This window comes from Drosophila nasuta, chromosome 2R, assembly GCF_023558535.2.
Source record: "Drosophila nasuta strain 15112-1781.00 chromosome 2R, ASM2355853v1, whole genome shotgun sequence".
NCBI lineage: Eukaryota > Metazoa > Arthropoda > Insecta > Diptera > Drosophilidae > Drosophila > Drosophila nasuta.
In genome coordinates, this window is record NC_083456.1 from 743,427 (window position 1) to 887,605 (window position 144,179).

The following is a 144,179-nucleotide window of genomic DNA, read 5'->3' on the forward strand; positions in this document are numbered from 1 at the left end:
GGCCACCACGAATAGCTGTTTGTGTTTTGGATCCCTTGAATTTTATATACATTTGCTAAATTCAATAAAAAAATATTTGATCAAAATGAATTTTATTGTGTTGATGACGCTGTGTTTTTACAATTTAAGTATACGAAATGTAAGTAAAGTATCCTCTGAGAATGAACAATAATAATAATATATAATAATATTGATTTTTAAAATAAACCACGGGTATAGAGTTTTTTTTATAGAGTTGTCATACTTTCGGAAGCGTTATGAAAAGCTTCATTTATGTGCATTAATAATCGCTAAAAAAAATTGAATGATTTAATAAGTATTACCTTCGCCAAATATTGCCTGATGTTTTTGTTGAGGAACGTGCATTTTACCAATAAAATATTTGTCATAAGTCGTGGTTAAAAAAACTATTAACTAGCTTAATTTATTGAATTATTTTTTCCATAGTTGTTACTGACAGAGGTTGACTCCCTACTATATGTTGATACCGATATTTTATTCTTATCGCCGGTTACTGATATATGGAAATTTTTCGGAAGGTTTAATGAGAGTCAAATTGCTGCACTTGCCCCAGAGCATGAAAATGAAAACATTGGATGGTACAATCGTTTTGCCCGACATCCATTTTATGGTCGACTTGGAGTGAACTCTGGAGTTATGTTAATGAACCTCACAAGAATGCGAAATTTCAATTGGGAACAACATGTCCTGCCTATATATAAAGAGTACAAACTACGTATTACCTGGGGCGACCAAGATATTATTAATATCCTATTTTATTATCATCCTGATAAGCTACATATAATGCCATGTGAATATAATTATCGCCCAGATCACTGTATGTATATGAGTATTTGTAATACTTCTCACTCTGGAATCAAACTTTTACATGGTAATAGAGGATATTTTCATTTGAATAAGCAACCATTATTTAAAATAATTTACAGTGCTATTGAAAGTTATCAATTAGGTACTAACGTATACACAAATTTTCTCATGCCTCTACGTGCATCACTGAGCGCCCAAGCTGTTAATGAATCCACTTGTGGGAAAATTGCAAGAGATTCGCTTTTGGTGGCCAATTTTATTTTTGAAAATTAATTTAAAATATTTTAATCGTGATTAAATTTATAACAAGTAACAATCTATACACATATAGGAAATTGTTTGTCTTGATTTATAATTGGCTTATAATGTAAATTTGCTCCCTTTTACCTTGCGTTTGTTGTAGCCAGTGTTTCCTTTTTGCAGACTGCAAACTCAGATGTATAAAAAACTCAATTAGTATATGTACTTATCCGAACTGGAGTGTACCGTCCGTATTGGTAGATGATAATGCTCTTATTTGTTTTAGGCGCTGCGTAAGATTGCAATTTTCATACGAGTCTATCAAATATAAACAAACTGATTATTTTCTCATGTTAATCTTAAGATTTTTTTAACTGTAATTCAAAATAAAAATGATTTATCTACACCTAAAATAAAACGTGCAAAACTGTTTTTGAATACTTTACGAAAACTTTATTTTGTATTTAAATTTCGCTTTAAATTTAAATTTAAAAATGTTGTGATTTTTATTATTGTTCTTTCTTTTTTTGAGATTTTATGCAAATGCTTAGTTTTCGCTAATTCGACGCAACCACTGCTACGGTGAAAGAGTGCGAATAACTAAAATTATCGACTGACATTAGCCAGGTTGGATAGGCTTCCCCTGCTAGGGGCGAAGCATAGACCAGCGGAAGTCCGTAGCTGTGCCGCTGAAAGGTATCTTTGTCTCAGAATACCGTAGATTAAGATAGGGCAAACAGGTAAGCAAAAATATTGCGGAAAGAGTTGTTTAAAAAATAGAACAATGTAGCTCGCTTCTCACTTTGCCATCTTCTCGCTTTGCTCATCGCTTCGCTTCTCGCGCGCACTCTGACATCAGCCTTAGGCAGGAAAATGACTTTAGAGCCCCTTCAAAGAGTGGGGATATGATACCATGCGAGACACGCCGAATAAATCTGCGATAGTCATGGAATAATCGCAGTTTTGGTGACTTGCAGCATGGCTGGCGATAGTCCATCGAGACCGGGCAACCTGACCTTCACAAACGAGGCCATAGTCGACTTTATTGTATCAGTTGTAACTTGGAAAGAGCTGCTAATCGCTATTCACTGTTCCGCAAAACTGAGATTTGAGCAGAGCCCCAAGAGGTGATGACTTGCAGCATTGATGGAGATAGTCCATCGAGACCAGGCAACCTGACGTTCGCAAAAGAGTTGATAGCCCAATTTATTTTGTTGGCTTAATTAGACCGGTAAACGGTAACATGACTAGAAGACTAGAAAAGAGCTGCCAATTACTATTCTCTGTTTCAGTACATCCTGGGAAATGGGCTTTGAGTAGCGCCTCAAGAGTTTTATCACTGCTCTCCGTCCACACTCGGCCGCCCGCCTTGAGCAGACAGGGGCTAGCAGCCTGCTTGGAAAACTGCTTCCTCAGTCTGGAGGTGTCTTTAATGTTGTCCAGATCTGAGCAGAAGGCTCTCCATGAGGTGCTTTTGCATGAGCGGATCATCTGCTTGTAGGTCTTTAGGAGAAACATATAATCGTCCCAGACATAGGCGTTGTCCGTTCTCTTAGGAAGTTAAAACATACTAGTGAACTCACCACGAATCGATGAGAGATCTGGATTTCACTAGGATGACTTCGATCTTCTCGTCGGTCTGGAGAGCCTGCAGGATTGGCGAAACGCTGGATGTTGCCTTTCTAAGAGGACTTTTACAGATATTGTCCTGTACCAAGTTGATTGTACTCGGCGGATCTGGAGAGTCAGTGACGTGCCTGGAGAATTTCAGCCAGTTCGTGTTACAGGGGTTTCTGAACAACTCAGCCGTTGAGACTCTGTTAAATGGAATATTAAACTGAATGTACTTATGTAGCAGGGTGCTAGCAGCACACATCCTTCACATCTCTCCAGTACCACCACGATTAGATTGTCAGGTAGGTAGTAGATGAGCTTGTAACTCCTTCCTTACAAGGATGGCAGTTCTCCATCTACTTACCGTTGTCAGGACGTAAAGATTGATTGGACCAAAGCCGCGTAGGCGGACTCTTCTTCTAGAGTCAGGAGCTCCGCCGAAGTCGTTTTCGATTTATAGAGGTTGAGCTGCAGCGCATTAGAGGCTTACATACTCGCGGGGTACCGTCTGCATGGACAGTTCCTCCCGCACCTCCTCCGTCACGTTCGTCAGGTTGAGGGGCAGGGTGTCGTCGGTCATACTTTCTAGACTGAGATCTACCTCTACCTCCCCTGACCTTAACGTGTGAGATCGTTCGGATGGCTTTTTTTGAGACGAAGGGGTCTTTTACATTGACAATCGAGGGCTCAGCACAATACCCAAGACGATCGAAGGCGTGAACTCCCGCCACGTAAACGTAGTTCAGGATTAGGATGCGACTCATAGCACGTGTTGGGAAAACCTGTTTCCTTTATACCTTAAAAAATTCTTACGATTAATCATATTATCTTATCAAAACGTAGGAAACTCCACAAACGGTGCGCAACGCCGTAAACGTAAGCGTCTACCACGAAAACACGTTACGAAAAAGGATGGGAACGTGACGCAATACGGTTAATAGCCCAATGCTACATTCAAGTTAATCGAAGAATTGTTTTTCCAATTATTCATATTTCCAAAATTCATATACAAACCGAAATGTGAATATTTGGAAAAGCTTATCAACCCAATTCGAAGAAGAAGGACGAAAACGTATGAGGTTCAAGATGGATCTAAAATGCGAATATTCACTCATCTCAATAATCAATTTGAATAAACTCGAAATCGTTTGAATACTATAAACAAGACTTGACGAACGTGCAAAAAAGGGCGGTAATGCAGTGCAATGAGGAGGGGAGCACAACGTAACACCAAGGTGAAGAACACCCACCGACAATCGTTTAATGATCAATTTTGCTCGGTTTACATCCAGAAACCTAAAGCCCTTCAAATCACTTCTAGTTTGTGACATAATAAACATTGTTAAACAATATTGAATATTTATAACCAACAAAAAAACAATAACAATGAATCTAGACAACGTCAACAACATCAATGGGGAATAATGTTATTCCTGCCAACATTGCCTACTAGGTATGCAATGGAATTTTCACGACCGCACCGAGTTGCATAAATACAACTCTATCCTACTGGTGAACAAAAGAATCAAGCAAATTGGTAATGGATATGTAAAATTATGAAATTCGAAAAAAAGTTTTACAAAAGAAGAGAGAGACAATTTATTGTTTGCCGGTTATTCCGACACTAGAAGTTACAAGAAAACAAAGATGAGCGAAAGCTTCTGACTAAACTGTCAATGAGCGAAAGATGAGCTAAAGCTTATGAGAATGAAGGAGCTGATATTAGGATTCCTGGTGAATTCCCAAATGATGGCTGGCTTAGCACTGATTTCTCATTTGGAAAGGGTTATGATTTCTCACCTCTCATCAAAATACAACTTTAAGTTGTTTGCTGAGTATAGCTAGTAAACCAGCATGATACTCAACTAAAAGTAAAATCGTACCAGAGCACAAAGTGTCTAGCTACGATTGGATCCAACTACCTCAACCTTTTCGAATCACATAAAAATGTAATGTGTGGGAGCTCTATGTTTATAAATGTGATCCGATGAAATGCTCTAAGCATTTTGAGCTTCCTCTTAAATTAAAAAATAGAAAGGTGGTTGTTATGATGTGTTTTGTTTTAAGCGGGCAATTATATTGGCCCTCAAACCAATTAATAGATCATACCATTTCAATAGCTTTTGTGTTGACAACACATTATCTACAACAACAAAGTTTAACTTCGAAGAATTAACATTCCCGATGGAAATCCGGAAAATAAAAGAGTTCACTCGCCGAAACCCTTACATCATCTTCAAATCGATAAAGTAATTGGACCGCTTTACTCCGATGGAGTGGAAAAGGGTATCCACATTCATTTACTATATATCGACGGACCATCTGCGGGTATGTCGTCGTAAATACATTCTATAAACTAGAAAGTATTACATTAATTATTAACATTTTTAATAACAGTCTACTTGCATGACAATTGGGTAAATAGCGAATTAAACAGATTCAGTCGGGTGGTTACAGAGGAACCTAAGAAAGATGAGATGATTTTCTTTAAAAACCATAACCGCCAGCTGGAGGTTCCTTTCGACGTGTGTGCAGACTTTGAATGCATAATGGTACCAGTAACCTAAGATGTAAGTGAAAACACAAAAATTATTTATAAGCATGTGTCAGAGGCACTTGCACTACATAAAGTGTGCATTTGACTCAGGCTTAGATAAGTTCGTTTCAATGACAGGAGGTGATGTCGCTCGCACTTTTGTTCAAAATATATCGTCCGACTTGTCCGATTTATATGAGAACCACATGAAAAGAGTGGTTTCAATACACATGATTCATGTCATAATGACTTACATAGATACTTTTACGAAAGCGGCCAACTGGCACATTTATAAGAGTATTTTAGATAATGATAGAGTAAAAGATAACTGTCATTTTACAGGTAGATTTAGAGGTGCAGCCCATAATTTTTGCAACATCAAATACAAGACGGATGTTTTTAAACCAGTATTCTTTGATGATTTCTCAAAATTTGATTCTCATTTATTTGTGAGGGGCAATTAAACTTATTAATTTGAATAAGGAATTATACCATCCGATTCATGCCCTCTAGTCTAAACACACTTGCAGAATAGTTAGAATTGTATTTGAAGACTGATGTTTTATTGTTAACAGACGTTTTCCAAAATTTTAAGTAAGTTGTTCATCGATTTATATTCTCGAGCCCGCTTATTATTACACAAGACCAGGATTGTCGTGGGATGCTATGCTGAAAACTACAGAGATCCACCTCGAGATACTCACTGGCATTGATTTGGTTAGACATATTCAGTGTGGAATTCAGGGTGGGTTGGTACTATGCAGTCATAAATATACAAACCACACATATATAAAAGATTTTGATCCTACTAAAGAATCAGAATATTTAATGCATGTATGTAGTGTGTTCAAATGGCTAGAACCGAATCAGGTTAAAAGATTTAATCTCGAAAATATTCCAGAAAATAGTGAGTATGGAAACTAGAGGTTGATCGGGAATATACATACTCACTCCACGACGATCACAATGATCTGCCATTCTGTCCAGCTAACAAGCTGCCATCAACCACTTAAAAACTTCTAAGTTGATAGCCGATAAGAGAATAATATCATATACTACAAATCATTAAAACAGAGTTTGAGACAATATCGTCAATATCGTCAGAAAGCCAAAAATAATTTTGAATAAAGATTTTTTCAAATTATTGAATAATTTTGTGTATGGTAAAACCATCGAAAACAGTGAAAAGAAGGTGCGTATAATAACGGAGTGGGACTTTCCAATTGAAAATAGGAAAGCAGGGCGCCCCAGATTTTTTGTGTTAGAGATTTAATATCAAAATCGAATTTTCATAGTGCATCAAAGTTCAGAGCAACTATGTATGCACTTCAAATAAAGAGGTTACGCAACGTTTGTGAGAAACCAATTTATTTAGGATTTGTAGTGTTGGAGTTATCCAAATACACACCTGGTGCTACTACCACTGTTGCTACTGCTACTGCTGTTCGGTGTTGGTCGTCGGTGCGATTGGGTATTCTTGGTGGTGATGTAACTGTTTCTGTTACTGCTGGTGTTGCTGTGTACTAATGACTGAATGATATTTTCCTTCGAGTGGCTGGCTAATTGTATACTTCTCACTTTCCTCTTCCACTGGTGTTTTGGAAGGTGTTCATTATGTAAGAATATTTTCTTCGATTGGGGGGTTGACTTTTTACCTGTTGCTTTCATCGTTGGTACTTTAAGTAATGCTTCTGAAGTGCTAGAACCGAATCAGGTTAAAAGATTTAATCTCGAAAATATTCCAGAAAATAGTGAGTATGGAAACTAGAGGTTGATCGGGAATATACATACTCACTCCACGACGATCACAATGATCTGCCATTCTGTCCAGCTAACAAGCTGCCATCAACCACTTAAAAACTTCTAAGTTGATAGCCGATAAGAGAATAATATCATATACTACAAATCATTAAAACAGAGTTTGAGACAATATCGTCAATATCGTCAGAAAGCCAAAAATAATTTTGAATAAAGATTTTTTCAAATTATTGAATAATTTTGTGTATGGTAAAACCATCGAAAACAGTGAAAAGAAGGTGCGTATAATAACGGAGTGGGACTTTCCAATTGAAAATAGGAAAGCAGGGCGCCCCAGATTTTTTGTGTTAGAGATTTAATATCAAAATCGAATTTTCATAGTGCATCAAAGTTCAGAGCAACTATGTATGCACTTCAAATAAAGAGGTTACGCAACGTTTGTGAGAAACCAATTTATTTAGGATTTGTAGTGTTGGAGTTATCCAAATACACACCTGGTGCTACTACCACTGTTGCTACTGCTACTGCTGTTCGGTGTTGGTCGTCGGTGCGATTGGGTATTCTTGGTGGTGATGTAACTGTTTCTGTTACTGCTGGTGTTGCTGTGTACTAATGACTGAATGATATTTTCCTTCGAGTGGCTGGCTAATTGTATACTTCTCACTTTCCTCTTCCACTGGTGTTTTGGAAGGTGTTCATTATGTAAGAATATTTTCTTCGATTGGGGGGTTGACTTTTTACCTGTTGCTTTCATCGTTGGTACTTTAAGTAATGCTTCTGAAGTGCTAGAGAAGGATAGCTAATTCGCTCATAAGAGTCTTCCTACACCCAACACCTAGACACCGACATAAAAACAATTATAAATTTTGTTGAATGCGTTTTTGTTTTCGAATAATTCTAGTGAATGATGTATTATATTCCTTTTTGTATGGTTGCAAATATAATATAAAAGCCAGTTCTCAATGCAAGCGTTTTCTTTTTTTATTATGTCTCTTGTGTTTCTCTAGTTGTTGTTTAGCAATCTTTGCATTGTTAATAATTTCTGCATTACCTGATGCTAAACTACCCACAGCGCTCGGAGCTATTAAAATTGGGACATTTGGGTAAATTTATAATCCATGGAATAACAACATTTTTCCTACATGCCATCAAGTTCGATACTGCTTTACGTGCAACTTTTATTGCACTCAAGATATCAAGCGGTTTATTCTTTTTCAATTCCTTTGTAACCTTTTGGATTATTGTAGTCAATGATGTTTTCACTCCTTTCTTTCTCTCTTGATTTGATCCCATTCCAAATTTTTTTCTTCGTCTTCGTCATGTTTGCTACAAAGTATGCTGCTGCTCTCTCACCAATACTATTGTCCAACGCTTTTACACGACTCTAAGCCCGATCAATTAAAACAACCTCAATCAACCATCCTTTCCCATTGCAAGAAATATCTTTCTCATTAACATGCATTTTTTAAGACAAAAAAAAAGCATAGTAGTACAAAACGTTGAGGGTGGTGGACAATAATCAACAATTTCGACATAGTGTTTCGCTACCCAATACAATTAGAGCATTAATAGTTGGGCCAAAAAATTATGGATAAGCCAATGTGATGCTTAGACTTATAGAGAGTCCCAATGGTATCAAATTTGAAAATAATTATGTAATTTCTAAGAGTTTATACCAGCCCAAATATGAATATTTGGAAAAACTTATCAAACCAATTCGAGAAATGGGATATTTTACGTTCTCTGGAATTGATGCAGTTTTAACACCACAGGCAGCTAAACATAATTCCATTATTACATTTGATGATGTGGCATGTGAAAAGCAGGATAATATCCGAAACTATTTTTGTATGGAAAGACATAAGAATATTGATTCGTTCTATTTATGTCAAACATATACACATATTCCGAAACATTTAATACATGTCAATGCTAATTTTATTATAATGTTTAAACAAGATGATTTGAACATGTAAACAGTGATATGGATTAAAATGTTGGGGGGAGAACATTGGATTTCTACTAATCTCTAATGATGATGATATGAAAAATGGACTTGGATATGGATATAAATCTAATGATGTAATGATTAAATGACAGACTCAGAATTCAAAATGTCTTCACTAACATGGAAACACATCAGTTATAACAGAAAATGTTTTGCCACAAATTGAATTAAATCGAAATTATGAGTGTATAGAATTGTATGTGTGAAAGTCAATATGAGCGACTTTCACACATACAATTCTATACCAAACGTTGATAGAGGGAACAATCTATTTCATATTGGAAATAAAGTTGTAGAATTACCTGTTGGATCATATGAACTCGAAGATATTGCAACATTTATTATTGATGTTCCTATGATTCGTTAAAAATTGAAACCAACAACAATACACTGAAAGATCAAGTTACCAATAGAAAAGAAACAGTATTTTTTTAATCGCGAATGAAGTATTGGAAAACTATTTGGATTTGGTAAACATATTCTAAAACCGCACAATAATGAAATGTATGTGAGTAATAGACCAAATCACGTGCTTCATGAATTTGGAATCAATGTCCAGAATATAAAATGAGCATTACACCATGAAATTTGAATTATTTAGCTATCAACACTAGAGAAATAAACACGCTCAAAATACGGATAACTGATCAGGAGGGAGAATTAATCAATTATTAATTCAGAATGATTATTTATAATAAAAAGCCGGCACATCACCTCACAACTCCCATTACTAAATGTAAAATTGACATGAAAAAATCATCATTATCATCTCGAGGAGCATCATATCCCCAACCTGCACTATCATTAACAAATAACGTCATTTCAAATGAATGAAATTTTTTTTTTCCGTCTGAGAGTTTTCTCCACTTTGAAGGGACACTTAATAAAATAACTAACCAAAATACGAGTACAACTAACACAAATGATGTTACCGGCTTGCTTAAAAATAATTGCGTGGCCTAATTTTTGGATGAAATAAGATATGAATTGATCGAATGCGAACTGGATATGATACAATTTACCGGTATTACAACATCTCTGAAAAACTTTTTATCTATAGGCCAACAGGAAGCTCTACTTCATCGTAATGCCGGGCGGAGTAGAGGAGAGACTATGACTTCCGGAGGACATTTCAGCTTTTCTATACTACTGAAAATGCTAATGGGATTCGCTGAAGATCATAAAAAAGTTATATTAACTTGTAAACATGAACTCAGTCTCTTGCTAGCTAACAATACGGACGATATGTTTATAAAAACAGTCGGAGGTGATTCAAATAAAATTGATATACAGAGCATTAGTTGGAAAGTACCCCTCCAAGCGACACTACTAAAATTAAAATGTTCAAAAGTTCAAAATGTAGTCAAAAGTGGTTCTAAACTTCTACTTTAATATCGCAGCTCGATGGTACAGGGGACTCATCATGTATGGAAAGATATGCTAGCTGCAAATAGAGAACGTCCACGGCTTGCAGATATTAGGTATAGGTATAGGTAGGACCGGCTGCCCCTGTACGGGACAAAGTATAGACCAGTGGAGGTCCGTAGCTGTACCAGTGGAGCGTATCTTCGTTTCAGAAGTCGCACAGTATGCATGCATTTTTGGCAAAAGCGTTTAGCGACTCTATTGCTCTTCTGCTATCCAGGATAATTTTGGACTTGACCACATCAGAGTGCATTGATCTTATTGCAGCCTGGCTGTCAACAAAAATATGAATTGAGTTGTGATTGTGTTGTAAACCCCGAGCCACTTCTGCAGCCTTGCCAATGGCAAAAACTTTCGCCTGGAAGATGCTGCAATGGTCAGGGAGTTTATAGGAGTGTTTGGAGACCGGGTCTGGGCAGTATACGTCCGCACCGACTCCTTCATCCATCTTCGACCCGTCGGTGAAGAAGTTGAGGGCTTCGGGAATGCATAACCCTTCCCGCTAGCAGTCCGGTTCCACGAATATCGTGTTTATGTGGTCAGTACTGGTAAGGGGGATAGTACAGTCCAAGTCTATACTTGTCTCCCTACTAATGGCGCTGTGACCGTAGCCTAGTAGATCCAGATTGCCTGTTGCAGGAATCCTAAGGGACTATTTTGCGGCTATGGAATGCGCGTATAGGTTCAACGGTTCGATACCAGCTATTACCTCGAGGGCTTTAGTAGGCGTCGACCTGATAGCGCCTGTGACACACGGTAGCGCTTGACGCTGTGTCCTTTCCATGATGGATAGGTACGTCCTTTTTTCCGTGGCCTGGCACTACACTAGAATACCATAGGTGAGGATAAAGCGAGCAACTGAGATGTATATCCACCACATAGGATTAGGAGACAGGCCCCAAGTGCAGCTAAGCATCTTTTTCGGCATGTACAAGGCTCCAGTGGCCTTCTTCACCCTTTCTAGCAAGTTGAGCTTCCATGTCAGTTTGCTATCTAGGACCACACCACAGTGGGCGATTTGGTCTCGCTAGCGGCATTTAATTAATAACTTCTATACTAAAATAGATGTCTTCAGTAGGTTTTTATACCCGCAACCCATAGGGTAGAAGGGTATTATAACTTTGTGCCGGCAGGAAATGTATGTAACAGGTAGAAGGAGGCATCTCCGACCCTATAAAGTATATATATTCTTGATCAGCGTCAACAGCCGAGACGATCTAGCCATGTCCGTCTGTGTGTCTGTCCGTCCGTCCGTATGAAACACTGGATCTCAGAGACTATAAGAGATAGAGCTATAATTTTTTTTCGACAGCATTTGTTATGCTTGCACGCAGATCAAGTTTGTTTCAAATTTTTGCCACGCCCACTTCCGCCCCCGCAAATCAAAAAAATCGAATAACATGCGTAATTTTAAAGCTAGAGTTGCGAATTTCATATATATACAATAATTACTATAGTAGTTATGATTCCTAAAAATTTGGTTGCGATCAGATAAAAATTGTGGAAGTTATTAAAGAAATACTTTTGTATGGGCAAAAACGCCTACTTACTAGGGATCTTAGTTGCTTTGGACGACAATCTGGTACATTGTGCCGTCTTTGACATATTTTCAATGCGGTACTATATCGATATACCAAATATGCCATTTGGTATATTTTTAGTATTTTTTGCGGTATATTCGGTATTTTTTGAGAAAAATATCGCAAAATATATTTCTTTTATTCAAAATGGGTAGCGGGTATCTCACAGTCGAGTACACTCGACTGTAGCTTTCTTACTTATTTTTCACTGATCAGAGAAAAGTCATAGATTTTTTAAGTTAAAAAATTTTTTTTTAATTTTTTTTAAATTTAAAAAAAAAATTTTGTTAAATATAAAGTTTTGTTTTACTTTTATTTTAATTAAACTTAAATTAACAAATTTCATATATTAACTTTATATAAAAAATGATGGGATGAGGTGAAAAAATGGGATGACTTCTGAGTGTCAGACTAAAAAAATATCCCTTTTTTGGTACTAACACTGTGCCTCAAAAGTACCATAGTTTGAAGGCTAGCAGGTAATAGCAGTTCATATTACACATTTTGGACGCCACTGATTTACACTTTCGGCTAATAAAAGAGTTAGACTGAATCCACTTGAATCCAGTAAGTTCGACTCCACGAAAGACAGGTGTACGCTAATCCGGACTCGTTGTTAATACGCTGAATTACCATTACGTTTTATGAGCTACACATTTATAGACCGGTCACAAACATTGATTTTTTTTGTAATACATACCTTGAAGATAATAAAAAGCCAAACTTATAACAAATTCAATAAAAATTGTAAATTTCCGAGGAACTTGAAATCAATGCGCGAAAAAAGAAAGAATTTTGTAGAGCTCATTGCAAAATCATATGGTGTGTTTGTCCGTTCACAGCTGATGATCAGCTTATCGTAGAGTTTTTAAAAACTAATCAAAGCATCTGTTATCGATATGTGAAAAAATATTACGGGTTTTTTAAATTTGAAAATTTAAATTAAATGCCGCTAGCGAGACCAAATCGCCCACTGTGCATAGGTATATTTCCTTCTCATTAACGATCGTCTAGTGGAATATACCCGACTGACTGGATTAGTTCAATTTATCGTATAATGATTTCTGAAAATATTTCTTCATTTACCTTTTGGAAATCATTACAAGTAGACGTCTACGAATCGAAAGAAATTTTAAAATGTACTTGTCTGATAACAAAACCAACTCCACAACTCATATTGCAATAAAAGAACTTATAGCCGGAATAAATTATTTTATGGAAATGTTTAAGGATACAATTTTTCCTGAACACATGGAATATCTAACAAAATCATTAAAATATTTTAATAATAGAATATGTGATGATCCGTTGGATTGTAATGCCCATGAACTACATTTCACATCCTGCTCTTGGGCTCATAATGATGTGGAGAATGTACTCGATACATGTTCCTGTCATTTCTACACTGTTCGCTCACAAAAATAAAAAAAATTTTAAAAATGTTAATTTAGAGAATCGATCCTAAACAATGTATTTAGAAATAAAATTTTAAATTTATTACAATAAAAAGAAGAATAAAATATCTGTCGGCGTCTGTTAATGCAATGCTGTGTGCTCTCTGTTAGCGATCGCTTGCAGTTCGATCGGCTAATTGCCTTTTACTCTTGAATTGTAATCTTGTCCGTGGCGAAGATGGACCCTTGCTCCAGTCACGGCAAATGAATATTAAGTGGTTACATATATGCAGATATGTACCATATCAATAAACAAATTAATTGAAATTCGCGTGTTTTATTTATAAACAATAGACGTGCAAAATAAAGCTACTAAAAAGCTTTGTGGCGTGATACGTATACTCTCGCTTAGTGTTGTGAATGCAATTGATTTTGCATAAATAATTATTGAAGTGCCTAATAAACAATAGCAATTAGTGAAACATTCAAAGTGCAAAGTGCTCGAGAGTGCGAAGAGATATATATGTACATACATATGCATATACATATATTTAAAAGAGCGGTGCATTTCTATTCTTCCATTCTCCGTTGTTTGCGCATGTTCGCCGTTGCTCCGTTGCTTGCGTACCTTCTCCGCTCTCCGTCGCTTGTCCATGCTCTCCGCTACTCCGCTGTCACAGCTGCGTGCATTTAATCTTGCTGCCCTCTCTTATGCTTTCGGTTTGTGTGATTTAAATCAGCTAATCAACTGATTAACTTTGAACTGCTGCTGTGCTTAAGCAACTCGCGCGCGAGGTTAAGCAAACCGCGCGCGTTTGTAATCGCGGTTTTGACGCGTTTTTGTTGCTGCGCTGTACAGTAAATTTGACATACAAAGTGAGCAATTGCCATTTAGCACAAGTGCGGTTTACTGCTAACAATGGAAAATTCTATAAACGAGCAAGCGACTACTGTCGAACATCGCGCGCGGTTTTTCAAGCGGAAGGTTTTATCGCTCTATGATAGACTTGTAAGACTCGATGCGTCGCTTTCTGAAGCTAAGCTAGCTCCGTTTAATTCATCTCAATTAGCAGTACGTTTGGAGCTATTAGAACGTGCTCAAGCTTCATTTGACTTAGCTCAGAATGCGTTAGAGGAGATCGACTATAATGAGATCGGTAGTGAAACGCGGGACAATTTCGATGAGCGTTTTCTTGAAGTGAAATCGCGTGCTCGAGCGCAATTTGACAGTCGTGAACGCCAATTGATTCGGTCGTCCACATTGCGGCGTGATGAGACCATCGATCCTTCGGCTAATGGCCTCGGTGCCCGCGCTAATAGACGTCGTCTACCCGAGCTCAAACTTCCCACGTTCGGTGGAGGTTATACGGAATACGCGAGTTTTTGGTCAATGTTCGAGTCTGTCATTGACAAGGACAACGACTTAGATGATGTTGAAAAGTTTCAGCATCTGCTATCGTATTTAACTGGTCCAGCGCTGGATGCAGTTCGGTCGTTGGAGATATCGAGGCCCAATTATCGTGTGGCTCTGGATATATTGGATAATCGGTTTAACAACAACTGTCTTGTGTTCCAGTCACACATCAAGGATCTTTTGGGTACCAAGAAGGTGGAGGCAGGAACATCCGTGGCCACAAAACTTCATGAGTTTTGTGATAAAGTTATGTTCACATGGGGGCATTAAAGACTGTGGGCCGTCCAGAGGAAATTGCAAACAGCATTCTCATTTACGTGCTGCTGCAAACGCTGGATATGAAAACTCAGGCGGCGTGGGAGGATAGCAGGGCATTGGACAACTCTGCCGCCGATAAAGTGCCGACTGCTACTGAGTTTTTCACGTTTCTGGACGAAAGATGTCGGAAGCTGGAAAGTCTTCAGTACGCTATGGTCATTCACACAGCAGGCTCACAGTTGGGAAGGAACTTTAGCCATAACGGCAGCAGGAAGGCGTTTGTGGCCCAAACTAGCCCCAGCAGGGCAAATGTTTGTATGTTTTGTGACGCGCCTGGTCACGGCATATATTCCTGCCCGTATTTGCAAATTTGTCTCCCTTCTTGAGGCAGAAAGAAGTGAAGAAGCTCGCTCTCTGCTTTAACTGTTTCAAGAAAGTACACCAAACTCGATCCTGCACATCTGGCGCTTGCCGTAACTGTGGTGGACGGCTCAAACTTCCCACGTTCGGTGGAGGTTATACGGAATACGCGAGTTTTTGGTCAATGTTCGAGTCTGTCATTGACAAGGACAACGACTTAGATGATGTTGAAAAGTTTCAGCATCTGCTATCGTATTTAACTGGTCCAGCGCTGGATGCAGTTCGGTCGTTGGAGATATCGAGGCCCAATTATCGTGTGGCTCTGGATATATTGGATAATCGGTTTAACAACAACTGTCTTGTGTTCCAGTCACACATCAAGGATCTTTTGGGTACCAAGAAGGTGGAGGCAGGAACATCCGTGGCCACAAAACTTCATGAGTTTTGTGATAAAGTTATGTTCACATGGGGGCATTAAAGACTGTGGGCCGTCCAGAGGAAATTGCAAACAGCATTCTCATTTACGTGCTGCTGCAAACGCTGGATATGAAAACTCAGGCGGCGTGGGAGGATAGCAGGGCATTGGACAACTCTGCCGCCGATAAAGTGCCGACTGCTACTGAGTTTTTCACGTTTCTGGACGAAAGATGTCGGAAGCTGGAAAGTCTTCAGTACGCTATGGTCATTCACACAGCAGGCTCACAGTTGGGAAGGAACTTTAGCCATAACGGCAGCAGGAAGGCGTTTGTGGCCCAAACTAGCCCCAGCAGGGCAAATGTTTGTATGTTTTGTGACGCGCCTGGTCACGGCATATATTCCTGCCCGTATTTGCAAATTTGTCTCCCTTCTTGAGGCAGAAAGAAGTGAAGAAGCTCGCTCTCTGCTTTAACTGTTTCAAGAAAGTACACCAAACTCGATCCTGCACATCTGGCGCTTGCCGTAACTGTGGTGGACGGCATCATTCGTTGTTGCATTTCGAGACATCGCAACGAGCCTCGTCAGCTGATTCGTCTGCCGCTCTGCAGCCTCAAGCTTCTACGTCTCTTGCTGCCCAATCTCTTCGTTCTGATGCTGCGCTCTTGGGTTGTTGTTTTGCTTAAGAGTCGTGCTGGGTCGTTCGTTCCTTGTTGTGCTCTGCTTGATTCTGGTTCGCAAATCCACATGATGACGTCCCATTTAGCCCAACAGCTAGAGTTAAAGCGGACACTATCAGATGCTATGGTTTCTGGCCTCGGGGATACAGACGTTTCTGTTGAAGGATGCACAGTAAATGTTTATATGCGTTCTTGCATCTCTGACTACTCTGTCAGTCTCCAAGCTGTTGTGACGTCAACAATCACTAACAGCCATCCGAATTTTGCCATTGATATCGACGGTTCGGCGATTCCGTCGCCCGCAGCGCGTGGACCTGCTGATTGGTGCAAGCCTATTCTATGGCTTGTTATGTGACGGACAAATTGACCTTGGAGATGGATTGCCGATTCTTCAGAAGATCCGCCTTGGTTGGATAGTTGCTGGTGGTGGAGACGGTGGCTCACAGCATTGATGGCAGCGAAAAGGGTTTCTGATGATAGTAACGAACAGCAGCAATGCCAACGGATGGGGCTCGCCAGTGTTGTGCAGTGCATGTCGCCAGTGTTGTGCAGTGCATGTCCAAGCAGATGGACAAGTTGACCTGTCGCTGGCCGAGACAAATGCCGTGCTGCAGCAGGCGCAGCGCAATTGCGAAGAGCTGCAACAGCAGTTGCACGACAGAGATGTGGAATGGACGCAGCGTCAGCAAGAGTTGGAGCATCTGCAACGCAGCAAGCTGGAAGAAGCATACGACAAAATGCAGGAAGTGCAGCTGCTGGCCAAGGAGCGTTTCCTTGAGCTCGAATCCCAGCTGCAGGCTAAAGATGAGGAGAAGAGACAGGCGCTGCAATCGTATCACCACCAAATGGCCCATCATCTGCGTCACAAGCAGGATCAGCTGAATGCCGCCGAGCGGCAAGTGCTGCAGCTGCAGACACGCATTCGTGATCAGGAGGCGCTGGAGCGGGTCAAGGAGCTAGGCAACGTGCTGCAATCGCTGCGCAACAGCACCGAGGTGAAGGAGCGTGATCTGCGCGATCGTCTCATTTGTTAATGCTGAAACAGATGAATTGTGTTTCGATCAGAAGTAAACAACCTGAAAAATCATCTTGCATAAATGATTAATGTGGGAATCTGCACAGAGCAGCGAGATCGCCAAGGAGAGCGACGATGCTAGCAGCGGACACGAGCGATGAGTGTCAAGAGAGACGAGAGTTAGTTCAACATAAGTGAGCGAGCACGACAGACGTGCGTGAAGTAAAGAAATAAAATAAACGAAATTTAAGTACCACAAAGTGCGTGTTTATTACTTGATATCACGGGTCTTTACATTGGCGACGAGGTAAATTTACTATCTTGTGCAAAATAAATAGGAATTGAATTTATAAGTGCATTTTGAAATTTACTATTTCTAAGTGAAACTCAATTCCAGTGAATTGGAATATAATTCCAATGTAGGTACATGAAAACGAACGAAAAAGGAGGGCGAAAGTAGAACACAAAACGAAAAATAACGGCTTTTGTGTCTATGTTGGCGTGAGAGGCTTCGCTCTCAGAGACGATGTTCTCCACGCAAGACGAAATCTCTAAGCATAGAGTAAAAGGAAAGAGAAGGAGAAAATGATGAAGTGTTAAATTTAACAAGTCCATCGCGGCAACGTACACACGTTTGTATGTGAGCCAAAGAGAGTGAAATTATTCTAACAAAGAGAGGCTGGGTGTCATACAAGCCAAAATATTAAGAGAGACATTGTATATGGAAAAGGCTGAGTGTGGGAGATAAACCTATGCAAGCTACATATACAGATGCAAATAAGTACGAATATACATATGTACGTACAAAGAGAAGGCTGTGCGAAAGAGTTTCGTCTTGCGTAAGCCAAATATTAAATCGATCGTGTATAAAATACAAGTCGACAAAAAGAAAACATGTAAAAGGCTGAGTAATAACAAGCCAATATTTACTTATAATAAAATCTTGTGTTTCAGATAAGATGACTGATAATATTCTTAAACCATTTCTATGTGACACGATTGAAAAATCGGTGCTCAGAAATGAATGGGAAAAATGGTTAAGAGCGTTCACCATAGCTATGGAGGTTGACCAAATTGAGTCACCAAAAACCAAGAGAACAAAACTACTTCATTTGGGTGGAGTACAGTTGCAGACTGTTGCATACTCACTACCAGGCGCAATAATTGAATATGATGAAAAGCTGGACAATGATGTTTGCGGTATTTTAATTCACCTAAGCAAAATTCCACGTTCGAACGACACCTTTTTCGCAATTTGGCTCCACAGGAAGGGGAAAATTTCTCGAAATTTATTCTTCGGCTACGACAACAAATGTATAAATGCTTCTTTGGCGAATCGAAAAAGGAAATCGAGGAAATCTGTCTTAAGGCCAAAATACTGGACTCGTGGGCATCTCCTGAATTAAAGAAGAAACTTCTGAGTAAAGAGCACTCCCTAGACGAGATTATTGAGGCGTGTCAAGTCGAGGAGCAAATTAACAAACAAGCCGAAGCCATGCAGAAGCCAACCGTTGAGGCAATAAACAAAATTGTGGCTCGTAAAGCAAAACCGGGAGTGGAATGTTCTAGGTGTGGTCGGATGGGTCATGGCAATAGTGATCCCGTTTGCCCGGCGCGACTCGCCAAATGCAATAAATGCTCGAAAATAGGGCATTTTGCACGCAAATGCAAGTCGAAACAATATCCTCAGCCTAAAAATGGAAACCTCAAGCGTCGACTAGATGACGATTGTGCTGGAGAGGGTCGACCTGATTTCAAAAGGAATAAGGAAAGCTCGAATTGCTTTAGAATATGCAGCGACGAGGAAGAAGAGCTTATCAGCTGCAAAATTGGAGGCCAAGAAGTTTCTCTTATTATCGATTCTGGTTCGCGATTCAACCTCATCAGCCATATAGACTGGGAAACACTGAAAAGGAAAACCCCGGCGGTGTTTAATGTGAGATCACATTCACAAAAACAATTCCGAGGATATGCTTCTGATCAATTACTAGAAGTAATTTGTGTTTTTGAAGCACCGATATCAGCGGTACCAGATGTCGAGGTGATTGCTACATTTTTTTTTATTAAAAATGGACGACAGTCATTACTGGGGCGTGAGACAGCCATAAAGCTAAATGTTCTTCGTCTTGGCCTAAGTGTCAATCGGGTTGAAACGACCGCACCATTTCCCAAATGGAAAGGTGTCGAAATAAAGCTGTGCATTGATCCACAAATCAAGCCTGTTCAGCAGCCGGTGCGGAGGATCCCAGTGGCACTTGAAGATAAAGTTGCAGCGAAGCTGGATGAAGCTTTGAGGCGAGACATTATTGAATCTGTTACGAGTCCGAGTCGATGGATCTCCCCAATTGTCCTGGCGTTTAAGGAGAATGGCGATATTCGACTCTGCGTGGATATGCGTCTGGCGAACAAGGCAATTCGTCGAGAAATGTATCCATTACCAACATTTGAATCTTTTATGACCAAACTTAAAGGTGCACGATTCTTTTCGCGCTTAGACTTGAAAGACGCTTATCATCAGCTGGAACTGGATGAAGACAGCAGGGAAATCACAACCTTTATAACACCAATGGGACTTTTTCGATATAAAAGACTGATGTTCGGAGTAAATTCTGCTCCAGAAATTTTTCAACGTCATCTCGAGCAGCTGTAAGTAGATTTTCGAAATGTTATGAACTACATCGACGACGTTATTATCTTCGGAGAAAGTCAAGAGGAACATGACAAAACCGTAAGAGATGTCTGCAAGGTATTCAGGGAAAACAACGTACTGCTTAATGACCAAAAATGCGTTTGGAAAAGCAAACAACTTAAATTTCTTGGCCACATTCTTTCCGATAGAGGCATTGAAGTCGATCCCGATAAAGTTGATGCTATTAAAGCATTTCGAGAGCCAATCAATAAAGAGGAGATACGAAGTTTTCTCGGTCTGGTGACGTATTTAGGGAAATTTATTCCTGATCTAGCAGACTGTACGGAACCTCTATGTCAACTTTTAAAGAAGGACACGAAATTCAGCTGGGGCGAAACAGAGAAAAACGCTTTTCTCAACTTAAAGAATCGACTGGCATATGTGCCAAATCTTCAATATTTCAACCCTGGAAATCGCACCCGTCTCATAGCAGATGCCAGTCCTGTAGCACTCGGAGCAGTTTTATTGCAGTTCTCGGCTAACAATGATCCCTTAATTATTTCATTTGCAAGCCGAGCATTATCGGATGTTGAGAAACGTTATTCACAAACGGAGAAAGAAAGTCTGGCCCTAGTCTGGGCGGTAGAGCGATTTTATTACTACCTGGCTGGACTTCGATTTGAACTGGTGACCGACCACAAACCTTTGGAAGCAATTTTCAAACCAACATCGAAACCACCAGCTCGTATAGAGAGGTGGCTCCTACGTCTGCAGTCATACGATTTTAAAGTAGTGTACAAAGCAGGAAAATAGAACATTTCTGATGCGTTATCACGACTTTGTCCGCTAACACCACCCAACACTTGTGAAAGAGAAACCGAATACAGTATCCTGCATATCATCGAAAACAGTATTCCAAAATCGATGACCATCTCGGAAATTGCTAAGGACTCGGTGAAAGACGAAGAAATCATTGATGCGATGGCCTGTGTAGAGAACGACGAGTGGAAATCGGAGTCCCCAAAGCAATTTTATCCATTCCGGTATGAGTTGTCAACAATAGGACCTCTCCTTCTGCGTGGTAATCGTATCGTTATTCCAACATCACTTCGAAATCGGATTCTTGAGCTGGCTCATGAAGGCACCCAGGAGAATCGGCCATGAAAAGGCGGTTAAGATCGAAAATTTGGTGGCCTCGGATCGACCGCGACGCTGAAAAATTCGTAAAACGCTGCAAAGATTGCCTCCTGGTTTCTCAACCAGCCAGACCAGCGCCCATGGATAGAAATCCATTTCCAACTGGCCCATGGATTTGGGTAGCGTCCGACTTGCTGGGTCCTTTACCCAATAACGAGTTCATCCTGATTTTTATAGACTACTACTCTCGCTATATGGAATTTAAATTTTTAGGCTCTATTTCGTCAGCTAGCCTCATTGAAGTAATGAAGGAAATATTTTGTAGATTAGGTTATCCAAAATACTTAAGAACTGACAACGGTCGACAATATATCAGCTCAGAATTCGCGGAATATTGCAAAATTTGCGGAATAGAGCAGGTGAAGACACCACCCTATTGGCCTCAGGCTAATGGGGAGGTAGAAAACATGAATAGATCTTTAGTGAAACGATTAAAAATCGCGTATTCAAATTCAAATAATTACAAAGAGGAGATTCAGAAGTTCGTACTCATGCACAACGTGACGCCACACGGGACTACAGGAGTAGCTCCAACTCAGCTTATGTTCAATAGGGTCGTTCGCGACAAAGTTCCATGTATAGATGACATTGATGAACAATTTACAGACTCGGCTGAAAGGGATAGAGATTGTATACTAAAACAAAAAGGGAAAGAACAGGCAGACAAAAAGAGAGGGGCTAAAGAAATCGAAATAAAGGTGGGGGATAAGGTGTTTTGAAAAATGTAATTTTCACAAACAAATTAACTCCAACTTTTGGCGACACCGAATATGAAGTAGTAGAAAGAAACAATAATATTATTAAAATTACGGGTAAGACACTTATTAGGAACGTGTCCCATGTCAAGAAGATTCCAATAACGACAAGCGAGGCAACGGCATCTGTAATTTCTCCTTTAGGTAACGCTCGAGATAATAGGACATCGGTACAGGACTACCAGGAAGATGGGGAAAACAAGGAACATCGAACGGAGCGGTTGGCGGAAAGTTTACATCAACCGTTGAAGCTCAAACTTGTTAATAAAGGAGGGATGTGGGAATCTGCACAGAGCAGCGAGATCGCCAAGGAGAGCGACGATGCTAGCAGCGGACACGAGCGATGAGTGTCAAGAGAGACGAGAGTTAGTTCAACATAAGTGAGCGAGCGCGACAGACGTGCGTGAAGTAAAGAAATAAAATAAACGAAATTTAAGTACCACAAAGTGCGTGTTTATTACTTGATATCACGGGTCTTTACAATTAATGTTTTTCCCTGAAAGAAATATATTTGCTTTTTCTCTTTCTCGCAAATAAAGTTTTGTAACTAACATAAACAGATCAATTATTAAAAAATATATTTTACCCAATTTTAACAAAATATAAATATAAATTACCTTGGACTGATGTAAGCAAAGCTATGATCTGCATAACCTCATTGTCATCGGGTAGCAGATCTCTACTATGCGCCGACGTTTCAGGTACTGCCGATCGTAGTTGAGGGCTCTGCTCCCTATCTTTCAGGCATCTGTCTGTAGATAAGAAGCAGAATCCATGGTACGAGGTGTCCGGCGGTCAGACTGAAAACGCTATGGGGGCTCCCAAGAACAAAATTAGCCAATGTCTCGTATGGAGCATTTTAAAAAATCGGGCTGGGATGTCAGCCTAGACGTCGGTGGAAAACGAGACTCCAACCACCGCCAGGCACGGGGGGGAGAGATCTTCTGTGGGTGTCGCCAGCGGTCACACCTCTGATGGGGTGGGTACAGGCCAAGTCAATTGTAACAATACTGTAACAACCAACAACCCGTGGACCACGGCAAGCAAGCGCCAACGGTCTGCTGAGAGTCCCAAGCAAAGGGCTCCAGTGAGCAAGGGGCTGCGAGCACCTGGCTCCACCAACAAGAACACAGACAGTAACAGAAACACCCATAGACAGAGAGCAACGGTTGCGGAAACTGCCAGGCGGCATCTCGCCGTTGCTCTCATTGACAGAGGGGAACCTAACGGGAAAATGTCTGAAGAGCGGTGGCGGTTAACCCATAGTAAGCTGGTCGACGTATTGTTTGTTAGGATGGAGAGTGCTCCAGACAGCCCAATGCCTACATTTGAAGGCACGGTCTGGATGAATGGCGTCAAAATCCTAACATGCAAGGACGTCCCAACGTTGCTTTAGTTGAAGGCGACCGTCACCAAACTGGGCGGCTTGTGGGAGGGTCTCAAGGGGGACGTGGTTGATAGGAACAATATTCCGTCCATTCCGAAGACTAAGGTCCTGTTCCCTATAGTCGCGCAGGGCGAGCGAGCGCTTCAACTGCTTGGGAAGCAGAACCCGGCCATTCCGACGAGTGATTGATCCGTGCTGAAGGTTGATGAACCTTTATCCAGTGGTGGGCAGCACGTGATCATTCAGATCAATAAGGAGGCCAGGGATCTGCTTTATAAGCGCAACGGTAAGATGGCGTAGGGCTTAGGGAGGGTGTATCTTAACCTCAAAAAACCCGTTGTGGTCAGGGGAGGTAGAGGCAGATCTCGGGCTAGAGAGCATGACTGACGCCACTTTGAACCTCAATTTGACGGACGAGACGGAGGAGGTGGGGAGGAACCGTCCATGCAGACGGGCCCCCCGCAAGTGTGCAAACCTCTAATGAGTGTACTGCAGCTCAACCTCCACAAATCTAAAACGGCTTCGGCGGAGCTACTCCTCGCTCTGGAGGAAGAGTCCGCCTACGCGGCTTTGGTCCAAGAACCGTGGATAGTGTCAAGCACACGGCCGCTGGGCTGAAGTCGCCTAATTACAATTTATACGTCCCGACATTGGTAAGTAGATCGAAAACTGCCATCCTTGTAAGGAAGGGTCCAAAAGCTCTACGATCTAACCGTTGTGGTGGTGGAGAGCTGTGAAGGATGTATGTTGCTAGCATCCTGCTACATGCTACACCATGTACCGGCTCCTCCTGAAGAGCTGCGGTGATTGGTGGACATGGTCCCCTCCACCTCTCGTAGAGTGCTGGACCTAACCATTACGACTGAGTGTACTAATGTAGAGGAGTGTTGAGTACTGCATAGACCCTCCTTCTCCGATCATAAGTACATCCAGTTTACCATTCCATTAAACAGGGTATCTACGGCTGAGCCGTTCAGAAATCCCCGTTACACGAACTGGGTGAAATTCTCCAGTCTCGTTTCCAAGTCTCTTGGTCCGCCGAGCACTTTCAACTCGGTACAGGACCTAGAAACAACTGTTAATGTCCTCGGCTACTTTCCACGTTTCGCCAATCCTGTAGGCTCTCAAGACCGAAGAGAAGATCGAAGCCACCCAGGTGGAACCGAAATCTCTCATCGCTGTGTGGTACTAGCATGTTTCAACTTGCTAAGAAGGCGGACAACATCTATGTCTGGGACGAGTACAGGTCTCTCCTGAAGTCCTGCAAGAAGATGATACGGTCATCTAAAGGTCTTCATGGAGAACCCTTTGCTCTTTTCGGCGTGTCTCGCATGGTGTTATATCCCAACTCTTTGGAGGACCTCAAAAGTAATTTTCGTGCCCAAGGCGGGCAAATGCAGTCATGTGGTCCCAAATGACTTCTGACCAATCAGCCTAACCTCTTTCCTGCTAAAAACTTTGGAGAAGCTTCTTGATTTGCACATCAGAAGCATGCGTACACAAAAGGCAAGTTTACTGAAACGGCACTCTATTCTCTAATAGCCTCCATTGAAAAAGCAGACCACTTTAAAGAATATTCCTTGGGTACTTTTCTAGATATTTCAGACGCCTTTAATAACATCACCACTGACGCTATTATGAAGGGCCTTACCTCAGTGAACACGGCTCCACAGGTGGGTTAACCGCCTTCATGGCGACAGGCGGGTGGTGGCTACGGACCTCTACTGGTCCCTAGCAGTGACGGCCGGTCCAACCTAAATCTAAACCTAAACCTAATAAAATGAATGCCAACCGCTTCATTATATAAGTATTTTTAACTAGTTTTTTTTATTCCAACAAAAGTACGATAGGTCCAAATTTGGGAGGGGTCAGAAATTAGTTGTTTTTAAATAATAACATGCTTGATTGATATTCAAGCGGTCTTAAATTAACGTCAACTATTTTCTTCCTTTAGCAAATATGTTAAGATCCAATTTGGTGTAGAAATGTTAATGTAAAAACCGGAGTCCCGCTGGCTCGTTGTCGACTTTGTATCCGTGTATTCCTGTAGAAATGAAGCATACATTAGTAGTTTACCTTTTCTAATTTGACTTCGAAGGATTTAAAACTTAAAGGGCGATTATTCAAGTCGCTTAGTGCATCGAAATTAAAACAAGCCAAATATTGACCAGAAGATAGACTATTATTTCCTCTGATATAAAGCAGTTCGCACAGTCCGTCTTCATGTGAGACTGCCGTCGCAGAACCACAGCAACTATCAATCTTCATCATCAACAGCAAGCGATCGTGATATCGATCGCATTGCAGCCATCGAGAAGAGTTTGATCGAAAGATTTGAACAGTCACCTGACAGATCCCACCCAATTCTGGTCTTTTGAAAAGATGGCAGGTTCAAAGGCAATCGAATTCGGACAACACAAATTAAGTCAAAGCAACTTCTCAATTTGAATTTCAAAAATGAAGGGTCGTAGATTTTTCGGTATGTTCTATTTTTCTATGTTCATGCTGAATAATGATTGGTAACCGGTTATCGTTTGTGAGACAACCTCAGAGAATGAAGCCTTGTATGTTATGCGACTGAGCTACAACATCAACCGTTTGGTCAAGGGATAGACAAAACTCTCGTTTTAAGCTGCAATTGCTTAGCAAGTCGAGCTGTGATGAAATTAAGCTGAGATGCAGAGTCCTACAATGCGCGGCATGGCACGAAAACTCCAGAGCGGCATTTTGCATATACAATGGCCGTTTAAAGCAACATATATTCTGTAGGCTTGTTTATAGGGGCTTAGAAATATAGCTGAAGCGGAAATGAGCGTAGATGAATTTGAGGGCTGCGCAACTGGCTGTACTAGTGGAGCGCATTGGCAAAACTATTGGGTTGTATTCATTTGCAACAATGAAAGATTATTGTATTGGCAGTGCATTGCTGCAAGCCATGATCTCGCAGAAAATTTAAACATAGGTCCAGCCGTTTCGTTTTTTTATGACGCAGTTGAGGTGTCAAGCCTAGGCGTCATGAGCACTTCGACAAGAAATGGACTCCATTAGCCGATCCTTTCTCAACACTTGATAGCCTGTATGTGTGCCTGAAAATGAATCAGCTTTTTATCTTTTGGTGAGCAAGTCTAACGCTTTCCCATAGTTCATGCTCTATGCTGCACCTTCCGGACTAGCACGGAGAAACTGAAATTCCACAAGCTTTCTCAGATCCTCCTAGTATCCGACTAAAGTTTTGAAAATAGCAATTAATTCCGGCCGGAGCTACAGCTCTGGCAGACGCGACCTACGCAAATAATGTTGATCCAATGGCACTGCAGTAGAATTTACTCATTCAGATCGAGAATTATTGAAAATGTGCAACCTTCTTGAAAGCTTTGACTATGCCTCCCAGTAAATTTGCTCAAAATCCGATCTTGCATTTCCATCTAGCTCGAGCAATTCCAGTTTTTCGAAACTGGATTGAGTGGATTAAAACTCAGCGTTCATCTGCTCCACCGTTTCCATTGGCACCTGCAAATCCCCTTCATGGAACGTGCTGAGGTCTTCATTTAAAAATGCGTTTAGTTCAGCCAATTAGCGATTCACTCCGGTCAATTTAGCTTTAAAGAAGTCAAACTCACTTGGAAGCAAGGGAGCTCGCCGGCCATCATTTACTTCAAGCACTGTTTCGTTCGCCATTGGAAGCCATCACGAAAAAACGAAAAAAGAGCAGAATTGCAGAAAATATAAATAATATACATATGATATAGTGACATATACACTATCACACTCATTTCTCTTAGGTGACACATTCTCGTAATTATTCCCCTATCTTTCAAAAGATCCTATTGCATTCACATAAAGATCATATTCTAAACATAATCTCGTCGCGACGAACAAAAAGATCCACTTCAGGCCACTTTCGAATTAAAATTTTCCATTGCAATTTGAGGACTCAGCATTAAAACACGAACGCATACACAAAAAATTACACATAGTATGCTAAGAAGAATAAGAACTTTATTCTTCAAACTCAATATATTGTAAAGTCAGTTTTTAAAGACACTTTTTTCAGACAAGAAATCCCAATAAAGTTCGTCTATAAGTAAATTAAAATAAAATCGTTTGTTTTATTTTTTTTTTTACCCCTCGTGTAACACGAAAACCATAATTATATATAATTAGACTTTATGCTTAACTTAATATATTAGGTATTTCGTCTATTAATTTTAGTTGTGAGGGGAATGGATATCTTACTCCCCCAACTAATAGTAATTAGCTTGTCCTCATGCGTTTAATTCGAGGTACACAAGTGTATGCGTGCTTACAATTTGAGACTGTTCTTCGATTACATTTGTATCTGGTTCGTTTTTCATTGTCGCTTTAAAAAATGTTTTCATTTTCTTATGTAGTATTTATATATGGACAATAAGGATTAATAGTAATACAATTGCGATTAAAGAATTCCCTTTAATTATGTTTTCCTTATTATTGAACAGACTCATTTCTTTAATTTATATATGTGATACGAGTAAGTGCTCAATTTTAGTAACGTTATATTCAATAAATATTAATGCTGTGAATTGTTGAGCTTCATTTGTTACATTCCAGGTTATTATTATATTACATGAACAAGATATTGTTTTCGGTATTTGTTGAATGTACAAATTGGTGTTTTATGATTTATAATGTTTGCAATCCAATGATCGCTTATAATCATTTTAGAAAGGGTGTTTGAAGCCAAATTGTTATGCAAGTTAAATTTTCCTTCAACATTTTTATTTATCATTTGTCCATTCTCGTGTGGATATGGTATTATTAAGAATGCGTTGATTTCGAAATTACTGAGTGGAATATGTAACATTAAGAATATTTCATTTGTGCATGGGTGCGACTGAAGTTTTTATAATAATAAATTTTTCATGATTATTGTGTTCTATTTGGTCATGTTTAAGTAATATTGGATTGAAAATTCCTAAGCATGTTAGTTGTAGTCCTAATTCAATATCTTCAATATAATCTGCAAAATGTTCAATGTTAATTATGAATGAGTTTATTTGCCGTTTTTCTTGATTATACATTTTTTTAAAATCTTTATTAAGAGTGTCAATAAAATTATTTAAATTACTTGTCTGAATGGTGTTATGTGCAATAATTTGATGTTCAAGTTTTTTTTTGATCAAGTTTTTTATATCTCCTTTTAATAGGCTTTGTTTTCTTGGATTTTACTAATAGGGATTGTGTAAATCTCGTGTTTACCTCAAAATCACATTCAATTTTATTAAGAAAATTTATTTGACTTATTTTATTTTCTTGTGTATAATATTCGGGAATTCTTGCATATATGAAAATATCTAGTAGGGTTTAATAGGAAGTCTTATGATTATAATTATACAAAATGGTTTGAAATTTAGTTAGTTTATACTTTGTATGATTATTACTTAGCTTCCTTTTATTCGTAATTTTTCGTTTATCGTCTTATGAAATCTTTCTATATTCCTGTTTTGCTTGTGTTGATATTAATTTTCACATTTACCTTTTGTAGCTACATTCATAAGGCAATGCTAATAAATACTAAATCTTTATCTGCTTTTCTTGTCTTCTAACCAATCTCTACTTTGAACCTCAATCAATTATATAAAAATCTTTTAGGTATATTTCACTGACTTCTGGTGTAACTTCAAAAGTACGCTTTATTACGTTACAAATTTGGCATTCATTTCTTAAATTCAAAATTAATTTTCGATAATCGGGATAGTAACTAGTTCTTTTCTTTAAACCAATAGAAGGGTAGAAGGGTATTTAACATTGTGCCGGCAGAAATGTATGTAACAGGTATAAGGAGGCATCTCCGACCCTATAAAGTATATATATTCTTAATTAGCATCAATAGCCGAAACGATTTTGCCATGTCCGTCTGTCCGTCTGTCTGTGTGTCTGTCTGGATCTCAGAGCCTATAAGAGATAGACCTCCAATTTTTCGACAGCATTTGTTATGTTTGCACGCAGATGAAGTTTGTTTCAAAATTTTGCCACGCACACTTCCGCCCCCGAAAATCAAAAAGAATAAATAACAAGCGTAATTTTCAAGCTACAGCTACGAGTTTTGGTATATACAATAATATCCATAGTATTTATTTGATTGCGATCAGATAAAAATTGTCGAAGTTATTAAAGAAATAGTTTTGTATGGGCAAAAACGCCTACTTACTACTACTAGTTGCTTTGGTCGACAATCTGGTATATTTTGAATGCGGTACTATATCGATATAATAAATATACCGTTTGGTATATTTTTAGTATTTTGGTATTTCCTTTGTGGTTTTTTGTACGGGAGATCAACAATGGCTTTGATTTTGTTGGGATGTGGTTTAATGCCTTCTGAACTAATTATATGCCCGAGAAATTTAGTTTCCTTTTTCATGAATTCACATTTGTGAAGTTACAACTTTAAATAAGCTTCTCGAAGTTTTGAGAATACTTTAGATAAAGACGATATAATTCTTCAATGAAGTGAAGTAAATATTGATTTCAGTACAATTGAAAATCCACTCAACCCGACGAGAAGCCAATTTGTCTTCAATCTTCTCCGGCGGAAAGACTTCGCCGCATTTTTTGGCCTCTCGGTTGGCTCCAATGAAATTCTTTCTATTATTACTCCTCAGTCTCTTAAATGGTCCACAACGACACATAAAATTGTTCATTGCAATTATGCAAGCATCCTTGACAGGTCGTACACCTCTCAAGATAAATCGCTCTTGTTGTCAGGATGGAAACAAGCCATCTCTTCTCCTTTCGGGTACCGGCTACCACAAGTAGCGGTCCAAAGTAGTCCTATCCAATATATTTAAAAGGCCATTCATGGCTATGACGCAAGCCATCATTTTCTGTACTGGCTGCGCCCTGTGAAGCTTGTATGACATTCAGTAGTCGGCGGCGTAGATTTGTCGTCCAATACCTTTTGCGAATCTCGCCGATGATCCAGGTTTTGATAAACATCTATGACAATATGTATCGATGGAAGAATCTGATCGGCCTTCTTGCTATGTACGGGATGCATAGGGCTGCATTTACTCTGTCATATGCTCACAAGATTCCGTGCCAATCCTTTTGTGTCGCTTCTCCCGTCCGTCATACCAACAAGTACTCTGCCTCCTCACACTCAAGTGACTTAAGTGCACTTTTGATTACGCCCGCGATGCGTGGTCAGCAACATTGTCAGCCGTTGGTACCCAGCGCCATTGAGAGATGTCTGTCGATTCCAAAATCTCTGCCACACTGTTATCGACATAGTAAATTACTTGTATCGGCGGTGTGTACTGCTTATTCAATGCAACGCCGTTTTTATACCCGCTAGGGGTATTATAACTTTGTGCCGGCAGAAAATGTATGTAACAGGTAGAAGGAGGCATCTCCGACCCTTTAAAGTATATATTATACATTCTTGATCGGCGTCAACAGCCGAGACAGCATTTATTATGTTTGCACGCAGATCAAGTTTGTTTAAAATTTTTGCCACGCCCACTTCCGAAAATTAACAAAAATCGAATAACAAGCATAATTTTAAAGATAAAAATTGTCGAATTTATTAAAAAAGTATGGGCAAAAACGCCAACTTACTAGGAGTCTTAGTTGCTTTCGTTGACAACCTGGTATATTGTGCCGTCTATGGCATATGTTGAACGCAGTATTATATCATACAATTTGGTATATTTTTAGTATTTTTCCACTATTTTAGATATGCATTGTTTTGCTTTTATTCAAAATATGTAGCCGGTATCTCACACAGTCGACTGTAACTTTCTTAAAACTTTTCTTAGGATTATATATCGGAAGAAGTTTAGGTTATCACGCTATCAGTTACACTATATTTTAAGCATACAAAAAATCGATTTCGTGAAAATTCTGCTGTAGTGTTACTCCTTCACAGTCCTGTAAACTCAAAAAACAAAAACGAGCCGAAGTTTAATTAAAGTTTATTCCTTACTTTTTCACAGAGTAATATTGTCCATTTTTTGTAAGGCATTTTATATAACTTTTATTTATTATAAAGGTTTTTAATTTGTTTTAATAATAAAAATATGTTTATATATTAAGTATATTTTAAAAGTTTGAGGTTACTAGATTCAATTTGGCAATTAAGCATTCTTGATATTTAACCAAATTTACTATTTACATTTAACATCCAAATGATTATTTTTATTGTTCTTAATTTTTATTAAATTAAATTTTAAGAGAGAACACCATGCTTAAAAATTGTTCATAGTGAATAGTGATGACTCCATCCATGTCCGTATCGTGCTGTCTAAACGCTGTTGTAAGAGTCTACAAAAGAACAAAAATTGTATGTAAATAAATGTAAACTACAAATTGGGATAACGTCTGTTAGCAAAAGCACCAAAAACTTATACTCTATTTAGACTAAGTGCATCTACTTAAATGCAGTGATTCTATTATGCAAGAGTTCACACCAAAGTTGCATCCCACGAACAGCGGTTTAGGGGTGAACTCGCTGCGTTCGAACTCCCAATTCCGAGATGAGCCGAAGAGGCTCTGCGGTTCTAATCGCAACTCTCGGCTTTTCTGGGGACGCAATAAAGCTATTGCAAATGTATTATATGGTTAGTGCTAATACCGTCTAAAATTTGAAATCTGATTCGCCGTTTATAATGCACTTGTGCACAGACAACTTGCTTTCACATATTATATGTATAACGATTAATAAAATATTTATATAGTGTTAAACTCAGCTCAGAGAAGCTGGGTCCAGTGATATGAGATATTAAAAAAAAAATTGGTGCCCATTGCTTTAAATCGTTTGCTCATGTTTGCCCAGGAAAAATTTTTTTTTGCACACCCTTACTTTCAAAATTATGAAAAAAATTTGTTTTTCAAAAATTGCAAAAATTGTTTTTTCAAAATTTTTTGGGGGAAATCGCTTTAAAATCGTTTTCCCATGTTTGCCCATCTTTTGATTTTTCGAAAAAAATGTTCGTTTTCAAAATTTTGAGATTTTTTCGGCACGAATGACTCAAAATCAATCGCCCACACCACGAAATTATGAAAACTAAAACTCTAAAACGGTAGCCTCAAGTTTTTTCAAGCCCATATCTCAGAATTTCAAGATTTTGTGAATGTGAAGGTTTTCAACTTTTTTGATTGCCCATACAAATTCATCGTTTGCCCAAGTTTCAAAGTCTCAAAATTTTGCCAAATTTCAAAATTTTTCAAATTTTTTTGACTTTTTCAGACTGCCCATGCGCTATTTTCGTTTGCCCACCCTTTAGAATTTCAAAATTTTGCCGAATTCCAAAAATTTTCATACTTTTTTGATTTCAGCCTATTGCCCATACAAATTCATCGTTGGCCCAAGTTTCAAAGTCTCAAATTTTTTTTCCAAATTTCAAAATTTTTCAAATTTTTTGGACTTTTTCAGACTGCCCATTCGCTATTTTCGTTTGGCCACCTTTTAGAATTTCAAAATTTTGCCGAATTATAAAAATTTTCATACTTTTTTGATCTCAGCCTGTTGCCCATACAAATTCATCGTTTGCCCATATTTGAAAGTATGAAAATTTTTGGAATTCGGCAAAATTTTGAAATTCTAAAAGGTGGCCAAACGAAAATAGCGAATGGCAGTCTGAAAAGTCCAAAATTTGAAAAATTTTGAAATTTGGAAAAAATTTGAGACTTTGAAACTTGGGCCAACGATGAATTTGTATGGGCAATAGGCTGAAATCAAAAAAGTATGAAAATTTTTGGAATTCGGCAAAATTTTGAAAATCTAAAGGGTGGGCAAACGAAAATAGCGAATGGGCAGTCTGAAAAAGTCCAAAAAATTTGAAAAATTTTGAAATTCGGCAAAATTTTGAGACTTTGAAACTTGGGCAAACGATGAATTTGTATGGGCAATAGGCTGAAATCAAAAAAGTATGAAAATTTTTGGAATTCGGCAAAATTTTGAAATTTTAAAGGGTGGGCAAACGAAAATAGCGAATGGGCAGTCTGAAAAAGTCAAAAAAATTTGAAAAATTTTGAAATTTGGCAAAATTTTGAGACTTTGAAACTTGGAAAACTATGAATTTGTATGGGCAATCAAAAAAGTTGAAAACCTTCACATTTTTTAAAATTTTGAAATTCTGAGATATGGGCAGACTTGAAAAAACTTGAGGCTACCGTTGTAGAGTTTTAGTTTTCATAATTTCGTGGTGTGGGCGATCGATTTTGAGTCATTCGTGCCGAAAAAATGTCAAAATTTTTCAAATTTCAAAATTTTGAAAACGAAAATTTTTTTCGAAAAACTAAAAAATGGGCAAACATGGGCAAACGATTTTAAAGCGATTTCCGCAAAAAAATTTTGAAAAAAAAAATTTTCGAATTTTCGAAAAAAAAAATTTTCATAATTTTTAAACTTAAGGTGGGCAAAAAAAATTTTTCCTGGGCAAACATGGGCAAACGATTTAAAGCAATGGGCACCAATTTTTTTTGAATATCACAAATCACTGGACCCAGCTTCTCTGAGCTGTTAAACTCAATTATTGGCCAGCAAGCATGTTCCACTTTAGACCGATTTTATGTTACTAATAAAATTTTTTTTAAATGTTACCAGAAAATATATTCTTTTTATTTCAAGTTTTTCTCTTTTTCTATTAATTTTGCGAAATGTCAAATGTAAAAAATATGAAAACAGAAGAAACGGATTTCATCAAAATAAAGCGATCTTGTAACTTTTTTCCAAGAATCATTTTTAAATGTGTTAAGAATAGTATAATGAACAATTACCTTTTAGAAACAGTACAAACAATTTTTATACAAACAATTTTTATGTATACATATTCAATAAAAACAAAACAGTGCGATATCATTCTTAAGATATACCAAAATATGATACCGAAAGATACTAAGATATACCAAAGACTATATTTGGTATATCGATATATAATAGATGACATTCCAAATATACCAAAGAGTACAATATATTTTAAATTGTCAAATTATTTTTTTCTACAATTTTTATATGATCACAACCAAATCATACTCCCCTATGGGTATCGGGTATAAAACGAAACGCCTTAGTATCGGCGAGATATTATTGCGTATTTCAACTTTTGACGCAAATCTCACGTCAACATGACGGAGATTATTAGAGTATTGTTGGATCCTTTTAAGGAAGGGTTTTTTTTTTTGGCTGTATTCACTTTAGACCTGAACGAATGAAATGCATGCAAATACAACAAATTTTGCCTGCGTTTGTTTTTTGATAAAATAATAGTCACATGAATGAATGAATTTAATAGGAAATTCTTCTTCATACTATTCTTCGATAATTGTTGTAAAAAATGTTACCAGATCGCTAATGGGATGAGTTCCTGCATCCTAGGTTTGTAATATTTATGTTAAGCGAGAACTTTTTTTCATTTATTATTTTTTAAAATTGAATATAAAAGAAAAATTATTGAAATTTAAATTAAAATAAAAAGTATAAAGTTGCTAATTAATAATATTATATAGAAAAATGTTTATTTAAATAAGTAAGAAAGTTACAGTCGAGTGTGCTCGAATGTGAGATACCCGCTACCCATTTTGAATAAAAGCAAAATATATACTAAAAATATACCAAACTACTTTTGTTATTATTGTATACTCCTAAACAGCAGCTGTAGCTTTAATATTACGCTTGTTATTCGATTTTTTTTAATTTGCTGGGACGAAAGAGGGCGTGGCAAAAATTTGAAACAAACTTCATCTGCGTGCAAAAATAACAAATGCTGTCGTTATTAAAATTAGAGCTCTATCTCTTATAGTCTCTGAGATCCAGTTTTCATACGGACGGACGGACAGACAGACAGACACACAGACGGACAAGGCTAGATCGTCTCGGCTGTTGACGCTGATTAAGAATATATATACTTTATAGGGTCGGAGATGCCTCCTTCTATCTGTTACATACATACATTTCCTGTCGGCACAAAGTTATAATACCCTTCTACCGTATGGGTAGCGGGTATAAAAATGTAATAAATATATTAGTGGCAGAAAATAATTCGTAATTAAGTTTGGCACAGTGCATACATATATACATACATGTCCAATATATACGTATACTTACATAGAGGACAATGCAACATTGAATAAAATCGTCAAAAAGAATAGTCCCACGACCAAATCGATCGAATTTACGTAAAAGAACTTCAACAAGGTGGTCGGAAAGGCGATAACCAAATGATGTAAGCGCAGTCTTTAGTTCATGTTTATCAATATTTCCGGAATTGTCTCTGTCAAAGGATCGAAAACAATTTTGCCAATCGGTTACATATTTCCAAAGTGCTCCAAAATCTTGAAATGAAACTGTTCCTCGGTTTTCGCGATCAAACATTCCAATCATCAAGCGGACTGTTTCGGGATTGAATGCAGACCAGGTGCCATTGGAAAGGGCTACTTGAAGTTCATCGGCAGAAATATGTCCGCTTCGGTCTTTATCAACTCTACGATAACAATAAAATAATTTTAGTATAAATTCAAATATGTTCTCAGACTCCAATTTTATGCTCATACATTCATATACACATGTGCATATGCATGAATAACATGCATGAATTACAGTAAATAAATGAATTTACCTTTGAAACACATCCCAAAGAAATGATTGATCTGGCATTATTCCTTGTTGATACGACATATTGAATTTACAAAAATCTCAATTATTCAATATTGACAAAAAAAAACTGTTAAATTGAGGAATTCACTAAAAAAAAACAATATTTTTCGTAATTAATCTAGTTATTGTGACTCAGCCCGTATTGGTGGTTGTCTCTAGAGTCTAGGCCTGCAAACGATACGATATTATAACAAAATAATCGAATCGTTTGATTTGGAGAAAAGATCGATTTTATCTTTCAAGAATCAACAATCGGTAATAAAACTCTAGAAATAGACCCACACAAATTTATGGCCACTGGAAAAACGCTAGGTAATGACAAATAACTTATATAGACCACGTGCATCTACTTCAATCATTCATCACGCGAAGAGCTGTTTAGGGGTGGAACAGTAAACAAATTCAGGGAGGAAGAAGAAGAATACCATAAGCAATGTAAGCAACTCAACCGAACATGAGCAATATAATCAATTATGTGGCACTGAGGGTATTCAAAAAAAAATAAATAAATTGTATATATTATTCATCATCTATGCAAAGTGGTCAAATTGATCATCTTGGCGATTTTCTTTAAACATTTTTTATGCATCTGTCTATTTCCTTTAATTTTTTGTCTTTGGTTTTATTAAGTATTGCAAAAGATATTGAAATAATTTTAAAGCTCCAAAACTTGAAAATGGAATAAAGCTGATTTCCATCGATATCACACCTTTTCCGATAAGAATTCCAAAATACTATCCAAAATACACCCACATTTTCAGGATCACTACGTTGTCCGCAAATAGACTAAATCGCTTTGTTTCAGCTAAACTTAATATAAAAAAGATCGTAATTAATTATTGAGGCGTCGCTTCCTTTATGCAGTCCCCTTTAAAAAGACATATTTAAACAAAATAACATTTCATTTGCAGACACTTTGTTCTAAATTTCATTCTTAAAAATAAAAAAAAAATAAAGTTACCTAGTAAGATCACACCTACGGTTTCAAAATAATTATTTGTTAACTGCAATCGGTTTAATCGAGCGTCGTCTTTTCTATACAAGTTGTCCTATTGCAAGACACATATGGGATGTCCAGCGACCAGCTTTTCAGTTACAAAAAAAAAACATATTCTGAAACAATTTTAAAAATAAGTAAAGGTTATTTTTATAGCTCTAGATTAGTACTTTAATTAGAGCTAAGAATGGTTTTGAAATTTTTATTCTGTTTTGTTTCCTGTTCTGATAATTGCAAAAATTAACAAATTCGTACGCAAAACCAAAAAATTAACGAATTTATATATTTTATCGTAAAACAGAATAAGTTACTAAAATCAATCTTAGCTCTAAAAATAGTGCTAATCCAAAGCTTTAAGAAAAACCTTCACTTAATTTTAAAATTATTTTAGTTTATGTTCTTTTTTGTCACTGTAAAACTGTTCGCACACGACATTTACCAGAGAATTACCCATATAAAACTTAAAGAAGGTAAGAAGAGGATGTTAGGCAAAAACATTTATAAATTAATGTTAAGATTGTTGTTTTGTTAATTTTTGTTTTTGTTGCACTCTTGTTAGCGTAATATTCTTGAAAAAATCTGTAGCCAATTACATATATTGCCAAACGTAATTAAGACAAAGTTAATTGACAAGCTCCAATAGATGCCTTACACGCAAACACGCATATAAACGCAAACGAGTTTTATCCACTTTGGAAATTTTCTATAATCGAAAAAACAGAGAGATACAGGCATGCTCCAGTTTTCACTTTCGGTTTTCACTTTCGGTTTTCGTTTTCGTTTTGAAAACGAAATCGAAAAAATTGGTTCTCCCGTTTTCACTTTCACAAGATACTTTCGAATTCCAAAATGAGAAAATTTGTCTTGCCTAAATAAAAAGTAAATGCCTCTTTCTATATTAAATCTTATCTTATTTGCAAAAGGAAAAAAGTAGTTGACTTATTGCTTTATTGTCGTTCTTTTAAGACCTCTAGAAGATCAATTAGGCTTGTAATAATTTTTAAAACGACTAATTTCTGACCCCACCTCAAATTTGGAAATAAAATTTTGCCGTCGGCAACAACAATTTTCGTTTTGGTGAGCGAACGATAAGTCCGACAGCATGAGCTATCGCCTAAGCTGCTATACTTTTGATGGAATGTAAAAGCAAGTTAAAAATACTTGTATAATCAAACAGATGGCGATACATTTTTTTGAAGTTGGGTAAAAATTGTTTTTTAAAAATTAATTTATTTAATTTAATTACTCAAATGCTAAAATTTTATAAAAAAAAATTGTTGGAATAACCGGAATGAAATCCATTAAAAAGGTGGCATCCCCATTTTTTGTGGGAAACAGCTGATTGCCGTTCAACTGATTTTTTTAAAGAAAGTTTTAAATCTTTCTTTGCAAAAAAGACAAAAGGCAAATATATTTCATTCAGGGGAAGCATAAATAAACTATGCAGGATAAAAAAATCCTTATGAGAGTTCTATCCACGCAAAAAATTGGACATACAAAAGACATTTTTTCGCGTTGTTTACTTTTGACCAAAACACAAGTCAGCTGTTTTAGCAGTAAAAAATGAAACGTTCCGATAGCAAAACGATGACCAAAAACGTGTGAAAACCGGAGTACCTAAAAACGAAAATCTCGGGTTTGGTCCCAAAACGAAAACGAAAACCAAAAGTGAAAACCGGAGCATGCCTGGTAGTTTTTTCTTAAAGCTGATTGATTTTTTTTATAAACCACATTAGTCCGTGCCACATTATGACACACAAAAGTCGGTAACCACGGTTACACCCACAGTTAACGATTTTTAAATAATAGCATCGCAAAAAATATTTATTTAGGTTTTGCAAAACTTGAGATACAAATGTGCCACTTAAAACTTTAGTTACCGGAGAACTTTGCGCAATTTCAATAATCGGAGCTTTTTGTTGGAAAAATACAAATAAAACATGAACCGAAAAATCGTTTCCGACCTTTTTTAATGTGAAATGCTGATGATGCGTTTTATTTTTAATTCGATTATATTAATTATATTCTATACAGTAAATAAAAATTGATTGATTGCCGATTGCCTGCCAAAGTTTGTTTACATTAGAGCAGAACTCAAATATCAAACTAAACAAAATCCGACGTCGCCCCTTGATATAGCTAATTTCATTATCTTACAGTGTTTCGTTTTTTTTTTTAAGTTTTTTCACACCACCGCACCAGAAAACTCGGTTCTTTTCCGTTCAGTTCTAATGTAACGTTCGCCCCATGTAAAAACCCATAAGCGAAACAACTCGGGTTTTCTACGTTCCCGAGCTACATGAAAATATCGGAAAACGACCGTAGAAACATTGAACACACTTTTTGGGTAATCACGCGATATTTTATAGATGTGACAACGAAAAATTGCTCACCACTCATCAAACAGCTGACAATTATGTGCGCTAAACTATGAAAATAGAAATAAAAAAATTTATTTAGCCTTTTAGAACAAATCTCCAGTAATCTCCTGGAAGATATGTTGTTGGAGTTGTGGCATTTCGGAGCGGCCATATTAGAAAATTTTGCACTTACTTTTCGGTTTGTGGCGGTAGAAATATATGTCAAGAAATATGACACTCTGCGGCACGGAATGATGTTTCACATTTATAAAGGAAATATAAATTAACAGCCGCGCTCCTTCGCTTTTCGTTATCGTTTTGGGACCAAAACCGAAGTTTTCGTTTTTAGGTGCTCCGGTTTTCACAAGTATTTGGTCATCGTTTTGTTATCGGAACGTTTCATTTCTTACTGCTGAAACAGTTGATTTGTGTTTTGGTCAGAAATAAACAAAGCGAATAAATGCCTTTCATATTTCCAATTTTCTGCGTGGACAGAACTAACATACGAATAATTTTATCACGCATAGATAAATTACGCTTTCCCCCGCAGTCAGCTTTTACCCACAAAAAAAGGGGATGCCACCTTATTAATTGATTTCCGGTGATTTCAACTACTTTTTTATGCACTTTTATTATGTATGTAATTTAATTAAACAGATTAATTAAAAAAAAAACATATTTTAGCCAACTTCATCAAATTTAATGCATTATACATCTATTTTTAACTTGCTTTTTCATTCCACCAAAAGCTTAAGCGATAACTCATACTGTCGGATTTATCGGTCGCTCACCAAAACCAAAATTGTTGTTGCCGACGGCAAATTGTATTTCCAATTTTGAGGTGGGATCAGAAATACGAAAAGTGAAAACCGGAGCATGCCTGAAAAAAAAGGTTACGCTAAAGTAATTTTCTTCTTTTTAGAATATACTGAGAGCTGCGGTTGCGCAGTCAATACAAAATATTTTGTTTGTCTAGAGAAAACAAAATTAACAAATTACCAAGCTAGTCCAATTTTCTGTGCAATGCAATGGAGATTTTAAAACCGTCTCCATTTCGGCTCTGTGGCATCAAAAATCGCCCAAGATTTATTTTCGGTTGGAATTCGAAAGTTTTGATTTTTGTGGTGCCCCTAAATAATTGTTTTTATTCTAATCACAATTAATGAGTTTATTAAATTGGCAAGAACTAAAATCTTTACTTTATAACATATTAATACAAGTAAATCAAATATTATTTTATTTCTATTATCGTTTCCAGCTCTATTCTATTACTACTAAGCTAAGAGCTAACTATCAGAAATCATTCTGCTAAAACAAATTTGAATTTATCTGTAATCTATAATGGTAAAATAATAATGTAACTTAGAGCTTGTTTCTGTATAAAAACATTTACCAACACGTTTTGAAACGATCAGCTTTTGAACAAAGACACGAATTTGAGCAGCTCCGCTATTTCCCCATGCATAAATCTAGCAGAATCATTGTCGCATCATTGATGATGCGGCTTCATCGTACGTTGTGAACGCGTTAGCAATAGAAAAACGTGTCTGGAATCACCCCTGATAGCCAAAATGTCATCAAAATCACAAAGTGGAAACTAGTTGCAGGAATCTAGCTTTGTGAACCGTTTCATGAACCAGATCACAATGGATTTTTTCCCCACATTGTTTCACTAAATTACGTTTTTCCGTCTGCAGAGAATGAAAAAAGTATATTGTCGGCTTTCATATTAAATAAAAAAACCTCCGTTTTAAGCAGGGATTGTTTGAAAAGTCAAATTTATTAATCTGTTAGAGGTGGATGCTAACATATAATACATCAGAAATTAATTTAAAATGTCTGAACTTCAATCATCATTGCTATTAAAGAAACAATTAGCAGGTATGTTTCACATGTTTTATTCTTAATATGTATAAGTACATATATCTATATACATATATATCAGAACCTGTGAATTTAATAGTGAGCACTTACATATTATAAAAAGTATGTCCATATTTCGAACATGCTTGTTTAAGAATAGATCTTATATGTTTATACGTATTCGTAAGTCGACATGTAAGTACTTATGTACGTATGTATATAATATATATGCAAAAGTCAAGGGACGGACAACTGGAAGTATCAATGATGTATGCGTGGAAGACAATATACATATGTATTGTTGTTCATTCAATTCAATTATGCTTTAATATTTTTTTAGTTACATATATTAGCTTGATTTGCATATATAAAAATAAAAACAAATGCATATGCACTTGTGTGTTAATCACACTTCGTTGTGTGCCGGTCTTAATATCCTTATTTAGTATATTTTTTGATTATTGATTATTCATCCAATAGTAGAAAATTATTGCCTTGTAAGAATCAGAATGTTTGTAATACATATGAATGTATGTATTTTTTAAATGGATGTGAATATTTTTGGATATTTGTGTGGATAACGAAGAAAATCATATTTAAAACAGACAACAAACATCAGAAAAAAAATTGTTTAGTCATAATAGCTGAAGCATTTTTGAGTAATATTTTTGTATATGGATGGCTTACAAATCGCGCTAGTTGCCACGCCCTTGCGAACGTAAATATATATGAATATCGTCGTAAATAATCTTTAATTGTAGATTCATTTGTAGACCCTTTTGTCGAAAAATGACAATAGTTCTCCAGCTCTACGAAAACGTATCTCAGTCAATTGGTAACACCATATATCCATATCTATTCATTACTCTTTAAGTGCCAGGTTCTCGACTTCGGTTAACAGTTTCCGATCTCAAGATTTTATACCTTTTTAATATTTACAAATCTGTAACCCTGATACAAAAACGGAAGATAATAGTCGACAATCGTCTGAAGAAAGAAGGAGAAAAGGCGTTTGTGTTTGTACACGCTGCGTGCATCAGCAATCGTATGCCTTAATATTTTATAGCTATTTTGCTCTATTTTGCCCTTATAAACTAAACATAACATAAACAAAATATTACCTTAAATATGCCAAATTTGTGACTACTCTACATTCCAAGTAACGTCAGACCTGGCAAAGGGAGTTTCTTCGAAGTTTTGACCAAATTAATGATCAAAACAAATTAAGTGTTAGCTGTAATTTACAATTTTAAATACAATTCTGATATTTTAATCGACCGATAGAAATTGAGTCATGTAATCTCTAATGTAATGATAATCTCAAAAATCGTATTGTAACGTTTTCTGAAGGCGCATGATAGAAGAAAACAGTAATTAGTTATACATAAAATATATACAAAATTATAACAATACAATTTTTTTTTCAGAACTAAATAAGAACCCAGTTGAAGGTTTCTCGGCTGGATTAATTGATGAAAATGATATATTTCGTTGGGAAGTTCTGATAATTGGACCACCAGACACACTTTAGTAGGTTTATTGCAAAAAATATATTATTATTATAGTTATTATTTTACGGATACCCAAAGCGGTTAAATATATTAATGTTATTATAAATTACTAGCTCTAACTAATGCTTTTAACAAAATTTCGGATTGGAAATTATAATTTAAACTTTGATTTTCATTCGTTCTAAATACGGAGAATTAAAACAATTGTACTTTTCAAAAATATTGGAAATACGAATAATCAAATTGACCTCAATGCTACTGTATTTGTGATTGCGTCTTAGTATTCGCCGTGTTTCCGCTAAAATTATTTAAAAAAGGTTTTAACTCGCAGTTGTTCAATAATATATTTTATTTAAAGTCTGCGTTTTTTACCACCCGAATTTGGCAATATTTCTTTATAACTCTGAATTATTTAGTGTTATCGAAATCACACGCACTAAATTCATTGTGAACATTTTCTTCGAATTACGAAAAAATAATTTTTTCGCAATGAAAATAAATGGTTTAGGAGATTTTATTTGCAGTTATTCACGGTAGTTAATTATATCATTTCACCTTTTTATTTACAATTTATACTTTTAGAAGGTAGGTAGCATAAAACTGCAAAACTCACTAGCTTGTACGTTGTTTTTGTTTGCATGAGTAAAATCGGACGAGTTGAGCGTTGTTCTTGTTCAAAATAATGATTGTTGACCGAATGAGCAAGCGCCCGAAATCATTACTTTGAACACGAGCCGAACAAACACCAGAGTGGATTTGTAATCAACAATGAAACTGTGTGATTGTTATTCGACAGTTAAGTGCGTACCAATGTTTTTCATTCGCCCGAAGCCGTTCTCTGGGAGGTAGGGTACTTTTGTTCCTATTAGATGTACACGGGATTTTGCCTACAGAAATTTTAGAATTTTTTAATTTGATAATTTCGAAAATATGTATATAAAAAAAATAAAAATTTCTAGAAACTTCAAGTGAACAGTTAATGGTCGCGAAATTGTTGAGAACTATAAATAATACTTTAAAATATATTCAAATTTTCTATTTTTAAAAATTATTTTGTCTTTTTTCCTACAGCGAAGGAGGTTTTTTTAAAGCGCATTTGTATTTTCCGAAAGAGTATCCATTGCGTCCACCACGTATGAAATTTGTCACAGAAATATGGCATCCAAATATTGAGAAAAATGGAGATGTTTGCATATCAATTTTGCATGAGCCTGGAGATGACAAATGGGGTTATGAAAAAGCATCAGAACGTTGGTTGCCGGTTCACACAGTGGAAACTATCTTGATATCCGTGATATCAATGCTTGCAGATCCTAACGATGAGTCTCCAGCAAATGTTGATGCAGCCAAGGAGTGGAGAGAATCTTACACTGATTTCAAACGGAAAGTGGCCCGCTGTGTTCGGAAAAGCCAGGAGGAGTGTTCGTAGAAGCTGGATTTGCTCTATATTTGTATATTTATATTAAAAATTTGATACATTAAAAGGAATAATTGAATTAATAGACACATAAATTAGCATCTTTTAAACCAGTTATTTGAATTATTGCCTTATAGAGTAATACATTGATTATAGCGAAAGTTCGCTAGGGGCCAGATCTTGAGAATAAGTCATTCAAAGCCCAATTCAAGAGTATTTGCTATCCTTTTTACGGACTTGTGACCGTGGCTTAACCCTTTCTTTTTCTTGAAATGTGTCCGTTTATCGAAGATGTCGGTCATTAACTAATACCGTTATTTCATAGTCGCTGTTGATGATCCCAAAATACAGACGACAGAACTGCAGACCGACTTTTACCTGACTTTTTAACTAAAAGCCAGCGAACGTCCTGTTATTCTGTTCTCATAGCGGCATAGTGAAGAGAAGTATCAAGATAGGTTTAAAAAAATTAAAAAGAAAGATTAGAAGTTATTTTCTTGGGAAGAGAATAATTATTAATATGGGTCGCAAGACTTTACATGAAATTTAAAATCAAAAATATACAAGTTGCAATAATATGTGCTTGGGATATTACCATAGAAATAGGCAATGATTGTGATTTCATCTGTTTTTTTGAACAATTTAATTGTTTAATAGGAAAATGTTTGAGCGGTGTGCCCATAAAATGTTTGTTTTTATAATTTCCGTGCCAAATTTAGGGTCATAAAGGTTTCCAAAAACGGTCACTCTAAAATTTGTGAAACTTGCGAAATATATTGCTTTTTCGATATATTCCCGACAACACCAAAACATCAAGCCAAAACATCTGAATCGGAATACTTCAATTTCTGAACATGTTCACCTAAAAGTTACAGACATCTGCGATCGATAGCAGTCAGTCTTATTATTTCATCACTATAGAATATATAATCACGGGACTTTTTGTATATTGCCCACTCATAATACTGAAACATTACTACATAAGCGTTTAATCAGTTTTTGGGTTTTACAATTTTTTCTATTTTTTTTCCGTTACCCATAGGGTATAACTTTGTGCTTGTAGGAAATGTATGTAAGAGGCAGAAGAAGTCGTCTCCGACCCCATAAAGTATATAGATTCTTGAAACTCGTAATTTTACAGCTAGAGCAGTTTTGTATATACTACAATAATTACTATAGTTCTAAAAGTTATTATTCCTGAAAATTTGGTTGCAATCAAATAAAAATTGTCGAAAGAAATACTTTCGAAAAACGCCTACTTACTATGGGTCTTAGTTGCTTTGGCTAACAATCTGGTATGTTTTGAAAGTACTATATCGACATACCAAATATGCCATTTGGTACATTTTAGTATTTTGCGATCGGTATATTGTTTTTTCCCCATCTGACTGAATAACACTAAGAAAATTAAAATAAGTATGAAAGTTATAGTCGAGAGTGCTCGACTGTGAGATTATTGAAATACGCCGAAAATATATGTCGGAGAGTAAGTAATGCAGATTTGACACACTGACGTCACTGCGCAGCTGTGCGTGCGTCTCGGCACATTGCTGCGTAGTTGTAGGTGCACTTTGGCATTTTGGGCAATGCGTAGTTGCTTGTGCGTTTCGGCACATTGACACTGCGTAATTAAGAGGGTGCATGTTAGATTGCATCATTCTTCATTTGCGCTTTGTTGGTTGTCCGCATTTTGTCGCTTTGCCAGGTACAGTTATTGCGGGGCGACAGCGTCGAGACGCTGTCGCCGAGTGTGGTTCGATGGCTCAGGCATAGACAGTAAGACGATCGAGAGGGCAGTGTGCTCTAGAATTCGCCTGTGAAAGCATCGAAACTCGCTTCGCGATAATGAGTAAACAGACTTCGGTAGAACAGACTCCGACATCAGAAGTGGGATTCGGCCTTGATCAAAGTACTTCAAGGGATGTCTTCACGTTAATAGGGCAACAAAAATCGAAATTTTTTGGCATTGATTAAGATGCCGGCGAGCGAGTTGTAATAGAATAGTGAGATCTGTTTGCCGAATGTAGGCCAGACATTGCTGGTGTGGATGCCATGCAGTAGTCTGCAGCGGTCAACATAAATTTGCGAGAAAAAGTTATTAAGTGACAGTGCTCTTATAGTGGTGTTGAGTGAAGCTTTGGAGGGCTTGGCGGTCCAGTGGTTGTGTCAAATATGTTACCCTGGAATAACCTGGCAACAGTTCCGGCAATTGTTTGAGCAGCGGTACGAGAGATCTGAGACGTCAGCCGCCGTTATTGTGAATCTTTGAACAGTCGTCCAAGCAATAGTGAAAGTTAGCCTGTTCTTGTGAGTTGTTGTGTGACAATACTGTGCACAAAGCTGCGAAATTTAAATTTCGATCAAATTGCCATTCCGTTGGTTCTTGGACAGATGGCTAATTTCGATCGGCGTCTGCAGCATGGTACATACAACGCATGTAACCAATCGACGTGAATTGCAAGCGGAGTTGCAAGTGTTCTCAGCGCTAAGAGAACGTCGTTTTATATCAAACGGAGAACTAGAGGCCAAGCGTGCTAAAAGTGTGGAGATGAAATGTTATCAGTGTGAAAACTTGGTTATGAAAAGCAAGACTAAAACTGGAATGAGTGTCCAGGTACCGACAACTGGAAGGGTGTGGCTTTCGGAGCGGCCTCGTCATAGAAGGACAAATGTAGCTTGCTACAGATGTCGGGAGTTGAGCTGATTGTCCAGACGAGGTGGGAGTGCGATCGGAGGATAGAGTGGAGCTGTGAGCTATGGTGTAGCCTCAATCGAGTATGCGGGTGAGAGATTTCCAATTACATTTCATTTGGAGCTGAGTGCTCATTATTTGAAGAAAGCGTTTCGGATAAGTATTTTGGTAAGCGGCGTTATTCCTTGAAAGGGAATAGGTAATGCCATTACGTACAGTACCGCACAAGCGGAATTAATACCATGATTGATGATAACTCTTTGGTTGTTTTGTTTCCTGTGTTTTGTACTAGTCGAAAGTATGAAAAATAATATTGTAATTGGTAGAGAAATATTGAATCAAGGATTATTAGTGGAAGTTTCTTAAGATTGTTAAAACTAAAGTTGTGAACGTGTGTGAAACCGTTCTACATGCTAGTTCTGATAAGATTGAAACAGAAATGCTCGAAAAGTTAAAAATAAAAAAATTAAAAAACGGAGTCTCAATATTACTAAAGCAATAGTCAATATTTTATATCGAAGGATGACGTATATTAGCGTTGCAACTTGTATTAGACGTTCTAGTCAAGGCAGATTCTCATTTAACATTCAAAATGTTTTTTTCCTTGAGATTGCATTGGTTATGGGATGAAGCCGAAGGAGATGCATTCAAGGTTGGAGAAGGTAGAGTTGCTAGTGTCGTTGATCCTAGGAACATGGAAGAGGTCGTTAGATGTGAGAAGACAGAGTTTGATAAGGGTAAGGCTAAGGTAATTTGATTCTGTGTGGGTGGCTTTGGGTTGCTTAGAAGCGGTGAGAGACGGCAAACGGAATTGGACCCGTGGTTCAGAGGACCTTTTTGGTGGTTAGGTGTTGGACGGAGACCGATACATTTTAAAGTCTACACAGAACAACAGACGTTACAAGTACCTACACGAAAGTTTGCGAAAGCTACCGGATGTGCAAATCCCAGAAAAGTTAGATGTAAATCATAAAGAGAAAAGTCTGTTGGAAAAATTTATTGGAAAAATCTATTGGAAAAGTCGGTTGAAACAAAAGAGAATTCGTGAAGTCATGTGATTGGCGATGGACGAGAGTTGCTTTAGCAATGCGATTGTTGATTTCGTGAAGCCAAGCATTGGGCGATCGACGAGAAATATGGTTGATGAATTCGTGAAGCCAAGAGTTGGGCGATGGACGAGAAATATGGTTGATGAATTCGTGAAGCCAAGAGTTGGGCGATGGACGAGAAATATGGTTGATGAATTCGTGAAGCCAAGTATTGGGCGATGGACGAGAAATATGGTTGATGAATTCGTGAAGCCAAGAGTTGGGCGATGGACGAGAAATATGGTTGATGAATTCGTGAAGCCAAGAGTTGGGCGATGGACGAGAAATATGGTTGATGAATTCGTGAAGCCAAAAGTTGGGCGATGTACGAGAAATATGGTTGATGAATTTGTGAAGCCAAGTATTGGGCGATGGACGAGATATATGGTTGATGAATTTGAGAAGCCAAGAGTTGGGCGATGTACGAGAAATATGGTTGATGAATTCGTGAAGCCAAGAGTTGGGCGATGTACGAGAAATATGGTTGATGAATTCGTGAAGCCAAGTGTTGGGCGATGGACGAACAGGGAACTTAATAAAATGAGTGAAGTCAAAGTTTTTGGCGGTGGAAAACCTAATTTGTTTGAAGATGCGTTTGGCATTAGATTGAAGTGTTAGCTAATAAAAGTTTAGCTATGTACAATGGATTAGGAACTGATGTTTTGAACTGATTAATGTATAATTTGAAAATGTTTAAATGGAATGGAAATTAAAGAAATGGGTTATAAGAGAATATAACCTGAGATATGTTAAAGTAAAGTTATGTTATGGAAGACTACATGGATTTGAGATTATTTGACTGGGTTATTCTGAGGAATTGAAATTGGAAAGTGAGATTGAAATTGAGAAAGTTATTATAGACACGAGGACGTGTATATGTCAGAATGGCCGTGTCGGAGAGTAAGTAATGCAGATTCGACACACTGACGTCACTGCGCAGCTGTGCGTGCGTCTCGGCACATTGCTGCGTAGTTGTAGGTGCACTTTGGCATTTTGGGCAATGCGTAGTTGCTTGTGCGTTTCGGCACATTGACACTGCGTAATTAAGAGGGTGCATGTTAGATTGCATCATTCTTCATTTGCGCTTTGTTGGTTGTCCGCATTTTGTCGCTTTGCCAGGTACAGTTATTGCGGGGCGACAGCGTCGAGACGCTGTCGCCGAGTGTGGTTCGATGGCTCAGGCATAGACAGTAAGACGATCGAGAGGGCAGTGTGCTCTAGAATTCGCCTGTGAAAGCATCGAAACTCGCTTCGCGATAATGAGTAAACAGACTTCGGTAGAACAGACTCCGACATATACTAAGAAAATACAAGGTATTTATAGATATTGTACAACTTTCAAAATATACCAGATTGTCAACCAAAAATTATAATACCCTATGGTAGCCTATGGGCATGAAGATACATACTATATATTTTGACAAAAATAACACTTAAAAAATAACCAAAGTAACGTGACTGTCAACAACTTAAGTGATCAAAAAAGAAGAGAAGCATGCAATGGCTGGATCGCCTAGAAGCATCGGGTTGGTGCGTCTGTACCACATCTCTCGAGGCATAAGCGTAGATAGATATGCGAGGACCCATGAGTATTATACGCCACTGCTTACTCGTCGACTCGCGTATCTGGTGCATTCGATGAGCCCATCAGCAAATCGTTTAGTGTTAGAGGCGCCTCCTGATCCACCACTAGCGGCAAGTAGGTAAGCGGACGAGAGTTGATAAATGCCTCTAATTAACGTGTGTCGCAGAACTCTCTTGACACAGAGAACCATACGTTCCCATACTCCTCCTTCAGATGGATTGGATGGACAATTGAAAATCCACTCAAGCCCACGGGAAGGGAATTCGTACTGAATCATCTCCGGCTCGATGACTTTATCAAATTTGTTGGCCTTCCGGAGACCGGCTGCCACAAGTAGCGGTCCAAAGTAGTCAAATTCAATATATTTAAAGATGATCTCCCTGACCACCGCATCGTCGTACCCAAGCAGTGGTCCTGATCAGACGTGAATACTTCGAGAATCGCTGAAAAGATATAAAAAGGCATTTCCTCTTCATCGTTGCACATAAGTGCTTCTACTTGTGGCCAAAGCCCGCGTTGTGCAGAACAGCTGCTTGCAACTCCAGACGGGTTATGGTTATGCCTTCTCCTCATCTTCACGTCATTGTACGCTTTTAGCTGCTCCATATATAATTAAAGCTTGCGAACAGGCTGCGCCAAAAGTCATCACGGTCATCTTAAATACATCCGGATCTCATTGGTCATCTCCATCACGCCATAGAAATCGTTGTGCACATCTATCCTGTGGTCGTATAACAATTTGGTGAAAAATCTCCTTGGTATCGCCGCAGACTCCGAAAGCTCCTTTTCTGTGCTGTGGACACTTGTCCAGCACCGAATTTAACGATACATCGCCAACTTTCGCCGATGCGTCGAAGAGCAGTGGCAGCTTTCCTGCCTTTTTGGGATTCATCCCACCCAAAATGTGGCGTATCTTTTCTAAACGTAATCGTTCATAATTATCCTATAGGCTACGCCAAATTGTGAATCAGGTTTCATTTTCGTTTCAATATTCACCAGACTATTTAACTCTATATCGTAGCTCCTTGGAATTACGATGTCGTTGCGCTTCCATAAAATCCTGTCTGGTATCGCTGTTCGAGTCTCACCATGGTATCTTTGAGAATCTTTTGCAATCTGGGCCGGTGCGAGCTTCACGCCAAAAATTCTCCTTTGTCTCGACGTCAGATATAGTGCACATCATTTGCACATTCAGTGATCCATCTACTCCAATGCGTGACAGTCGGATAAACTTGCAGAGTGCTAGCATGCCTTGCCCACTCAAATCTCGTTCCTGGCGGCAGCTTTGCGATCAGTTCCTTTATTAGCGTCGGGTTCCTCAAATGGATTTCTCCATTTGGTAGCGATTGCAAAAAAGCTGCCAGGTTAATCACGAGGCAAGAAAATGGCACGTTTTTTGCCAAGTGCTGTTCGTGAATAGCCTGCAGATCTCGCACGCTTTACAGCTGGCTTCGTATGCGTTGTTCAGGTCGTCTATACCTGAACCGTAGCTGATCCATCAATGCGCTTATGTGTTCGCGTGGATTAGCAATGACTTGGCAGTGTCAGCGCATGATGTTTCAGTGCCAGTGGCAGGCGCAGGTTGTTCTCCAGGTTTGTGCTGTGGTTTCCCTAAACGAGTCATCAATATCTTCTGGCTTGCCTCCAAACTCGGGCAGATCGGGCAGTTTAGAAATACTTGCTACTGCAGATCCAAGAACCATAGTCGATGGTGTCGGTGCAGAAGTGCCTCTTGTACTGTAATATGGTTCTTGACGGTCATGAAACAAGTTGGCGCTGAAACCGTCAGCCCACTCACACTTGCCAATGACGCGCATGAATTAGGCGGGAACATTTCACCCAAAAGCACTGGTCGGGCTTGCACTCATAAGCACCGTTTGATTAGCACTAGTAAATGGCGGCAGATTTCCACTCAAATGTGTCGACGCTGATCCGCCATTTTTGATCGCGCCTAAATCACACTTAACGGTACATTTGACTCACCAACGGATCTTTTAACTGCAGTTGAGTCTGCGCCATTATGATTTGAGCTTCCAGATCGTCGATCTTCATAAAAAAAACTCGCAACCAAAGTGTCACTAAACTGTGCTTTGCTTGTACTATCTTAGTTTCGCGAATGCACTGAATCCATGTAAAGTGCTACCAATGGCAATTTGTACACTCGTGTCTCCAGCGTTGAGTGTGCTGTCGTTGCGATGAAGTAGCCACAGGTATCCCTGATTGTTTGCTGACTTTTCCTGACTTTTCTTACTTGCTAAAATAGAATAATGCTTCACCCGGCACTGAGTCTACTTAAATTACCAGCTCAAGTTGCCTTCCGCTTCGAGACTGCAAATCAACGCAAATAACCGATTTGCACAAATGTTGTATGCGAATACAAGAAAATGGTTATCGCCAATAGTATTAATAGATGCGTTAGAATCCGTAATTCGGGAGGATTTTATTTTGTGAAAAAATGCACTTTAATACATGTTAAATCTATAGCTGCTTATAGCTTATTTCTTACCGTAGTGACTTCCTCTAATTTGCGATTGGCCATGGGTAAGTGCTTACCTCGCCGAGCACTACATGTGTACTTACTAAAGTGACCCTATAGTAAACGAACATCGAACCACCTAGTTAAGAAATGTATGCGTATTAAAGCATAAGTACAAAATAACGGCAAGCATCGCTTTTGTTTTTGTTATTTTGTGAAAAGTGCATACAAAAGATCTAAGACAAAACTTCGATTACGTTTTACATCGCTGTTTGCTTACGCGTTTTCGTGGCACCACTTACAAAAACAATTGTCCCGAAAGAACCGTTTGTTTTATTTTGTGCTATTCTTTTGCTTAAACTCAGCTGTGTTTGCTGGCTGACGAAATTTTTGCAAGCATTTGAGTTGAGAAGTGCAAAGCGGATCAAACGATCAATTATTAGGTGAGTGACTTAACTAATAATATATGTACATATGTAGCAGATAATAAAAGTACGACAAGCAGTTAGCATAATATATAGTGAACGTCATATAAGAAGTTAAGTTCTACAGTTCTACATACCTACATTTTCTACGAAAATGTGCCTAAAGAAGAGGAAGTGGAAATTATGACAGAAAATCTACGTTATGAAAATAATGACAGGGGAATGCAGCCCTAACAAATAAAAATAAGACAATTTCTTTGGTGTTATGATCGGTGAGTATTTTGAAAGATAATTATTTAATAATCATTATCCACTTCATTATCTATTAAATCTTTTTTAATCCTTTTTATTACCAGATTCAATAACTGAGGACCAGTTGCAGTTGCCTTACAGCTCCAAAAAAACAACGATATTTTAAAAACTCAAGTTGCCTTAAAGTAATAAAAGTATCCGACTTATTAAAATAAAGAAAAATTAAAATTAAATAAAAACTGTAATTGTAATTGTAAATCTTTTTTAATTTATAATGTAAGCACTTATTTTACCGGCCGTTCCATGGGGTCCCATGTAAGTACTTAGTTTGCCGGCCGTTCCATGGGGTCTAATGTAAGTACTTTCTTTAAACAAATAAATATAATTAAATATATTAAATACTACAAATTATTTAAAATAGCTATAAAAAAAATTAATTTTTGTGAAATAGCCAAAATAACAGGCTTCTGCTAAATTGAGTGACCAATCTGGCTATAAAATATCTAAGTTTATAACACGGGTAGGGATGCATCCTGCTTTTACATACATACTTTTTCTGCCGGCAAAAGTTAGAAAACCCCTCTACCCCATGATACAATTATACAAGGTAGTGCCGTCGTACGCTTTTTCGTTCGGCTACAGAGTGTTATCGCTCAGTGCGCTCGTGCTTGTTGAAGCGAAAGGTTGTATGCGGACGATTTTTTCCCTAAATATTAACCCTTGTGCAAGACAAAAATGTCAGATTGCAATTATATTATATATAAATATGAACTTTATGATAGAATTAAGAACCTGAACTAAATAATTGGTAATCAAAAACAAAAACAACGATTACTATCCAATTCCAAACTATTAAAAATTAAATTATAAAAAACATTTCAACTGTTTTTAATATAGTGGAACAATTAAACCCTATGCGCCATTGAAGGGTTAATCACAAAGCTCTACTGTCGATTCTTTCGCACTCACTAGGCGCAGTCGTTTCACTCGCACTTATGTACGGTGTCGATTACGGACAGCTTTTTGACGACGGGACTACCTTGTATAATTGTATCATGCTCTACCCTATGATTAGAGAGATAAACGAACGTATACGAGGGTTGCTATTTATATTTCTGACCTTTTAATGAAAATGCGAATATTTATCACAAAAAATGGATTTATTGCTTTTCACAGTAGCAAGATTTATATACACCTCCAAAACATGGTTTTTGAACGCTTTAACAGCATCTTCCGACATCAAAATCGTAGACCACGCCTTTTTAAAAAAAAAAAAATTAGTTGACAAGCCAGGGCTGTACGGCGGGTGACCCATCTATTCCACGTTTTGACGAGTCAAAAAGGCGCGGGTTTGAGCTGATGTGTGAGAGTTCGCGTTGTCATGGTGTAGAATGATCCATCTTCTTGTTCGTTTTTCGAATTTCTACAAGGACTTCAGGCAAACAAATTGTGGTGTACCACTCAGAATTGACCGTCCTACATTGCTCAAGCGAAACAATCGCCACATAACCAGTTTTACCGAAGAAACATGCGACCATTTGCTTCGAAGTGCTTCTTCCACGAACAACTTTCGTTGGACTTGGCTCGTCTTCAAAGACCCACAAGGTGGATTGCTGTTTTTTTCGGGCTTATAAGCATAGATCCATGACCATCACATGTGACGATCTTATAAATGTCTTTTGATGCACCGCGAATGTATTTTTTCAAAATTTCTTTGAACCTATCCACACAAGTCTTTTTTTGAGCAATTGTCAAATTGCGCGGGATCCAGCGAGAACAAACCCGATCTTGCATTATCAGTACACGCACGGCTTTAATGTTTTCTTCGTCTTCGAACGAGCATCGTCCACCATAGAATCCATTAAACCAGTTTTTCACGGAGCTATAGGATGGCGCTTCATCGCCTTACGAAGATTTAAGTTTATCGATGCCCTCTTGTCGTAATAATCCACGTCGAAAGTTGTAAAAAAATTATTGCTCGAAAGTGTTCACGAGTTAATTTCGATTTTTCTGCCTAGGTAAGTTTTTGATTAATTATTTATCGATATCAAACATGGTCACACATGAAAATGGTGTATGAAGCTCTTATCGATAAAAGTTCAAACTTTTTTTGAATTAATCCTAATATGGCTACAACCACGGTTGCCAGATTTGGCACTTTTGAGTCAAAACTGGCTCTATTTTTTCTCGTTGGCTCTTTGGCTCATTTTTATTGAATTTGGATCTTTTTTGCTAATAGCTATACAAATTATTTTAAATTTGAAAAAACGAATTCATTTTTTATTAATGCATTTTTTCTGTAATTCGAAAATTTTTTTGAGTTTATTTTATTATTTAAAATTACAAAATTGTAAGTCATCAAAAATCAATGCGCGATTAGTTCTTACTTCTGTCAGTAAACTTTAAAGGGAATGAAAAAATTAAAATCGCATTAAAAAAAAAAAAAACAAAATATGCATATATTCTCGATCGGGAGTTGAACCCGGACCCACAACACGTTGGGCTTGCAAACCACCAGCACAGCCAACGCGGTTCTTGTGCAAGTGCCATTTAACTGCAAACATCTAGAATGCCAGCAATTGTTGATGTCCTCTTCTTCGAGACTTTCGTCGCGGCAAAACAAAATTGACATGCGCTAGCTGCTCGTTTGCGACGCAACCGCACGTTGCAAAACTTCACATGCGTACACATACTGATATAGGCGAGCATGTAGATACATACACGCATACATAGAAACGAAAGCAAAGCGCAACGAAATACGCCCGTGCTCATCGCTCCGCATTTGATCTGCAACTGAACTAAACGCTGCGCGCTGCTTTAGAACCAGTGTTGCCATTTTAGCTAATTTATTGCTAGATCTAGCTATTTTGAAACTGCAAAAGCTATAAGATTTTGTGAAATGCTATTAGCTAGAAATCTAGCATTTTTTTCAAAGCTTCGGCTTTTGGCACTTTTTAAAAATTTCCGATAGCTCTTTTACCGATAGAATGTATTTTGAGATTTACTCATAAAATTTGCATTATAGTTCGATTCTGTTTATAGTTCATGTGCGAACTTAGTTCGTTCACTCATTAGCTAAATACAAATTGTGAAATTGTGAAACTGTGAAGCAGTGCTCCCTGTTTAGCAATTTAGTTGCTTTAGTTAATTTGCAACTTTTAAACTTAAAAATGCTATTAGCTACAAATTTAGCAACTTTTTATTTCTCTTTTGGCAATTTTAGCTATTTTACTTAAATCCTTTTTATTATGTATTCCTTTTGTCATTCACTGCAAAAATTGCAATTAACAGTTTGCAATGAAATCGGGGCTTGTATTTAACCAAGTGGTTCGATTATATGAGCTACTTGAGTTCACTGACTTAACTGCATTTCAATTGTAATATTTGCCCCCCTAAGTGTTAACAAAATCATAAAAATACGAAATCCTGTTTTTTTATTTTTAATTTCAAGATTTTATTCTTAAATGAATTAAAAATGTACAAACTTGATAAATAATGTCATTTAAAATATTTAGCAATTTTGTTGTCTATTTTTTGTATAATTTTAGAAATTTTTAGCAATTTTTTTTCTGAAATCCAGCAATTTTTGCTCCAGAGATTCTGGAATCTTCGAATTTTCGAATAAGCCGAAGAGGCTCGTTGTTCAAATCGCAGCGCACGGCCCGACTGGGGTTGCAATAATACTGTTTTTAATGATACAAAAATTTGTATGGGCTGAAGCATCTATGTATTGTATGGTTAGTGGTGGTACTTAATCGATATAACAAATATACCGTTTGGTATATTTTTAGTTTATTTGTATTTCTGGTATATTTTGAATAAATACCGCAATATTTTCTTCAAAATTGGTAGTGGGTATCTCACAGTCGAGCACACTCTGTAACTTTCTTACTTGTTTTTAATCTTTTTTTGTCTTATTAAAAAATTTTTGAAGTGGCAACCGTGGCTACAAGTGGCCTAGGCCAGAAACTTAAATAGCAACCCTCGGATAAATGGTTATTAACGCTGATCAAAATGATTCATATTTTTTGTCGGAGGAGTGTCCTTACCTTACACAGTGAAAATGATTGTGCTTCCCAGGCTGACTTTTTACCAATTACGCATTGCAGTAATGCTTTTTGACGGGAACAGCCAATGACCAGAATTGTTTGCCTACGATATTCGAATGGCAAGCTTTAAACGTAATCGAGAATTTGTGAAGCTTTGGGTAGTACCATTTGAAAAAGAAGTTTAAAATAAATAAATAAGCTAAAAAGTGCCTTACTAGGAGAATGGCAAAAATTTCCAGTAGAAACCACCAAAAAAATTATTTCTTCCACAGAAAATCCCCTTAGGGATGTTCAGAAGCTAAAACGATGACATACAAAATATTGAGCTCAAACTGAAAAATAAAAATTAATTTAAAATAATTAGACGATACATATGTATGTACATATAGCAATATTAACAAGCTGCAATTTTTCACACCCATGCAGCTGAATATGTACATAATATGTAAATATAAACATAATTACACAAATGCTAACAGAATAATATTTTTGTTTTTGGTCTTAGAGTTCCTTTCAAGATGTACCGAAAAAAACAACAAAAAATACCGTCTAAAAAGGTATCTACATACATACACAACCATGTACATATATATTGTCAATGGAATGAGGGTATATGATGCTATGCATAAATGGTGTATATGTATGTATATATGTATGTACACATTCATAATTATCGCTGATTTTGTATAATTATATGTATGTACATAGTAGTAGAATACGAACGTACATACATATGTATGTATGTATGTATTAAAAGTTTAAAGTTGCATTCGCTCAAGGTTCATTTTCGAGAAATTAAAGCTTTTAAAGCTATTGTCGCTAGCATGATACAATAACACAAGGTAGTCTCGTCGGAAAAGCTGCCCCTTATCGACAGTAGAGCTTTGCGATTAACCCTTCAATTGCGCATAGGGTTTAATTGTTCCACTATATTAAAAAAGAGTTGAAATGTTTTTATAATTTAATTATTTACAGTTTAGAAGTTGACAGTAATCGTTGTTTTTATTTTTGATTACTAATTTTTTTTGTTCAGGTTCTTAATTCTATCATAAAGTTCATATATATATATAATATAATTGCAATCTGACATTTTTGTCTTGCACAAGGGTTAACATTTAGGGAAAAAATCGTCCGCGCACAACCTTTCGCTTCAACAAGCACGAGCGCACTGACGATAGTGGACAGAAACCGATCGAAAAAAGCACACGACGAGACTACCTTGTATTATTGTATCATGGTCGCTAGCTAGCTTTAAATTAACTTTTTCTAAAGCTTGGTTAGTTCATACGATTCCTTTTAGTCTTCGTTCAGATTCTGAAGTGCTCTGTGTGCTATGTGAGTTATTTTTATTTGCCTAAAATCACTAAACAAAATAAATATACTATTTGTTTTTCGATTACTTATAAAATAAGAACAAAAATATTGAACAAAACATGCGTAGGCAAAATAATGCGATTAAATATGTTTATTTATACAAATATAAATATGTACATATCTAACTTGTGATGCGTTTGGCTGGATTTACATATGCATGTATGAATATGTATGTATATAAGGATATATAATAAAGGTTATCCTTGACGTTGAACCGGTCTATTTAAAGCTGCGTGTGTATATACATACATATATTTATGTGTTGTGTACATCGATTGTGTGTGTTCGGATAACTATGTATTTACTAACGTTGGTATGTTTCATTGGTACTCACATACACACATATGTATGCATGTATGTAAATCTGATATTACACAAAACAGAGTCCTTATCAAAATAGAGAATATAATTGACTAAAAAGTTCTTGATTCACAGCTATCAATAAAGTGTTACATTATTTACTTTAATGTATATATACACACATATACGTATAAATATGTGTATTAAATATGATTTATGTACAAACAATATGCCAATACATATGTACATCAGTGAAGTAGATGACATTTAAACTCTACTGATTGTGGATGCTGTTTGAGTATTTGCAATTTGTAAATACTGTTCGGTAAAATTGGTGTGCATGTGTACACATACTACTGTATGTATATATGTACTTCTGATTGTGTACTTCTACAGACACGCACACATATGAACAAAGCTACACATATACATACATACATACATATGTACTTATTTTTGTTTGTGCTCTTTACAATTAGAATTTACCTTACATTTAAAAAAAGAATATAGGGATACAAAACAAATATCTTAGTTAAGATAATAAATAGCCTGCCGCATTACGTCCTGTACGAATACCCATATTCATAATGTGGGAATGTCTTCCTATGAGTACAAAGTACTAGATTGCGACTAGCGAAATCTCTAGTGTTTTTAAGTACAGCACTAGTTGCAAGTTGCTTACGGAAAAACAGTCACCAATACAATATATATATATATGTATATATATGTATGTACATTTAATGTACATATGTATGTACATTTAATGTACATATGTATGTACATTTAAAAGTTACTAATCAAACCCAAAATATATGTATATGATTTATTTTTATGCCTTTGAAAGGACTTTGTTTAGCGATTGCCCCAGGAACTCTCTTTAGTTAATTAAAAAGCATTTAATTTTTTGGTATTCAGGATCAAAAAACCTCTTCAAAATTATTATTCTTATAAAACGAATTCTCAAATTTTGATTTGTGTGTGTCTAGAGCAGCAGACAGCTAATGTCAATGTAATGCTGTGACAGACAGCGTCTGTCAGCAGCGCTGCTTCTGCCGGCGGCACTGCATGCTTTCTCACACTGTTAATATTCCCTTGCATGTCGATCGGCTAATAAATAAGCATATTTACTTCATTTCTTACTATTGTTGAAAGCTTGATAATTGACAGGCAAAATTATAAGTGGTAACATATACATGTACATGTACGTAATTGCATACATACATATGTACCACATGTACCACGACAATGAAACATTAAGTTTAAACTTGCGCGTTTCATTTAAAATGAATCATTTTATAATCAATAGTATAACACGTAAAAGCTACTAAAAACAGTGTGATTTCTCTAGAATAGATTGGATTCAATTCTTAAAAAAGTAGCTCGATAGGAGCGTAAGACACACATACACAGGCACATACATGTATGTATGCATGTACCAGAGAACGGCTTCCGCAGAGCGAACAAGAAAGTTACAGTCGAGTATGCTAGCTGTGAGATACCCGCTACCCATTTTGAGTAAAGCAAAATATTGCGGTACTTTTTCAAAATATACCAAAAGTACTGAAAATATACCGAAAGGTATTTTTGTTATATCGATATAGTACCACATTCAAAATATACCATAGACGGCATAATATACCAGATTGTCAGCCAAAGCAACTAAGACCCTTAGTAAGAAGGCGTTTTTGCCCATACAAAAATAACTTTAATAACTTCCACAATTTTTATCTGATCGCAACCAAATTTTCAGGAATCACAATTATAGTTATTATTGCACATACAAGCTCTAGCTCTAAAGTTACGCTTGTTATTCGATTTTTTGATTTTCGGGGGCGGAAGTGGGCGTGGCGAAAATTTGAAACAAACTTGATCTGCGTGCAAACATAACAAATGCTGTCGAAAAATCCAGTGATCCAAATCCAAAAGATCCAGTGTTTCATACGGACAGACACACGGACATGGCTAGATAGTCTCGGCTATTGATGGTGATCTAGAATATATATACTTTATATTGTCGGAGATACCTTCTTCTACCTGCTACATACATTTCCTTCCGGCACAAAGTTATAATACCCTTCTACCCTATGGGTAGCGGGAATAAAAATATTCATGCACAAAAAAAAAACACGAATAATCAGTCATTCGGTCAACAGCTCAAATTGAAGTTCGCCCAAATCTGGTAAATTCGTTTGCTTGCTGAGTTTATTCATGTTCGTGTTCAAACAGCTCATCTCAGCAATGATCGTTTCTAACGAAAGCAAAAACGCAAATGACCAAACTCACCCCCGAATGGACAAACTCAAAGGGTATGAACAAAATCATCGCATATGAGTAAATTCAGGGCACATGCGTAAACTCAGAATGGTTTGCTAAGCACCGTTATTTTGCATACGCTGTTTTGCTGTTGTTGCTAACTTTACGCCAGCGATGCCCAAGCCCCCAAGAATAGTCTCCAATTTGTTTACTGACAACTGAGTTTATTTAATGCTTGCCTTCGTAGGCTGAGCGAATGTGAGCGTAAAATTTTGGAGGCTGAGCGAATGTGCACGAAAGATTTCCTGAAGTGAACGAATGTGAGTAAAGCGTTTCGGTCGAACGTACGAAAACATGTGCTGATTTTTATTCGTTGATGACTTTCGCCAATGATACAATAATAGAAGGTAGTCTCGTCGGAAAAAGCTTTCGTCAGTACGTTTTCATTTTTCGACGCAAGAGGTTGTCTGCGGACGATTTTTTTTCGCAATTAACCCTTATACAAAACGACATTTTGCAATGTATGCCGTAGACACGGATAGAATTAAAACATTTAGAGAATTTGAGAATTCTCATATATATTATTAATGTTGTTCATAAACAATTTACATTTTAAAAATATATCAAGGAGACAATATCAGCTTCAAAATATGTATGTAAATATTAATATCATCGTCTAAGAGTTAATGCGCATTTCATTGTCGTCTCGCTCACACTGCTGTGCTGAGACTCTTTCACTCGCACTCATTGTTATGTTTAAAGACGGACAGCTTTTTCCGACGAGACTACCTTGTATAATTGTATCATGGTTTCGCCCAATGAGTTGAATTGAATAAAACTTTTGCGTATTAGCGGACTCAACAAAAATGCGAGTTTTGCAATTTCCGACCCCAGATTATTTCGCACTCGTAAACAGTAAAACATTTGAGGTGCTGTTTTTGTACACTTGGGTAAAAGTGCACATGGCGCACTTTATGTTGCGATGGCAAAACGATATTACCAAATTGATTCCTCAATTTTTTTAACAGTTGAGATAAAAAAAATTAAGGGCTTGCAATTTTTAAAAACTATTTTTTATTAATATAAATTGGTTTTGCACAAACTGGATCTTTGTTAACTACAAGTAAGCAAAGCGTTTGCATTTCAAATCCTGATTTTATAGTTAGTGGATAATGTCAATATTTTTTAATATTATCAAAACAACTTTTCAAACTGGTATGCATTTCACTAAGTGGAAAATTCTTTGGTATACATTTTGTATGAATCTTTAAAGCGTCTGTGTCCTCTTCATTATACGAGTTACTTTGTCGACGCAATCGAAAAGCTGAAACGCGACCATTATTTGTCTTAATATCGTAGTAGATTTCTAGTTCCTCAATTTTGTTAAATAGTATTTCGAAATTACGATCAGCATGTTGAAGAAATTTACACCGAATTTCATAATTTCCAAAATAGAAACAGTTGAACAACCGCTGAATTCGAAACTCAAGTTGCCGCATTATGTATTTACTGGTTAGTTCCGTCATCGCGAAAACATCAAAAACAACGTCAAGTTTGGCATCTGTAGTACACTTAAAAACTTTAGCCGAATACGGTTGTAGGAATTCCGTATATTCTTTAATGCAGCTTATATCACTTCTCAAATTCCAGTTTTCTAAAATAAACCTTTGAATATCTGCATAATACATGAAAGTGTTTTGGATCGAGAGCATCGTATTTTGAGTGTATTCGAGAACTTCGTCAATTATCTCTGAAAACATTATGTGAAAGAACTCCATTTCCGCAAAATAATTTGTTAATAATAATTTCACCAGTGTCGGTTGCGTCGATGGAATTTGTCGAAGGTGTAATAAAAGCGTATAACTTGAGTTTTTTACAACTTCATAATACTTTTTCGAATCATGTGCGAATGTTTTAGCAACATCAGCCGATAAATTAAAGAAATCCGATAAATCCCATAACTTTCTTGTTTGATCCCGATTACTTTTGTGTTTATAATCGATGACATTTAACATAGCAGATGTTGTAAAATTTTTTTGTAGATTTTCAAGAAAATTTCTAAGCTGGTTTTGTAAATTTTGTTTAGACAAATCAGCCGAATTCATGACAGTAAAAAATTCCAATGGTATGTACTCTCCTCGAATTGAGTACATTCGTCTCTCATGTCTAGGCGATAGTATACCTATGTGTTCGTTGCCTTCTAATGAGCATGAAATTTTCACTATTAGTGCCAAAGTGAAAGTGGTAATTATGCAACGCCACTTCATTTTTTTCGTCTAAAATCAAACATTTTATATACATATTTCATTAAGCACTTTCTGTTTATATGTTACTTACTTATTGTTTCAACAGTCACTATAATGATTGTTTTAAAGAACAGAATGGATTGAAATCATGATGTGATCTATATATAGGCGAAATACATATGTGTTCCATTGTATGAGTATTCATTTGTGAAAATAAAAATACGCACACAATTATATTTACTTTTGTATATATATATGTATGTATGTACATAAATATACGGGCATGCGTCAGAAAACTAGATCTTGTAAAATTTTTAACGGTGCCTTCTGCTAGACTGAAAACAATTGATTTAAATTTATCAAAGAAAACATGGGAATAATATGGGTGTCCTTTTGATTTATACGACGTATGTATTTCTTATCATCATGCTGTTTGAACCTTTCGCCGCATCATTCCATAACCGGCTGTTAGAGAGGAACAGCTAATGGAGCTGCATTATTGATCATGCGGCAATGATTCTGAAAATGTGGCCGTATTTTAGCTAATATTTTGGTATATTCATAAAAAAAATCAGCTGGTTATATCTCTTGTCAATTGTGGCGCCTTAAAATTATTTCAAATTGTTTTGTAATTAAAAAAAAACTAAAATCCAATAAATTAAAAGAAATAGACAAAGAAATATGAAATATATCAGAGTGAGTTGCTAATAATATTTATCTGATTGTAGACAAAATTTGTGAAATCATAAAGACTAGTCATGAAGGCGAAGGTGGTAATCTGCGTGTACAAATTTCAAGAACTGTTGAAGTAATAAATGATGATAAATAAAATGGGTAGCGGGTATCTCACAGTCGAGCACACTCGACTGTAACTTTCTTACTTGTTTTTTATTGACTTCAACAAACATTCTTGCAGCATTTTTGGCTCGGCCGTATTTAACGATGGTGTCAGTTGGTCAACTTTGCGGTATAATCCGTAAACTATTGGTATTATTAGAGAAACCGTTATGTACTTGCCGCCGGAAATTTCCTCTGTAGCATCTTGAAATAGAGTCAATACATATGTTGCATATGTCCTCTAAAATAATAATTTCATTGGCAGTAAATAGCAGAGGTACATTTGCTGTGGCCAATAAAACGTTTGATATCGTTTTGTTTGTTTTAATTTGTCGCTCTAGCATGAAGTAGAAGTTGTTCCACCTAATTGGCATTTCTTGTAACAAGCTAAGCGGTTTTTCGTATTCTTGGGTTTTTTTTATTTTACGTACATATATACATACATATGTATGTACTATACAATAGTGCTTTGCTTAAAAAATTTGACGGTGGCCTTACATTTCGCAAATAAGTTTTTCCAACACAAATTGTTTTCAATTTTTAAACTGTCTTGCACAACAAGATTCAAGCTGTGTGCAAAACATGGCAAAATGCGAATCTTTAAAATCTCACATGCTTTTAGCGTTGAGCTTGCGTTATCGGTCACAACGCACACTGTTTTGTCCAAAACATTGAATTACTCTAAGACGCCTTTCAAAGTTTCAGCAATATTTTGTGCTGAATTATAAGTCGCATCTTTTAATTTGTGCTGAGTGATGCTGATTCGAAACTGAAAGCAATCAATAGAATGACATTTCACAGTTAAAAATTAATCATTTGTGCTTGATGTCCAGTCCAATCGCATATCATAGCAATACTTGTTGTTTCCTTCAGTTTGGTTTTTAGGTTGAGAATAGCCTCTTCAAATATACCTTTTACCAGCACATATCTTAGATAGGTTTTGCTGGGAATTTTGTACCTGGGGTCAATTATTTCAGAGTACTCGATAAAATCTTCATTTTTAATTATATTGAAGGGTTGAACATCTTTTGCGATAATTTTGGCTAATGCATGATCGATGTCCCTCTTCCGTCTAGAGATGGATTGCATGCTCGATCTTGTGCTGCTGCTTGCTGATGCAGGTAAATTTGAGTCATTGGACTCAGTTGCCTCTGCAGATTTGGCAACAGCGTCATCGATTCCCGGACGAAATTGTTTTAGGTGATGTCTCAAATTTGACGTGTTGCCAGTTGGCAGTTTCTTATGGTCAGATCGCTTAAAGTACTTCCATACCTTCGATATGCCTTTCTTACGTTTGAGGGCTTCTTGCTATGCGCCGCTTGCGTCCGAGTCAGCTCTGCTGCCTTAACATGCTACATCGACGTCACTGCTAAGAGTAGTTGAGCTGCGTCGTTTTGCTTTAATATTTTTTAAGTGTTCAAACCGTTTGTGTTGAACGCTTAAAATAAAACTTACAAATACGCTTGCACTTACATTTTTCCACTATTGTTAGAACTTTTCCATGCTATAAGATTATTTCTTTTTTTTTTTTTTGGTTTCCACTTTCAAATATATGATTTTTAGTTTGTGATGTGCAATGCGTTGTGCCAAACTATCGATAGTGCTAGACTGCAATCGATGGCGGCTCGATAGCATCAAACCGTCGATAGTGCCTGAAGTTAAAAATAAAAAAAGAAATGTATGAAGCTGAAAGCATTTAAAAAAAAAAAGTAGTATTTTTTCAAAAGTTGCAAGAAATAGCAACTAAATTGCAAAAATTGCTTGCACCACTGCTCGGCTGTAGAGAGTTTTACGTACATATGTTCGACAAAAAACTTCTAATAATGAAAGCTCTCAAAGTTCTCGGTTTTCATTCGAAGATCTGCAAATCTCCCTAAGTCGTGCCAATCCTCTTCACTCTACTTTACAATATGTTGTTAGTTGATGCTTGATAATGAATATAATAGAAAGTGATGTTGGGAAATGCAACGCGATAATTTCAAAACTTATCGAGAATGTCGACATTTTATAATTTAATGCAATAATAATTAATAAGCAATTAAACTAAAGCAAAGTTATTTAAAGCAGACTCACGCAACTTATTTGCAGCGTACTGTTATGTTTTAGTAGACGAGCGAGTAGTTGCTCGTCCTTGCTTTCAGTAACTACGGTTCTCCGGCGCGTCGTATCTTGAGAACCTAATCAACAACCTAACACTTGTTGAAGCTACTCCCTTTGTTAGCGCGGAAATCTCATTCGGCACGACTTCCTTTTGGAACTAAAACACCAACTTTGTAACATTTGAATATCTGAGTGTGTAGACTTTTATCGGTGTTACTTGGGGTGGTCACATTTGCAATGATGTTCATTTTATCGTGAATTCCTAAGTTGAAGAGGTGAACGATAGTTTTCGATTTCTGGGCAATGTGCATTCAATAGTGTAGTCGAGGATGCCGTTTTCCAATAACGCATTCAAATTTCAACGCTCAAGTTGTCGTATTTAATAAATGCAAAGGTGTGAACATCGCTTAATGATTTCGAATTAATATTTCAGTTAAGAGGAGACTAAATATTTCTTGCACTAGTTGCTCTATTAGTTTAGACTAAAGCTGCTTGGAATATAGGTCTGCATGAAAGTTTGTTGTTTTGTTATATTTTTCATCATTACGGATACAACTTCAGTTCAAGCTTTAAGTTGCTATTTGAGTTTTTGTTTTGCATCTAGTAATGTTAGTTAATTCAAAAGGGGTCTTCGATTTTATTATTGAATGCGAAGGCTAGTAACTCAATACGATATTCATAACTGCTGTTCCTAGATAAACTAAATCGCGTCATCCGGCATTTCGTTTTTAAGAGCTTTCCCTGATTAGGGAATGTGGATGTCAAATCAACTGTTCTGCAGACGAAAAAATAGACCACCTATTGTTCCGCACTCATATCGGCACAGTAAACAAAAACAAATATAGATAATTTTAAAAAATTCAACAGAAAGCGTGTGAGGCATTTTCTCGTGTACTGAAATTAATTAAATTAAATAAAGTTGTCGAATCGCAAGACTGCATATGAAATTTAAAATAAAAAAAAATATATGTATATACTAGTTCCTAATAAATATTTACATGTCTTAATAGGGATAGTGCACAGTACATAGCCTTTCTAAATGGTAAAATTTATTATTAAGGCATATATGTATGAGTAACCAATCATGTCGGAGTTATCTAAAACCAAGATGTCACGCTTAATAAAAGAAAAAGTGTGTGAAACAGATGAAACATGCATGAAAATAATTAAAGAAAATAAACTTACTTCATCTGCTGCACAAAATGTAACAAACAACTGTGATTATGATGTTGAAAATATGGAAGGTTGTGATCACAAAGAGCTCAACTTAATTAATACGGAATCAGCTTTTATAGTTAATAATCAAATGGGAAAACTGCACATTGATGGTAATGACCCAATTCAATGTATGTCAATGCATTCTGAAATTCGCGAATGTGCCGGTTCTCGCTCAAATATCCATGACAAAAGAGAACACAGCACAAAAAACAAAAGGACCGATAAGTATAATGATCCTCTAGATGAACAAATGCAATGTGACTGCAAGGACCTAAGAAAAAAAAATTGCACAAAAGAGAGTGAAGTGATTTATGAGAAAAATATATTGACAACCTCAGAAAATGACAACTCGGCTTCAGAAAATAAATGTGTCTTAACACATGTAAATAGAGACAATGATGTTCAAGCCAAAGAAATAAAATATTTCCCCACACTTATAAAATCCCAGTCGCTAGACTTATATAATGATGACTGTACTTTTGTAAGTATTGAGCAGAAGTTGCATAACCGTCTTCTTCCAAATATAAATGAGAATCGGTCAACTGATAACCAAGAGCCACAAGAGTCTAGAAATGAAACATCGAGATCGGAAACAATTGAGCATTATACTGCAGGGACTGATGGATGTCAACAGATAATTCAAAAGCCAAATATTTTAACAGCAACATTTAAGACTACAGAATCTCGCCCAATATACCCTAATGTACCATATAGTCCGTATGGAAGCCCAAGATCAGTACGACGCCGACCTCCCCTGCGTGAATCGCGCCGAATTTCCATCGAAAAATCCGGAAGCTTTTTGCAACTCAATCAGTATAAGCTTATGGATCAAATTGGTCAGGTAATTACAACATATTTTCATTTTTGCCACTGATTAATTTATTTGAACAATGTTCTATTTCTGTACAGGGCTCATACGGTCTTGTAAAGCTAGCTTACTCTGAAGAAGACTCCACACATTATGCGATGAAAATTCTTTCAAAAAAACGCTTAGAGCGCCAAGCTGCCCTTATGCGACGTAGTCCGAAACAAGCGACTTCTTATCTGGATCGTGTTTATCGAGAAATTGCGGTATTGAAGAAACTGGACCATCCCAACATTGTGAAGCTTGTTGAAGTTTTGGACGATCCTTCAGAGGACTCGCTCTACATGGTTTTCGAGCTGGTAAAAAAGGGAGAAGTCCTTTGTATACCCACAGATAAGCCATTGTCTGAAGAGCTTGCTTGGAGTGTAATTCGAGACTCATTACTTGGTTTAGAATATTGTAAGTATAATATTTTTATTTGCGACTATGAATACTTTATTATTTGTAGTAGAATGTATAAAAGAAAACAAGTAAGAAAGCTACAGTCCAGTGTGCTCGACTGTGAAATAACCGCTACCCATTTTAAATAAAAGCAAAATATTGTATTATTCTCAAAATATACCAAAATACTAAAAGTATACCAAATGATTGTCAGCCAAAGCAACTAAGACATCTAGTAAGTAGGCGTTTTTGCCCATACAAAAGTATTTCTTTAATAACTTCAACAATTTTTATCTGATCCCAACCAAATTTTCATGAATCACAATTATAGTTATTATTGTACATGAGCATTTTCCTCGGGTCGCAAACGTACGTTCGTACGCGTTAAATTAAAAATAAAGTTGAAAACAAACGTTTCCTGAAACTGTTTTTTTTTTTGCTTTTCGATAGCATTTGTTTAGCTCTTTGGTTAGTGTATACTATGGGGCTTATCGAGTTTCAATTTTCATAATATTGGCAAAAACACATGCGGTCGCGAACGTACTAAAAATGGAAGTCGACTTTGGCTTAATCTAGTAAAATTCAAAAATCTGCAAATTGGAATGGAATATTCTAAGTCAATACCTTTTCTTTTAAACAAGTTTCATGTAGCTTCATAGCAAGAAAATAATATTTTTTTCTAAATTTTCATGTTGGTATTCAATTTGTTCAACAATTGAATTAATAATAAGAAAGAGTTCAAAAAATACTTATGGTCGCGAACGTACGTTACTTTAAAAATCAATATAAAAAGATTGGCTAGAGTATCCTCAACTATTTTTTATATTTAAAATACTTGTACTAAAATAACTTAACACGTGAAGTTTCATCCACTTGCTTGCAGTTAATGCGAAGCAAATAGAAGAAAATTATGTTTTTGGACGCAAACGTACGATTAGAGCATACATATGTAGATGAGAAGCAGAATAAAAATTAACAATTAATTGAACATTTTTTCGCTCCCATGGAACTTTTGTCCTCTTAGTGGATTGTGCAATAGAGATGTGGTAAAAAAAGTGTAAACATATCTTATGTTTTCCTTGTGAAATAATTAAACATAAAAATGCATTTAAAAGTAGCTAAAAGTGAATAAATTAAATTTTTTTTTCAGTTTTCAGGCCAATTTTATTTATAACAAGTAAGAAAGTTACAGTCGAGTGTGCTCGACTGTGAGATACCCGCTACCCATTTTTAATAAAGGCAAAATATTGCGGTATCATTTTCAAAATATACCGAAAATACTAAAAATACTAAAAATATACCAAATGGTATGTTTGGTATATCGATATAGTACACCATTCAAAATATACGATAAACGGCACAATGTGCTAGATTGTCGGCCAAAGCAACTCAGACCCCTAGTAAGTAGGCGTTTTTGCCCATACAAAAGTATTTCTTTAATAACTTCCACAATTTTTATCTGATCGCAACCAAATTTTCAGGAATCATAACTACTACAGTAATTATTGTAGTACAGTAATTATTGTAGTATTATATACCAAAATTTGTAGCTCTAGCTTTAAAATTACACTTGTTATTCAATTTTTTTGATTTGCGGGGGCGGAAGTGGGCGTGGCAAAAATTTGAAACAAACTTGATCTGCGTGCAAACATAACAAATGCTGTCGAAAAAAAAATATAGCTCTATCTCTTATAGTCTCTGAGATCTAGGTGTTCATACGGACGGACGGCCAGACACACAGACACACAGACGGACATGGCTAGATCGTCTCGGCTGTTGACGCTGATCAAGAATATATATACTTTATAGGGTCGGAGATGCCTCGTTCTACCTGTTACATACATTTCTTGCCGGCACAAAGTTATAATACCCTTCTTCCCTATGGGTAGCGGGTATAAAAACAACTGAAATATGCTATGGATCCATTGTATTATGAAAATTTTGACATTTCTTTATGAAATTATACAAAAAAATACGATGAGTATGAAGATTTTTTTCTCGGTATTGGTTGACCTTTTGACGGATATGCCCATATACCCAAATTTTGCGACTCTAGCTTTAAAATTACACTTGTTATTCGATTTTTGTTGATTTGCGGGGGCGGATCTGGGCGTGGCAGAAATTTTAAATGCAAATTTGCGATTAATAATAATCATATTAATATTAATAAATAATATCTGACCGCAATATGAGGTTTAGCAATAAAATGTGATGATAGTGATCAGATAGTCTCTGAGATCAAGATAAATAAAAGTACAATTTCGTAATTGCATAAAACATGAAGAAAAGAAAAACAATAGTCTGTTAATCTAAAAATAATAGAAATAATTAAAGTACAAAAAAACGTTTCTTAAATATTAATAGGAAAATGCAAGGCCAGAAAGATTTTTATATTCAGTTCTATGTGTGCGTTTTTACTTAATTATCAACTTCATCAGAAACTTTGCATAAAAGCCAAACAATGCCGCAACTTTATTGCACTTCTGCTCTTCAGGACAACCTTGGACCATCGGAGTACATTGTTGTTATGGCAGATTGCCTGAGTACCCCTTATACCTCTTCGTGTTATTATCATTCCTATTACCGGCTATATGTTATACAATTCCTTTAATCTTTTGTATTTCTTATATACATTTACAGTGCATTATCAGAAAATTATCCACGCGGACCTTAAACCAGGAAACTTATTGTTGACTGAATGTGGACATGTGAAAATCGCTGACTTGGGAGTATGTAATGAGTTTCTGGGAGAAGACGCCACAATGAGTAATGGTTCTACAGCTGGAACACCCGCTTTTCGAGCCCCTGAAACCTTAGTCTTAGGCCAGGTTTGTAAAACTTAAATTAAAAGCTGTGCAGATTAATGTATTGATTACTCCTTAGAATGTGTACTGTGGTCGGGCGGCAGATATTTGGGCGCTAGGTGCAACATTATTTTCATTGGTTTATGGCAGCGTTCCTTTTATAGCTAACTCAATACCTTTACTTTATGAAAAAATTAAAAACGACGATGTGGTTTTCCCAGACACACCAATTATTAGTGGTAATATGCGACACTGTATTATTCGAATGCTTGAAAAGGATGCTTCACATAGGATAACTTTGCCACAACTGAAGGTTCGCACAACAATTTTTATAATCTTTCAAATTAAGATGTTCACAATAATAGTTTTATTTTAGATTGACCCATGGATCACAAGAAATGGAATTAATCCATTGCCTACAGAAGAAGAAAATTGTTGTCTAGTACAAGTAGACGACGATGATATAAATTCGGTTGTTCGCAGCATTCCGAAGCTTGATACTCTCATCTTGATCAAAACAATGCTCAAAAATCATTCATTTGGCAATCCATTTTTTAAAGGAATTTCGGGAAAGACTCCTCAACCTGGTGGTTCTAGATTACAAAAGTTTATTCAAGCTGGTAGATCAAATTCGGCACCTGGTTCATACCATATGGCATTAGACAGGTAAACAGAAAAATTCTGACATATGTTATGTATGTTTGATTGAGGTTTTAATATATTTACTTTTCAGACAACCATCAACGGATAATGTACTCCCATCTTTGACTGAACATAGTCCAAATCATAGAATTGAAGATTTATAATAAATAAGCACGATATCAGGATAAAATAAAATACTTTGCGATAAAATAATAACACCAATAATTTGTACATTTTTAAGAAAGTACTTACTTTTAAAGTATTACCGGCCAAGCCGACGAATCCTGGTGATACCTTTCACGAGTGCTTTACATATATACATATGAATTTTTAAGGGTGTAACTATCGTTTTTAAATGTATCTTAATTAAATATTTGATTAAAATAGAGTGAAATCTCTTTTGAAAAGTTCCGCAATTTTTTCCGGCCAACAGGGGTGCCCTTCCAAAGAAATTTAAAAATGAATTAAAAATTAGTTTCGCACAAAAAGTGTACTCCCTAAGAAGTGCGCTTTATAGGTTTTTCCGTTAGGGAAGTTTCACTGTATATAATTAATATACAATTCTATACATTTATATACTCGCAATTAGTACCATTTTAGTTAAATAACACGTATTGTGTTGAATTGTTGCATAATATATAAGTTTTGCATTGCAAGTAATCTTTGTTTTTATTCTCACATAAAGTCAAACAACTAAAAACTTTTTTGCCATGGTAAATACTAAAAATACATACATAAACTTCAAATTTAAAATAAAACGTAACGTACCAAAGTGCAATATACAAATTAATATTAAATATATACGTTTTAGTACTACTGTTCCAGTTGTGGCAACCGTAACTGCAAGATTGTACAAAATATTAAGACCACACGCAATGAGTGTGTGCATTATACTCTTTTATTATTCAACTTTTTGCTTTAATCTAGTTATGTGTTAATATATTTACCGGAAAAAAATTCCCAGATGCTAAGATTTATTAATACGGAAATGACTACATATCAAGATTATCAACTGAATTTTATAGTGCTTGAGGTTGACTTTCAATACTTAGTAAAAGACGGCTCTCATATACATATATATATTCTTATATGAGATAACTTTTAAATAATACATAATACTTAGATTAAAAAGCATTTCTGTGGGACAAAAGTATCAAAACTCTGTTAAAACTCAAAAACTTGTATTTGTTGTAATAAGTTTGCTCTATATTCATTAAAGTAGTCACTTCCACGTGGAATACGCTTGAACAACTTTTTTGGGTTTATGAAATATGTTACAAAGTACTCAATACATTTTTTTTATTGCCTTGTATTTTTTTTCAAAATGCTGGATTTTACAGTGGTTCCGGAATGCATTCCGCCTATTTTATTACTAAGTTATCATAAATTACGGAGGCAATTAGTTTCTCAAATGCAATTCTTTGCGCACTCTCTGATAATTTCCATTCATGAAAGACAATTGACAATGATATAGCAAAAATTTCATTCCGCGTACAAAGTGTATAGCATTGCTATATATTTGCAATTAGTGTTTGAAAACTCACTCATAGCTGACTACGAAAGGATGCCTCGTAATGTTGCATTTCGTTGAAATAAAAATGGTACAACCCCGACACTTTTTGCCCACAGTAGTAGTGAAAAGAAAATAATTCTAAATTTGTATGAGAATATGATGTCTTTTAATATGATGTATAAATAATTGTTGTTTTACTATTTCAGGTAATTTTGCACTAAAAAACAAACGTATGACTTAAATTAGAAAAAGCTACATTTATTAAATTCTTCTGAAAAATTAGATTATATTTTGTTGGGTTAATACTTGTTAATTTTGAATCCCTTTTTCTTCTTTAGTAAACGAATTTGCACAAATAGTAATAATTTACACATTTGCCGATATATTTTTTAATGAATTCGTTTCTTTTCTTTGTCTTATGTCGTACAATATGTTCATTAGCTAAAATATATGTAAATCGGAAAGCAAAGTTTTGTTTCACAAATTTGCATATAATGTATATGGGGCACTATACTTTTAATTTCGTGTGGACAACAACAACTGTTATATTTCGCATGTTGATGTTACTTGTTGTACAATTTTTTTTTATATAATAAACATGTATATTACCTAATTTAAATATAATAAAAGGTACAACAATTTTTCTATTTATTCGATTATATATATTCGAATGAGATATTGCTATCAAAGTATAACATCATAAAATAGGTGGAAATGATAGGTTTAAAATTGGCATTGCATTAGCTAATGCAATCTAAAACAAAATTATTTGCATAATTATTACTTACCTACATACATGAACTATTGAATATTGTGAAAATTATTCAAATGTAACATATGATAACACATAACACAAAATTTACTAAGAGTTTTAAGAACTTTACAAACCTTACAGAAAAATATTTATTTTCCCATAAATATGTTAATTCAATTAAAATTATATTGAATAATTTTTGTTATTATACATATAAAAAGCAGATATCAAATTAAAAGTATTGTTGCCAAATAGAGATTACTACAAAGGAACTGCTCTTTATCCTCATTTATAAATGTAGAATGCCTGCTTTATTCTTCCATTATTCTTATATGCCTATATATTACTATGTGTAGAGGGAGATTTAAAAAATATTAGGAATATAATTTTTTATAAGGTATTACCCTGGCTTTAAAGTATTTTATCAAAGTATTTAATAAAATATTATATAAATAACAAAATATTAATAAAATATATATATAAGCTTTCAGAATAAATATCAATAAGTCATAATAACCCGTGATTATTTCCAAAAGTGTTGACCTCGAAGGTTAGACACATTTTATATAATATATAAAACATTGAAATTTAGGTTTGTGAAATAATTTTGGGACCATACAGAGTGGCACAATTAAACAACGAAATCCTAATAAAAGTGTTAAAACTATATACATATATAATATAAAATATAGTCCAATATATGTTATAAAATATTCAATTATAGACCAATATTTAGACCAAACCATTTATTAATAATTATTTAGTATAAAAAGGCTTTCACAAGAATTATTAAACACAATTACGAAAATATATATTCAAATATATACTATATAAGAAATAAACATTAAAATTTTTGCACATATTCAGCTTTAAATGCCTCAGTGAATAAATACACATATTTAGCTAAATAAACAATCAAATTCGTGTTTTTGTCTGCGATTTATAGACACATTTTAATAATTATTATTTCTCGGAAGAACTGCTGCGACCCATTGAATCTATTGTCTAAAAATCTGCGTCCATCGTTACAATAAATTAAAGTCGATTAACTGTCCTCCAATTAACGAGCAGATCGCCACGAGATTTTCACTTAGACTTAGTGTCGCAGACTTCGTTGTTATACCTTATTTGCAATATCTATATCAAATAAATATTTTTTGTCGTTCTTACAAATTTTTTTTTTTGTTTATTAACAAATAGCTTTCTTAAGCACATGTATTGATACTTATTACCCGAAGATAGACAAAAACTTTGGTTTCTATAAAATAAAGTATCTTTTTTTATACCCGCTACCCATAGGGTAGAAGGGTATTATAACTTTGTGCCGGCAGGAAATGTATGTAACAGGTAGAAGGACGCATCTTCGACCCTATAAAGAAAATATTTTCTTGATCATCTGTGTATCTGTCCGTCTGTCCGTATGGACACCTAGATCTCAGAGACTATAAGAGATAGAGCTATTTGCTGTTTGCACGCAGATCAAGTTTGTTTAAAATTGCCACGCCCACTTCCGCCCGCGCAGCTCTAGCTTTAAAATTACGCTTGTTATTCGATTTCTTTGATTTGCGGGGGCGGAAGTGGGCGTGACAAAATTTTAAACAGACTTGATCTGCGTGCAAACATAACAAATGCTGTCGAATTATAGCTCTATCTCTTATAATCTCTGAGATCTATGTAGGTGTTTATACGGAAAGACGGGCATGGCTAGATCGTCTCGGCTATTGATGCTGATCAAGAATATGTCGGAGATGCCTTCTTCTATCTGTCTAGCCTATGGGTAGCGGGTATAAAAATTAAGAAAGCTACAGTCGAGTGTGTTCGACTGTGAGATACTCGCTACCCATTTTGAAAAAAAAAAACAAAACAGTGCGGCATTATACCAGATCGTCAGCCAAAGCAACTAAGAACCCTAGTAAGTGCTCGTTTTTGCCCATGCAAAAGTATTTAATTTATAACTTCCACAATTTTAATCTGAGCGCACAAAGGAATCACAAAGAATATATTCATTGTATAGAAATATGGTCGTTGCAGAGAGAGTGGCTTATTATGATGTAAAACCGATATAAGTTGAATCCATTGAAGAATAATACATAACTATAATTACTATTTACTTATACTTTTTGTACGCCCTCAGTGTCGCATAATTTATTAAATTGCTTTTTTTGATTTATTTGTTTAAATTCATATTCTTCTTCCTGCCTGAGTCGGTTTATTTTTACACCCCTAAGCAGCTATACTCGTGATGCAGTTTTGGTGTAAGCACTTGCACCATTAAACTGCATCATTGGACTGCATCATTGAAGCAGATACACTTGGTTTAAATAGAGTATGAAGTTGGATTCTATGAATTTAATTTCGAATGTAACCAGTAAACAGTATATTTTCTAAGCAGAATGGTATATTTTCCGGTACAGATTGCGGTCACTCCCCACACAATTGGTTATCGAAAGCCAGATGTTTGATGAGTCCAATATTTCGGAATTGGTGTTTTCATAAAAACTAGACAATGGGCATGGGTATGTTCTCTTTATTACGCAAAACTTGGTTACAATTACATATATGCACAATTCGCACAGTTAAATTTACGACATTTTGCATTGCTAATGCGGCAAATAATTGTGCAGATGTGTGTACATATGTATGTGTGTGTATGTACATACAATTTGCGTGTTGTGGAATGCATACAATTTTTGCATTTCAGCACAATTTATTACATACTTTAAAGTAACATGAGACAAAATTCTAGGTGGTGATGAAGTTGGCTCAATTGAGAAACTGGAAAGACACTTGGCACTGCTAAAAGTGGAATACACAAAATTGCAGCGCAATTATGTGGAATTAGAAAGGAAATACAATGAAATTGTTGCATCAACAGAAGGTGAATCTGCTGAATTCAGTAGTTTTGTGTCGCGGCTGGCATTAACGGCTTCCTCCCTGTATGGACGATCGATGTATTCGGACATAAATATAAAAACCAATGCAAACGGAACACTTATGCCTGCACATAAATTTGTTTTGCATGCCCGATCCGAAAAATGGCAAAATGAAGTTTTGGCCAGCACCAATTTAATGGATTGGAGTGACTTAGAAGAAGATATTGCAACGGCCCTTTTGCGTTGGATTTATACAGATGTTGTAGACTTACAACACGATCGTTTAACACTTGGACTCCTAAAGGTGGCTCATCAGTTTTCATTGCCTGCCCTACTCGGATTGTGTGAAAGAGCATTAGTTGCGTCCGTCGGTGTTCGGTCATGTGTCCGCTTTTATTGTGTGGCAGAAGAAGTTGGCGCTACGGCGCTATTGGAATACTGTTCGGGAATTATATCAACCCATTGGGACGATTTAACACCGCAGGACTTTGAGTATATGTCAGGACCTCTTCTTTTTAAGATGCTTAAAAGTAAAACGAAGCATCCCCTACATGCGGCAATTCGTCTTTTGAGAGAAGATGTTGTTTTCCTCTGCCTTGTTGAAAATGATACTGCGGTGAGTAGTATTCAATCTTTACAAAAACCAACCTATTCTGTGATTAGGAATTATTTTTATTGACATTAATGACTGACCGTCTTAATTTATCTGAATCAAAATTGTTCGTCAAGCAGTCATACCAACAGCTCAACATCGTATACGCCCTATTAATTGAGCTGCTATTCGTGTTAGAAACAACGGAGTTCAGCGTTTCTAGCTAGAGTTGTCCCTTTTCAGGTTACAGATACGCAATTTATTATTGCTAAATCTATATTGTTTTGCAATCTTTTTGTTATGGAATATAATACTCTAAATCATGATGAATTATAAAAAAATACAAATAGACATATAAATATGCGACAAAACTAAAAATCAAATTAAAAATAAACAATGCAATGGTTTTTATTGAAAAATACCAATTTGATATTTCCCGACGCAAAGATTCTTGACTAATTGTAAGCTGGTAGCACAAAAAGTGTTTCGCTCGCTCCTTTTTGAATTACTCTTTTTTTTATTTTGACATAGAACAGATAAGTTGCATTTAAAAACGAGTAAAGAAACAAAACAAGTATATAAGACTTAACAAACACACGAGTTATTATTAAATTGTAATATGTCTGGGAGGCCCTTTTTTCAAAAGGTTTTAAGTCAATTGAAAAGCTTTATAAAATTACATCAATATAAAATTATATCATTAATGCATTTCTTTAGGTTAACAACTATTTAAATTCTTAAAACTTACATTGAAATAGTCTTTAATCATCGCTAAGAGACATTATTGACTATTTTCGATAATAAAAACAAGTAAGAGAGATACAGTCGAGTGTGCTTGACTGTGAGACCATCCAGTTTTAATATCACCAAAACAGCGCAGTATTATTTGTATTCTATATGAATAATACAAAAAATATACCGAAAGCTATATTTGGTATATCGATATATTACTACATAAAAATTGCCATGGAGTACCATATTTTATATATTGTTAACCAAAGCTGCTTAAACTCAACTGCAGCAGCAGTTTTTTCCCATATAAAATTATTTCTTAAATAACTTTTACAATTTTTATCAGATCGCAACAATATCAGTAATCAAATACTGTAGTTTTTATTGTATGTACCAATCGCATTTATCGTCAAAACGATTTTTTCAAATTGAATCAAGCAAACTTCATAAAAATAAGTGCTGTATTTCCGAAATGTAGTTTAGATCTGTTACCTTGTTATTCGTTGAAAGATTCATAAGAATAAATTGGACGGTAGTTTATTAACTTAATTAACAAAGCAAGCACAAAGTTATAATACCGTTGTACTTGATTGGGTCATACGATTCAGCTTCCAATAAGAATATAACTTGAATATTGGGTCTGTATGAATCTAATATTTCTGTAAAGGTCGAAGAAGTTGTTCTCGGGACACTTTAAGTATATATATTATATATTGGAGGTCTTCATTAACGCATTCATTTCTGGTATAGTTCTATACAGTAACTCTATGTTCTCAGAAACACTTCACTTATTTTTTTACTGTGCAGTATATTTCATCAACTAGAGTGGACAGTATTTTAGCTTCTTATTGAAAGTGAGAAAATGTATAAGTTGTACACTTCATAAGTGAATATGTATCCTGTTGTTTAAACATCTTCACCAAACATAAATATAATACATGCATGTGAGTTTCGAAAATTAATATTTTAAATATTGAATGTTGGTTGTAGTAAAATGATGAAAATAGATCGAATAAGATTATTACTGTTAACTTACGCTTTGCCATAATATATATCACGATTTAAAAGTGCAATAACCAATATTGTTTTTACATTTGAAATATATAACTTTAGAATTAAGATACACTTAACCCATCAATGCAACTTTAAATAATAACTTATGTTATGGTAAGTGAATCGCATGCTATTATTATTGAATTGAATTATTATTATTGAAATTTGTGTATTCAATATTTGGTATGCAATTTATGAGTGTGCTATACTTAGCCGTCAATAGCAGAACTATTACCAACATTAACTCACATTAATTTGAATCAGTGTAAAACGTGTTGATGTTTTAATGCCTAATGCGTTTGGTATATTTTTGAACAGAGGGTAAAAATATGGTTTATTCATGACCATGTGGGGTGTCTCCCAAATTTGATATGAACATTTTAATTTTCATTATGCAGATTGTTTTAATATTTTTAAAAACAAGGGTATTACAGTTCAATAACAACACTTTTGCTAAGATTGCTTGAATTAAAAGAAAAAAATTATCTTAGGAAAAACGTACTTAAGTTCCACAAACAAAATTTTAACTTAATTCTAATTGTCAATATTAATAACAAAAAAATGCAATTCATTTGAAGTCAGCTTATAGAGGCATTATGTTGTGTTGATAAGAGCCATGGTGCTGAGTAATATTATTGGGCTTAACAATTTTTTGTTGAAACTGCAGATATTGGACGAATTGCATAATTCGCCACGACAATAGCAATGGATATTTGTAGATCCGGCTAAGTTGTTAACTTGAATTTCTGTGCATCCTTCTTTGTACACTTCCTGTACTAAATGTTCTTGCTCCCATTGCTTATTGCGAAAAACCTAAAAATAACTTAAATAATATTAAGACAATAAAGAAAACAATGGACTAATACCTGAGTCGTATTTTTTTGCTGAGCACAGCCTCTTGTTATAGTTTCTTGTTTCTGTCCATTTTGAAGATGCAATGTGGAAATAGTTTTCAAGCACATTGTGGAATATGGGCATTTAGCCATATAGTGCGATGACTTTTCAAATTTTGAACACAATGGTGTAATAATGGTTACATTGTCAATAAAAAATTTTTCCACAGTTACTGAGCATTTGTAGCATTCCAGAATTTCTAAACAATTGGCTAAAAATAAAAATATTTAATAATTAAAATGGAAATTAAGCTTCAGAGTATATTTTAGTGTATTATCTATAATGATCAAAAACATTCCATCGTATACACATAGAAATCTGTATATTTTGGCTTAGGAAAAACTTTAAGAGATGTCATACTCCAAATCAAAAAATTAGCGTATAAATTATAAAATAATAAATGGCTTTATAAAAAATAGCTCGGGATTAGAAAAAATATGGATACTACAGTCGCGTATGCTCAAAGGTGAGATACCCGCTCCAATTTTCAATAAAATCAAAACATTGAGGAATTGTTAAATTATTTATACCAAAAAAAAACTTAAGTATGTTTTTGGCATGTTGATAATGTTGGTTGCCACTCCTTATGACTGCAATTATTATTTTATGTTTTAAAAATCGTGACGGGGTTGAAAATACGCTTTTGCTTCGAATTTTCTTTTTCCAACCAACCAACTAAATTATACTTGCTTATAATATCTTTCTTTACTATGGGTTGCGAGCATACAAATTAATTCCCCAAAAAAGATATAAGTAAAAGATATGGTAACATTTATCATATGTCCAGAGGCTTATGAATGTTAATTTGCTTATATATATAAAAATTATTATTTTTTTTAGTGTTTTTTTTTTGGCCTGTACGTGACTTACGTTCTTGCCCTAAATATTCGCAAAAGAAAAGGTTGTGTTGGAGTAACATTCTTAAACACACTCACATTCAGTAATAGTTTTAAAATAAGGGGTTATGTTCCTAAAATTTAAAATTGGCAATAACAAAATTTGTATATTCTTCCAATTTGCTCAGCTATTAATAAATCTTCCTACATAAAAAAAATATAATTTCCATATGTTTTTAACATTTTTGAGTATTTAAAAAGTTTAACATGTTAATTAATTAATTTGATACCATTTTTATTAAGGGTACAAATACATAGAAACTTTTGGCTAGTTTTAACAAATGTATGAGATCAAATTTGAAGTATACAAAATGTATTCATTATTATTTGCTAAGGTTTTCAGCGAATTGCTTGACCAAAGAGTTTGTTTTCACTGAATAAAAAATCAAAGATCATAATTAGTTTAGATAAACAGCGCCATTTTTTCACATTTTTTTTTTACATAAGAATCAATTTATCTGAATTTCATTGCCAAATAAGTTTCCGATTAAAAATATTAATTGTTTATCTAATTCCCTTCTACTTTGTAGTGAAATCTACTCTATAACTAACCATAACACATCACTCAATATGTCTATGATTAGCATAGAAAAAACTTAGAAGTACGGTTCTTCGCAAGACAATATAAAGTTTAATTATATTTCGTTAATTCTCGCAATACATATACAAATATCGTTTTATTTTTGCGCAATTCAGTTCGGCAGCTGTTCGTTTTAACAGTTCCAGTGTGTGGATCTCAACTCAGCTGTTCCACAGATGAAAAAATAGAAAACCTACATATTTTCTCGCACTTATATCGCCCAGGCCAAAATATAAATATTTTAATTATATTGGAATGAAAGCTTATCAAAACTGTGGAGTCGTAGAACTGCAATTAAAGTCTTCAATTAAAAAAAAATGTAACCCAGTTGCAATAAAATGTGCTTGGGATATTGTTACTATGAAAATAGAAAAAGAATTCGAACTCATCTGTTTCTGTTTTACATGTTTCTGTTTTACAATTGCATTGCTATACATTTTTAGTTTTTTACCAATTTACGCAAAGGTTCACACTAAAATGTGGGAAACATGCGAAATATTTAGCAAGGCAAAAATTTAGTGTTTCAAATTAATTTCGTGTCCTGTTATCGCTGTTATTTTATGACAAAGTTCTGTGCAAGCTACGAAATAAAATATTTGGACTCTGAGCCATCGAAAATTAGTAATTTTAGAATTTAAACTTGGTCTTTAAAACACCTTTTATTGTGATCCTTCTTATCGCCCAAACCCCTTGATTTCTTAAGAAAACGTTAAAAAAGAAACGTTAAACCATAATTAATTCTTACAAATAGTTACAGATTTTAAAATTGTTAATGAATATTTGAGATTAAAGAGGTCTAATTTCAAATGTCTGCCGTGTACTGTACCGTGTATTGATCGGTTTGATACAAAATGCAGCTCGAAAAATGGAAATGGTGAAAATTAGTTCCCTTTGAAAAATTACGGAAGGGTTGGAATGTTTGTATTGATCTTTAAAAAGATTATATTCATGAATTAAACATATTTGGATAATTATAGAGATTTTCCTACTTAGCCGCTTGACTTGTTGAGTGAAATGTTAATTGTTATATCATCTTATCATACGCAAAGCTTTTTTACTTTTGTATAGCTTGCTATATGTTAGCAATCTCAATGTGTATGTATGTATATGTTAGCAATCTTAAGTTCCCACACGTAATGTGGTGCTCTCCTCGGTCAGCTGGACGGGATCTGGGTCCGCGCGATAAGATCAACTAAATTTATTTGCCTTAAGGCGTAAAAACTAATATATACAAACCATCCATCCCATGCTACAAACCTAAAATTGTGGCAAAAGTTAAAAAACAAACACTTTGGATCAGGTTGGTGCAGACGCAATGGGGCCTCATATTTAACATATCTTTTTTATGTTTATGTTTAAATTCAGTTTGTCCATACACTCAGTCATCGGTTTTCCCCTAGAAGTACATATATAGAGATAATACATATACACATTTATTGTATGCATACCACATATACATACATACATATACCATACAGTGAGTATAGTCTATATTATGTTTATTTATGTACATACATACATATGTATACCTTTGTGTGTACACTGTATGAGGGGATTATTTTACATATTTATAAATTTTTTTATACACATACTAAGAATTAACTTTTATTCTGAAGCCTTTTAGTTCCTAGACGCACACATTCAAGTGTACCAATAAATTTGAGCAATTATATATTTATGCACATATGTACATACATATGTATGATCAATACGCCGGTTGGTGAAAGTGGCTTTGAATGGGCAATACATGTATATATATATATGTATGCAATCGATTTTATATGCGTTTGTTAAACGTATGGATTTACGCACATACATGAGCACAAACCATTTTCTCTGTTCGTAATTATTAACATTCGAAGCAATTACACTATTTAGAATATGTACAACAAACTGAGTTAGAAAGGTATGTATGTTTATGGGAATATCAGCTTCGTACCGACATGCAAAACCTCTGTTATAAAGATAAAGTGAATTTGTGTTCTCAAAAAAAAACATACGAACTGACACCATTCAATTCACAAAGTTGCTCAAAGAAATCTTATTTTCCGAAGAGCATACAAATTCGACGTCACAATTTTACTCATGGGTACAGAGCAGCATCCAGCGTGACCATACCGATAACGATAAAAGATACCATCCGACTAAAAAATAAATACCATAAAATACTGTTTCAATATGATGAAATACAAGGGAAATATTAACGTATGAATGACAGTGCTGCAAACTTTTCAGAACCTTTAATAATTAAAGTTTAATTGTTATTTTAGTGGAAGGAAAACAATGAAGTAATGAAAAAACTAACAATGTATAAAAGGTTTCAGAAATGGGTCTTTTTCTTTTTGCGACGCCTGTACGGTCCAACTCCACACAATATATATATTCTTGATCAGCGTCAACAGACGAGACGATATAGCGATATTCGTCTGTCCGTCGGTCTGTCTGTTGGAACTAGGTATCTCAAAAATTATAAGAGATAGAAATATGTATATTTTTTTCGACTGCACTTGTTAATTTTGCATGCACATCAAGTTTTTTTAGATTTTTGCCATGATTGTTTATTAATTTCTTAATTTTTAGATTATGGTATTATGGGGTCGCGGGCCTTCTTACATGTTTGTTTTAATTTTTGTGGATTTATCTCTTATAGTCTCCTAGGTGTTTCATTTATTGATCAATTATAAAATAAAAATATGTTTACTTAAATAAAATTGGCCATGATCTTGTAATACCTATTCTTGACCTGTTCGAAAGCGGCATTTTGGGAAAGCTCCCTCTTCGAAGATGCTCCCTAATTCTTTGTAATCGCAAATATATTGAAATAATATTTTTTTTTTTTACAGTACTCAAAATTTGAATAAATCTGTAATTTTAGGTCATGATAAAAATTACTGCTACCTAGGAACAGGTCAAGTGTAAATAAACTTGAAAGTTTGTTTTTTTTTTTCTAGAAAACAAAGAGTTTGATAACATAAATTAAACTGAGCTAAGAGGGAATGAGCAGTAGATACATAAGCTTATAAACATGCGGTACTTAGTTGCTTCGACTGACAATCAGGTATATTTTGCATATAGTACACCAAATATAGCCTTTCATAAGTGTTAAGTATTTTTGCGGTATATTGTAAAATTAATACCGCATTGATTTGCTTTTATTGAAAATTGGTCGATCACATTCGACTGTAGAGTTTTTATGCACCGTTTCTACAGCACCACTCGATTTTTTCATATTCGAGAGCGTTTTTACATTGGACACAAACGTAGAAATATCGAACACCAATTTTTGGTATATTTTATTGAGGTGGCATCAAAACGGAGCTCAAATTGATAATAAAATTGCCTGCAAAGGCAATCCAAATTTCTTCAAAAATCCTTCTGCTTCAATTTTTCGATGATCGTGATTTTTCTCGTGGATGGTAGTGCTTATCGTCAAATTTCGTGTTCGCCATGTTAGCACTAACATGCTCACCAATGGATGGCAACGTTGGCACGAACATCATTTGTGGAATCATTTAGTAGAGAGAAGACGTGTTTGTGAAGCGCAAAATGAGCAAAAAATGTATGCAAGAATTCGTTTTTTGTCCACATACTGTGCTTCCTCTTTTTTTCTAAGCAAATATTTATTGCTATGAGTGCAATTACACTGCCGCTGTCGATATCCGTTTACATGTTGACTGCTTGAAAATTCGCCGACAAATGATGTTCGCGTGCATTTTGGCGCTAGTTGGTGGGCAAATGAAATTCAAGCTGGCGTGCATCTTCGCCAACATGCTCGCCTGTAGATGGCGTGCTTTATTGATAATTAGCCAATTTTTTCCATTTTTTGATGAGTAAGCGGCAAACGGGACTTTTTCAAATGCGAAAAAATTGGATTGAATTGGCTGTGGAAACGGGGCATTACTCGTTTATTTTAGGCATTACATTGCTTAAGCTCCTTAATATTATTAATACTGTTTGCTCTTAATATAAAATGCTGTTCTTTATTTACAAAATTATGTAATAAAAGGTTGCATCGAAATTAGTTTCCTTTAAAATGAAAAATAACTACGAAAAAAGTAAAAATAATTTGAAAATTTTTTAAAGTTTAATGAAAGTTTAAGGTGGGCAAACGATGAAAATGTTTGGGTTATCAGAAAAAGTCAAAGTTTGATAATTTTTGGAGTTTGGCAAAATTTTGATATTTAATATGAGGGCTAAAAATAAAAAATTAACGGCACAAAAAATGATGAATAAATTCATATTTTTCAAATTTTGAGAATCTGCGAGATATTCAGAGTTGAAAAAATATTAGGCTAACGATGCAGAATTAACAAAATTCTATGCTATGGACTATAGCTTGCTATCAATTTTGATTCACTCGTTTCGAAAAAAATGCAAAATTTATGTTTTAAAATTTAAAAAATTTTTTTTTGAAAAACTACAATTTATTAAAACGTAGACAAACGCGGCTTCCCTAAAAAGAAAACTGTTCCTGGGCCAAAATGGCAAGCGTTGGACCAATTTTTTGTCGAGGGGTGCCTCCTTCTGCAGGCATACTCCGGTATTCATTTTTCGTTTCCGGTTTGGGACCAAAACCGTAATTTTCGATTTTAGGTGTTCCGGTTCTCACAAGTTTTTGGTCATCGTTTTGCTATCGGAACGTTTCATTTTTGAAACTGAAACAGCTGACTTGTGCTTTGGTCAAGAGTAAACAACGCAAAAAAATGTCTTTAGTATGTCTAATTTCCTGCGTGGATAGAACTCACATAAGGATATTTTTATCGTGCATGTTTGATTTATGCTTCCCCTGAATGGAATATATTTGCCTTTTGTCTTTTTTTAAAAGAAAGATTTGAAACTTACTTTAAAAAAATCAGTTGAACGGCAATCAACTGTTTCCCACAAAAAAAAGGGGATGCCACCTTTTTAATGGATTTCATTCCGGTGATTTCAACAATTTTTTTTCAAAACGAAAACCAAAACCAAAAGTGAGTACCGGAGCATGCCTGTTGGTGTAAGCAAAAAGTTAAAGTCTGTGTAATTGATGACTTACCAAGATTCCTTCTTTCCTTACTCGAAGGACCTTACCGGTCCCTCATATCAGTTAATGCATTCACATGGAGTTTCGAATTTTACATTAAGCTGCTAAGAAGCTTCTGAAATTGTCGAACTTTACAGTAGCCCTAGGCGTGTCCAATATCATCTTCTCTAAGAATTTTTTAAATTTTAATTTTTTTTTATATTTTTTGAGAGCTATTTGATAATTTGGTAAAAGGAACAAACCAAAACTTTTTATTTTAAATTGACCCAATAGTGATTTTATGCATATTTTTGGATTTAAATAAAAATAAATAATTAGTTAGCAGTTTTTATTAGATATACAACTAAAATAAATTTTTGGTTTTAGCTACCGAAACTGGTCAATAGCTTATCAGAAAATGGCCAGTTGCCATTGCAAATGGCGTTATCTTTAAAAAATATTCAAATAGCTCAGACACTTGTGAAGAACGGATGTGCTAACGTAAACGCTTACGATGCTAATGTAAGTAAAGCATTTCAAATCTTTTACATAAATGTTAAATTACATTATATCCACTAGGGATCAACACTTCTAATAGATGCCGTTAAGAAAAGCGATAATTTTGCTGCTGATTTTCTTTTAAGCCAAAATTGCATTGTTGATAATTTATCCAGGTATTTTATATAAGATAATTTAACTAATCGAACTATCTAATATTTTGTTTATTATTCAAGATCTTCGTCTGATACTGCACTTCATATTATATGTAGTTACGGGCGAAGCAATTGCGATCAGAATGACTTTTCTCAAATGTTAGATATTGGACGTAAAATTTTACAATGCAACCCCAACGTTAACATTCAAAATATTCAAGGTCAAACCCCTTTGCACATTGCGATCATTTCTCAAAATTTGGATATGGTGAATTTATTGTTGGATGTGCCTGGTATTGACGTTAACCTACGCACTACGGAGGAAAAGTGTCCTCTTGAATTAAGCTTGAACTTATTTGAAAAAGAAGGCTCTGGCATAGCTTCAAAGCTTTTACAGATGGGTGCTCAACCAAATCCATTAAAAGCCGAAACAAATGACAGTCTTTTGCAAACGCTTATCTTTCAAGGAAGTACATTTGAAAATGCTGCTGTATTTTTAGCAGACTTTGCTACCGTAGACCATATAAATAATAACGGGATGACTGCTCTGCATCTAGCTGCTAAACATAACATGCCAATTCTAGTAACAAAATTGTTGCATATGGGCGCATCGGCAAACATTCAATCCAGCAAAGCGGATATGAAATCTCCACTGCATGTAGCTGTAGAGGCGAGCGCTCTAGAAGTTATTAAAGTATTTTCAAATTTTCGAAAAGATGGAGCATCACCTTTAGATTACAACTGCAAGGACTCTAATGGCGATTCGCCTCTTAGTCTATGCTTGGCATTAAATCAAATGGAACTAGCATCACTTCTTATCGCCGGGGGTGCTGATGTCAACGCAAGGAACGACTGTGAATTAACTTTGTTTCATCAATGTATACTAAATGGTAACGACGAGAAAGCAATTTTCTTGCTTGAACAAGGAGCTGATATAAATGCACTCACAGGTATGGTAGATCTTAAGATTTATAATATGAACAAACGTTCTTTTAAATACATATATAATTTTAGGTGAACAGAAGTCAGGTTTGCAATTATCTATTGACAATCATTTACCTAAAGTGGTAGACATGCTTTGTACAAAAGGAGTTGATCTTGGTGTATTTGATAAAAATGGCGATTCTCCATTGTGGACATCCTTGGAATTAGGCTTTGAAGATGTGGCACAGATTCTGATACGTCATGGAATTGACACAGATTGCTGGAGTCAAGGTCCTGAAGGCTGTCAGCAAACACTTCTTCACCGTGCAATTGATGAAAATAAGGAAAGCATTGCAATGTTCTTGGTTCAAAATCAATGCGATTTAGACTCACCCCGACAACTTGGGCCCAACGGAGTGGGCAGTGACGAGGCTCGGGACAAAGCTTCGCCATTGCATCTCTGTTGTCAATGGGGCTTATCAAAGGTGGTTCAAGCATTAATTGATCATGGCGCTAATGTGAATTCCTTGGATATCGATAACAAATCACCAGTCCACATAGCTATTGAAAATCAACACGAGGAAATTATAAATATTCTTCTTTGCCACCCTGGAATTGACTTAAAGGTACGCGATAAGCTCGGACTTACACCTTTTGCGACCTCTTTAGCTATTCGGAACCATAAAGCTGCACAGCGAATACTGGAACGTCTTCCAAATGCAGCAGAAATAATGGATCAGCGAGGACGAAATTTTTTACATGTTGCCATACTAAAAGATGATCTGGAAAGCGTTTTGTTCTTATTAGCCATAATGGTTGATGTCAACTCTCGTGTACATGATGCATACCAATCGACTCCATTACATCTGGCAGCTGCATCTAAAAATGAAATGATTATTAGAAACTTAATATTAGCTGGAGCACGAATCAACGAACGTGATGCTGTCCAAAAAATGCCTCTTCATATTGCAATTGAGAGAGGCAACATTTCAGCAGTGTCGGCGATGATACAAAATAATGCTGACTTTGATGCAACTGATGCTGATGGTAATAACGCTCTACATCTTGCAGTGCACGGAGGTCAATTAGCGATAGTTCGTGAACTTTTAACGGAATCCCGTGTAAACGCTGAAGCAATTAATGCTAAGGGCCGTAATCCTCTGCACGAATTATGTAGGCTGGGAGAAGATAACACCGGAGCTGCAATTTGTGAACTATTTCTGGAATGTATGCCCAAATTTCCAATTAATGTTCCTGATATGGATGGAAACACTCCCCTACTACTTGCTTACATGAGAGGTCAGTCACCGCTCTGCAAGGTGCTGGTAAAAGTTGGTGCCTGTCTTGGTGCTCAAAATCGCGAAGGAATCAGTATTTTCAATTTTAAACTTGCCACGGATCAATTGCTAAGCAAATTGCTAGATCAATTGCCAAAGGAGTCACCATGGTCAGAATCTGAGTTGTGCCAAGAGTGTGGTTCGAAATTTTCACTTACCATGAGGAAACACCATTGGTGAGTTTATTACAACTCTTCTAGTCATAATCCCAAGTACTTTAGCATTTAGCATGTAGCATAGTACCATTCTGAAATGTTTAAAATGGTACAGTTATGTACGGGTAAGGATTCTAAGTATTTAATGACTTATCTTTTCTTGATGCGAGTCCAGTACCAATTTTTATATTGTGAGTGAGAGATAGAGAGAGATATGTTAAAGATATGTATTGAATCGCAGAAATTTTACTTTTTTATGCAAAACTTTAGTGATAATGTTATAGATTTAAAAATTCTTTCTATTACAGTCGACATTGTGGGCGAGTTCTCTGTTCCAAATGTTCAAATAATGATGTACCTATTCTTAAATTTGGCATAAATAAACCGGTACGAGTATGCCACATTTGCTTTGATGTTATTCAAGGGGGGAGTTGAATCGATTGGCAATTCTTTTGTTAACTTTTTTTTTGGTAAGTACTGTTCCTAAAAGCTAACTATTTTGTCAAAATACATATAAATACATTCAATATTTACATATTATTATCAATTCGACAATATTGTTATGCTACGTTTTTGTTACAAATTAATATTAAGAAGAAAGAAGAATAAAGAACGGTTATCTCAAGTCTATAGCAGGACAAATTTCTTTAAGAGGTTTTACAGCATTGGGAAAGAACAGACGCGGAATACTGATTAGATTATTGACATTGAGAGATCACCTTTATAAATTATTGTAATTTATATTTTATTTATGTTATAGGTACAGACTGGTTTAGAATGTTTCGCTCCAGCAAGTCTAAGTTAATATAAAAAATATGTGACGGTCAATAGATTTGTTGGGCCTTAGAAGTTTCCCCAAATAATAAAGATATACAGGCATGCTCCGGTTTGCACTTCGGTTTTCGTTTTCGTTTTGAAAACGATACATTGAAAAGGTGGCATCCCCATTTTTTGTGGGAAACAGCTGATTGCCGTTTAACTGATTTTTTTAAAGAAAGTTTCAAATCTTTCTTTGCAAAAAAGACAAAAAGCAAATATATTTCTTTCAGGGGAAGCATAAATAAACAATGCAGGATAAAAATATCCTTAAGTGAGTTCAATCCACGCACGAAATTGGACATACAAGACATTTTTTTGCGTTGTTTACTTTTAACCAAAACACAAGTCAGCTGTTTTAGCCGTAAAAAATGAAACGTTCCGATAGCAAAACGATGACCAAAAACGTGTGAAAACCGCAGCACCTAAAAACGAAAATCTCGGTTTTGGTCCCAAAACGAAAACGAAAACCGAAAGCGAAAACCAGAGCATGCCTGATAATTGGAATTCAGCAAGAATATATAACATACTTGTATATAACATATGCTTAAGAAAATATACTTATGGGAAATCTGAAATTGTATACTTAAGCATTACTTATATACTTAAAATATTGCACCAATTTGATAGATAAATTTGTATTTTATTGAAGTGCATTACGTATCGGGCAATCGCACACACTCCATTGTAACTTTGTGACTTATTCTTACAGATGTCTTTTTTTTGTAGAAATCAATACTGGACTCTATGCAATGAAATATAGATACATATGTACGTAAGTAGGTATGTGTGTTATGCATTCAACAATCCTGATGAACAAAATATATACAAATACATACGATGAAATGTTAGTGTACTTTTACATATATTTTTTAACTATGATACTAGTGTAAAATGAATTAAATAAAATAATAAAACCATAAGCATATATTAATTATCACCATTTTAAATTTGTTACAATTTAAATATTTTCAAAATACATATACATATACATGTATCTTTAATATCGGAATGTTTTTCTGGAAGACGACAGTTAGAGAAAAACATTTATAGATAGTCGGCTGTCTATGGTAAAACAAATATTAATGAAATTCCCCATATATATACGAATTTTACACTTATTGCGGAATGTACAGATATTCGAAGTATTACTCAAACAATGCGCCAGAGATAAATTTATGCAGAGAATCGATTCATTTATATTTTTACTTTTTTTGCCTAATTATTTAATTAGTTATTAATTAACTTTATTATATTATTAACTGCAAACACAATTTATTTATTTGTGTTATTTTAATTATATTAAATGTAGCATTTAATACTACATTTGATAGAGAAGCGTGTACTGGCTGCTGGGGCCTTCGACTCTGTAGTGAATATGTTATATGTTAGCTGTAGCAGTAATATAATTATTTATTAGGTGGTGTGCACTGAGAGAGCTGAGCTGAGCTGCAGTTCATTGGTGAATAAGAATTTCATAACTGCCACTCATACCGCAATAAAATCCTGCCAGACGCTTATTCTGCGACGCTAACTGCTGGCCGTTGACATTGGTTCCCTCTCAAGATTAAGTCCGCCCTCGCTTGACTGCACCTCTGCGGTAACCTCTCTATCCACTCTAAAGCTCCAGTTATTTACCTGCAGGTTACGCCAAGATAGACTAGCAGGAATGTTATGAGCATTGTTATACCCGCTACAATACAAGAGTACTATAACTTTGTGCCGGAAGGAAAATTTTTTTTTTTTTTTAAGCTTGTTTTGATTTTATTGGATCTTCTCTTTATGAGTCTAACAATCTTAAAATAATACAATATCTAACAGTTTGATTTGAACTGAATAGAGACTACGTGGTCGTAATAATTAGCGCTGGATTGGAAGGTCGTTGCTGCGAAGACGAGAACTGCTGGAAACTCGCGTGAGGTCTCTCGCGAGATGATTTCGATGTACTGATAGCCTGTTGTAGTACTTTGTTACGATTTGTGCTATCTCTTCTCTAACGAGTGGTATGTGAAGGTCCTTGTGAATGTTTTCATTCCGAACGTACCACGGTGCCCCGGTGATGGTTCTGAGAATTTTTGATTGAGTTCGTTGCATAATATCCACACTGCTGTTACTGGCATTCCCCCTCAACTGAGAGCCGTACATTCAGATTGGTTTCAAAACGGTGTTATATAGAAGTACCTTGTAGTCCAAGCTAAGGGGCGAGCGGATATTGATAAGCCAGTGGAGGCTGTTGGCTTTGAGCTTTAAATGTGTTCTTTTGGCTTCAATGTGGCTGCGCCAAGTAAGCCGTCTATCGAGGTGTACGCCAAGATATGTTACTACATTTGCTATCGGAACCACTGTGTTGTTTAGAATAAGTGAAGGGCAGTCTTGCCTGTTAAAAGTGAACGTTACGTGTTTGCATTTTTGTTCGTTAACTTTGATTCGCCAGTCGGATAGCCATTTCTTCACTGCCACCAGGTGTATAGCAAGTTGCGCCGTTGCTTGCTTGGGGCAACTCGAGCGGCTTAGGATCGCTATGTCATCTGCAAAAGTGGATGTGGTTCGATTCCTGTTCGTTGGAATGTCCGCAGTGTAGATAAGGTAAAGTGTTGGTCCAAGCACGTTGCCTTGAGGAACTCCGGCTCTAATGATGTAGTCGTCGGACATTGGGGAATTACATCTTACTGAGAATTTCCTGTTGTAAAGGTATGACTTCAGAAGTTTGTGAGTGTTGGTTGGGAGCATTTCTGTAATTTTGTGCATTAAACCTTCTAACCATACTCTGTCGAAAGCTTGTGATACGTCCAGAAATATCGCAGTGCAGTACTCCCTTTGTTCGAATGCATTTCGGATTTCTGATGTTATGCGGTTGACTTGCTCAATGGTTCCGTGTTTTTCTCGAAAACCGAATTGATGAGTCGGGATTTTGTTGTGTGTTCCGCGAAATGGGGTAATGTGTGCAAGAAGCATTTTTCAAACAGTTTTGATAGACACGTTAGTAAACTAATTGGTCTATATGATGAAGCAATTGTGCGGTCTTTGCCAGGTTTTGGTATCATTATAATGATCGACTTTTTCCATCTCTCTGGGAAGTGTCCATGTCTCGTTATGGCATTGAAGAGATTGCAAATAGCTCGAACAGCACAGAAAGGAAGTTTAATAATCATTTTTGGTGATATTAGGTCGCATCCTGGAGATTTTTTTGTGTTGAGTTGTTCGTTTATGATTTTGACTAACTCATGTGGCCTAAATACAATAGGTTCATACGTTGATGTGTCGATATCTGATGTTGCTGCCAGTGAGATCCCGTTTGATGATGTATTGGGCTGAAATACATTTTGAAGATGCTCTGCAAATCTGTCGGCTCTTTCTTCGTCGCTGTAAGCCCAGTTGCCTGTGGATGTCCTTATTGGGATTGCAGATTCGATTGGCGCGCAGAGAGATGAGTGTGCTCTCCAAAGTAGGAACTTGAAGCTCATTGGGGATAACTGCTCTATGTAATGTTTTTGGACCTTTCTTTTTCATGACGTAGTGCAGCTGAGAGCCTCCGTGTAGTGTCATTTAACCTTTTTTTTGCGGATGGTGATCTGTTGGATTGCCATTCTCTCCGTGAGCGTCGCTATGCTAGAACGAGCTGCTCTATTTCAACGTTCGTGTATCTATTATTGTACGATGTTTTTTGCGCTTGTGGAGTTGACATGCGAGCTGCTGCGACCAAGACGGATTCAAGAGTGTTTGTGGATAAGTTGATATCAGCTTCGTCATTCAAACGTGGATTCAACTCAATATGCGAACTTATGTATATATTTTTTGTACTTAAGCCAATTGGTTTGGTGAAGAAGTACTGGCGAGTGATCAGACGATAGATCTGTTAAGGAGTTGGCACTTATTAGGTTGCGAGGAATGTTTTTTGTGACTGCAAAATTTATCAAGTCTGGCAGTTTTCTAGGATCTGTTGGCCAATATGTAGGTGTCCCAGGTGACACACAGTCTAGCTTGTTGCTTGCATTTATTATTGCATTGTACAACTGCCTTCTCTTTGGAGTCACAAGTCGAGATCCCCAGTGCGTATGCTTGGCATTGAAGTCTCCTGCTGCTATAAATTGTTCGCTCAGAGAGTTGAAATAGTCCATGAATTGGGATTCGGATATTGTAAACCGAGAAGGACAGTATACGGCGGCAAGCTTTAAAGATCGGGAATCCATTTGTACATCTATATATGTAGCTTGCATGAAGTTAGTGGCGAAGCTATTGTGGAAGCAGTGCTTGATGCGATTTCTAATCAGAATCCCAGTGCCTCCATGTGCTTTCCCGTCTGGGTGATTCGTGTTGTAGAAGAGGTAGCCTCGAATTTGGAAATTATATTTATTTGTAAGATGAGTTTCTGCGAGTAGCATTGCATCGATATGGTTATTATTACGGAATTCAGTTAGCTCGAGTTTGCGCTGTGAGACGCCGTTGGCGTTCCACAGTGATATACGGAGTGGAGCCATTGATTACTTAGTCTGTTTTTGAGCAGCAAGCAGCTCAATCAAAATGTTCTGGTTTCGCATAAGATCTTGCATAGTTGTCTGCTTGAATGACATGAACTCCATCATACTTTGTTGTAGATTACATATCATTGTTTCAATTTTGTTCGTAGACTGTTCTTTTGGTTGATGAGGGGAAACTGATGATCGTGACTTGGTGGGAGCGGTACATTTAAGACCCAATTTTCGAGCAGTTGCAAAGGTTGCGGATTTGTCGGTGAACTCATTATTGGCTAAAGATTTAACAGCTGTAGGGCGGAAAACATCACGTGTAGATTTCATAGGTGGTGTATGTGAGCGAGCAGTGGTCATTCTTTGGTGTGTACGACTTTTCAGTTCCTTATAGACTGGATAGCCCCTGTAGTTAGCCGTATGGTTGCCTCCACAGTTTCCACACTTTTTGCTGCTGGGATCCTCTTTATTTTTTGGGCATTTGTGGGAGTCATGAAGGTCTCCACAAGCAACGCATACTGGACGAAGCGTGCAATAAGACCTTGTGTGGCCATATTCCTGACAATTATTACACTGCACCGGTCCATTTCTTTTATGCGGCTCTTCTACCGTAATTCTGCGGTGTAGTTGGAACTGGAGAGTAAAAATTGGATGCACTTCATTTTTTTTCAGCGACTTGGATTTGGTTTCGGGTTCAAGTTCTACCTTGAAAAGAAGTTGAGGCTTTCTTTCTCTATTCAAAATGTTAATAACATTTTTTTCGTTCAAACCTTTCTCCTTCAGTGCGCTTGTAACTTCAGCTGGTGTTACTTCCGGCTCAATACCTTTTAGTACTACTTGCTGGCCTTTACTGCTTGTACTCGTTACTCGTTTAAATACTTCGACAAAATTCTGTAGTTTACTTCCGTATTAGTCTGAACTTTTGTTTCGTGAATATTTCCCTTTGTTAGTGGAATTATGTGGAAATTGTCTGGTCCTATTAGATTCAGTATCGAGTTTACGAGAGCATTCGAACTTTTCTCTCGAATGTAAATCGGCGGCGGCTTAGGCTTTTTGTCGTCCCCTACGATGTCTTCAGGAGGTATATCATCGGATTTATCTGCCAAAATAGCAAATCTGTTTGCTTCTGTGGGCTTCTCTATTGTAGATTGTTTTGAGGTGCCTCGAGTTATTTTAGCAGAATTACCAAGTCTAGAGTTCTGCGGGCTAAGCTTACGTTTTATTTGTATGTAGCGATCCATACCAGTCTGTACGGCCGAACGTTGTTTTGAAGAGAGCGCGCTGGTGTAAGGTGCTGCATTATTTGCCTGCACAGCAGATTCCGTTGTTACAGTAGATAGTATTGCGCGAGCAGTCGATACCATTGTAGTTGTTGTAATAGTTGCCGTTACAGTTGCTAATGACGTCACTGTACTGGTGACCGTGGCTAAGCAGGTTGGCATGAGGGAAGGGTATGGGGTTTTATCCAACAAGAGCGCTGGGGAGCAAGAACGCGACCTGCCTTGCGATGTTGGATTGAGTTCATTGCTCGGGCTTGGTGTTAATGATCGCGGTTGGTTAGTTTTTGTTGGGTTTGCGGTCGCGTTGTCTTGCATTGACACGATTGAATGGTATGCGTTGTTACGTTGCAGAGAGAGCCGACGCTCGTCTTGCTGACGTTGGAGCACAGTATGAGTGACGAATAAACTCATAGCTTAATGTTTTTGATTTTCTTGTTATTTACACAAAAAGTACGAAGTTCGCACTAAGCGTCTTTTCGCCCACTGTGTATTTTTCTTTAGAGCTTGCACTGCGCTATGCCTTGTTTTTATTTAATGTTGCACGATAAGAAGACAAAAAGAAAACACGTCTGCACTCGCCGACGTTCGCGACAAGACTCTGAAAACACTTAGCCCCCGAAAATAGACTGTAGCTTTCTTACTTGTTAATTTTTCTGTTAAGTATTTGACTTGTGGGCGTGATTCAAAATGTTTACTTTCAATTTGTAACATTTTACATTATGGTTCTATTTTTGATTGATTGATGGGTATTTATACGTGTAAAAATGGTCCATAGTCTGAAGAACATTGGTAACTTCAAATGTGTTGTAATCGGAAGTGTTTTCGTTATTTGGCGTGGAAGCGTTGTCTTTACTTTTATTAATTTTTATTTTTTTTTTTAACTTTGGTAGTGGGCCACTTTTCTTCCTCTGTATCTTCAAAATGTTTTTTGTCAAGTTTTTTGATAGAAATAAAAAGACAGGAACTTTTTAAAAGGGTTTGTTTTAGATTTTACCTATGGGAACTGTCTAAATCTTGTATCTATCTCAAAATCCCCTCTATTAAGATTATTTATTTGACTTATAAAAAATTACCACTTGAGTTTATCAGTCGAGCCTTTCGAGTTTGCGTAAGTACTCTGTAGCAAAATGTTCACATTTTTACAGTGGGGGTAGTCGATACACAACTCCATCCTTTTCAAAAATGTAGTAAAACAAGTTAGATAGCTACAGTCGAGTGGGCTCAAGTTTTAAATAAAAGCAAAATATTGCAGTAATAATCTCAAAATATATTTTTGTATTCCCGACCGGGATTCGAACCCGAAAACCACAATTAGTATCTATTGTATTCACCATGCAAAAAAAAAAAATATTTGTACCCCGACCGGACTCGAACTCCCCGGACTCCATGACATATTGTGCTTGCACTCCACTGCATACACATACAAATATAGGCTAGCATATATATACGTATACGCATACATAAAATACATACATAACAGGCGTTTTTGCCCATACAAAAGTATTTCATTAATAACTTTCACAGTTTTAATCTGATCGCAAATTTTCAGGAATCATAATTACTATAGTTGTTAATGTATATACCAAAATTCGAAGCTCTAGTTCTGAATTTATGTTTGTTCTTATTGATTTTCGGGAACGGAAGTGGGCGTGGTGAAAATTTTAAACAAACTTGATCTGCGTGCAAACATAACAAATGCTGTCGATAAAAATTATTGCTCTATCTCTTATAGTCTCTGAGATCTAGGTGTTTATACGGACAGACGGAAAGACGGACATGGCTAGATCGTCTCGGCTGTTGACGCTGATCGAGAATCTATAGACTTTATAGGGTCGGAGATGCCTCCTTCTACCTGTTACATATGTACATACCCTATGGGTAATGGGTATAATGAGCAAACTAAATTGTCTACTTTGTGTGTGGAACTCATTGAAAATTTGGAATTTGAGTTGTAATATGACCTCTACCTCGACTATGGCAAATCGGGTAAAATACGTGACTGAAAAAGTGGTAGTCAGCATTTAGAGGGAGCTGCTCCTCAAGATTTAATGGAACCTGCCAATGGTTTGCATGAAGCCGTTAATGTGTAGGCATCTGCGCGGGTTTTGAACACAATGGTGCAGCGAATATAGGCCGCTCATCTTCCTCATATAGAAAAAAACACATCGTCTAGTTCATCACACAAATGTGCACGGTGATCAACAAGCTCCATATGGATTCATCATCTCGTGGAGGGTTGACTCTGTCATAATAAGCGAACTCTGCAGCGGCAATGAGTGGTATTTTCATTGGATTGCCACATCCGGGATGAATGGTGTAAAATTACGAAAATCGAAAAATAATTTATTGTTGTTGGGAGCAAAAAAGATAAGACACCTTGAAGGCTGCTGATGGGCAAATTAAACACGTCTGTTTCGATTGATAGTTGCAAAAGGAGAGAGCGACAATTTATTGTTTGCCGGTTATTCCGACACTAGTAGTTAAAGGAAAATAAAGATGAGCGAAAGCTTATAACTGAAATGTAACAATGAGCAAAAGAAGAGCGCAAGATTGAGACTAAAATGTAACTGTGTGGCTTACAGTGGGACAAGGCGCTTGATTTAACAAATGCGATTGCCCAGTAACCTACAACAACCAAATGACGTGCACGCTGCCAATTAATCGGCTAGGTGTGGGCTTTTGACGGCCGCTTAAATCAGTACACGACATGTCATCAGCCGAGATCGGTCTACTTTTACAGGAAGGCCTGACGAATGACTACTGTTCAATAGTAATTATGAGCAGTCGACGGAAAGATGTGGTTTCAGTAATGAAGAAAATCTTTTACGCTTGCAGAAGTGTCTTAACGGTCAGGCACTGGAAGCTGTACGCGGAAAACTGATGGTGCCAGATACTGTGCCGTATGCAATTGGAACATTATGAATGTTGTATGGCCGTCCAAGGAAAATTATAAGACGAGCCACCGATAAAGGCAGATAACTTGGACTTCGTCATTCGAATAGCTCTTGCTGTCCAAAATTACTGCGCAAATCAAAGCGCCAAAATTTTTTTTTTAACTTTCATTTTATTTATTGAATCTTTTTAATTTGGAGACTAACAATAAGTTTACGAATCTTAACATTAAAATTTAACTAACAGTGCTAACGATTTCATTTGGGCGAAATTCACTTGGCTCATGTTGAAGCTGAGGCTCATATGAAAAAGTCAGCAAAGTAAATGCACTCGTAGCAGGATTTGGTTGGAAGACATTCTTAAGATGGTTGGCAAACGTGCCCTGTCTGCAACGCTGCGCGCCCAGCAACCTGTGGGATTTCTAATAGGCATTCGGTGAGCTCAGAGTTGAGGGAGCTCTCCAAAGTGAGTCTTTTGTATTAGAAGTACACAATTGCTCTATGTAGTGGCGGTGGACATATGCTTCTTCTTGCAGTAGAGCTTTATTAAGTTCACGTGAAGCATGTCTTAAACTTTGCTTAGCAGATGGCGATCTGTAGAATTGCCACTCTCGACGTAAGCGTCGCTTTTCGAGGTCGAGCTGCTCGATTTGTTGATTTATCTTCTTTTGATTGCATTGTGTATTTATAGTGATTTATGTGTTGAAGCTCGAGCTGCAGAGACAAGTACAGACTCCAGTGAATTAACAATGTTGGGATGAGGACTGGAATGTTTTTGGTAATCGCAAATCGGGTAGTTTCTTTGGGTCTGCCGGTCAGTATGAAGAAATATAATCGAGCCTGTTTTTGGCGTTGATAATTGCATTATAGAGTCACGGGACGAGATCCCCAGTGTGTGTGCTTGGCATTGTAGTCTTCTGCTGCTATTAAGTGGTCTCCTAGTGAGTTGAAAAATTGCATAAACTCATCTTCAGCTATAGTGAAGTGAGGGGGGCTGTATACGGTGGCTAGTGTAAGTTGGTTGCCAGTATTTTATTATATATTCAGTAGGTAGTTTTTAGCAAATTTGTTATGATAGTGGTGCTCAATACGAGTTCTGATTAGAATTCCAGGTCCACCATGTGCTTTACCATCTGATTGATTTGTTCCGTAGAACGAATATCCTCGTAGTTGAAAATTGTATTTGTTTGTAAGATGTGTTTTTGAAATCAGAATTACGTCGATTTGAAACGCAGTTAGCGTTCCACGTAGATGTCCGTAGGGAAGTCATTATTTGGATTGTTGTGAAACCAGCATTTGAATTGATAAATTTTGGTTTCGCATTAAATTTTGCATAGTTGTGCGCATAAATGACATAAATTCCGTAATCTTTGTTGTAGGCTGCATATCATAGCTTCGGAGGTGCTTTTTGGCTGCTCGGGCGATTGATGCTGCTGAGCAGTATTCGGTTCTTTGTATGATGATTGCAGAAATGAATTTTTTGAGGCAGGGGTAGCCGGTCCTGATTTTAAAGCGCTTGCGTATGTCACACTTTTGTCAGAGTTTATGGGTCCTAGTGAAAATCTGGCTGCAGTCAAGAAGAAGACTTCAGGGTTTGATCTGGAGACTTTCAACGTTTTATTTTGTGTGCGGGAATATATAATATCCAGTGGGAAGTTGAGATTGAAATAGACACATGTGCGGTCGCGAATCCTTGTAGTTTTTACTCTTTTATTTTAAAGGTTCTATTTTTGCATTCTGGTTACGTGGTCCCGGCGTCTTATCAACGATTGATGGACACATATACGGTCACATTCCTCCTTCTTACCACCACTTGTTCACGTGCCTGACTTACAGAAGTGATACGGTTAAAAGCGTAAAGAGCATTTGCCCTATCTCTTTAGTTCGTGTCCGGCTGCGCCAGTTATAATATCAAGTGGGGAGTTGAGATTGAAATCCAGTTATATAGTGTGAGATTGAAGCGAAACACACTCGGTTATGGTCTTGTATTGTGCGAAGTTTAAAGTGAAGCACACTCGTTTATAGTCAGAAGTATAATGATCTTTTTATTCATTTCAAAACTAGAACTAAGTTATAAAATAAAAAGGAATAGTATGGAATCGAAACGGGAATCTGCACGGCATGCAGGTTGGCGGTTGGTCTTATTATTTGTTTATTGTTTGCTTTATACGCTTCCGATCGTTTGCCAACTCAGCGTTTGCGCATACAAAAAAATGGGCTAATGACCATTCATTTGTATCGCTGAGGTTTTGGGAGGCGGCGGTTTAGACGCAACTATGTGTGCGGTAACTCTGGCAGAAATTCCTCTCTGATGGATGCGGCTTTTCAGATCCTTATAAACTGGGCAACCTCTATAGTTGGCAGTGTGATGGCCACCGCAGTTGCCGCACTTTTTCGAGTTGCAGTCATTTTTGCTCGCTGGGCAGTGTACGGAGTCATGAAGCTCTCCACAACCTACACACACCGGGCGCAGTTTACGCAGTTTATGACCTTGTGTGGCCATATTCTTGGCAGTTCGCACATTGTACCGGACCATTGCGTTTGTGCGGTTCCTCAACTGTAATTCGGCGGTGCAGCAGGAACTGAAGATTGTATATAGGGTGCACTTCGTATTTCTTCAGGGGCTTATTTTCTGGGTCGAGCTCAACCTTAAAGAGTGACTGCGGCTTTCTATTCCTGTTAAGGATATTGAAGACTGTCTTTGCGCTAAATCCCTTTTCTTGTAGCGCCTTTGTTATCTCTGCAGGCGTTACTTCGGACTCTATGCCCTTCAGTACGACTTGCAGGCCCTTGGTGCTTTGTATCTGATACGTGTAAAGGTTAGTTTTATTCTTGGTAAGATATTTCGATAACACTCTGTAATTGTCTTCAGACTTCATTTGAACTTTTGTTTCCTGAATGTTGCCCTTTACATGGGGTATTATGTGGAAGTTATCCTTGCTAATAAGCTCAATAATTCTGTTGACCAGAAAATTTGAACTTTTTTCTCGTATATTAATAAGCAGAGGCTTTGGCTTTCTTTTCTAGACTTCAGTAGATTCGGTTTGAGTTCATGTCCGTTTCTATTGCAGCTAGGCTAGCATTGCCACGGGTTATTTTGCGTTGAGAATTTAGGGGCTCATCTTCCTTTTGATTTGAATGTAGAGATCCATACCAGTCTGTTCATTGTTTTTGTTCTGTTTTTCGGGCAGCGCAGCGGCAGACATATTAATGTTTGCGCTGCTAGCTGATGATGTGGTTAAACGCGCTGTCGGTATAGTTGCGGTTGTTGTAGTTGTTACGGTTGACGTTGTCAGCGAAATTACAGTGCTGGTTACTGCGCTCTTAGGCTGCAGAGACATCGATGGTAGCGAGGGAGAGCAAGAGCGCACTCTAGTGCTCTCTAAGAATTTGGTCAAGTTGGGGGTAATTGACCGCACTTGATCAGAGCTTGCATTATTTTCGGTTGCTTTAAAAGAGAGGTACGCGTTGTTTGTTTGTACTGAGAGTTGTCTCTCGTCTTGCTCACGTTGACGTTGTGTATGAACGTGGTTTTGACTCATTGTAATCGAGATTGATTTAGTTAGAGTTTTAATTGTTGTATTTTAAATTAATTATTTAATCAATTTATATAAAAATTAGCGATTTAGCGCTATTGTAGATTTACACTTTTGTGCATTTTTGCGATTTTATTGAATATTTTTTCAACATGGCTACATTCGATAATTGACTCTTTAATGTGGGAATGTGTGAACGAAAGCTTGTTTGTACACAGTGTTACCGATAACAATAAGGAAGCTCAACAGCGACGGAAACATGGAGATTCAGAGAAGACTACATGCCCTACTACATGTGCAGGCACGCACCGACTGTCGAAATGTGTCGAGCATCGAACGTTAAATAGAGCTTGTGAAATCGAAAGGGCTATGTTTCTGTTGTTTCTGGCGGCACCTCGTACGAAACTGCAAACCTGTGGCGTTGAAACACGATCCACGGCAATCAAAATCCGTGAAAACATTTGCTTTGGCCGATGAAGGAGTAGCTTGTTCTTTAATTAAAAGAACCTTGTCGGACGAGCTCAACTGTGCTTAAAATGGATAGGTGATGTTTCTAAATTTGAAAACTATTCGCAGTCATTGGACGTCACTCAGCTACGAGTATGGCGTTGCAGCGATACACTCTGAAAACTGTGTGAACTGTGTCTGATCTCGACCTACCAGAACAAAGCCTCGACCAGCAATTGTTGGTTTGCGTACTTTGCTTATAGAACCCTATACCAATGTACAAGCATGAATCATCATCCTCTAGAGTTGTACGAAAGTGAAGACGACGACCACATTGCAACAGGTTGCTTGGCTGGGATGTTTACGGTCGCTCAGCAATGGAAAACTCATTTATTCCACGCCTGTTACATATACATAAAAGCAACGACAACATTCTTGGCTGTTGAGAAAAGGTGGCAAACTGGAGTACTGTGAAGATTCGATAAAGTGTTCTTGCCTGACTTCCATAAAATGTGTCTTAAGAGTCTAAACTGTTTCGAATCAAAAAAGTCGAAAGAAAGAAAGCAGTTGCGCAACTTCATGATAACGAGGATGAAAAATTATAAGTATGTATAACGTTGCAGCAAAAATCAAGTAGTGTCTCTAAACGACTGCCTGTTAAGAGGTCCTGACACACTTGCATTATTGAAGGGCATTCTCATAGGCTTCAGAGAACGCTCAATTGCTGTTTCGGAGACATACGCAAAAGGTTTCACAAAGTTAGGGTGCGACCAGAGGATCAGGCAGCTTGGAGATTCCTCTGGGGTGATGGGAACTATCAACGGCCACCGATTGTATACGTCATGCAGGCCATGACATTCGGAGCATTGTGTTCACATCTTTGGTCACCGATATGAAGCTGAATATCCTGAGGCCGTAAAAGCAATTTGCGGCAATACTTTCGTCGTTGACTGGCTTCAGACTGTGAACTTAGTAGATGAAATGACAAAGCTGACCCAGGCTGTGGAACTAATTCGTGGAGGCTTTGACATGCGGCACTGGACATCATATTCTTAAACAGTGGTGCTTGAAAGAAGGAGAAGAATCTGCGTCAAGAGAAGAATCTGCCTAATAGAAGGAGTCCAAGTAAACCTGAAGCGCCCCATAAGCGTACCAAGAACACATCGATTTACGTATCTGCTGATTTAGTCGTATCATCATCGGTACTATCATCTGTACGACGACATCTTGGTCAATGAACTACGGCAAAAATTCTTTCTTGGTCTGAGAGCCTTGGTGAGAGAGGTTTCTCAAGCTTGTATGCCGGATGAGACGCGCGAATTACAATATCCAAGTATATTGTATGGGATAAACATCCTTGGTTGGCAGAATAAGTACAGTATTCAAGTATTATGTGGAATAAAACTGACTTAGTATATAATAACTTAAGGAAATGAAGTAGAATGAAATGGAATGCGAATTGGAATGGGAATCTGTGTAACTTGCAGATTTGCGTAGCTGCTGGGCCAGGTGGCTTTGGTCACATCCGCTGGTTTCCATACTCAGCAATTATGCACACAATGTATGGGTTGATGACCATTACCTCCGTTTATCGTTTGGCGCACCACACCGTTCACCCCTTTACCAAATCTTGCAATGTGTCAAGGACCACACAATTGCTAAGAGTTCGCGTTCATTTCGTTCCCCCTAAGTGTCCGTGATATCATGGTGATAGGGCGTCCCGCTTGGGATAGCACTGCGCCAAGACCATGGGCGGAAGCGTCAGTTGTCAAGTCAAAGGGTTTGGTAAAGTCAGGGTAATTCAAGAGGACGTCTTCAGATGACAATATCTGTTTAAGTTTTCCAAACGCTGCTAGCTGTTCAGCCGTTAGGCTAATCGCTACTTTTCGCGAGTGATTAGTACCTATCTTTCCGTTGTCACCTTGGTCTCGCGATTGTAGCGAAACCCTTAATGAAGCATCTGTAATAACTTGCTAGGCCCAGGAACGAGCGCAAGCCAAAGAGAGTAGTCTCGGCCTGGTATTTTGTTATGGCCTCAACCTTTTCAGGTGAGGTCGTGATGCCACCTCTAGTGACCACAAATCCTAGGTACTCGACATTTTTCCGGAAAACTTTGATTTTTCTTGGGAAACTCTCATTCCTGCTTCATACAGACTTTTTAACACGCAGTCAATGTGCAGCACATGCGCCTCTTTGGTTTCAGAGAATATTATTACGTCGTCTACATAGACGTAACATATCTTACCGATAAATTCTCTTAGTACATCATCGATAGCTCTTTGGAATATACTGGGGGCGTTTTTCAGCCCAAATGGGAGTCTGCAAAATTCATACTTCCCATTGTTGACTGAAAATGCCGTCTTTTCGCGGTCTTTTTCGGCCAACATAATCTGGTGGAATCCGGATTTTAAGTCCAAAGTGCTGAAGAATTGAGACTTCCCCATATTTGACAGTATTGTCGAAATTGATGGGATCGGGTATTTGTCATCTGTCGTAATGCTGTTGAGCTTACGGAAATCTATGACTAACCTCTTTTTTTTGTGTCCCATATTGTCTGTCCCTTTTTTATCAACCACCCAAATGGGGTTGTTATAAGGGGACTTGGATGGTCTTATTATGCCATCTCTAAGTAAGTCCTTGACCTCGTTGTTCACGAAGTCAGCTACACCCATAGGGTATGGGTATAATTTTGAATATACCGGCCCACCATTCGTTCGAATTGTGGCAATGGTATTAATGTTGTACGGCAAAGCTTGATCGGGATCTGCAAATGCTCCCATTGCTTGTCGTATCATTGTATTGAAGTCCCCTTTAACTGCTAGGGGTACCTCCGTGTCATCAATCTGTATGTGATTGACACTTTTGCACTGCACGAACTGAATAGGTTCTGTGCCATTGTCGTAGGTGACAATGTTTTTGGACAAGTCGATTTTAGCGTTAACCTTCTTTAGAAGATCCAATCCGACTATGCCATCGAAGTGCTTTAGTTCGTGTAGAACAAAGAAGTATGTTTTACTTCCGAAAAGCGATATCTTGCATTTTTGGGCGATGTTAGTGTGCCCATGAATTGACGTCACTGTGAATGGCTTTTCTACCGGCACGAAATGTGCTAGCTCTGGCCACGGTTTGACGTAATTCTTTGAGGCTCCTGTGTCTAACAGGAGTTTTATCTCTCTTTCCCCTACTACTCGTGTGATGTACGGTAGTAGGGACCTGTTCCTAAAAAATTGCAGTTGTCGGACTCTGAGCCATCATCTGACATATCGTCCTGCACAGCAACTGCCTCATCTTCCGCTCTACTTTCATATTCGTTGTCTTCTTCTTGGTGTACGTCTTGGGTAGTATAATTCACTCTTTGGTGGATTCTGATTGGTCTGGCCGCTGTGACCGGAGGGTCTATTTGGGCGAAAATTAGTCGGTTGCCTGAAGCGTGACATGGAGGGGTCTATTTCCATGGGCTCTGGCTTCGACTGTGTAGCCTGGGGTCTCAGCCTAGAACTATTTGCAATATAATTGCTTGGTCCTGGCTTTTCCTGACCTCTTACGAAATGAGGATTCCTTCCGTGGTAGGAATCATCTTCATTCCGTTGACGAACTTGTGGCCTCTGCCCTTGGGTCTGCTTTTGGGCCCGTTCTTCGTTGGCTTTGGCGTAGTTCGTCGAGAACTGATACCGTTCATTGCTGGCTTCTGCTTCTTGAGCAAGTGCCAGCGCTGTCGGTAGGGTTGATGGTTGCGCGGGGAATACCGCTTGTTTCAGGGGTTTCCTAAGTCCCGAAATAAAAGTAGCTAGTGCATCTGATCTAAATTTATCATTGAGCACTGTAGCGGCGGCTTGGTCATGGGTCATGATTGTCTTATTTACTAGTAAGGTGAGTTTCCTCTCTACCTCATCATAGTATTCTAGCAGCGTTTTGTCCCCTTGGCGCATTAGGTTGAGTTCTTGTTGGATCACGCGCACGTGAGTTTTGTCTGCATATGTAAAGTCTAGGCGGGCTAAGATTGCCTTAAAGTTCAAAACTGTATTAAAAGATGCTAATGTAGCATTAGCAGGGCCCCTGATCTTGTTTCTTATGATAGCCACAGCCTGGTAGTGGCGTGAGCTGCCATCATATGGGCTAAAAACTTCGTATGCTGCTGTAGCAGCTTGGCGCCAAGAGACGTAGTTCTCTTGTTTGCCATCGAATTCGGGTATGGACTTGACTATGTCAAGTGGCTCGTTGCACTCAACATTACCCTCGATACGAATTTTCTCATACTTCTCAACTTCAAGCACTGTACTTTGCATTTCGCGCATTTGTTTTGTTATCGCGTTTAATTTGGCGTCAAATTCTTTCGCCTGGTGTTCGAGCGCTGCTCTGACAGCCGACTCTATTAGATGGACAACGTGTTGATCTTGTTGTTGGGCCATGTCTATTCTCTGTCTTTCTTGATCTCTTTTCCTTTTTTCTTCGAGTACTAAAGTTACCTCTTCCTCTCCGCTACTTAAATCTGACATATAAAGCTCTCGGCAACAGTTCGAGTCAAAACGGACAAAAAACAAAATTAAACTGCAACAATGTTGCGGCCGCGAATTCTTTGGGTGTCAAATTATGACGCTCGCTTACTGCGACTGTTCTGGACAGTTTCAAGGCCACGTAATTTTTTGTTCGGGTATAATGTTTTGCATGTGGCAAAACAGAGAATTATTAAACAATTAAATATTTATAATAAAATATTAATAAACAGTTATTCCGCTTAGCATGAATGCAATAATGGCTGTTTCTATCTATTTTGTTGTCTTATTTTTCTTTATTTATTTCTTTTTAAGTTTTAAATTGGAAAAATATGAACACCTCACTTACAAGTCTTTCATAGTCCGTCTCCTAACTCGCAGGTGTATGCGTGGCTACGTTCCAGATATTCTATGTGTGTGTGTGTGGCTGTTCGTTGGACGATCTGGTGTTTGTTGCTGATTTTTTTGTTTTGATCACTTTTACCGCGACGGCACTTGTTGTTTGTTGTTATAGTTATCAAAAATGTCACTTTGTGCGACGGCACTTGTGTTGTTTGTTGTAAAAGTTATAACAAATGTCGCATTTGTGCGATGGCACTTGCGTTGTTTGTTGTAGAAGTTATAAGAAATGTCACTTTATGCGATGGCACGTGTGATTTTTTGGTATTTTTGCGGCGAAGTTATTCACGGCAAATTTATTCAATGGCACTTTATGCGACGGCACTTAGTGTGTTATTTTATTGTTCGTATTTTTTTACAAGTGGCGTGACACTTGGAGTTTTCCGGTTGGTTGGGCGCCAATTAAAAATAGAAGATTATTCGGATATAGAATGTTATACGTTTGTTTTATTCGGAGCGTCTGCTCTCGTTTGGGCGTGGATTTAAAACTAAATTTACAGAGTTTGAGTGTTACTTAAAATACCCCAAAGCCCATGCAGCGAGGTGCTGCATCAGCACTTCTCGGCCGGTCGCATGTTTATGTTAGCGGGCAGCCGGAACCTGATCAGCAGCTCGTCAGCACTTTGGGCTGCTCGCGGCAGTCACTGGCCAGAATATGGGCCAATGCTGACGCAAGCTTTTCCGGAGTCAACGTACTTATGTTAACTTGTATAACGTTGCAGCAAAAATCAAGTAGTGTCTCTAAACGACTGCCTGTTAAGAGGTCCTGACACACTTGCATTATTGAAGGGCATTCTCATAGGCTTCAGAGAACGCTCAATTGCTGTTTCGGAGATATACGCAAAAGGTTTCACAAAGTTAGGGTGCGACCAGAGGATCAGGCAGCTTGGAGATTCCTCTGGGGTGATGGGAACTCTCAACGGTCACCGATTGTATACGTCATGCAGGCCATGACATTCGGAGCATTGTGTTCACCTTCTTTGGTCACCGATATGAAGCTGAATATCCTGAGGCCGTAAAAGCAATTTGCGGCAATACTTTCGTCGTTGACTGGCTTTAGACTGTGAACTTAGTAGATGAAATGACAAAGCTGACCCAGGCTGTGGAACTAATTCGTGGAGGCTTTGACATGCGGCACTGGACATCATATTCTTAAACAGTGGTGCTTGAAAGAAGGAAGCATTATAATGGATCGAAAAAGTAAGCTATCCAAATGCCATCCGTATTTGGAGGAAGTGAGCATACTGTGCGTCAAGAGAAGAATCTGCCTAATAGAAGGAGTCCAAGTAAACCTGAAGCGCCCCATAAGCGTACCAAGAACACATCGATTTACGTATCTGCTGATTTAGTCGTATCATCATCGGTACTATCATCTGTACGACGACATCTTGGTCAATGAACTACGGCAAAAATTCTTTCTTGGTCTGAGAGCCTTGGTGAGAGAGGTTTCTCAAGCTTGTATGCCGGATGAGACGCGCGAATTACAATATCCAAGTATATTGTATGGGATAAACTTCCTTGGTTGGCAGAATAAGTACAGTATTCAAGAATTATGTGGAATAAAACTGACTTAGTATATAATAACTTAAGGAAATGAAGTAGAATGAAATGGAATGCGAATTGGAATGGGAATCTGTGTAACTTGCAGATTTGCGTAGCTGCTGGGCCAGGTGGCTTTGGTCACATCCGCTGGTTTCCATACTCAGCAATTATGCACACAATGTATGGGTTGATGACCATTACCTCCGTTTATCGTTTGGCGCACCACACCGTTCACTTATATAGGAGTGGATTATTTTGGGCCTATCGATATCATCGTTGGACGGAACGAGAAGCGCTGGGGTGTTCTGTTGACATGCCTCAAAATTCATGCCGTACACTTGGATATCGCAAAGTCATTGTCAGCCAATTCCTCATGCAAAGAGGATAAATGCATTTATAGCAAGACGTGGTTACCTGCGACGAATAGTGTCCGATAATTGGACTTACTTACGAGGTCCGAGTATATAGGATATTGACCAGGTATGTCGACAGCAAATACCCAGAAATGGAGTTCGTGTTCATTTCGTCAGACTAACCGCATCTGGGCGGTGTATAGGAAAGATTGGTACGATCTATTCGAACGGAAACCTTGCCGCCTGATGGTCTGCGAGAGGAAGTGTTTCATGCTGCGTTAACTGATGTAGAGGGTATTCTCAACTCGCGACTACTCACATACGTATCACTGGAATCGTCAGGCTCGGAGGCTGTCACAACGATCTATTTCCTATTCGGCCACTCTGATGGAATGAGTGAACGAGACAGCGAAATTCAAAACGGTGCCACGCTTGCCAAAGGAGTCCGAATTTGGAGCCAAACAGCCCATTAATTCTGGAAAAGATGGATTAGATAATATCTACCAACACTTACCAAATGATTCCATCCGCCGCCAGATTCGATTGCCGTGCAGGAAATTGTTTTCATTGCAGACGAGAAGGGCAAAGCGAAACAGTTGGCCCAAAGAAGTTGTGGTAGATGTTCACCAATAGGGAGACGGTGAGGTACGGAGTACCGTAGTGCGCATTCCGGTAGGTATTGTGACTTGTCCCGCTGTAAATTAGCCAAATTAGATTTTAAAACTTGTAATACACAACGCGAATGCCAGTGAATTATGGAGTGGGGAATGTTGGCGCGCGAACTAAATTTTCTACTGGGGCAACCGCATTTCCTACTGAGTGTTTGTAATCGGCGAATCTTTTTTATGCATGGGAACTTCACTATTAGGCCCGCTAAACATAGTAATGCAGTTGCGTGATTTGCTTTTGATTTTAATGTTAGCCCAAGCAGTGGCACTTTATTGGGCACAAACTTATATGGACTTGAAGGTGTGCGAAGAGCACGAATGTAAGTAAAACAAGTAAGAAAGTTACAGTCGAGTGTGGTCGACTGTGAGATACCCGCTACCTATTTTTAATAAAGGCAAAATATTGCGGTATTATTTTTAAAATATACCGAAAATACTAAAAAGTACTAAAAATATACCAAATGGTATGTTTGGTATATCGATATAGTATACCATTCAAAATATACCATAGACGGCACAATGTACCAGATTGTCGGCCAAAGAAACTAAGAGCCCTAGTAAGTTGGCGTTTTTGTCCATACAAAAGTATTTCTTTAATAACTTCCACAATTTTTATCTGATCGCAACCAAATTTTCAGGAATCATAACTACTATAGTAATTATTGTATATACCAAAGGGTATTATAACTTTGTGCCGGCAGGAAATGTATGTAACAGGTAGAAGGAGGCATCTCCGACCCTATAAAGTATATATATTATTGATCAGCGTCAACAGCCGAGATGATTTAGCCATATCCGTCTGTCTGTCTGTCCGTATGAAACACTGGATCTCAGAGACTATAATAGATAGACCTATAATTTTTTTGTTATGTTTACATGCAGATCAAGTTTGTTTTAAATTTTTGGCACGCCCACTCCCGCCCCCGCAAATCAACAAAAAGCGTAATTTTAAATTAAATTTAATATTTTAGAGTGGCCTAGACGAATCCGAATTAGTTTCGTTTCTTCTAGCCGTGAAATAGATACATATATGATTATTGTTGAGAAAATTACAGATGTTTAATTTTTGGGAGTTGGTGCTTTGATACCAATTTGAAGTTTCAGCAAAGGAATTGCCATTGGATAAAATTAAACTATTTTGAATGTGTTTTTTAATGTCATTGCTGTTGTTGTTGGTAGTATAAACAAGCGGAAACTGAAAAATTTTTTAGCTGTTTGATCTTCCAACTCATTGCCTGTTATGTTAATGTGACTGGGAATCCATAGCAAAGTGAATTTAGGGTGGAGTCGTATTAGAAGGTTACGAATTAAATCTGCGTAAAAGGAGGAGTATGATATATGGCAATAAATGGCAATAATTTCAGAGGAAAACACTGTTGTGTACGGAAAAGAATACCGTAAGAGAGGATGGTGTGAGTTGTGGTTATTCCATAACCAGTAGAGCCATTAATTTGAGACCCATCTGTGTATATGAAAGTTGTGTTTTGATTCTGCTCCGACTGAATTCTAGCAAACTCTTTACTGTACATTTCAGGAGGATTTGAATTTTTATTTATATAGCTTAGAGATAAATTAATAGATTTTGGGTGTAGATTCCAAGGCGGAGATTTATGTTTAGAAATGGGCTTAAGATGAATCCCTAATGAATTGTGAGTAGAGATGATTCTATCTATAGTCGAAAATTGTTTTCCACTCTTGGGCGGAAGGTAATTTTTTATTATGTATAATTGTATTTATTTTTTAATTGTGGTTTTAGGAGCATTGCCATTGTCGGGAGCAGCAGACAGCGCATGTTAATGCAATGCTGTAACAGCGTCTGCCAGCAGCGCTGCATTTGCCGGCAGCGCTGCATGCTCTCTGTTAGCGATCGCTTGCAGTTCGATCGGCTAATTGCCCTTACTCTTGTTTTGACTCTTCAATTGTAATCTGTTGTAATCGTGTCGGTGGCGAAGCTTGTACCTACTCAAGTCACAGCGAAACATTCCAAACATTCTACATATGTACCATTTAATAAACAATTGAATTTGAAACTCGCGTGTTTTATTTATAAACAATAGACGTGCAAATAAAGCTACTAAAAAAGCTTAGTAGTTCAACAGCCATAAAGGGGAAGTGCAAAGTCGATTTTAGATAAAAGAAGAGATAAGTGTAAGGGTGCTACAATTAAATTTAAGACTCGAAAGGCATTTGATAATATTGAGGCGTTGATGAAGGGGATCTGTAAGATAATCAATGTGTGAGTTCCAGTTATGTTTGGCGTTAAAGAAAACGCCTAACATTTTCAGCGATTGGACATTTTGAAGATTGAAGTTACCAAAAGAGATGGTGCAATGACAGTTATGTTTATTGCAAATGTGCATGTGTTTGCATTTGTCAAGTGAAATACTGGCTCCTGAGTAGGAGAACCAGTTTGAAATATTAAGAGCTAAAGAATCAAGGTTAATGATTATGTTTTTCCCCTTATCTAATTTGACAAGGAGATTGAAATCATTAGCATAAGCGCTGATTTGAATTTCTTTATTTATGTCAATTATTTCAACAAGTTTTTGGTATGCTATAACAAATAAAATGACCGATATTGGCGAGCCTTGCGGAAGGCCATTATTAAGTGAATGAGTTTTTGAGATGTAATTACCAACTCTAACTTTGATTCGTCTGTGTGTCATAAAGTTTCTTACGTAATTAATTATTTTGGGGCCTACTTTCCAATTAATAAGTTGGTCAATAACTACATGAACGCCAATTTTTTCAAATGCCTTACAAAAATCAAGCGAAATTAAAGATACATGATTTTTTGAGCTAAGGGTACGGTTGATAAGATGGTCTGCAAATAACAGACAATCCATAACCAATCTGACTTTTGTGTAGCAGTTTGTAGTTAGTTACAAACCACCAAAGTCTCTTTGCTACTATTTTGTCTAGTATTTTAGCTACACAAGATATCGGTGATATCGGATAGGACGATGGGTTTTTCTTGTTTTTGTCAGGTTTCAAGATAGGTACTATAATACTCAATTTATATTGTTGAGGAATACATTTATGCAGTTAAAGAGATCAATTAGTCTCTTATGGACATTGATAGGTAGCTCTTTTATCATTTGATAGTTAATCCTATCAAAACCCGGAGTTTTGCCTTTTAGAGAATTGAAGGCAGCCGAGAATTCTGTATAATTAATGTCAACTTCTATTGGATATGCACGTTTACTATGTGGGTAAATTTGTGAATCGGAAAAAGTTCTAATTTTATTGACAGTAAAGAGACTCGAAAATGAGGAGTCTTGAGACTGAACGGACCAGTTATTGCAAAAGAAATCAGCAATATCCTGTTGACTTGTGATTTTTTGATTACAGGGTGGGATAATACAGTGGATACCCTTAGTAGGATGCATACCGCAAAAGCGACTAATATTGTTCCAGATTTTGACGACCGGAGTAGTAGGGTTAATCTCTTCAGTAAATTTAGAAATGGATTGTCTTTTGGCTGCTTTTAGAGCCCTTCGGAATACTGCATTTTTCTTTCTAAAATCGATGATATTTTCCGTAGAAATATATCTTTTAAGTGTACGCCACGTAGAGTTGCTAAGTGCTTCTAGAAATTTATTCCACCACGGAACTGATTTTGATATTAATTGAGCAACTTTGGGAATACTTTGATGGGCACTAAATAAAATAATTTTATTCAAGTTGGCTGATTCTTTGTTAATGTTAGAACTGATAGGGATAGATTGGTTGTTGAATTGGACAAGGATTGGAATAGTTTCCAATCAGCTTTACTAAGTTTAAAAGACGGTCTAACAATTTTAGCATGGGACTGAGTGTCCTGGAAAAGGCGAGAAATAATGGGCAAGTGATCACTACCAAAGAAGTAATCTTCGGTTCTTCACTCCGAGTCAATTGCTAGATCCGGAGTACAGAAGCTAAGATCTATGTGAGTAAGAGTGTACTGAGTTATGTGTACTGAGGTGGGTAAGGCTTTTATCATTAAGAAGGATTAAATTAGATTGGGTTAAAAACTTATCAAGAATTAGGCCCTTCTTATTGTTGACTGGGGAACCCCAGCGTTTGTGCCAGCTATTAAAATCTCCAGTTATAAACGAAGGTTTGTTATTAGGAGGGGAAAGAACAGAAATTAAGTTGGCAAGCGTAAAGACAGCTTTAGGTTGGAGGTAGGTAGAAATAATATTTAATTGTTTTTTTGAACAGATTTCGACGCAGATGGCATCGAATTCTGTAGAGAGGCAAATTTCTTTGTATTGAATGGAGTTATGAATAAGTATGGCGACACCACCATAAGATGGCAGAAAGTTGCGCGAGATCATTGTGTGGTTTATGGGTATTGGATGAATGGAGTGAGATGCTAAAGATGGAAAGAATCTGGAGATCGTTTCATATTTTGTTTTAAAGATTTAGATTGAACGTTTGCTTTAGCTTTAAGTTGTCTTTTCATTCGGTTAGAGGTGGCTCTAGGGAGAATTTTTACTAAAGAGTTTGGGGTTAAAAGCTTAGAGGTACACGGGAGTTCAGTGTTAGATGTTGTCTTAGGGTCAATTGTTATGTCATTGTAGTCAATTATATTTTTAGAAAAAGGTGGGATAGGGGTACTGCTCTGAACTAAATTGGAAAAGGTTAGTTGAGAAGTGTTTATACTATCATTAATTTTATCTAGGTTGCTTTTAGCGTTTTGATCGCTTATATTTCCTGGTGTGATTACAGTCCAGTAATTTTGTATCGTTGCAATTGATGCAGCGTTTTCCATTTGAGCATTGTTCGTTGTCTTTTTTTGTTGCGGCATAAATTTGAAATATGTCCAAATCTAAAGCAATTGTAGCAACGTAGTGGTGGTGGAATAAATGCCCTCACTTTAACTGATTTATAACCAATTTTAATACTTTTCGGAAAAGAGGCGCTTCCGAAAGTTAAAATTAATAGGCCTGTTTTAATTAGTTGATCGTTAATCTTCTTCTTGATTTTTTTCACTTGGGTAACATTTTGAGCAGTAAGCTCGTTTTTGATAACTTCTTCATCAAGGTGTCGCAAGTTATTGGAGTAAATAACTCCTTTGGAAGAGTTAAGCGAGAGATGTTCTTTAACTTCCACAGGGAAATCACTAAATGTTGTCATCTTTACCAATTTTTGGGCTTGTGTTCCATTCTTAGTTTTGATTAATAAATTTCCGTCGCGGGTCTTCTTTGCAAAAAGAAGTTCACCGCCGCAGGTGTGGTCAATAATTTTCTTAATAACAAACGGTGAAACATTTGACTTTGAGTTGTCATCTAGTCGTTTAACAACAACAAATCTGTGCTCAAATTTGTTTTTGTCTGGAGCGTTATCTCTCCGCATCGTAGCGAGTAACAAACGCTTATCGGGTAACGGCACTTTTTTGTTTCTTCTTTGAGACTTATTTGTTTACAAAAACTGAGATCAACGGATAAGCGCGCGAAAAATTACTATGCGTGGACACGTCTTGTCGATGCGAGAGTCTATTTGAAACTGTTCTTCTAGAATTTAAATTTGGTTATTTATTATATTTATGCATTGATTAAATTTATTTGTATATTCATTAAGATTACTTGCCTGAATTGAATTATGCGCGATGATATTCATTTTATTTTTCAAACGTTTTTCTATCTTCATTATCTAATGTACCGAAAAGGAATTTAAAAGAAGATCCTACGAAACTGAATAAACCACGTTTGGTACGACTTGATATTCTAATACCTGTCATTTGATTTTCTAGTTTATTCATTAAGTAGCTTATTTAAGGGTACTAATAAGTCAAAGGAATTTTCTATTTGTGACACGTTTATGGTTAAACAATGATGTTCAAAAGATACAGGTGAATTGACTATTGCTGATGATAGGATGAATAGGATCAATCCTTGGTCGTTTTGAATAGAGTTAACTTCAATTCGTTGAGTGTTTACAGGAGTACAAATAATTGATAGTATAAATATCAACAGCAATATAGGAGATTTCAACGATTGGCCTGGAATTGTCATATTTGCTTTTATTAATTACTTTCTTCTTAAATTTTGATTTATAATGAGTGACTTTTCTTGCTCTGTTTCTTCAACATTTTTTTCATCAAGTTTCTTGATGTTACCTGTATTTTTGAAAGGGTTCGTTGTTTCAGATTTTATTAACGGGGCTTGTCTGAATCTTGTATCTATTTCAAAATTACTTCTGTTTTCATTGGGGTTGTCTATTTGGTTTATTTTGTTTTTTTGTGAGTTATACTTAGTTCCTGCATATACATAAACTATTAGATCTATTATTAGATTTATGCTTGGTTTTATGATTGAAGGTATATAAGATTGGTTCAAATTTTGTAAATTTGTTTTCTACATCGTTCAAGTTCTTCTGCGAACTTACGTTGATTTCCATTCCACTTCCATTATCAAATGCTGCACATGTTTAAGATGATTTAGGAACTGGTTCAACTGCGCTTCTGAAAGTTCACCGACGATAATTAATTGTTATTTGTTTGCACGCGTGAGTTTTAGTACGGGTTTTTGAGGTTTTCTTTCGGATACGTAGATTTTTTAGGCGGATACGTATTTTAAAGTCATAACGTTGTACGCGTTAACCTTTGGACAATTTTAAAATCCTTAAATGGTCACGACTGTTTGTTGATTTAGTACTTTTTGAACATATCCTGCCGGGTAAAAATACAATTAAACATACGATTTTATTTTTAATTTCCTATAGACGAACTTTATTTGGGCTTCAAGAATGGGGGCTACGCGTCTTGCTTGAGAAAAGAGTCTTTAAAAACTAAGTTTACAATACATTGAGGTTGAACAAGAAACTTCTTATTGCGACTTAAAGCTAACATACATATGTGAAATAAGAACGATGGTTATTTGAAGTTATAAAAAAAATATAAATACGAGACAAGCTCGACTTATTTTGTTAATTGCTAAAAAATAAACTAAACATTATGATTTAATAAAGAATGAAGACACTTCTGCTCGTTGTTCTACCGTTGTTGTTGTTCTCGTTTTCGTTGTAATTCCAGTCCTTGCAATTAGCATTGCTGGTTCGTGGCTGTTGTTGATGTCGTATCGCTGCAACTGCTGGATCGGTTGCTTGGTATTTCGCCTTTCTGTACCTCTGAGGCTTTTTCTGATCTTGGAGTAGATTTGAGTTTCCATACCAAGTTATCACCAATATGCCAGAAAGTGCGAAGCTGATGGAGTTTTCCTTGTAGTTGTCAGTTCGTAGCGTATCCAGAGTGTTGTAATACTTCCTCAGCTTTGGTTTTCTCTGCCATCATCTGGAAGAGCGATGGAATCGCTTCTGCGTATCTTACCTCGCTGGCTTCATATTCGTCATCGCGTTTTCTTATTGTAGAGTTTTCAAATTGTATGAGGTAGCTTTCTTTCAGGTCTACTTCATCTTGGTCTATTTTTATGCTGCCAGTGTAGTCGTTTAAGAGGATTGCACCCGTCAAAATTTCTTCGTGGTCGGGAACTTGTTGGCTATTTACTGTATTGCAGTAGGGTTTTAAGTGATTTAACAAAGGAGTTAACGAGTATCGTTACTTAAATCTTAATACAAGTGCAAGGCATTATTGCATTTGATAATATTTTCGAACTTAAATATATTTTTAATTTTGTTTTTTTTTGTTTTTATTTTATTTTTAATGAAGTACAAAGTTGTTCTTCAACGTTTGTAAACAATTTTTCGTTTTCTAATATTTGTTCAATTTTACTTACTGATAAAATATAGAGTTTATGGTGTTAGGTTTTGCCCATTCAATTGCTTGTATAAGATTATATGATTCGTCTTTAAAAATGTGAACTTTGTATTTTATTACTGATGTTATTTGTTCTTGAAATTCCTTATGTTTTAAAGTTGTTTTTAATATAGCATTACATCTCATGCTTAGTTCATTTATTCTTTTGTTTAATTCTTTATTTATTACTACTTGTCTATTGTTGTTTTCAAATTGTTCATTGATTTTTGCAGTTACGTTTTCGTGATCATTACGGTTCGGCGTGCCGGCCAACCATTTGCAAGCTGTCCCTAGGAAATCTATGGATCTTGTCGCTATTTTCATAGGTTTGAGTCTACGCAAATCATTTTTTTATTTCTTTGAGTTCGTATTCTGGGAATGGAAAAGCTGATGATTGTGGCCCACGTTTCTTAGTGTTTCTTCTAAGTCTGAAGGTTCACCTTCAAAGGCATCAGTCTCGATATTGAAATGCCTTTGCAATTTCTGTGGCGGACGTTTCCCATTCATGTCATTATTATGAGGTTTATCCATATAATTGACGTGCCTAGTTCGAATAGATGGATCTATTTCCATTGGCACAGGTTTGGGCTCTGGTTTTGGAGCAAATGGACGTGGTGTATTGGAGGAGCATATTGTCGTTGAGGAAATGGTACATAAGGGCTCGGTTGAGGAACCGTATTTGTCCAAGATGATTGTGGTCGAGTTCCCTAATTTGGTTTTGTATCGGGTAGATAGTATAGGTTTGGTTCAAATTTGAGTCCAGTATTAGATTGCCAAAAGTTATGTTGAGGTTGCACCTGTCTAGCATTTGGTAGCATTTGCCGAGATCTAGGAGCAAAAGAGTTTCGATGTTCCTGGTTTTCTAACAAGCTGCACAGGTGCAGAGGAGATCTCTGGCTGTTAATGGTCAATAATCGAGGCATACCGCTGTTCAGGGCGTGCATAAAAGTGTCTTATGCCTTGTCACGATATGTATTGGTCATAGTTTTATTTACTTCAGCGGATTCCTTTTGTGCACTTATTTGATTGAATATTAGAAACAAGTGATGATACACAACTCTGTAATACAGTCATACGCCCTTGCGTCAGTGAAAACATCTGATAGTCTAGAGTTTTCAAATCACGCTTGTCAGCAAAGTGCGCTGTGAGGCACTTAGATATTGCCTTCCAGTTAAGAGGAGTGTTGTAAGAATTCAACACCGCTTCTGCCTCATCAACAATCTTGTTTCGGATTGCGACTACATGGAGGTAGTATCTATGTATGTGTGTTTTCTGGCCCTTCATAAAGAGCAAGAACTCTTTCGACATTCTTTTTCCAGCTGCTAAAGATAGTTCTGTCCCCAGAGAATTCCCTAATCAATCAAATGGTATCTGGTACCTTATGTTTTTCTTCTCCTAGACGGGGTCTGGGTCTACTAAGAGTGCCTGCCTTATGATCCTACCATCTCTAAGCATTTCAATGATTATTCCTGTGATAGCTTCCCTAAGCTCTGGACTGGTAACTGGAGTACTACTCTTGGCCTGCCTTGCATGGGTTGTCCTATTTGAAGATTACTGATTGAATCTGCGAGATCCTCTGCTATTGCTATTGTATTGGTTTTGTATTTTTTTAATCGAAAGGAAAGTTTCACTATTTTTTTTTTTAATATCACGAAGTGAATTATTAGAAGTGTATTGTTGTTTGTGTATTACTTAATGATTAACTTATAGTTTAATTTTTTGTTTTCAAATTCACCTTTTTGATTCTCATTAAAAAATTGGGGTACTTCTTACGCTTGGGTGACAATGTCCTCGGGCACACTTTGCACGCGGCTTGCTACGGACTATGGCCTGACCTAGATAGTTTTTTTTTTTTTTTTTTATTACTGTATGTTTTATATTTTGAATCTTCTCTTACGAGACTAACAAAATGTGTTTAAATCTTAAAAATACTACATTATTCTAACAGTTTCTTAAACTGTATTTATGGTAGGCGGTCCTAGTAATTGTCGCTGGATGGGACGGTCGTTACGACGAAGGCGGGAACGGCTGCATACTAATGTTAGTGCTCTAGCAAGGTGATTTGGATGGTTCGACAGCTTGATGTAGTAATTTTCCATGTGTTGTGCTATTTCATCTCGGACGGGAAGTATATTCAAGTCTCTCTGAATGTTTTCACTCCGAACGTACCACGGTGCCCCGGTGATAGTTCTAAGGATCTTTGCTTGGGCTCTCTGCACGATCTCTACGTTGCTGTTGCTGGCGCTCCCCCACAACTGAGAGCCATAAGTCCAGATTGGTTTCAGAACGGAGTTATAGAGCAGGACCTTGTAATCCAGACTAAGGGGGGAGCGGGAGTTTATAAGCCAATGCAGACTGTTTGCCTTCAGCCTTAGGTGAGTTCTTTTAGCTTCAATGTGCGTGCGCCAGGTGAGCCGTCTGTCGAGATGTACGCCAAGATACGTTACTTCATCTGATTGGGGAAGCACGGTGTTGTTTAGTGTAAGGTTGGGGCAATTTCGTCTATTTAAGGTAAAAGTTACGTGCTTACATTTTTGCTCATTTACTTTTATACGCCAGTCTGAGAGCCATTTCTCTACAGCGTCTAGATGGGTCGCAAGTTGCGCTGAAGCTTGTTGTGGAAATTTAGATCGGCTAAGGATCGCGGTGTCGTCGGCAAACGTAGACATAGTCAGTTGTCTACTCGTAGGGATATCAGAAGTGTAGAGTAGATATAGAGTCGGCCCGAGAACGCTGCCTTGAGGAACACCAGCTTCGATATTATGTTCAGCTGACATGACGGTATTGCATCTCACTACAAATATCCTGTTGTAAAGATATGACTTCAAGAGTTTATGCGTGCTATTAGGGAGCATTATTTTGATTTTGTGCATTAGGCCGTCAAGCCATACTCTGTCGAATGCTTGAGAGACGTCCAAAAATACCGCAGTGCAGTACTCCCTATTCTCGAATGCTGTTCGAATTTCTTATGTTATGCGGTTCACCTGTTCGATAGTTCCATGCTTTTCGCGAAAACCGAATTGATGTGCTGGGATACTATTATGTCTTCTTAAGTATGGTATGATACGGGTTAAAAGGCATTTCTCAAAGAGTTTTGATAAACACGAAATTAGGCTTATTGGTCTGTATGAGGAGGTGAGAGTGTGGTCTTTTCCTGGCTTTGGTATCATTATGATGATTGACTTTTTCCACCTCTTCGGGAAGCAGCCGATTCTTGTCATCGCGTTGAAGAGTTGGCATATGGTACCAACAGCACATAGTGGGAGTTCAATAAGCATTTTGGTGTTATTAGATCGCAGCCCGGAGATTTTCGCGGTTGCAGCTGCTCTTTATAATTTTTATGACTTCGCATACTCGAAATACAATTGGTTCGGCAATAGGGAAGTCTACTTCTGTTTGTAAACGTATATTAGGCAGGTTTGTTACTGGATTTGGCTGGAAAACATTTTGAAGGTGGGCAGCGAATGTGTCGGCTCGGTCTTTGTCGCTTCGGGCCCAGCAACCTGCAGGGGTCCGTAATGGCGTAACCGTTGCTGTTGGTGCGCTCAGTGTTGAGTGAGCTTTCCAAAGTGGAAATTTTGAGCTGGTTGGAGATAGTTGCTCTATATAGCGCTGTATGGATCTGTCTTCTTCTTGTCGTAGAGCCTGGGTGAGTCGACGTGAAGCTTCTTTAACTGTTGTTTTGCAGATGGCGATCGAGATAATTGCCATTCGCGCCGGGAGCGACGCTTTGCCAGAACTAACTGCTCTATTTCTGCATTCGTGTGCTTGGTGTTATGTGTTATATTTTGCCTACGTGGTGTTGCGATTCGAGCCGCTGAAACCAGAACTGTTTCGATATTGTTTAGGGTTCTGTTGATGTCATCTTCGTCGGTTAGCCGTGGTGTAAGTTCAATGTGTGAACTTATGTATTTCTTGAATTTGAGCCAGTTTGTGCTGTTAGAGGTTAGCATGACGGGGTTGTCATTACTAACTGGCTGTTGGTTTAGGCCAAAGAGTACAGGCGAGTGGTCTGATGATAGATCCGGTAGAGAACAAGCGCTAATCAGATTACGTGGGATGTTTTTTGTAACTGCGAAGTCAATCAAGTCTGGCAATTTTCTTGGATCACTAGGCCAGTGAGTTGGTGAACCAGGGGAAACGTAGTCAAGCTTGTTGCTAGGTTTTATAATTGCTTGATACAGCTGTCTTCCTTTCGGGGACACGAGGCGAGATCCCCAGTGCGTGTGCTTAGCGTTATAGTCTCCTGCTGCTATAAAGTAGTTGCCTAGCGAGTTGAAGTAGTCAATAAATTGGGCTTCGGATATCGTAAAGCGAGGAGGACAGTATACCGCGGCTAGTGTTATATTGTGACAATCCAACTGTATAATGATAGATGTGGCTTGCAGATAGCTAGTTGCAAACGCATTGTGGAAGTGGTGCTTAATGCGGTTTTAATCAGTATTCCAGTGCCTCCATGGGCCTTTCCATCAGGATGATTTGTACTGTAGAACAAATACCCTCGGATTTGGAAATTGTATTTGTTGGTAAGGTGGGTTTCTGCTAGTAGCATTACGTCGATTTCATTGTCATTCATGAATTGTGCTAACTCAATTTTGTGCCGTGGAACGCCGTTGGCATTCCACAGTGCAATGCGTAGGGAGCCATTGATTATTTTGATAGAGTGTTTTGAAGCATCTGAATCAAAATATGTTGATTTGTCATCAGACTTTGCATGGTTGTTCTCATAAAAGCAATGAATTCCTCCATGCTTTGTTGCAGTCTGAGTATCATCGTTTCCATTTTATATTCTTTATGCTCTACGGGTTCGTAAGGGACTGTAGGTGGTGATTGGTCATTGCAAGCAGGGCTCGCCTGATTCGATTTTATAACGCTTGCAAAGCTTACGTTTTTTGTTACGTTGGAACTACCGAGTGATGACCTGGCTGCTGACGAAAAGAAAACTTCAGGCGTGAGTTTGGAGGGTATTAATGGTGCGTTGTGGGATCGCGTTGTTAAGACTTTATGGTTGACACGACTTTTTAACTCCTTGTATACTGGACAGCCTCTATAGTTTGCGGTGTGGTTTCCTCCACAGTTACTACATTTTTTAGTGGTTGGGTCCTTTTGTGCTTTACATTCAGCAGATGTATGCAGTCCTCCGCAAGCTACGCATACAGAGCGGAGTGTGCAGTAAGATTTAGTGTGTCCGTATTCTTGGCAATTTGCGCACTGGACCGGGCCATTACGTTTGTGCGGCTCTTCGACTGTAATTCTGCGATGCAGTAAGAACTGAATTTTGTAGATGGGATGTACTTCGTTTTTCTTGAGGGCCTTGGAGTCAGGAACGAGTTCCACTTTGAAGAGAGGTTGCGGTTGCTTGTTTCTATTGCGGATATTTATAACGGTTTTTACGTTGAAACCTTTATCTTTTAGTGCCTGTTCTACTTCAGTAGTGTTAACATCTGGTTCGATGCCTTTTATGACCACTTGTTGTCCTTTGCTACTTTTTAGCTGATAAGTGTAGTAACTTTTTTTCTTGGCGTTTAGGAGCTCCGTCAATTTTCTGAAGTTTTCTTCGCTTTTCACTTGGACCTTGGTTTCATGAATGTCTCCTTTAGTCAAGGGGATTACATGGAAGCTATCTTTACCAATAAGATCGATAATTGTGTTCACAAGGTTGTTAGAATTTTTCTCTCGGATGTATAGCGGAGGCGGCTTCGCTTTGCTTTTGTCCGCATCCGTGACTGTAGAAGGCATTTCGTTGGAGATGTCAGCCAAAATTTCAAATCTATTTGCTGTATTAGGGTTCTGCATAGTTCCTTGATCGGAGGAAGCCCGATTGATTTTTGCAACGTTACCCATTTTCGAGCCCTGTGGACTTTGTTTTCTTTTAATGTTTACGTAGCGATCCATGCCAGTCTGTATGGTCGAACCTTGCTTTTACTTGGTGCGTTTGTCAGTGCAAACTCAGCTGACACAGCAGGTGGAACGATCGACGGTATCGGGTATACAGACGAAACTGATGTTGTTGTTGTCGTCATTGCATTTACAGTTGCAACTGACGTCACTGTGCTAGTTACCGTGGCCAGACATGTGTGCAGTTGGGGCGAGGCAAAGCAAGGAATGGGGGAAACACATTTATCGCTTACCTCGCTTTGCGCTGTCGGTAACGCAGACGAGAGAGAGAGTGCGCCCTTTCGTTGAGAGTAGGCTTGAGTTCGTTTTTCGGTGTTGGGGTTAACGCTCGCGGTTGATCGGCAGAAGCTTTTGTTTTGCTGATTCGTCTGCATCTGTCGACACGAAAGAGAAGTATGCATTGCTAAGAGAGCGCCGACGCTCGTCTAGCTGACGTTGGCGCTGCGACCGAAGCTCGCTTTGGTTCATCACCTTATTTACTTTATGTTGGTTTTATATGTTTATTATTATTAGTTACAAAAGTGCACTAGTTTTAAACACAAAATAAAAGTAAGTTGCGACTTTTCATCGCACTAAGCGTCTTTTCGCCGTTTGTCTTGATTGATATCGGGTTTTTTATAATTGGTTGTCTTCCGGAGCACAAAGTGAAATAAAAAACACGTCTGCACTCGTTGACGTTCGAATATGCCTAGATAGTGACGCGACACTTTTTCAACTTATTTATTCGGGAAGTTTAAACCGATTATCGAGATTTGTTGCAACTTCTGGCACCTTACTTGCATGATCACTGTTCACGAGTTTCATCAGGGTTTTACGCGATTGGTCTGTAAAACTACCTTTCGAATTTATAAAAAAATTATAAATGCAAGACAAGCTTGCAAATTGTAGAGTATTCCCAACACTTTCGCCATGTAGAATATTCTCATTTCAAATTGAATAAAGAATCCTAGTTTTTTACTGACCATTTGGTTTGGTCGTCTTTTATTCAATGTCTTTTAGATCTCTTAAACTAAAGGTTGCTAGCTGTCGGCGCAGCGGCAGAGCAACCGTTTTATATACTATTTTATATATGTAACGTAACAATATGTAAAATGTGCAGAGAGAGAAAGTTATGCGCGCACATATGTATACATAGCGACGGTCAAACGTGAGAAAGCTGACTTAGCCATTTGGGCGGTCGGTGTTATCAAGTGCGGATCATATATCGGGCGGGAGTTGAGCACCGCCTCGACCGCCACGACCACTGACCGAGCTCCTCGGCCGTGAGGAGGGCGTTGCCCACCGTCCGTTGGAGTAGGTGCTTTGCAGACTTCACACCTGCCTCCCATAGTCTTCCGAAGTGAAGAGCCCTCGGCGGTATGAACGCAAATTCGCATCCGCTTCTTGATGCGAAGTCGCGAACTGCGTTTTCCTCGGCCTCGACTCGCCTCCTTAACTCCTCCAGATGGCGACTTGGTCCGACGAAGTTCGTCGCGTTGTCGCAATGGACTCGGCTCGGGCATCCTCTTCGACCAACAAACCTTTGGAAAGCCATTAGAAATGCATTAGTTGACAGATCGGATACAATTTCTAAATGAAGCTCTTGAGCATTGACTAACCAAAGTCGTTATCTGAGAATGCTCAAGAGCGCTCTTGGGCCAGCGTGACAGTTGGTCAAGTGAAGGTACCTCACATATGTAGCTGCGAGGATATTGTGAGCGCTTCGACAAGAGGAGTGGAAACTTAGCATCATACGAAATAGGAGCATTTACCTGTCGCCCCCGACTCGCAACAATTAAAACGAACACCTAGATCCTTCATACTCATGTATGAAAGGATTGAGTCGTTGTAGACTCGAGCTCACACGTGTACTCTACGAACCCTATCTATATCGTCTCTGAATTCGAAATTCTGCATTACTTCTACTATTTTACTGAATGCTTCTTTCAGTTCTGATGCCGTTGGAACCAGTTCAAATTGAACTGTTTTGTCTTTGCATCCTCGAATGAAGCGGAACACATAAGCGAACACTCTCAACAGACTTGTGTGCGACGAAAAACTTTCGATTGATTCCACTAGATCTGACTTTACCACTATAGCTATCAGTCCAACAGCTGTTTTGCGCACTTCCAAATTGCGCGTCTCTTCAGAGACAAAATGGTGGTTAACTGGCCATGCGTCGTGTGGTTCCTTCATGAATGACGGACCACTAAACCACATTGCACAGTGGTTGGGCTTGTATGAAGCCGCGGTCAAAAATATTTCCCGTTGAGATATCGTTATGAAATTTTCCCCAAAAATTTAAAAAAATATTTTGAATATATAGTAAAAAAATTGGATACATCGGAGGACTATATCCTATAGCTCCCATATAACCTTATTATGGCGTATATGCCGATTGTGCGCCAAAATTCTTCCGGTGGAGTTACAGTTTTAAAATTTCATATTAGAATCCAAGATATACTATATATATTCTATATATAAATTAAGAACAAGGGTTCTCTTGAGTTTTAAAAAATATAACTGCGAGCAGAGCTCGACTTGTTTATTTGATTTCGATTTAAAAACTAAACATTAATTCTTATTTGTTAACACACGAAGACACCTCTGCTGTTCTGCTGTTGTCGCTGCTGCCGCCGCTGTTGCCGTTGTTGCTTCCGTTGTCGCTGCCGTTGTCGCTGTAGCCGCTGGTGTCAGGTGTCCCTTGGAGTTGCGCGTGGTGCGCGCAATGCACCTTGGTTCAAGTGCTGATCCAGCGATCCCACGGAGGTCTGGGCATTGCACTTGTTGCGCAAGTGTTGCTGGCCTAAAAGTGCCGACGCAGCGCACGTGTCGTTGGCATGAGGAAGGTTCATGGCAACCGACTTTGTGGTGGCCATGACTTCGAAGAATGTCTGGACTTAACTCCTCCCCCCTTTAAACGCGTACGTCCTCGGACGCAATGTAGAAGCGTTTTTGGGTTCCATTGCTTGATGTTTCGCCTTTCTGTATCTCTGTGGTTTTTTCTGCTCTTGGAGTGGACTTGAGTTTCCATACCAATATAGCCAGTATAGTGAGAGTTATCACCAATATGCCAGAAAGTGCGAAGCTGATGGAATTGGCCTTAAAGTTGTTAGTTCGTAGCGTATCCAGTCTTCGAGTGTTGTTGATGTTAAGTTCTTCTAACATCTGTAGCGATAGTACTTCCTCGGCTTTGGTTTTTTTCTGCCATCATCTGGAAGAGTGGTGGAATCGCTTCTGCATATCTTGCCTCGCCAGCTTCATATTCGTCATCGCCAATTCTTATTGTGGAGTTTTCGAATTGTATGAGGTAGTTTCCTTTCAGATCTACTTCATCTTGGTCTATTTGTATGCTGCCAGTGTAGTCATTTAGCAGAATTGTACCCGTCAAAATTTCTTCATGGTCTGGAACATGTTGGCTATTTACTGTATTGCAGTAGGGTCTTGTGTGGTTTAACAAAGGAGTTATACAAGTATCGTTACTTAAATCTATGATATTATCTCTATGACAAATGATTTTATCGTTATGGGATTCGCAATCATTTTTCTGGGCGTACAAAGCATTATTGCATTTGATAATATTTTCATACTTAATTACGTTTATAACTTTGTCTTTTTTTGTTGGTTTTATTTTCATTGCGGTGCAAAGTTGGTTTCCTAACAGTGGAATGCTTACCATGTACAACATTTCTTTGCCATTTGAGGCTATTTTTAATTTTGCAAATTCTAATAGTTCTTCGACGTTTACAAACATTATTTTTTCGTTTTCTAGTATTTGTTCGATTTTACTTATTTCTAATTCTGATAATATTATAGAGTTTATTGTATTAGTTTTTGCCCATTCAATTGCGTGTATAAGATTGTATAATTCATCTTTAAAAATTTGAATTTTGTATTTTAGAACTGATATTATTTGTTCTTGAAATTCCTTATGTTCTAGAGTTGTTTTCAATATAGCATTAGATCTCATGCTTAGTTCATTTATTCTTATGTTTAGTTCTTTATTTATTACAACTTGTCTATTGTTGTTTTCAAGTTGCTCATTTATTTTAGCTGTTACAATTTCGTGATCATTGCGGTCCGGCGTGCCGGCCAACCATTTCCAGGCTGTTCCTAGGAAATCTATGGATCTTGTCATTCTTTTCTTAGGTTTTAGTCGACGCAAATCGATTTTTATTTTTCTAAGTTCGTATTCTAAGAATGGGAAAAGCTGATGATTTTGGCTCACATTTTTCAATGTTTCTTCTAGTTTCCATGCAGTGTTTTCGTATTCTTCTATATTGAAAACATGGATTACTCTGAATGCGCCATTCTGAATTGCTGCTACTCCAGTCTTGATAGGAATCAACTGAGAATTTGAATAATCTAGGATTGTGGCCAACCCGTGACATAACGGCAAGAAAAATCTGTGAACGGATATTATGTTTTGATATTATTTTTATGTACTAGTTTGCCTGATTGTGTTTTTATTGTTGTGTTTCTGTCTTCTGAAACTATTCCTTTTTTGAATTTTGGTGATAATTTTGATCCTAACCTTTTATTTATTCTGACGTAAATAACTTCTCCTATTGCATATGATTTGGGGGTGTTCTTGCTGGCATTATGGTAATTTAGGTCGGCTATTTGTGTACCTTCGATTTTGTTCCTAATTTCTTCCCTTTTCTTTTCTATTGATTCTGGAGTGTTAGCTATATTACTTCTGAAAAAAGTTTCAATGGGTTTTTCTTTAGTTATTGAATGTATTGACTGGTTATATTCTTGGGTTGCTTTAAACAGTAGATCTGTGAAGGTAAGTTCGTCATGGTCTTTCTTAAGACATCTAAGAATTTCGGTCAGTGTAGAATGGAATCGTTCTATTTGTCCATTGCTGGTAGAAGAATACGGCGGTGTCGTGAAGACAGATATGTTTAGTTGGTTTTCCAACATGAATCTGATAGATGCTGAGTTTAAGGCTCTTTCATTGTCCATTACGACTATTTTGGGTATCCCAAAAGCTATTAACATTTCCCTCAATGGAATCATTATGTCTTGGGAAGCTCTGGATTTTAGAACCTTCACTTGAGCATATTTGGAAAATTTGTCGATGCCTGTCAAGATATTGAGTTTTTCCGTGATATAAATGTCAATATGGATCAATTGTCCGGGGTATTGCGGAATTGGAGTGGGTTGTATAGCGCCTTTCGGAGGATTTCTATCATATTTCGATTCTTTACATGTTAAGCATGTTTTGGCTATTGCAATTACTTTCTTATTCATCTGGGGAAAAAAAAATTTTCTGAGGATTTGTTCTTTGTTTTCTTTAGCGTTGCGATGCGCTCTTTTATGTTCCTGTACCATTAGGTCATTTTGTCTGCTTTCTGAATTTACGTCTTCCACTATACCCTGTGCGAACCGGATTTTATAAGAAATAAAATGTAATGGATAAAAGTTTTGAATCTTTCCCATGATATTTTCGGATGTATGAATTCCATTAAGTATCTTGGGGTCTAATCTTTGTTTCATTATTTCTATGAGGTCTTTCTCTGTGTAAGATGGTCTTTTTATTATGTGTCTGTGATAAGTGGGAAATGGGATTTCGAAGTTGTATGATGGATTATCATCAGTGAGTAGGAATAACTGGTTTTTGAAAACATTGATGGGGCTTTCTACAGAGTATATCAGATTATGGGACGAGCTATCGTCACTATGGACCGTTGCTGAAGAGGATAGAGTGTTTATCTCGTGTTTTGCTGGTGTTCTAGACAATGCGTCTGCTACAACGTTAGAAGTGCCAGGCTTGTATTTTAACTCGTAGTTAAATTCTTCCAGGTAACTTTTCCAACGCTTAAGCTTTCCGTTATGGTTTTTGTTGCTTAGTGCAAAGGTGAGAGGTTGGTGATCTGTGAATATCACAACCTTAGCAGTACCATATAGGTAAGTTCTCAAGCTTTGCAATGCCCATACGATTGCTAGCATTTCTTTCTCGTTAACGGCGTAATTTTCTTCCGTTTTTGACAAGGTACGAGAAATAAATGTGATTGGTTTACCCTCTTGCTCTAGTACAGCTCCGATTGCGAAGTTAGATGCATCTGTTGTCAGATGAAATTCCTTCTGGAAATTCGGATAACTTAGGATAACATCTGCTGAGCTGAGAGATAATTTAAGTTTGTTGAAAGCTTCGATGGCTTCTTGGTTTAGTTGAATCTTTACTTTATCGGATATTCTTGTTGAGATTCGACCGCCATCTCCTCTGAGAAGTGCGGTAAGAGGCTTTGCTAATTTGGCATAGTCTCTTATGAAACGTCGGTAATATCCAGACAAACCTAAGAATGATCTTAATTCTTTTAGGGTATTGGGTATAGGGAACTCGGAAATAGCCTTTACCTTTTCCGGATTCGTCTTAACGCCATTTTCAGATATTGTGAATCCCAAGAAATTGACTTGTTTCTTAAAAAAATTCACACTTATCCATTTGGACTTTCATGTTCGCGCTTTGCAGCGTTAAAAAAGACTTGTCCTAAATGGTTTGCATGTTCCTCCTCTGTTTTGCTAAAGATGATTATGTCATCTATATAAACATAACAGATCTTCCCGATATGATCTCTTAGAATGTCGTCTAGAGCTCTTTGGAAGATGGATGGTGAATTTTTAAGTCCGAAGGGAAGGCGAGTGAACTCGAACTTTCCTCCATTGACTGCGAATGCTGTCTTTTCGATATCTTGTTCTCTTAACAGAATTTGATGAAACCCGCTCTTTAGGTCGAGCACTGTGAAGAACTTGTTGTTCCCTAACTGCGCGATGATTTCTCCTATCTCAGGCATTGGGTATCGGTCAGAAATTGTTTCGGCGTTTAGCTTACGGTAATCAATTACAATTCTGTATTTTCTCTTTCCCGAAGCGTCTGCTTTCTTTGGTACAACCCAAACTGGGGCATTGTACGGGGATCTAGAAGGTCTGATTATACCGTCGTCTAACATCTCTTGAAGCTGCCTTTCAACTTCTTGTTTGAGCGATATAGGGTATGGGTAGTGCTTGGTGTGAATTGGCTTATCTGACGAAGTTCGAATTTCTCCAACTACTTTAGTGGAGTATGTCAATTTTTCGTCTGGCTCTGCAAATAGAGTTCTGTAGTTTGCGGCCAATTTGTTTATTATTGTCCTTTGATTTTCGGACATATGGTCGGTACGAATTTTGATATTATTTACTGATTGAGCTGGAAGTTGCTGAATGCGAAATTGTCTGTCACAATTTACTCTAAGAATGTCGTTTCTGACATCGATAACAACGTTAAGTTGTTTCATGGTATCGTTGCCAAGGATAGCATGGAAGGTTTTTAGAGCTGGTAGTAAAAAGAATCGAATTGGAATATCGTGAAGGCCAAACAGGTTTAAGAATGTGTGGTGAGTGATCGCTATTTGACCTCCTATGGAGTTTGCGAAAAATGTTTCTTTATTTGGTTTAGGGGAATCTATTAACGAAGGTTGAATGTAGTTCTGATTGGAGCCGGTGTCTATTAAGAAATTAAGGTGTCTTCCGTCCCTCGTTCTACATTGAAAGTATGGTAGTGAGGAACGGTTTAAACTAAAAAATTAACATCAGACAAGTCTGTCGTTCCTATTTCGGATTCATGACGGGTTTGTTCCATATCGTCATATGAGTCAGAGAAACCTGCTGATTCCATGCATGCGTAATATTCTTGTTCACCACTGTTGCAAGCATATGCGTCTGCATTTAATTCTTGTTCTGTTGGGTAGTCAATATAATGGTGCTCTTCAGCGTACTGTTCTATTGGTTCTCCTGTATTGATATGGAATTGCCGTTGGAATTTTCGAGGTGGTCCCGAAAGTGGAGGGGGACGTTTTCCAGCGGTAAAATCTTGTTGTGGGCGATTCATATAATTTACCCTAGCTGAATGGATTGAACCATCGACTTCCATTGGGATTGGTTTTGGTTCTGGCTTTGGAGCTAGTGGGCGCGGAGGCGCTGAGTATAGTGGTCTATACTGAAACTGCTGTTGTGGTAATTGAGAAAAAGGTCTTGCCTGATTGGGATTTGATTGATATTGTTGGTTAGCGGGACGTGGTGCATAATAAAGTCTTGGATCGAAATTTCGCCATTGACTCTGATTGTTGTTATGCATCGGTTTGATCGCTGTATGCTTAGCAAACGTTTGGCTTGTAAATTGCCTAGGTGGTATTGGTGGCGCTGGGTGCCTACCTTTTGGCAAGAAAGCATTTCTGTGATCTTGATTGTCAAGTAAGTTGCACAGATGCAATGCGTGGCTAAGGTCTCGAGGTTCCTTAACGGCTAAAAGACGGGGTAAATCTCCGTTGAGACCTCGTACGAAAGTATCAAGGGCTTTGCCTCGGTAACTGTTCGTCAAAGCTCTTATGGAGTCTGCAGAATCTTCTTGTACGCTAACTTGATTGAGTATCAAGGATAGTTGGTGATGCACTGCTTGGTAGTATTCCATAATGGACAATCTGCCTTGGGTTAACGAGAACAATTGGTATTCGAGAGTCTTTAGATCTCGCTTATCCGCGTAGTGTTCTGTTAAGCATTTGGAAATAGCTTTCCAATTCAAGGGAGTGTTGTACGATTCCAACACAGTTTCCGCTTCGCCTACTACTTTCATACGTACGGCTAACGTAACTAAGTAGTATCTTTGCGTGCGCTCTTGTCCTGTGAACATTGCCATAATTCTGTCGACATTTTTCTTCCAAGATCCGAAAGAAGTTCTGTCTCCCGAAAATTCTTTGATTAGACGTGTTACGTCTGGTACTTTCTCTAACTCACCATTCTGAGTGGGGCTTACGTACGGTATGTCAGTTAATGGTTCCTCTGCCTCTACTCCTAAAGCTCGTCTAATGACTTGACCTCCCTGAAGGGTGTCGGTAATCATGGTTCTTATAACCTCCCTTAACTCTGGAGTGGCTATAGGTGTGCTGGCCATGATCGGAACCGCTTTCGGTCGACTAGTGCCTGCAATACCTAACCCTGCCATTGCTTCGGACAGATCTTCTTGCATTTTCTCTCGGTTATTTTTTGAACAATTCAGAGGAAGAATACGAATAGCACGATTGATGATATCGATGAAGGTGAGATGTGGTTTATGGTTAGGTTTATGCGTTTCTAATTGAGACAGTGTATAATTTTTTATTTTTATTTTAAAACCAGTGGCTGGTTTGCTCCTTCTATCTTCGAGGGTCCCGTAGGAATCGCAAGATTGGAGTTTGTTATGAGGGTTTTATATTTTGTTATCTTTTTACTTTTATTGATATTTTGTTTTTAAAACTAATTTAGTTTTGTCGTGTGTTTAGCACGTTGTAAAAAATGTTTTCTATTAATTACTTAGTATTAAATTTTTATCTCAAATATTTCTTATTTTAGTTTTAATTTTGATTTGATTATTTAATTTTTCTTTGTTTTCAAATATTTCTTTTGTTTGACTTTTTAGCTTTATGTTTTTTTTATAAATTCAATTTTCGTTTTCTTTTTTCGTTATGTTATTTTCTTTGCTTGTTGCTTGTTTTGCTTTTTTCACATTTGTATTTGTATTTAATATTTCTTTAATCACTTAATCACTATGCTTACGCTAAAAGATACATCCGGTGAATCTCCCACGACGGTCCTCTGGGTGAATCCTTTTATCCTGTGGCGACAGCGACTTGCGGATTACTAGGGTCCCTCGGTGACACTTTCTTCGTGGTGTCCTGCGGACGGGCACAACAGGACGTCAGCGGCAAGGTTTTATTTGGACCTCGTTCGATTTTTCGCGGCACCGTTTTTTTTGTATCGGCACTATTACTCGCGGTTGTTAACTAGCGGCTAGTTGAGGCGCTCTCACTTTAACAACTTTACTTTGACGACGCGATGAACGGGTCCCTGCTCGGGCGCCAATTAAGAACAAGGGTTCTCTTGAGTTTTAAAAAATATAACTGCGAGCAGAGCTCGACTTGTTTATTTGATTTCGATTTAAAAACTAAACATTAATTCTTATTTGTTAACACACGAAGACACCTCTGCTGTTCTGCTGTTGTCGCTGCTGCCGCCGCTGTTGCCGTTGTTGCTTCCGTTGTCGCTGCCGTTGTCGCTGTAGCCGCTGGTGTCAGGTGTCCCTTGGAGTTGCGCGTGGTGCGCGCAATGCACCTTGGTTCAAGTGCTGATCCAGCGATCCCACGGAGGTCTGGGCATTGCACTTGTTGCGCAAGTGTTGCTGGCCTAAAAGTGCCGACGCAGCGCACGTGTCGTTGGCATGAGGAAGGTTCATGGCAACCGACTTTGTGGTGGCCATGACTTCGAAGAATGTCTGGACTTAACTTATATATTAGATTTAAATTATATTGCTGCTTTCTTCTACCAAACTAGTTACTGTCAACTAGTCAATGCATTGACGCGCACAGTTCAGTCACATCGCAACCTCTCGATACAATGTCTGCGGGGTTCTGCATAGTTAGAACATGACCATTCTTGAATCTCGGCCACTCGATTCAACACGAATGTCGCGAGAGAGGAAGTATGTGACCGGATCCAATGAAGAGTGACTTCCGAATCTGATCAAAGAACCGTCCGTTCAATTGGTGATCGGATCAGCCTTCGGATGCAGTGGCAGAGTGAGGTGAGCTGCACACAACTCAAGTCTAGGAAGAGTCTTAGTCTTGGGGGGAGCTACTTTTAATTTTGAGGTTAGTAATGATACTTTACAACCTTCTGCAGTATGCGTACGAACGTAAATACACGCCCCATACGCTCTTATTGAGGCGTCGGCGAAGCCATGTATCTCTATCGGTGACGTAGGCTCTGTGAACAAATATCGTAGTAATTTTATGTTTTACAATTGTGTCAAATTGACTTTAATTGCTGCCACGATGTATGGATTCGTCCCACTCCATATTTTGAAGCCAGAGCTCTTGAAGCAGTATCTTTGCTTTTATAATTAAGGGACTTAATAGGCCAAGCGGATCGAAAAACCGCGATGTCACCGAGAGAATGTTCCGTTTTGTCGCTTTAAGACCCATGAATGAATCGTCGATCTGGAATTGGAAGACGTCTTCATTTGGCAACCAAATCACACCTAGAGTCTTGGTTGCGTCAGTCTCGGAGATCGTTATCGGCTTTGGTATACTGTCTGATGCGGAGAACCCAGGAGCATTCGAGAACCACTTCGCAAGTTCAAAACCTGCTCCTAGCAGTATCTGCGACACTTCAGATTTATTGTCTTCAGGTCCTCGACGCATGCGGCACCAGTCAACATATCGTCAACGTAGAAATCTTGCCTGATGACCTCAGCTGCCATGGAGTGCGAGGATTTCGCAATCTCGCTCAGCTGGATCAAACACCGTATGGCCAAAAATGGCACTGGAGTTAACATGCCCCTCTCTCCGGCCACATGGAATAACGCAGATCCGGCAACTCCAAGCCTACTCCTGCAACTCTGACGATAATACACTCATACATAGATTCTGACATACACTGATTCATACACACATGTACATGCCTTTTGTAATAAATTGTCACTGACAAAATAGTCAGTCTTATTCTGTTCTCCACACAACACAGTCGTTTTATTCGTAAGTATTTCTAACATCTTCCAAAATTTTCTCGCAAATGAGACTCCCTCGGTCACTGGACTGTAACTCTGGCGCAGTGCCATATGTTACAGTATTTAATCTGAATAATCTCAACGAGTCTAATGGGTCTTTTCTCCACACTATGAGCTGATAGTTTCGATCTTCCACGTGCACCATAACTTGGCGGTACATCTTTTTTGATGTCGGCCATTAATGCATATTTATGCAATCGAAGACGAAGCAGAGTTGAAAAGAGCTCTTCTTAAGTGGTCGGCCCGACCATAAGAATGTTGTTCATCGCCTTTTTCGAAGTGCTTTGGGGCCGTAATATACATTGGTGCGGAATAACATAGTGTGGAGTACTTGGAAGGATGTGACTCACTTCCGACATGTGGCCCATCTCTACATATTCTTCCATAAATTCCAAGTACATTCGCTTTAACTCGGGATCTCGAGAGTTTTTCAAGCGACAAAAACCGCCGTTTAGCAACTTCAAAAGAGCACCCAAGCTGGTGCGAATCTCATTTAAACTGCAGTCTTACTTCGAAACGACAAGACGGCAATCTTTTCACATTATTTGTGAAATGATCTTCATAACTTTGTTGTTCAGCAGAAAAGACTTTGGAGGGAGAGCGCACATCTTCAACAGTCCAAAACTTCAGCAAGTTCTTGTCAATCGAGCTCAAACTTTCTTCCTGATAGCTCAGATTGACGGTCATCTGCTGGTGAAATTTTTTACCAGGAGTGTATCGCCCCGAGACAATCCACCCAAGGCTTGTCTTTTGGAGTATTCGACACTCTGGACCTTGCTTGATTTGGCTAACGGACAATAGGTCAAAGAATGTTTTAGCGCCGATAAGATCAATTTTCTGCGGTTTGAAGAAATAAGGATCCGCTAGCTGAAGATTATCAGGTATCTTCCAGTCACTAACATTTACAGTGTGATCCTGCTGATAACCTGAGATCGATTTGAGAATCCATAAATCGATCGCGTACTCATTGCAGCCAACTCGCGACTTCACCACAGTGTGTATCTTTTTCTTAACTTGAGAATTGGATTCACCAATGCCAAGCAAGCTGATGCACGAGTCTTCTCTACGCAAATGCAGCCGCTGAGCTAGTTCCTCAGTCACAAAATTAATTTGTGACCCAGAATCCAGCAAAGCTCGGGCTAAGACGAAATCGCCTGAATTCGTCTTTATTTTTATGACTGCTGTGGCCAGGATCAGTTTATCCGACACGGTCGCATGCATCGCATGCGAAGTGGATGGACGATCAGGGTCAACAGTGGAGAGACTTGGGGGTGGTAACGCTCTACTATTTGTAATCGCAGAATATATGTGCAGCTGCACACACGACACTTTTTTGCCTTACATTTGGCGACAGTGTGACCTTTCCGAAGACAATTTATGCATAATGCAGACAAATATCTATTTAACTGCCAAGGCAGCAAAAATCGAGCAACTCACGATGGAATGATCTTCGGAATTGCAATATACGCATATTTGGGTCTTTTGATCAATCTTATCTTTAAGCGTCGTACACGAAAACGAGCTTTTCTTAAGCTGTTTAGCGGAAACGGCTTGACTATCAGACTTTGTCGAATTCTCAGCTGACAAGTGCTGATATCGACGATTAAGCATAGTTTCACACTCACTCCATAATGGAATCTTCGTATAATCTAGCTGCTCATCCCACTTCTTTTTTGTCATTGCATCAACTTTGTGCAATCTTCTTGTCATCACCTATCGACAACAAAGATCCGTATATAGCAGAGACAGTGTCAATCAAGTTTCGCAACGCTGACACGGAGGGCTTCGAAATCTTTGGCAAATTGAAAAGACCAGTGATATTTTCATTAAATATCAGACAATCATTGTCATATACTCTTTTAAAACTCGCTATTGCTTTCTCATAGTTTTCTTCGGTGACTTGAAACGCTCTCACCGTTCCAAGAGCCTCACCAAAGAGACATGAAATAAGATGATTGAATTTCTCAATGCGTGGAATTGAATGGTCATTGTCAACAAGAGTCAAACAAACTTATAAAATTTTTAAATTCGGAATACTTTCCGCTGAACTTTGGCAATGACAGTTTAGGCAGACGGGTGCAAGGAGCGGCAATTGGGTGAATCGATATATTGGCGGATGAAGTATCGGTCAACGATTTCACCATCGCCTTCAGCCTTGTCTTTGCAGAAATGCAAATCTCTTCTAACTCGCACCGATATGCGTCATATTCGTCAAATGTCTCAATTCTGCTTTGATATTTGAGAGCATTTTCAATATGCGACGACAACATCTCAAGCCTGCACTCTAGCTCTGTCAAATCTCGACCGATAGTGTCATCGAGAATTTGATCATGAATTCTGCTAATGTTCCTCACGCAAATAGAGCCTTGATCTTTCTTTCAAATTCTTTTTTTTTAATTAAGGAGTGACGAGAAAAGTAAAAATAAAAATACAAAATAAATCTTGTTGCTACCAACAACAACAAAAAAGAAACTTAAAAAAAATATTGTTTTTTTAATTTTTAATTTGAATTATTTTTCATTTTACTTAATTTTTATACCCGCTACCCATAGGGTAGAAGGGTATTATAACTTTGTGCCGGCAGGAAATGTATGTAACAGGTAGAAGGAGGCATCTCCGACCCTATAAACTATATATATTCTTGATCAGCGTCAACAGCCGAGACGATATAGCCATGTCCGTCTGTCCGTCTGTGTGTCTGTCCGTCTGTCCGTATGAAACACTGGATCTCAGAGACTATAAGAGATAGAGCTATAATTTTTTTTCGACAGCATTTGTTATGTTTGCACGCAGATCAAGTTTGTTTCAAATTTTTGCCACGCCCACTTCCGCCCCCGCAAATCAAAAAAATTGAATAACAAGCGTAATTTTAAAGTTAGAGTTCCGAATTTTATATACAATAATAACTATAGTAGTTATGATTCCTGAAAATTTGGTTGCAATCAGATAAAAATTGTCGAAGTTATTAAAGAAATACTTTTGTATGGCCAAACGCCTTCTTACTAGGGGTCTAATTTGCTTTGGCCGACAATCTGGTACATTGTGCCGTCTATGGTATATTTTGAATGCGGTACTATGTCGATATACCAAATATACCATTTGGTATATTTTTAGTATTTTTGCAGTATATTTGGTATATTTTTGAGAAAATACCGCAAAATATATTTCTTTTATTCAAAATGGGTAGCGGGTATCTCACAGTCGAGTACACTCGACTGTAGCTTTCTTACTTGCTTATTATTATTATTTTTAAATTGTCGTAGCAACCTCTAGGCTATCTTGGACAATTGTAGGAGAGTACACAATTCGAGGGAGCAAACGAGATATTGCACTGATATACTCAACCAACGAATGTAGGGGAGCGAGTTCAGAGTACAGAGCGCAATGCACTGTGCAGATGCTGGCTTGCTAACGTGTGTGTGTGTGTATGTGCGCCGTTTCTAAGCGCGCGAGTTACAATATTGGATCCCAATATTATGTATTTTCAAGAAGAAATAAAGCTTGAGTTTTATAAATTAGAGAACAAGACCTTTCTGGTGGAGTTGCCTTTTAATAATGATTCTTTATTCAGTTATATCTTAGCTCCTAGGGTACATAGAATCGGGAATCTGCATCGTAGGCAGATTTCAAGAGGCAGATGACTTGGTCGCTGCCGTTGGGCTATTCCGCTTAGTCGACATGATATCCCAGACGTGGATCAGCAATAAACAATTGACATCCGTCAACAATGGTGCAATGTTAACATATCGAGTGACCCACATGGGTCGCTCGTGGCGGTTTGTTAGGCGGAGGAGGCGAGGCAGAGGTAGTTGTGGTAACTCCTCCCCCTCTAGAATAGAGCGACGGCCAAAAAGAGGGAAAGGCCGGAACGAATTGTTGTTGTATTGGTTCCCTTGGGGAAAATGGGGTCGTCTTTCTCTTTAGTAATCCAATGATGATAATGGCGATACTGGCGATCACTAGCCAAGAGTACATAGAGATGAGATGGGTATATGTGGATTCCCTTACTTCGATAATCTCTTTAGTGTTTTCGAAGTCCTGCATCTGCAAGTGGTGTAAGCTGAGCCTTTTCGAATTTTTGTTCGTTGTTATTTCGTTCGGTTGAGACAATGTCGTCTTCAAGTGGTCGTATATGTCTAAGATAGCGTCGTCATATGTTATGTTGTTGATACATATGGAGCAATTTTTGAAATTAATGATGGTGGTACCGTTGATGATAGAGGGTGGTCCACAGGAGGAATTGATGTGTGCATTTATCGCATTGATCAATTCGGGTTGTAGTATGTTCTCTTCTTTTCCTATGTCCTCGTTGTCGCAGGTAGCGGTTCGTCCTTTTAAAATGTCTTTGATGCATGCCTCTTTGATTCTGATTCTGATTCCTATTTCCTACTTCTTTAAATTTGTTTCTGATTCTTTCTTCGTCTGGACGCCTCAGAAAAACAGGAATCAGAATTAAGAAAAAATTTTAAAGACCAAAGATTAATTAACTAAAATATAATTGATAGATTTAAGAATGTAACCGAACACATAAATTTAGAACAAGATACAATTTCCTCTTACAATTGCCTGTTATTATTATAACTATGCTTCCAAATCCGTTTATAGCTAAACGTTTCTTTCTAGAAAAGGGGAGCTTAGTTTCCATTTTTAAGTATAATGGTTTAATTTTTATTCGGAATGTGGCGATTAATTCGCCGGAGAAAGTCAATTTTTGAGTAATATTCATGTTTAGTTCGATCTTATTTATGTTTTCAAGTTTCACAACATGGTTTATTTGTTGGAAAGATTGAACAATCCTAGCTTCTCCTAAATCAAACTTGATAAACGGGGTGTCGGGAGGTGGGTGTTGGATGTAAATTTGTTGAGCCGATAAGTGACCCATTCTGAAACAAGAAAAATTTTTATATATATATTTATTTTTAACATCAGTTAGTATTTTTCGCTCGTCTCTTCAGTTTTCCCTTGTGTATTTTTCTATTCTCATTTAATTTTTCCGTTCTGATCTTTACTGTTTCTTGGGCTTTAAAACCACTCCAGAGTATAACTTTCTTCTAAATTCGTTTAGTTCTTTAAGGAACAGAAGGCTTACAGAAGGTATGAGTCCGTCCCGTAAATAACTCGTGAGGAGTGAGCTTAGTTGCCCAATGTATTATATTGTTGTAAGTTATGAATGTCTCGGTTAGAATGTCGTCGTGATTTCGTTCGAGTTTTTCTCTCTTCTTTTTACCCTCGTAGATTATTCGGTCAATTTCTGTTAAGGTAGAGTGCAGTCTTTCGACTGGTGCATTACTAGAGAATTGCTGGAAAGAGGTCGTGTGAGTTTCAATGTGATATTGGGAACAAAAATCTTTGAAAATTTTTCCCGAAAATTCTGCACCTTCATCATGTATAATTTTTTTGGGTATTCCAAGGGTGTTCAAAAAAATTCTAAGTGATCTTACGATGTTCATACAATCCCTAGCTGGGATTGTGTAGCCGTTGGCAAATTTAGAAAACTTATCTATTATGGTCAGAACTGTTTTTCCATTTATCATGTATAGATCGATGTGTACAATTGATAGCGGCTGTTCAGGGGCTTCGGTTGTCTGATATTTAATTTTTTGGGGTTGTCTATCATATTTTAGTGTTTGACAAGTGTCGCAGGTATTGATGAATCTACTTATCTTTTGTTTCATATACGGAAAATAAATTAACCTTTTGAGTTGATTGTAGGTTTCATTGATGCCTCTATGGTTCGAGCGTGTGTGATAATCTTTAATAATTCTATCCTGTGCGTCCAGTGAAGTTGTATTTTGCAATAACACTTTGCATCTAACTATCCTGTATACTCCTGAATTAGCAAAATATTTTTTTTATAGGTTTCGTTGAAAAGGTCAAATATACTGTCACTGGCCATGACCGTATAAGTTTTAGATGGTCTGATTGAATTTTTGAAAATGTTGACGATAATCTCCTCCGTAAAGTCTTCTTCGGTAAAGATTTTTCGAATTTTATTTTTAAAGGGTAGTTGTGTAAGTTTGTTTTGATTTTTGACCTTCTCTAAGTAAGATTTACAGATTAAAATTATTCAGAGAGGAATTGGAGAGTGGTCGAGGACATTTGTCTCTGCGCGACTGAGGGCATCTGCCACAACGTTTTCCGCTCCTTTTTTATATTCGACCTCGTAGTCGTATTGTAGTAGTTGGAGTTTCCAGCGTACTAGTTTTGAATTTGGCTCTTTGAAGTTCATCAGCCAAGTCAGGGGTCGGTGATCCGTTTTAATTTTGAACCTATTACCGAATAAATATGGTCTAAAGTACTTTGTAGCCCAGATGATGGCTAATATTTCTTTTTTTGACCGTAGAATAATTTCGCTCAGTGTCCGATAAAGTCCTGCTTGCGAAAGACACCGGTCATTCTGAGCCAGCTTGACCCTGAGAGAGCACTGCGCCAATGGCCACATTGCTAGCATCAGTAGTCAGAATGAATGGTTTGTTGAAATTTGTGTAACGTAAGACTGGGTCGTTCCTAAGTAAAGTCTTACATTTTTCGAATGCCTGTATGTATTCATTTTCGACCTTGACAACTGACTTCCCCTTCAGCTGTTGCGTCAAGGGTTTAGTTATGGTTGCAAAATCTCTTATAAACTTTCTGTAGTAAACCCAAGAGTCCTAAAAAAGATTTAATTTCTTTCCTAGTTCTCGGCATAGGAAACGCATTAATTGCGTAAATTTTCCTTGGATTGGGTCCATTGGTTCCTAGATTTTAAATTTTCTTACGGAAGAATTCAGACTTATTAGGCTGAAGTTTGAGATTTGCTTCAGCTAATTTAGTAAGAACGCTGTTTAAGTCATTTACATGATCTTGAAGTGAGGACGAGAAAATGATAATATCATCCAGGTACACTAGACAACACTTGCCGTTGAGGTCTGCAAGGATATTGTCCATGATTCGTTGGAATGTAGCGGGGGCGTTCGTGAGCCCAAATGGCATTCTGACAAATTCATAGTGGCCACCTTCTGCCATGAAGGCTGTTTTGGGGGAGTCTTTAGGTCTTCAATTTGGTGATAACCACTGGCAAGGTCGAGAGCTGTAAAATATTTCGCTCGACCAATTTTATCTAACGCTTCAGTTATATTGGGCATGGGGTATTTGTCTTTTCATTAAGTTTCCTATAATCTATGACCAACCTCCATTTCTTCTGTGAGGGGTCGTCTGATTTTTTGGGGACTAAAAATATTGGTGAACTCCAAGAACTATGACTGTGTCTTATAATGTCCTGTTCCAGGAGCTTGTTTAACTGATCTTGAATTTCCTTGCTTTCTATTTTACTATATCTGAACGATCTATTGTAAATAGGGATATCATCTGTTGTTTTGATTTTATGTTTAATGCAATTTAAAAATTAAAGTTTTTGGTTCTCATCGTAGAATAGATTTGCAAATTTCTTGCAAAGTTTCCTTAATGCTAAATTCTCTTCAGAATTTAGGTGGTCGCATTTTACACATAACGCATCGTCATACTTGTCTGGAAGACGTATTGACTTTGCTTGCGTTCTGGGTTTAAATTCCACGAATTCGTCTTCGTTGTAATGATTGACCTTTAAACAGGTGTCTAAAACGAAGTTTTGTTCGTGGTGGGCATAATTTACTACCTCTATTAGGCTATTATTGTCCTTGGCCTCATAAAGACCACCGGAAATTATGAGACTTTCACTGATCTGAAAATCCTCACAAAAGAAGGTGCCGTTAGTCAGACTTACTGGTAGAGGTAGAATATTTTTAGAGCATTCTTCAATAGTATGGATCTTTGTAGCTGGGTTTCTTTCTTGGAGTAGTTTTAATTCAAAATGTCTAGTCTTGAGTATTGCTTCTGGGCAAGTACGTTCATGCCTATCGAACATGGAAGAAATCATGGAAATGAAAGGGAATAATCGTGAAATGCTGGTGATGTCCAAACTCTTTGAACAAAGGTATATCGGTCTTTTTGAAAAGTGTATGTGAGTTAAGAACTGTTTTTACGGTAATGGGTTTGACTAATTCCTCATGTTCTGAACATGGAATTAAGTCGGGATTAATAAGAGAAATAGAGAAGCCTGTATCTTTTGAAAAACGAAGGGACTTATCGTTCAGATATTGTATTGGACCGTGGCTGTCCTTGTTTAAGTATCCTGATTGTAGGCCAACTCGTTTCTGAAAATTTGCGGCCTCGTTTAAGTTATGCAATTCATTTTGCTGTTGTTCATTAAAATTGACACTCGTGTTTCTGGCTTGCGATGTCGAGGCTGGGGGGCT

General features: G+C 37.3%; 8 protein-coding genes and 2 long non-coding RNA genes across 15 annotated transcripts in view; 5 read left to right on the forward strand and 5 right to left on the reverse strand.

Moving 5' to 3' along the window:
- The window catches only part of LOC132786031 (glucoside xylosyltransferase 1), a 6,127-nt gene extending 4,642 nt beyond the window's left edge, over positions 1-1,485 (forward strand). For both annotated transcript variants that reach the window (XM_060792410.1, XM_060792409.1), the window contains exon 4: positions 448-1,485. In XM_060792410.1, coding sequence (XP_060648393.1) covers positions 448-1,101 — 654 coding nt within the window. In that variant the 3' untranslated portion in view covers positions 1,102-1,485. The remainder of the gene's footprint in view (positions 1-447) is intronic.
- Positions 1,486-18,836: 17,351 nt separating this feature from the next.
- Positions 18,837-21,369, forward strand: LOC132787789 (uncharacterized protein K02A2.6-like). The gene is made up of 3 exons (XM_060795085.1): positions 18,837-20,170; positions 21,026-21,143; positions 21,217-21,369. The coding sequence occupies exons 1-3, from the start codon at positions 18,837-18,839 to the stop codon at positions 21,367-21,369; spliced, it is 1,605 nt and encodes a 534-aa protein (XP_060651068.1).
- A 10,119-nt stretch (positions 21,370-31,488) lies between these two features.
- On the reverse strand, positions 31,489-36,438 carry LOC132785045 (programmed cell death protein 6). The gene is made up of 3 exons (XM_060791008.1): positions 36,092-36,438; positions 35,581-35,956; positions 31,489-31,796 (listed from the first exon to the last, which is right to left on the reverse strand). The coding sequence occupies exons 1-3, from the start codon at positions 36,148-36,150 to the stop codon at positions 31,695-31,697; spliced, it is 537 nt and encodes a 178-aa protein (XP_060646991.1). The 5' UTR covers positions 36,151-36,438; the 3' UTR covers positions 31,489-31,694.
- A 4,682-nt stretch (positions 36,439-41,120) lies between these two features.
- On the forward strand, positions 41,121-44,372 carry LOC132785046 (ubiquitin-conjugating enzyme E2 G1). The gene is made up of 3 exons (XM_060791010.1): positions 41,121-41,367; positions 42,777-42,879; positions 43,932-44,372. Exons 1-3 carry the CDS (start codon positions 41,322-41,324, stop codon positions 44,287-44,289), a joined length of 507 nt encoding a protein of 168 aa, XP_060646993.1. The 5' UTR covers positions 41,121-41,321; the 3' UTR covers positions 44,290-44,372.
- Positions 43,956-45,520, reverse strand: LOC132785047 (uncharacterized). Its single transcript, XR_009632299.1, has 2 exons — positions 44,873-45,520; positions 43,956-44,694 (listed from the first exon to the last, which is right to left on the reverse strand). It is a non-coding gene; the product is annotated as an uncharacterized LOC132785047 (long non-coding RNA).
- A 12,573-nt stretch (positions 45,521-58,093) lies between these two features.
- LOC132784679 (calcium/calmodulin-dependent protein kinase kinase 1) lies at positions 58,094-73,631 on the forward strand. Its single transcript, XM_060790448.1, has 7 exons — positions 58,094-58,179; positions 66,965-68,013; positions 68,082-68,436; positions 71,059-71,246; positions 71,302-71,535; positions 71,599-71,888; positions 71,956-73,631. The coding sequence occupies exons 2-7, from the start codon at positions 67,039-67,041 to the stop codon at positions 72,026-72,028; spliced, it is 2,115 nt and encodes a 704-aa protein (XP_060646431.1). The 5' UTR covers positions 58,094-58,179; positions 66,965-67,038; the 3' UTR covers positions 72,029-73,631.
- Positions 61,843-63,510, reverse strand: LOC132784680 (uncharacterized). Its single transcript, XM_060790449.1, has 3 exons — positions 63,259-63,510; positions 63,109-63,175; positions 61,843-63,047 (listed from the first exon to the last, which is right to left on the reverse strand). Exon 3 carries the CDS (start codon positions 63,036-63,038, stop codon positions 61,947-61,949), a length of 1,092 nt encoding a protein of 363 aa, XP_060646432.1. The 5' UTR covers positions 63,039-63,047; positions 63,109-63,175; positions 63,259-63,510; the 3' UTR covers positions 61,843-61,946.
- Positions 73,632-76,528: 2,897 nt separating the features above from the next.
- Positions 76,529-91,569, forward strand: LOC132784496 (rabankyrin-5). 3 transcript variants are annotated; one of them, XM_060790148.1, is made up of 8 exons: positions 76,531-76,647; positions 76,878-77,620; positions 87,138-87,272; positions 87,330-87,424; positions 87,485-88,353; positions 88,418-89,840; positions 90,128-90,286; positions 91,347-91,569. In XM_060790148.1, the coding sequence occupies exons 1-7, from the start codon at positions 76,638-76,640 to the stop codon at positions 90,252-90,254; spliced, it is 3,402 nt and encodes a 1,133-aa protein (XP_060646131.1). In that variant the 5' UTR covers positions 76,531-76,637; the 3' UTR covers positions 90,255-90,286; positions 91,347-91,569. The 3 variants fall into 3 exon arrangements, with proteins under 3 accessions (XP_060646133.1, XP_060646131.1, XP_060646132.1); XM_060790149.1 differs by having other exon boundaries at positions 91,364-91,569; XM_060790150.1 differs by lacking the exons at positions 87,138-87,272; positions 87,330-87,424; positions 88,418-89,840; positions 90,128-90,286; positions 91,347-91,569 and having other exon boundaries at positions 76,529-76,647; positions 87,485-87,580.
- LOC132784497 (uncharacterized) lies at positions 79,573-83,841 on the reverse strand. 3 transcript variants are annotated; one of them, XM_060790152.1, is made up of 3 exons: positions 83,752-83,841; positions 80,248-80,486; positions 79,573-80,194 (listed from the first exon to the last, which is right to left on the reverse strand). In XM_060790152.1, exons 1-3 carry the CDS (start codon positions 83,762-83,764, stop codon positions 79,976-79,978), a joined length of 471 nt encoding a protein of 156 aa, XP_060646135.1. In that variant the 5' UTR covers positions 83,765-83,841; the 3' UTR covers positions 79,573-79,975. The 3 variants fall into 3 exon arrangements, 2 of the variants coding, with proteins under 2 accessions (XP_060646135.1, XP_060646134.1); XM_060790151.1 differs by lacking the exon at positions 83,752-83,841 and adding an exon at positions 83,009-83,147 and having other exon boundaries at positions 79,635-80,194; XR_009632256.1 differs by lacking the exon at positions 79,573-80,194 and adding an exon at positions 83,009-83,147 and having other exon boundaries at positions 80,370-80,486; positions 83,691-83,774.
- An 18,644-nt stretch (positions 91,570-110,213) lies between the features above and the next one.
- LOC132786555 (uncharacterized) lies at positions 110,214-116,179 on the reverse strand. Its single transcript, XR_009632453.1, has 3 exons — positions 115,838-116,179; positions 110,362-110,736; positions 110,214-110,293 (listed from the first exon to the last, which is right to left on the reverse strand). It is a non-coding gene; the product is annotated as an uncharacterized LOC132786555 (long non-coding RNA).
- Positions 116,180-144,179: the final 28,000 nt, after the last annotated feature.

What these genes read in the sequence shown, in the direction of transcription:
- LOC132785046 (XM_060791010.1), top strand. Translation starts at nt 41,322, where the DNA reads ATGTCTGAACTTCAATCATCATTGCTATTAAAGAAACAATTAGCAG. An exon ending in ATTAAAGAAACAATTAGCAG is followed by an intron (nt 41,368 to 42,776) that starts GTATGTTTCACA and finishes TTTTTTTTTCAG; the next exon opens with AACTAAATAAGAACCCAGTT. An exon ending in GGACCACCAGACACACTTTA is followed by an intron (nt 42,880 to 43,931) that starts GTAGGTTTATTG and finishes TTTTTCCTACAG; the next exon opens with CGAAGGAGGTTTTTTTAAAG.
- LOC132784679 (XM_060790448.1), top strand. Translation starts at nt 67,039, where the DNA reads ATGTCGGAGTTATCTAAAACCAAGATGTCACGCTTAATAAAAGAAAAA. An exon ending in TTATGGATCAAATTGGTCAG is followed by an intron (nt 68,014 to 68,081) that starts GTAATTACAACA and finishes ATTTCTGTACAG; the next exon opens with GGCTCATACGGTCTTGTAAA. An exon ending in AAACCTTAGTCTTAGGCCAG is followed by an intron (nt 71,247 to 71,301) that starts GTTTGTAAAACT and finishes ATTACTCCTTAG; the next exon opens with AATGTGTACTGTGGTCGGGC.
- LOC132784497 (XM_060790151.1), bottom strand. Translation starts at nt 83,087, where the DNA reads ATGTTAAATATGAGGCCCCATTGCGTCTGCACCAACCTGATCCAAAGT. An exon ending in AACTTTTGCCACAATTTTAG is followed by an intron (nt 80,487 to 83,008) that starts GTTTGTAGCATG and finishes TTTTATTTTTAG; the next exon opens with CCAATTGTTTAGAAATTCTG. An exon ending in AGCAAAAAAATACGACTCAG is followed by an intron (nt 80,195 to 80,247) that starts GTATTAGTCCAT and finishes AGTTATTTTTAG; the next exon opens with GTTTTTCGCAATAAGCAATG.
- LOC132787789 (XM_060795085.1), top strand. Translation starts at nt 18,837, where the DNA reads ATGTATAAATGCTTCTTTGGCGAATCGAAAAAGGAAATCGAGGAAATC. An exon ending in CAACGTCATCTCGAGCAGCT is followed by an intron (nt 20,171 to 21,025) that starts GTAAGTAGATTT and finishes CACTTGTGAAAG; the next exon opens with AGAAACCGAATACAGTATCC. An exon ending in TCATTGATGCGATGGCCTGT is followed by an intron (nt 21,144 to 21,216) that starts GTAGAGAACGAC and finishes TGTCAACAATAG; the next exon opens with GACCTCTCCTTCTGCGTGGT.
- LOC132785045 (XM_060791008.1), bottom strand. Translation starts at nt 36,150, where the DNA reads ATGTCGTATCAACAAGGAATAATGCCAGATCAATCATTTCTTTGGGAT. An exon ending in CTTTGGGATGTGTTTCAAAG is followed by an intron (nt 35,957 to 36,091) that starts GTAAATTCATTT and finishes TTGTTATCGTAG; the next exon opens with AGTTGATAAAGACCGAAGCG. An exon ending in AATGTTGCATTGTCCTCTAT is followed by an intron (nt 31,797 to 35,580) that starts GTAAGTATACGT and finishes GTTCTTTTGTAG; the next exon opens with ACTCTTACAACAGCGTTTAG.
- LOC132784680 (XM_060790449.1), bottom strand. Translation starts at nt 63,038, where the DNA reads ATGAAGTGGCGTTGCATAATTACCACTTTCACTTTGGCACTAATAGTG.
- LOC132784496 (XM_060790148.1), top strand. An exon ending in ATTGTTGATAATTTATCCAG is followed by an intron (nt 87,425 to 87,484) that starts GTATTTTATATA and finishes TTATTATTCAAG; the next exon opens with ATCTTCGTCTGATACTGCAC. An exon ending in ACCATGAGGAAACACCATTG is followed by an intron (nt 89,841 to 90,127) that starts GTGAGTTTATTA and finishes TTTCTATTACAG; the next exon opens with TCGACATTGTGGGCGAGTTC.